Here is a 101,433-nt window from a genome sequence, read left to right on the forward strand (position 1 = left end):
CTAGAAAATCCAAAGGACCATCCTTTACCAACCTTGTGATTCGGTCAACACCGATGTGGCCAAGTCGGTAATGCCACAGACACGTGGGATTAACTGTATCATGGGCTCTCTTCTTGGGGATTTCAGCCGACGTAGTTTCAGTTATGTTAGTTTCTAGAGAAGGATGTAGAACATAGAGACCGTTCTCCAGCTCCCCGTATGCGATGAATCTGTTATTTCTTTTAATGTAATTGTATTACTAAAGAAGACAGAATAACCATCTGCACACAGTTTTGAGACAGAAATCAAATTTCTTCTTAAATTTTGTACATAAAGACAATCTTTCAGTACAATTATTCCTTCTCTAAAATATAATTCCACGGTTCCTATGACCGCGACTGCAACAGTTGCAGTAGTCCCCAAGTAGAGTGTGACTTCTCCTTCACTCAGCCTTCTGCTTACCTTGAACCCCTGCAGTGAGTTACACGCATGAGTTGAAGCCCCGGAGTCAATACACCAGGACGCAGAAGCTACCAATAAATTGGTTTTTATAACACAAGTTTCGAAGTTACCTTTCTTGGATTCCAGGTAGGCAGGACAATTCATTTTCTAGTGGCCGGTCTTCTTGCAGAAGTGACAGGCATCCGATGCTTTGTCTTTCTTCTGCTTCTTGCTTTTAGTGGCTTTCTTCTGAGGCTTCTTTGCCTTCCTCTTTCTCTTGCCTGTCTTGCCAGCTTCAACAAACATGGCTACAAGCTCATCCTTTTTAATCAGTTCTTCAGCTCTTTGCAACATATTGCTGAGCTCTTGTAAGCTGACATTCAGCTTGTTCATGTTATAGTTCATGATGAACGGATTAAAGGAAGGAGGCAAAGAGTTAAGGATAGCATCTATCTGGGTTGCAAGGTCCAGCTCGGATCCAAGAGCCTCCAGTTCGTTGATGTATCCCATCATCCGAAGACAATGGTCGTGAACTTGTTGACCCTTGGACATTTGTGTGGTCATGAACTGTTTCAAGACCTTTTGTCGAGTAGAACGATTCTACTCTTCATACATTGTCCTGAGACTGTCCAATATGTCTTTGGCAAGTTCGATCTGATCGAACTGCCTCTGTATCGGATTGTCCAAGGAGGCAATGATGTAACACCGGGCAAGGGAGTTTTTCTCCTCCCATTCTTGATAGTCTCTCCTTCGGGCCTCAGAAGCCCTATCTCTCGGACGTTCCGGGGCAGGATTCTTTGCCACTTTGTCAAGTTTTTCAGAAGCAAGGACCAACATAAGGTTCCTATACCAGTCAGCATAGTTTGGGCCCTTCAACTTGTTGTCATCAAGTAGCTTTGCAAATGATCCGTTTTCCATTTTCTGATAAAAGAGCAAACATCAGTCCACAACCTAATTTGATTCATGTTCATTTCATAGATATGGATTTTAATCTACGATCCATTTCCATTTATTCGTCTCTGAGATCTCCCTCCTTTCTCAGTGACGGAGACTACGGGTTGTCTCTAGAAATGTGGGAAATCACATAGGGTGCATGAAGCCAATTGTTTCAGCTGCATAACCCCACCACCTTTCTGTGAAGGATCATATCCACTCATCATATGAGTTTTCCCTTTGGCCTCTGTCAGATAAGGTTCAGAGCCGTTTTCAGGTAAACCTTTCTGTCCAGTGAGTGCTTACCCATCATATTCGTGAACGCCAAGGTACCGTGAGAGAGTTCCCATTTTCTGGTGAAGCCCCTCCCACATTGGTCTATGACGCCCCTATCATCTTATGAAACACTTAGACAAGCCCAACAGCAAATGGATAGCCCATTTTCTAGTGCGTTTCCTCATTACTGAAGGACCCATCCTCGTGCTAATGATGGAAGGCCTTTAGAGAGTTCATCATATGAATCTCCCTATCACATGCACTCATATTATCTAGAGGGAACAGATAATTACGCCCTAGTTCTATCTTTAGGTCAAACCAAAGTGGCTCCCACTGACTTTCATAAAGCCAGATTTTGGTGGGCCTAAATCGGCTAGGGTTCCGCACGAGACCTCATGATGAGGTGTGGGGCCCACCACTGAGGGAGGTCATCCAATGACCAAAAGGGACACCATGGCAATGATGTGCATTCAGCCATGGTGTGCGAAAGAGCCACTGTCGATTGAGCATGGGCCAAGTACTTATGGCCCATGTACGTAACACATCAGACATCCATACATCACATGCAGGGATAAATTGATCCAATTAATAAATTATCTATAAAGCCCATTTGAAGCCCATTTTAAATCCATAATATTAACCATTAATATTATCTAGGTATATGGGCCGAATGGTTCAACCCATATAGCTTTAAGGGTTAAGTGGGCTTTTAGCAGTTTTAACTGTTTAAAACTGCGCCTTTACAGGTTGGGCCGAATTAACCATTTAATTAAATATCAATCCTTAGGCCCATTAGTGGGAAAATTAGGGCTGACTTTCAGCCTTGATTAAACCCTAGATTCGGTCCAAACAGTTTGAACCAATCTTGGTTCGAATGGGTCTAGGGTTTGATCTTTAATTAAATCTTTAATTCAAGAAAATAATCTGAAATTAATTACTGATAAAAGAAAATCAAGAATCAGTCAAACAGGGCTGTTCGCACAATCCATCCTGCAAAACAGAGGTTAGATTATAGAATGCAGTTTCACAAACTGCAAATTGCAGATAGCGATTCTCCCATCTGTGAAATCTTCTTCTCTGCGAAATTTCCCTTTCTGCGCCGCCATCTTCGATCCAAAATTAAAATAAATAGAAATCTTATTTCTATTAATAATTACATCAGATCGAATACCTATACATTGAGTCTAGAAAATAATAAAAAAATTATTTACAGACCAAATGTAATAAATAAATCAAGAAACTACAAATCTTGCAGGTTCCCTGCGCAAACCAAGATTTCGATCTCCTCTTGTACGAACAGCCCATAAATCAAGAAAATCATAAAGAACAATTCTAAATAATAATCAGATTTATATAAAATTAATTTCAGATTATTCGCCCATTAATTTTGGGAACAAATTTCCCATAAACTGAACCAGATCTGAACCAAAAGGAGTGGGAGAGGATTATACCTGATACGGAGAAATACTATCTCCCAATGGAGGTGTTCACGCCCAAGGAAGGATCCAAAATCTGCTCCCACTGAAAATGGCGCAGTGAAGGATGGAGCAGAATCAACAATGTTCTTCAAAAGAACTTGACCCTTCGCAAGAATCAACTGGACGGCTTGTGAGTACAGCTCCAACCAATCTTTTCCCAAAAGATTGAGATCAAGATCAAATCTTGATTGCTCCCAAGAACTGGAGATCGAACTGAAGGAATGGCAATGGCAGGAAAGTGGCGGCTGGAGAGAATTCGCAGTATGCAGGAAATCTCTCAATCTCTCTTTCTTCAAAGAGAAGAATGCTGTTGATCATGTAAAAGGCTGCCGCCCCCTTCCCCTTTTATAATCTCAAAGGGATCAGCTCCTAATCAGATTAGGAGTTGCTAATCCAAATCATATTTGGGTTAGAAGTCACTTAGTGATAAGGGATAATCCTTATCTTATCTGCAGATCAGATAAGCTATCTCCTAATATAATTAGGAGGTTTCCAGATCTAAATCTCATTTAGATCTTGGACTCTCTGAGTGGATAGGGTCTAAGCCCAGTCCTTTTAGCTGACCCACTTCAGAATTCACCCCCTTTAAATGACTAATCAAATCAGCCCAGTTCGAAATGGGCTTAAGGCCCATTTAAGGTTATGTACTCAAAAAGCCTTCCAAACTGCTGCCCAGTTGGGCTTCCTTGTATGGCGTGGGACCCAAGCATTGATCTACACATCAGCCACATGGGTTCAGCCCAGCCTTTGTTACAAGGCATGGCCGAATGCACTGCTGAAGACAGTGTACCCCCTGAAACCCATCAAATGGGCTCTATGGGCCCAACACCTACACTAAGTGGTCCCTGGGCCAAGCCACCTTGTAACACCCAGGGACTGTGAGCAGATGCAAGATTAGCCCATCAGGTGTTATCCTCAATGGTCTTACACTTAACCTCTCAGCCCATAATGATCATACACTGCCCGACAAGAGAGGACCTCTCCCTCGGCTGCAAGGAACAGTGTTGCACTCTCCACTCATATGGATCCCGGGAATTAAAACCTTCTTGCAAACATTTTGGAAAACAAATCTCAATGGTTGAAATCGGTTGCCGGCAGTCTTGGTTTCCATCAGTGAGAGTGCATCCCTGATCATTACCTTTGTCCGACAAAGGGGCTGATCCTGTCACTATGATCACCCACTCAGATGAATTCTCGGACTGTCCCAACATACCCAAGTTTTGACCCCCGCTAAGGATCTCACTGATTGGTACATCAAAGATAGCCCAATCTGACACCTAGTGCAGTATCATAATCGAGTCTAGGGGTCGGGTGTAACTTTCCAGTTTTGCCCATCAATCTCCAAGGTCCAGGGCAATACTGGAAATCTGGTCCAGTTCAAAGATTCAATTAATCCTACACTGTATGTGCCTAGGGTCTCACCCTGGCAGCTGAGACAGGCCACCCCAACCGACTTGGTGGCACCACAGTGTCAGCCTTGTCAGGATAGGTCTCCCCAGACCGACCCACTGGCTGTGAACATTCTAAAATAACACGAGTCTCATTAAGTGTCCAGTTTAAGGGTATTACACAGAAACATACCAAGGGAACATGAATCAAATATGTATCTTTATTCATTTACAATAAACTCATAAAGTACATCATTCTGATTGAGGCTAAGGGCATACAAAACTGTGTAACAAGCGGACACCTCATTTGGTATTCCGTGGGAATGGCGTATGTAGCTCAGATCCGAGCCATATCCCTAGTCGTCAAGACGTTGGGCATGGTACCGAACTGACGACCTGCCCGGAGAGGAAGCTCCATCTCCATCCCAGAGGGACCAGCCTCAGCTTCCTCAATTTCGGCAGCCACGAAGTCTCTCAGTTCAAGCTTGTAGGTCGAGCCGCGAGAAGAGCTAGAACCAGAACTACTAGAGGACCCGAATGAGGAAGAGGACCGACAAGATGAAGAGGACATACAAGACAATTTGTGGAGCTGAAGAACGAACGCTACCGAGCTATCTGCTGAACTGTGTGACCGATGAATCTACCGAGGAGTGGATGCCAAATTCTCTTGCAAGCAATACTGAGGATAGGGAGAGGGGGGCCCCTCTTCCCTTTTATAACTATTAGGGGCACAGACCGAGGAGAGATCAATAGTGTAGATAAAGCACCGCTGACAACGCCTCGAAGGCCAACCGATGTGACCAATTACATACGACAGGAAGCCTCGGAAACCAAAATGGCACGCTCGGCAGGCAGCGGTTGCGCCCATTAATTGCGCCGGTTCAACTACTATACCGGTCCAGCCTTTGACACGGAACCTCGGCTAGGCCACTCAAATCCTCGGCTAGGCCGCTCAAATCCTCGGACTAGGCAGCTTATGGCCGCAAGGCCGCGCAGTAGTTTGTCCGAGCACTCATCCTCCTCAGCAGCAGAACCATGGGAGTGGTTTAGGAACCAAAACTTCGGTTCTAGTTCTATAGCCGACGATCAGAGGACTCCTCGGCAATGACCAACACAGCGCGGACGATACGCATGCTCGGAAGTTCCTCAGGTGGGCAAAGAACCTAGGAAACTTCGTTCCTCGACTTCAGAATTGGGGGAGTGGTGTTGGGACATGGCTGAGCTGGCCATTAGGCCCCTGGCCATCTATCACAGGTTGGCCACATCGGCACAGTTCGGTCGAGCTATGGCATTGCCATGATCCCACCAACCACGTCAGCTATGCCCCGCGGATAAGCCCGCCCAATGGATAGAGATGGGAAGACAACTCCGCCAAGGAGTAGGACTCTACCCCCTGCAACCTCAGTGGGGAACTCTGCCCCGATTTCTATGGAAATCTACTCCAATCAGGATACGGTCCCTCTGGCTATAAATCGGTACTCCATGCTCGAGGTAAGAGACTTTTGACTTCTAACACCCACATTGCTAATTAGCCTGGACCAACATCCCTATAACTCGGCCCGACCATCCACCACTTCCTACTGACTTGAGCGTCGGAATACTTACTCGAGGGAAATTTCTCGGGCCTTTGACTTTTTCCTTGATCGCAGATCTTGAAGCACAGCCTCTTCCTTGAAGCTCGACCCCCGCCTAGCGCGCAAAGACTATCTGATTGCCGTCCTCGGTTTGTACACTACATCAAATTTAGCAGCATCACTATTGTATTGATAGATACTTGTTAATTGCATGGCGTTGATTTTTCTTTTTATTATGATTCTCTTTTTTGTTTTTTATTTTGGGTGAGGCGACAGAACCACACCACCGTTGCATGGGTGGGAATAGTTGTAAAGATGATATTGCAGGAAATTTTTCTTCGAAAAATAAATAATAAAAAAGATTCTCGATCGTAAGTGGTGAGAGCGATGGCTGCCCACGGGCCACGGGGCTTTGGAAAAGTATAGACAAAACAATCTAGGACGACGACCTTAACAGTTGACCCCATCTCGCCCTCTTACTCCAATTGCCGTTTGTCCCGTGAGACTACATAGCGGTCTTCCCCGTCGGGTCAAGTGGGGGATAACTTCCCTCAACGAATCCACCTCCACACTCAAGACTCCCGTTTGGTAATTGGGTATGTCAAAATCCATATTTATTAAGTAAAATAAAATTTCTTTTCTATTTAAAAAAATTATAGGAAAATTTCTCTATTAGTAACTTGTACTTTGAGCATAGTGGTATTTTGGTTTCTAAACTTTAAAATGTGATAATCCTGAATTTTCAAAATTTGTTAATTTAGTATCTGTCACTAATCAGTCATTAAATGATATTTGAAAAGACGTAAATATCTTTTGAATATCATCTAATTTTCTTTATCAACTATTTAAACATTGTTAAAAATTGAATAGTTCTAAATCTTTGTCTCTTCTAATCAATAAAGTTGAAATCATCAAAATATCCACTAAAATATAACCACAATAAATATTGAATTAACATGTTTTAAAAATTTAAGTAATGAATTATTGCATTTTAAAATTCAAGAACCAACTTGACAATAGACCTAAAATACGGGGTATAGAAATTTTCTCAAAAATTTTGCTCGTCTAATTTGCTTGCTCCTGAGTACTTGTGAGAGATTGTGGACGCTTTTGAGTTTTGACTTTTTGTGAGTAGGTGAGATAAAGCAAACATAATGCAGGGCACTTGGTTATAATTAAATTTAAATAATCAGCCCCTACCAGTAAGTAAACAGGTCCCCCACCCAACAAATTACACTTGTTATTTTCTTCTCGTTGTTGTAGTGTGAAGATTGTAGTAATATATATATACCCCTTGTTTTTAGTTCTTTCTTTTTCAGCTGTTGCTGTATTTTATATATGTATACTCAGTTCTTATCTCAATAAATAAATGCAACATTATATAATTGGAGAGGAGAGGATTTGAGGTTGTTAATAACTACAGTCCATAAATGTCAACAATCAATAGATAAAGTATAAAACATGTCATGACTCATGTGGTGAGAATCCACATATACAACTCTGTTGGCTATGTGGCTGGGTGGATTCCAGTACTGCTAGTCTTCCACCATGGACGTCCAATTCGCCATCAGCACGGCACAGCCCCTTTACTACATCATAAAAATCCCAACGTCTAAGGTTTTAACCATCAAGACAAGATGACAATGGGGTCCAGTCCTGGTCCGTCGGTGGCTAGAACCCGTAAGGCCGTAACCCAACCACCGTTCTGAAAGGGTCAACAAGCCAGCTGGAATTTTTGCCAAAGGGTAATTTCGGAATAATGAGCTCATTGACTAGACTGAGTCAATCGCGTGTCGATATGGACCGCAAATTACCTTCACAGCTGCCAAGTTTGAACTGTGAAGTGACTTGAATCCAAATCCACCAGACCCACCGAGCACCAAGCCACATTACTACAAGTGTGGAGCATGAAAGAGCAAGGAGCAGCTGGAGCTATGAGAGACGTTATTTCCACTTTACTACCAGTCTACCAGGATTCTTCTCTTCTTTTTCTGTTTTGAGATATTAATTTATGATGAATGGAAGAAGCAGCAGCCAACATGATGAATTACATCCGCAGGACTCTTACTGGTAGTGCTAGTCCCATCTTCTTTTTCTTCTTCGTCTTATCCTGCTCTTCCCCATTATTTTGCGCAGCAAGAGATACCATAACTGCTGATCAACCCATCCTCGACGGACAACAAGGAGAAACTCTTGTTTCTGCCGGAGGCAGATTCGAAATGGGGTTCTTCACTCCTGGAAACTCTACCAACAAGCGGTACCTGGGTATTTGGTACCATGATGTGTCGCCTCAAACATTTGTATGGATCGCCAACAGAAACCGCGCAATTCCAAATAGAACTGGAGTTTTTACCATCGAGGACGGAGAGCTCAGGCTACGAGATAAACCCGGAGGATACATTCTTTGGTCCCCAACGATGAAGGGTTCAACTACGTTGGTTAACACGACTGCTACGCTCTTGGATTCTGGCAATCTCATCTTGACAGGAGGGGTTGATGGTGGGCAGAACGGAAGTCTCGACCCAATATGGCAGAGCTTCGTCGATGATGTTGATCACCCCTCCGATACGTTTCTTCCGGGAATGACGCTTGAAGGGGGACGAATTCTAAGAGCATGGAGCGACGAGAGCGATCCGACTCCTGGAAGTTTCAGTTTTCAGCGCGATGGTTCAACGTTCTACCAGCTCAGTATCACCAATGAATCAACCATCTACTGGAAAAGCGGCGGATATTTTAATGCCCCCCCCGTTCCCATCTTGGTTGTCAGTTTGCTATCCAATTTCAGTTCCACTGCTAACAGATCCACTAATAACACAAAAAGTTGGTACAGAAATATCAACAATGACTCCACGAAACCCGATTACACAACGAGACTGGTGATTGACCCATCAGGTCAAATCAAGTATCTTACTCTAAAAGACGACGTCTGGAATTTAGTATGGTCGGAACCGAACGATAAATGCAGTGTTTACAAAGCTTGTGGTGCGTTTGGTGTCTGCAACAACGAAAATAAGCCGACCTGTACGTGTTTGCCTGGGTTCGAACCCCAAAAGCCGGAGGAATGGGGTTCCGGCAAGTATTCAGGCGGGTGCAAGAGGAAAACAGAAGGATGCGGGAATGTCTTCATCAATTTGAACATTGTAAAAGTTAAAGGACCAGAGTCGTCGTATGCAGATGCTAAGAATGAGATGGACTGTAAGCAAGAGTGCCGTGATAAGTGCTGCAACGCTTACTTCTTTGAGCCTCCCCTGCGCCCCGATATCAAAGGCAAAGCTAGTTCGTGTTGGATATGGAGTGAGGATGAGAATATAAAGGACCTTCAGGTAGATTATTCCGGCGATAGCAGACGGAAGCTTCACATCCTCGTGTCTTCTTCCGATTTAGGTACCATTCATTTCATTTCATGTTTTAGAGACTTACTCCAACGGTGGATAACAGAGCCACGTCTCCCTTGCTAGGAGAATCTTAAAAGTTGATATAATATCAAGGACGACGTGTCAATATGTTATCCATCGATGGTTGTTAACATAAAAAATTTTTTTGGCTCCATGGGAACAGCGGGTAGCCCAGGCTGTCCAACAGAGAACCAAATTGTCATCCGCTCAAAGAAGGAAAAAATATTTAAATTACGCTTAGGCTGCTTTTAGTTTGATAGAATCACAGAAAATAAGGTAGAAAATAGAAATAGAAAGTTGAGGGAGACTTTTTATGAAAAATCATAAAACTCATCTTTCTGTTTTTCTCTTATTTGTTCATTACAGTTTGTCAGTTTCTAATTTCTAAATTTGGATGAAATTACCCCTTTTTTTTCTGAAAGAGAAATTTTCTGTATCATATATATTTCTTTATCTCAAATTTCCTTAATCCGATTTTTTTTTATATTTTTTTTGGTAATGATATCAGATATTAATTATATGAATTAACCAATTGCCATCACATGGTTTTCAGAATTTTTATAAATCCAAAAATACCCTTATATTATAAATGTAGTTGCTATTGGGATCATGGTATAAACTTAGATTTTACTTTTTCGCATTTAGTATTATTGGTGAATATAATATATCATACCCGAACCAAATAGAGAACCATCTAGGTGATTGGGTCACAAGTCATGTGGTTCGACCATCCAATTCAACTGTTTGACTTGCTTAAAAAAAATGTTAAAAAATACTTAAAAATTGAAAAATGAAAAATGACTATGTAATCTTTTAAAGCTAATTGACATTGAAATAAGCTTACAATAATACATACTGGGGGCGTGTCTCTTTCTGGCTTTCAAGCACCATGCTCCAGAGTTTACTTTCGCTCTTTCAATGAGCTTCCTTCCAAGTTCCAAGTTGCCACAAAGAGACACGCAATAACAACACACTATGTTGGGACTGACAAAAGGTCTAGTTACGTACCGTGAAGACCCCCATGGAAGACGTGAAAATGAACTAAGTGGGGACTGGGGAGCTAAAGCTAATCAAAATGCTGGAGTTGGGGAACAAGAGATGTTAATGGATTACAATTTGATAAAAGTTGGTCCAAAGTAAAAACTTGAACTTACTTGACCCGACTAATATTCAACAGCTTTTACCCTAACAAAATGAGCTTGTATCAACTGCAAGTATGCAATTAGGGATGAACATGGGCCGAGCCAGGGCTCAGCTCTGGGTGGGCTTCTGGGAGATTTTGAATACAATGTAACATACGACAACCGAATTTTGCCCTGATCCGGACCAAACCCGACCTATTGCTAGCACTATTAAAAGTCGCAGCAGCTGGTGCCAATTTCAATGAAACTAAAATTCGGGAGAAGAAAATACAATTTTAGGTTATATTTGATTCAATTCTTATTTTTTTCATTTTTATCTAAGAACAAATTTTAGAATAGATAAGAATGGGTAAAAATAGGCACAATGAGAAAATATTATTATGAAAAAAATATTTTTTTCCTATAAATGAATTCTTTTCGGCCTTACAAGTGTCATGTATTACTCACTTTTATTCTTCGGAAAAAACTGTATTGGTATTCATTAACAACACAGTTTTACTTGTGAATGGCCAACAGTATAATCCTCTAGTAAACATCTATGACAACAGTTTTGTTGATAGAGTTTCCTCAAAAAATGAAAATGAGAAAGATGAGACATGATTATTTTTCATATTGCAGGCTACATCAATTTTTATGCTATGGGCTGATTTTTCATTCTAAAAAGAATAGGACCTATTGCAAGAATTTTAAAACCAAACACCTTAATGTTATTCATTTTTGTCCAAACTGAGCAAGAAATAAAAGAATGAAACCCAAAATGAAACCCAAAGTGGAACATTAAACGGACAACAGGGGGAAATACGATGAGGTAAAATGTTTACGCCTACAACCAATTCTACAAGTTGATTTTTGTTATAAATAACATGGTTTCATAGGATATAATTAAATAGCCACCATAATCCGCCAGATACTATGGAATTCATTCGCTGTTCAGAATAGTTCTATACAAACCAGAGAAGAAATCTCCCAGTACTTTTAACATCAACAGTTCCATGTTTGCAGAGCTTCCCGGAAAAGAGTGCGAACCTTGTGGCAGCAGCTTGATCCCCTATCCTCTAAGCACAGGAACTAACTGTGGTGATCCTGCCTACTTCAGTTTCTACTGCAATAATTCCACAAACCAACTTTTCTTCAATGCAACCAAGACTACTTCCTATGCAGTTGCTGCAATAAATCCGGAGACGCGAACATTCTTGATCCAACCACATGAAACGCTCTGTGGATCCCAGAGATCTTTCGACAAAGATCTACGCTTCCCTAATACATTTTACCTGACCAATAGCAATACTTTACTCTTCTTAAATTGCTCCGGTCATGTAGTACCACCGTCATTCAATTGCACCTCCTCCAACCCCTGCTATAGATTTATGAAGGAAACACCAAGTTGTCTTAATTCAGAGAGATGCTGTAGCTACACAAGTGGAAATTTGTCTTCTAATTTGAATGGCCTTAGTGTTTTAAGCAATGAATGCAGTGACTACACAGGTATTGTCAATTCTTATATTTCTTCACCTGTGAGTAGTTGGGTTGAGGGAATGGAGATTGGGTGGAAACCACCAGCAGAACCACCATGTCACTCAGACTCAGACTGCAAAGACTGGCCAAGTTCAAAATGTAGGTTGAGGGAGACAGCTACCAGAGACCGAAAAAGAAGATGCTTTTGTAATCCCAACTTTCATTGGGATCCATTAACTATGAGTTGCATTAGTCCTGGTAAGGATACACTGTCATATATTAAGATTTGTCATGCCTGGTCCAATATTGTAAACCTTCTAGGTGAAGCCATCTCTCTGTTTTCATTTCCAAACCGCCAAAGTTGATGAATCTCTGTTCTCTTTTCTTGCAGGTGTTGCAACACCCAAGGAACCAGATCATTCCGCTTCATCTGCGAAACGGCGTTATTTGACAGTCTTTATATCAATTGCAGCTGGGGTTGTTTTGTCTTGCACCGTTATTTTTATTTGTTGTCTAAGAAGGATGGCAAAAACAAAAGGTGTCTAGTAAAGTAAATTTCATGGAAATTGATAGAACTATACTAGAATTTTACCATTCATAACTACATGTTTTAAGAAATATTTTCCCAATCAGGTCACCGGGAAAGGGAAAACTCTGCCTTTCAATTAGCTGCATTAGGCCAACATCCTACAGACATAATAAATCCAGACAAGTTCGGAAAAGATGAGAAGAGAGGCATAGATGTACCATTTTTTCATTATAAAAGAATAGCTGCTTCTACTGAGAACTTCTCTGATTCAAATAAGCTTGGAGAAGGGGGCTTTGGGCTTGTCTACAAGGTAATGTTCCTCTGCTTCAAGTTAACTCATAGAATGAAATTGGCTTCCAACCTCATAATTGACAAGAAGAACATGAATGTGTGGTAACAGGGTCAATTACCAGGAGGTCAAGAAATAGCAGTAAAGAGGCTTTCCAAGAATTCTGGACAAGGGCTAGAGGAATTCAAAAATGAGGTTTTATTGATTGCCAAACTTCAACACAGGAATCTTGTCAGACTTTTGGGTTATTCTGTCAAAGGAGATGAAAAAATGCTACTCTATGAATACATGCCAAACAAAAGCTTGGATTCCTTCATCTTCGGTGAGGCCTATAACCTAAAGAATTCTTGCCTTTTACAGCTTAAAGCAGTATGGAGTTTAAATCATATTGTGCTACATTAACAATGATATTGGAATTAATGCTTAGATCGAACACGCCGGTTACTATTGAACTGGCAAAGACGCTTCAACATCATACTGGGAATTGCTCGCGGACTCCTTTATCTTCATCAAGATTCTAGGTTGCGAATAATTCACAGGGATCTGAAGACTAGTAATATTCTTTTAGATGAGGAGATGAACCCCAAAATATCAGATTTTGGATTGGCAAGGATTTTTGGAGGAAATCAGATTGAAGCTAACACCAACAGAGTAGTGGGAACATAGTAAGTGCTGACAACTTACTTTATTCATACTGTCAAAGTAAACTAGGATTTTTTGGGTGTTGAAACACAATCTACTTTTGCTTCCTCTAATAAATCCATTGATAAAAGCTAGACGATCCTCCACATCTAGCTCATTAACCACTTCTGGGGATGGAATGCAGTGGATATATGTCTCCAGAGTACGCCTTGGATGGTTTTTTCTCCATTAAATCTGATGTCTTCAGCTTTGGAGTCGTTTTACTTGAAATTATCAGTGGGAAGAAGAACACGGGGTTTTATCAGACAGATAAGTCATTGAGCCTGCTTGGATATGTAAGTGAGAGAAATTTATCAAAATCCTCTCTCTATCTCTCTCTCTCTCTCTCTCATGTTAGTTTGGTTGAAATTTTTGTCAGGCATGGAAGTTGTGGCAGGAAGACAAGGCGTTGGATTTGATGGACAGGTCATTACGTGAATCATGCAATACATGCGAAGTTATGAAGTGCATCAATGTTGGGCTCCTCTGTGTACAAGAAGAAGCAGATGACCGACCAACTATGTCAAATGTTGTTTTCATGCTAGGCAGAGAAACAGCAACACTTGCAATTCCTAAACAACCAGCTTTCATTGTGAAGAGAGTCCTGTCTAGTTCAACTTCGTCTTCTTCTAGTAGACGACAAACAAGTTCTAATAATCAGCAGATAACAATAACCATGGAAGGACGATAGCAGAAGGCTTTCTGTCAAATGTAAAAGTTTTGATTATTTGTCTCAGAATAAAATCATACTTTCACGCATTATACCACAGTCACTTTCAAACCAACCACAGCACAAGAACAAGGAGGAATGCAAAGGATTTGGAGTGTAAAGTCAGATACAGCTAATTCTCGGCCTAATCTTTACCACCATGGAAGAAGTCAGCACCGACTTCTTTAGTCCATTACAAACCCGACTTAAAATTTTGGTTTTCAAGGGACCCACGTGAATCAATTAAAAACCAAATTTTTTTTGTTAAACCGCCTCTGTAAGGTGGTTAATTCATGTATAAATAGGGGCTCACCCCCTTTTAAACATGCAGTAAAAAAAATTCCCAAATTAAATGGTAAGAGTGGTGTGGAGGAGTCTTTTGGTGTATTGCCTCCGAGTGAGTATAATTTCAAAGTTAAAATAGTGCACATGTATGATACATTGTATATATATGTATTCTTGTATGCTTTGCATTAGTAATATGCATAGTTATTTTCGATTATAGTGTATTTGCTTTTGGTTGTTGTTTTTTGTGTGGTTCCATTTGTTTGTTGGGTTTTTACATTTTGTATTAGAGCAGGTTAACCAAAGTTGTCATTCTACCAGATTAATATTTGAGTAACGAAGATCTAGCTGTTACTCATACGAATTAGAGCCGTCCATTGTGAGCAACGTGGCGTTGTGAAGCTGATTAGTCTGGGACTAAGCTTCTTGGTGAAAGGTAGCAGAGAAGGATTTCACCAATCATAATGGCAGGTTTAGCTAGCATACTTGCGGGAATGGAGAAACTAAACCACTATAACTATGATAGTTGGCACACGTGCATGGAGTCGTATTTACAAGGAGAAGATTTGTTGGAAGTAACAATCGGAGGTGAAACTAATAATTCCATTGACGAGAATGCTAAAAAGAAGTGGAAAATCAAGGCAAGTAAGGCTCTTTACGCTATTAAAATTACTGTTGAGAATGAATTTTTAGAGCATATAAAAAAGGCCCAGACTCCAAGTGAAGCCTGTGATATTTTATCTAAATTTTTTTCCAAAACAAATGAAGCTCGGCTTTAGATGTTGGAAAATGAGTTTTCATCGATCAGTCAACGATCGATGACAATCAACTAGTAATTTACGAAGGTAAAGAGCCTCTGTGATGAAATCTCTCTATTAGATAAAGAGTCTGCAATCAGTGAAACCCGAGTGAGACGAATAATTATACAAGGGCTGAGACTCGAGTATAATGGGTTTATGATGGCTATTTGAGGCTGGTCAACACAACCATTGCTTGTTGAATTAGAAAATATGTTGACCAACCAAGAGACACTAAATAAGCAGATGGCTAGTGTCTCAATTAAAGAAACAGAAGAAGCACTTCTCACTCGGAAGAAGGGGCCAAGCAAAAGACCTAAGCAGTAGAAGCCGACTAAGTTTTATCAGTAGAAGGAAAGTTATCAACAAAGGGGAGCTTCTTAGCAATCTAAAAGTAATCGACGCAATGTAATATGTTACAACTATTCCAAGAAAGGCCATTATGCACGTGAGTGCTGGTATAACAAAAGAAAGCCAGCTGAAGGAAATACAGTAACGTCAGCCAATCAACACGGAGACAAAGGAAGTGTAGAAGAATGGGAAACCGAAGCCTCTTGTTGTATTATAGAGCCAAATGAGCATGGTTGCTCTGTTGAAGATTATTCAACGGTATCGGCACCAAATCCTGGAGTAATTGACTATAGTCGAGACTAGATCGTTGATTCTGGATGCTTAAATCATATGACAGTAGATAAATAGAAGTTCCAATTTATGTCAAAATATAAAGGCAACGGTATTGGCACCAAATCTTAGAGTAGTTGACTACAGCCAAATCCTAGAGTAGTTGACTATAGCCGAGACTAGATCGTTGATTCTGGATGCTCAAATCATATGATAGGAGATAAACAGAAGTTTCAATTTATGTCAAATATAAAGGCAAGCTAGTTGTTGTTACAACTAACAATGCAAGACTTCCAATCACCCATATTGGTTAAGCATTATGCATCCCGCGATTCAACAAGGAAGAAGCACAGTTTCGAAGTGTCTAACATGTGCTCGGTATGAAAAAGAATTTATTATCAATATCTCAATTAACTGCATCTGTTAATTATGTAGTGTTCCAAATGATGTTAAAGTATATGGGAGAATACATACACCGGAACCACCACTTATGGAAGGACGAAAATTAGAGTCTATCTATGTAACGTCTGTTGAATCAACTTATGTAGAAAAGACTCGACGTAATGAAACTGCCGATCTTTGGCATGCAAGACTTGGCCATGTTGGATATAACAGGCTCAAAGTAATGATGGCAAAGTCAATGTTGAAAGGCCTCCCTCAATTGGAAGTATGGACCGACACACTATGTTCTGGATGTCAATATCGTTATGTAGAAAAGACTCGACGTAATGAAACTGCCGATCTTTGGCATGCAAGACTTGGCCATGTTGAATATAGCAGGCTCAAAGTAATGATGGCAAAGTCAATGTTGAAAGGCCTCCCTCAATTGGAAGTATGGACCGACACACTATGTGCTGGATGTCAATATGGTAAGGCACACCAATTACCATATACTGAATCAAAGTTTCAAGCTAAACAACCTTTGGAATTCATTCACTTTGGCGTGTTTGGATGAGTGAAGCAAGAATGAAACACTGGGATGCGGTATATGATAACATTTATTGATGATTTCTCAAGGTACGTATGGGTGTATTTCTTAAAAGAAAAATCTGAAGCATTTTCAAAGTTTATAGAATTTAAAGAGAAGGTCGAAAAAGAAGTTGGGCATAAAATAAAGTGCATCTGTACTAATAATGGAGGAGAATACACATCAGGAGAATTCTCAGATTATCTCAAAAAACATAGGATATAACGACAATTAACATGTCTAAATACTCTACAACAAAACAGAGTAGTTAAGAGAAAGAATTGGCATTCAACTGAAGTATGCAGAAACATGTTGCATAGTAAAAATGTGCCAAGACGAAGACTACAACAAATGTTATCAATCGACTACCGCAAGCCTCACTTGGTTTCTCTCACCATATGAGAAGTTATGGAATCGTCGACCGACAGTAAGTTACTTTCGCATATTTGATTGTGTATGTTACGTATTTGTGCCAAACCATCTATGCGGCAAATTCGATAAGAAGGCTATTCGGTATATATATATATATATATTAATTATATGAACTTATTTTTCAATATAAAAAGAAAATGAATTGAAATTGGTCCAAGTTTCTAAATTCCACTCTTGTAAGAAAATGCATGGAATGCAGTCTCATTGCTTCACAAGAGTTGTACAGCGATAGATAGATGTGGAAAAGTATGGACAGAAGATTGTGGAGTGATTGAAGGTAGTAAGTAAGAGATTGATATTTCAATTTTCACGTCAAGCATGACGTCCACATGTTGTAGTTTTGGTTTTGATTTAAATGGAATCTGTTACGTGGCAATGTGGCATGAATTTTCTTGAAAAAGTATGAAAAGACCATCAAATCTAATTTGTCTTTGCATAGAGATACACAATATATATATATATACAAAGGTATATAATTTAATTTGATTGGATTTTAGTGGTTCTTTAAATTAGATAAAGCATATTTGACTAAATTTAGGGAAGAGATTAAATTAAACATTGGTTGCTCAATTAAATTAAGCCTACGTGTCAAGTGTAATTTCTAGATATGATTCTTATTTGAGAGAGATATCACATTGATGTTCTTTGTTAACCACATACTTAAATCTATATTGAAATATATTCATGCAATTTTTTTTAAAGGCACACAATGACACAACCACCTCGTTAATTATACTAGGCCGCCATGTATAATATTAAACAAAACCGAGTGAATGCTACTCTTTCGATTGTGAATGAGAAAGGCACTAGACCTAGATCTTTCCTTGTGAAAATCTTCAACTCTTTGTTTGTTTGATGTGGTTTTTGACGTTTTGTTTGAATCATTCCATTTTTCACTAGGAGAAAGCTAGGCATTCTCTTTTGTCCAGGTGGAAGATTCTTTATTAAATCTGTTGTCATCCCAAATGTCCTTTACCTTTTGGCATGTTTACTCAAAGTCAACAGTACTCGTTGAGAGTTCACACACAATAGCTGCAACCACCCTTCTCATTCTAGTTAATTACTGAGGTGTTCAACAAAATATTGGAAAATTTTGTAGGGGTTTCTGTTACAAAGGATTCTTTTTATTATTTTTTTTTTCTAACAATACACTATGCATGTTATATCTGCACGCAGTGGAAATATGGAGATTGAACTCTATCTCCTCCATCAGTATATATATTTGTTTTATTGTCCTTTTATTGAATGTAACACTTGGGGTGGTGAGGACTGAGGATTCAGAGGGAGAGAGAGAGAAATTGTTTATCAAAAAGATTGTAAGAGTAAATGTGGTTATTTGAGAATTCATAGGGTTTTGAAGACATGCTAGCCAGCACGAATGGTGCCCTATTGTGAGGGAAAAAGTCACACACGGAAGGGGTTTCTAATTTACCAAACAAAAAAATCCCCACCTAATTCTCAAAGAAGATATAAGATAATTTAAAAATTTTGAAGGGATTGAGAGGCAAAAATATGACATTGACGAGTTCACTTTTGCTCCTTATTCTATGAAGTAAGTATTTCCCTTTTGTTTTTGGTGGATGTTAAAGCCATCTTATGATCAATGTGACATTCGGTTGTCATCCACCGTAAGAAAGCTTTAAGTACCTACTTCGTAGAAAGAGCAAAATGAAGATAATGAACTCCAATTAAATCCTGTAGATTTTATTACTTGCTTTTTTTAATGTTTTTTATTTTAATTAAAAAGTAAAAAAAAAAGGTAAATATACACATACACACTAAGCCCACCTTGCTTGATCGTAAACCAAAAGACAAGAGTCCATCTCGCGCTGACGTGCACTAATAATAATAGGAGACATTTGTAAGAGACGTGACGGAATAGATAGGAGTCTTTTAATATTAGTTGGATTATAATATTATTTTATTATTTTAGTTTTAGTAATTCTTTTTATTTTATTTTATTAACAACTAACAGCTTAGACTAGTAATTGGGCTTACATCTTGTGTCACTTAACATTCACTAGCGGTGATCCGTGCGATGCTTAAGGGAAAGCTAAAGAATTGATAATAGATAATTCTTTTATAATTTAATTTTTTATATTTTATATATTATTTTTAATCATTTTTTATATTTTAATATTTTCATCAAATAGATAAAATCAACGATGTAGCACAATCTGGGCACTCCTAACTGGCTGAGAGTTGGCTCCTAGCAGTGATAGACAGCACCTGAGAGGAAGAAGAAGGTGAAGGGTTTCTGAGGAGCTCTCCCGGAGGGAACACTCCGATGGCTAAGTTAGAATTCTGAGGAAAACTTGAAAAAGGCACAGAGTTAAGAGTGCTAAAAGTGCTAGCTTCAATACCTTTGCTTCGTGAGGGTAGGGGTCCTTTTATACCAGAGCTCGATCACATCAGGCGTAACCGCCACTGCCTTAGCTGTTACCGCTAGGGCAGGGGTGGCAAGTGCAAGCTGCTGCTATAGGTTGCTACTGCAAGGTACAGACTCGATGCTTTTCAGAGACGCCAGGCAGAACGCCGCCTGGAAAGGGATCTGAGCACTGCTGTCGGATCCGGTAGGTACGGACGTCAGACTGGTACGGATGTCAAGCAGGTCTCCCTGCAGTCTGCCGAGCTACCGTACTTCGAACCACATGGGGTAGATTTGCCTTGCACCGAGCTACCGTACTTCGAACCACCTGGGGTAGATTTGCCTTGCACCTGGGGGCGGGCCATAAGCAAGTTCGAACAGGAGTCTCAACGGTGCTGCCCCGAGGTGTTTCTCCCTCGGGACACTTAGCCAAAAGCTGGGGTGCTCCCTTTCTTAGGAAGGGAGAGCTCGGGGCCCCTTAGGAGGAGCTCGGGTCCCCATGCACGAGGGAGCTCGGGGAGCTTCGCCTTCAGGCTTGGGGTGAACTGGGCCTTGCTACTCGACGGGTTGTCACACCCGACGAGTCATTTGGTTGGGCTTCGGCGAGCTTGTTACGCCAGGTTGTGGCCAAGCTGTCACGTTGAGTTGTCGCTTATGCCAGGTCATGTCCACGTGTCCCCGTGCTACGAGGTCGGGCCAAATCTCCCTACATCAATTGCCCCCCACTCCCCGTGCTAGGGGTGCTGACCTAGCACGGGGAGTCTGCGTACTGCCAGGTGGATTTGGCTTGGGGTCTAAGCCTTCTTGTCCGCCAACTCATAGGTTGGACCAGTTCTCTGCTCGGTTTTGCCAGGCGCAACTCGGGTTGCGTATAGTCTACATGCAGACGTCACGCGACTTATAGACTCTGTGGACGTCAAAAAATGCACTAAACTGTTTTCGCCTTGAAGGTCGTGCAGCCGGTTTTCATGAGAACCGTTAGATTGCTTCGATCACAACCGTTCAACCGTAGTCTTGAGCTCGCGTCCAAAGCCTCCAACTCGGGTAAGTTCTCTCCCAGTCCAGTCTATTTCTCTTTGGTGAGTCACCCTAGCCCTTCTTCACTTTCAGTTATGTCTTCCTTTGATAGCCTATTAGACGAGCCCGAGGTGTCCGAGGTGGGTACCTCGGCTCAGGGTAACCCTACCGGAGTCCGGTCTCCCGAGGTGCGGGAGGCCTCGGGTAACGAGGCGCAGGTGGCCTTAGGTAATCAGGCGTCCACTAGACGGTCGATCCTGTGAAGTGGAAAGCAGTCCTTTGGGCAAGCTCGGTTCAGGTCGGTGTAGTCGACGCACATGCGCCATTTACCAATGGCCTTTTTCACCAGAACGGGGTTGGCCACCCAGCTCGGGTAATAAACCTCCCTGATAAAATCGGCTGCAAGGAGCTTCCCGACCTCCTCGTCGACTGCCCTCCATCGCTCTGGGGCTAAGTTGCGTTTCTTCTGTATAACGGGCCTAACTACAAGATCAGTGTTGAGCCTATGAGTTATAATGTTGGGGTCTATGCTGGGCATTTCTACCGCTGACCATGCAAAAACATCTAAATTTTCGAGTAAGAAACTTACCAGTTGAGATCGCAGGGGTTCTTCAATAGAAGCATCGATCTGAAGTACCCGAGCTGGGTCCTCTGCCGAAACCGGGATGGGGATGGTCTCTTCGGTAGGCGCAGCTCGCTCCGCGAACTACTCCGCAGGTCGTTCTAGCTCGGGGTCGTCTGCTACCTTGGCCTTTCCTTTGAGGGCGGCTATGTAGCACTTGCGGGACTCGAGCTAATCACTTCACGTCACTCCGACTCCGAAGTCTATAGGAAACTTCATCGCCAGATGGTAGGTAGAGACTACTGCTCGTAAGGCGTGGGTGATGGGCCGACCTACTATTGCGTTGTACGGGGAGGGGGTCACGACCACCAGGAACTCGTGGCTGAGCCTTACCATAGGTACAGTGACTCTCCCTAAAGGTCTGACCTCCTCACTGCTGAATCCCACGAGCGGGGTGTTTGCGGGCTTCAAGTCGCTTTCTTGGAGTTGTAGTTGATCGAAGGCTGCCTTGAAGAGAATATCTATCGAGCTGCCCAATTCGACTAGGATGCGCCTGACTTCAAAGTCGTTGATCTTAATCTTTATGATGAGCGTGTCATCGTGGGGGTAATTGACCCCTCGCGCATCATCCTCAATGAAGAAGATTGGTTCCTCCATCATTGGCTGCTTTGGGGGGTTAAGCTCTTCCCTGGCGGCCTCGCGGGCTGATGACCAAGCTGCTACCGAAGTGCAGCCCGCAACAATTGATCCCCCGACAATGACATGGATGGTCCTCCGAACTGGTCTCTCGTCGGGAGGTTGCCTCTGCGGTTGTTCTGCTTGTCTACTGGAGTCGGGAGCTTCTTTACCCTGCTCCCCGTGCTGACCTGCTTTATTATTATTATTGTTATGCTGTACAAAATTTCTTAGATACCTGCGACGGATAAGTTCTTCTATCTCGTCGTGGAGGTTCTTACAGTTTTCGGTACTATGACTGTGATCTCTATGGAAACTACAATACAAGTTTTTATTCCTAACATTGGGATCAGCCTTAGCCGAGGTGGCCACTTCATATATGGGGCGTCCTTGATCGCCATGAGGATCTCGGCCCACTTTGTGTTGAGGGGTGTATAATCCCTTTCTGTTGCCGGAGCTCGGAAAGGCTGGATTGGCTTTGCCCCCCAAGCTAGGTCCTCCTTCTTCTTGCTGTCACTTGGAGTTGGGGGCTCCGATTCCCTTTTTCTTTTTTCAAGGGCCTGGTCGCCCTTCTGGTTGATCTCCTCTTCTATCCCTATGAACTGATCTGCCAGTTCGAGGAACTCAGTCACGGTCTTGGGTTGGTTGACCACCACGTGCCATCTGAACTCCTTGTGGGTAATGCCCCGCTTGGTCGCAGTGAGCCGAACTGCAGGGTCTAGGTCGGGTATCTGCAGGCAAGCGTCGTTAAACCGCTTGATGTAGTTCCGAATGGACTCTCCTTCCCTCTGGACTATGCTGAGGAGGCTTTCTTGGGTCCCCGGGCACCTCTTACTAGTGACGAAGTGGGAGGCGAAGACCTGCACAAACAACGCCCAACTCCTTATTGAACCCAACGCGAGGTTTTGGTACCAGGTGCGGGCTACTCCCTTGAAAGTAGTGGAGAAGGCCACACACATGTAAGACTCACTCGCCCTGGCCAGATGCATCTGGGACTGGAAGGCGTCGACGTGGTCGTTGGGATCAAAGGACCCATCGTACTTGTCCAACGGGGGGAGCTTGAAATCCCTTGGCATGGGGACAACGAGGAGCTCCGGGGACACAAGGGAGGGGACTGAGAGAAGTGGTGTAGCTTTTACCTCTCCCGAACTTATTTCTACTTTGCCTCTAAGCTTGGGCAGATTGTGGGTGGTGGTAGTTCAGCGAGCTCGGCGGCGTCTCTGCTGCTTCTTGGCCGGCTCGTCGTTGGTGCTGCTGGCCTTGGTGTTACCGAGCTCAATGGGCCCAGGGGGAGGCAGGGACGGTTTTCGGTAGCTGCGAACAGAGGGACCTTGTTCCAGGTCATTGGCTAGCCCTTTGAACCGGTTCTCTGCAAGCAGAGGTTCGAACTGCGAACGCTGAGGTGACGCTGGCCTAATCGGCTGGGAGGCCCCTGACCTGGCTGCAGGCCGCAAGGAGGGGGTAGGGAGCCTTTCCTTCCTTCCATGAGACGATGCCGAGGTCTCTCCTTGGTGGGAAGGGAGTTCACTGCGGCGGTGAGGCTTGGTCGGCTGCGCAGCCGGATGTCTGGGAGGGAGTGAAGGAAATTGTTGTTGATACTGATACTGAGACACTTGGTGCAGCACTTGTTGCTGGTGGAACTGAAGTTGCTGGAACTGAAGTTGCTGGAACTGTTGCATTTGGGCCTACATGGCTCGCATGCACTGCATCAGGTCTTCGAACTGACCTTGGCTGGCCACCGGAGGGAGGATGGTGGGTTCACCGAAGGTTGTTCCAATGGTAGAGGGTAATGGAACGGTCACGGGTGCCACTGACAGGGGGACATTCAGACTAGGTACCCCGTCCACGGAGAGGGGGACGGTGGACTACCCGATGCAGACGGTGGGTAGCTGGAGTTGTTCCTCTGGGGTGTTCTGGCGTCCGGAGTTGCTGGAGGAAGCCATTGTGATGATGAGTTCTTTGAGGGAAGTTTCACAGAAGTTAGAGGAATGCCTTTTGAAGCGTTCCCATAGACGGCGTCAAATGATGCAGCACAATCTGGGCACTCCTAGATGGCTGAGAGTTGGCTCCTAGCTGTGATGAACGGCACCTGAGAGGAAGAAGAAGGTGAAAGGTTCTCAGGGAGCTCTCCCAGAGGGAACACTCCGATGGCTAAGTTAGAAGTCTGAGGAAAACTCGAAGAAGGCACAGAGTTAAGAGTGTTGAAAGTGATAGCTTCAGTACCTTTGCTTCATGTGGGTAGGGGTCCTTTTATACCGGAGCTCGGTCACATCAGGTATAACCGCCACTGCCCTAACTGTTACCACCAGGGTAGGGGTGGTAGGTGCAGACTACTGCTACAGGCTGCTACTGCAAGGTACGGACTCGACAGGCGTGCCATGCTTTTTAGAGACGCCAGGCAGAACGCCGCCTAACAAGGGATCCAAACACTGCCGTCGGATCCGGTAGGTACGGACGTCAAGCAGGTCTCCCTGCAGTCTGTCGAGCTACCGTACTTCGAACCACCTAGGGTAGATTTGCCTTGCACCGAGGTGCCGAGGTACACCGAGGTGCCCGCATTGGGGGCAGGCCTTAAGCAAGTTCGAATAGGAGTCTCGACGGTGTTGCCCCGAGGTGTTTCTCCCTCGTGACACTTAGCCAAAAGCCGGGGTGCTCCTTTTCTTAGGAAGGGAGAGCTTGGGTCCCCTTGCACGGGGAAGCTCAGGGAGCTCCGCCTTCAGGCTTGGGGCGAACTGGGCCTTGCTACTCGGCGGGTTGTCACACCCGCCGAGTCGTTTGGTCGGGCTTCGGCGAGCTTGTTATGCCGGGTTGTGGTCAGGCTGTCACGCTGAGTTGTTGCTTATGCGAGGTCATGTCCACATGTCCCCGTGCTACGAGGTCGGGCCAAATCTCCCTACATCATCGGCCAATCCGATCCAATTCAATATTTTTTTAGTAAAAAATCTGAATTCACTACTAAAAACTGACTGAAACAATTCCAACACTGAAATAGAGAAAAGTACATTTAAAAAACGACCTAGAAACAAAACCGTTTTAGCCACCAATTTTCGGGTTGACGGTTTGACCATTTAGTTCGAATGGATGGCCCGTTCTGACAAACAAATTAAAAAATAATTAAGAATAAAAAACAGTCAAAACCTTTGAATGGGCTGACGGTTTGATTGCCCAGGTCAACGAGTTGTTGACTTTTTCAACAGTTTTTTATTAAAACCGGGTTTGAATAAAACAAAACTAATTGCCTAGACAGTTCTCATGCCGAATGGTCCAACCATTCAGATAAACGATGGTTCGAAAACCTTGCCGCAACTAACTAACCCTACTGAAAAACAAAACAAGAAAAGCAGATAACCAGGCGGGGATAACCCCCTCCATCCACAATGTTGAAAAAAAAAAAAACTGTTTTTGCTAGTTCATTTGCAGCACCATTCATGCTTATGGGGCACCACAAAAATTTGACTTTTTGACCTGCACAAAGACATTCCAGATCATCTTCAATAAACACTAAGGCCCCGCTTGATTTGCAGGAATAGGGGCCTAAAATTGGAATCGGAATGGGTTATTCTGATTCTAACTGTTTGGTTGGGCAGAATTGGAATCCCATTCCCATTCTTGCTAAAATGGCATTCTCCATTTGAGGGAATAACCATTCTCTGCCCCTCCCTTGGGAGTGAGATCTCATTCCTATTGATTCTAATTTCATTCCTATTCCTGTCTGAACCATTCAACTATATAAATCGACCATTCCGATTTCGAAAGATTTTAATTCCAATTCCAATTCCGACTGTAAACCAAACGGACTCTAAGTGTTTGTCACAAAAAAGAGATGCCCTGTTAAGGTAGTAGACTAATTACTTGTAGACCTGGCAAAAAGTTGACTCAACCCGCGAACCCAACCCTAAAAAACAGGGTTAGGGTCTCATATTTAACTACCCGAATGTGAAAATGACCCGACCCAATCCAATAAAAAAAAAACTGGGTTGGGTTGGGTCATGGATCAACCCGCTAACCCAATTGTCAAGTCTAATTGGGATTATTTATGCATTGTTGGAAGTTTCCACTCTTTAATTTTTTTCTATTTAGTCTTTACTTTTTATTGTTTACTCTTTAAATTGTTAAATGTTCAAGTTTTTTATTTTATATTTGGAAATTTGAGATTAATTCTTTTAATTTTGACATTTTTTCATGTAATTTTTTTTTATTTTTTTTAATTTCAATTACTTTTGGGATGACCCGAATTGACCCATGGGTCAACCCTAACCCGTACATTTAGGGTTAGGGTCTAGCATTTGACAACCCAACCCAAAATCAACCCGACCCGAAAGCAACCCAAATTACCTTGACCCTTGACCCAACCCGAACCCGACCCACCCAACCCAATTGCCAGGTCTAATTGCTTGCAATCCGCTTCAAAAAGAACCCGCTGAAGTCCTTTCCTTCTGGTTGCTTTAACCGCTTCCAACAAGCTTCTGCCATTAGAGGGGAGCTAGCTGTGAGAGTTCCACAGGTTGCCCAACAGCAAGAACCATTTGAATCTCTCTCGTGATGAAACCATAGGAAGCTTTATTTGGGTACGTAAAACCATAGGAAGCTTTCCGATTTCTGCTGCAAGAGCAGAGATGTCTCTGTTGTCAACTTGTTTATGCCATTAATTACAAATAATGGATTAGAAACAGAATTTGCAAAATACAAACTATTTCTATCCTTCCATAACACCCATAATCCAATGACTAGCTTGAGAATGATCTCCATGTGGCCTGATAAATCAGAACTAATGGTCTTTGAAAACCAACTTATAAAATTTTGAGAACCGTCTATTTGGTCTACAATTACACCTAGCCCCGAACCAAATCAAATGCATTTGTATTTTTCACAATGCAATAATGCATTATTGTTTCAATTTCAACTTTACATCCGAGACAAAGAGGAGATTGCAGGATTTTCCTCTTGTGGAGATTTTCATTTACAGCTAGGCTATTATTACGGCATCTCCACAGAAAATTTTGTAGTTTAGACTCCATTGGGATTTTCCAAAGACATTTCTAGAAATATTTTCCCTCTACAGTCCTGTCTCCAATTAGATTGGACTTCCTCAACAACTGTAGATCAAGGAAGTAAGCTGATTTAACCATGAATTGTCCTGAATCTGTTCCAACCCAAATCAGCTTGTCATCCCACATGTTTAAGGGAAGTCTGATTTGTAAAATTTTCTCAGCTATTTCATCAGAAAAAGCTGATTAATTACAAACTGGTTCTAGGATCTTAATTCACTGTTTATGAGTTTAGAAGAATTTTGACTTTGATCAGCCCTTGGGGCTGGACCCATGGGTTTCTCATCATTTAATCCTGGGATCCAAGGGTCCTTTCACATGTTTATTTGGTTTCCATTTCCAACCATCCACATTAGTCCATTCTCAAGCACCTCTTTCCCTCTCAAAATACCAGTCCAACCCCAGGACTATACCTTTTTGTCAATGGTTCTAAGGAATTGGGAATTTAGGAAATATTTTGCTTTCATTATTCTCGCCCATAAACCCTGGGAGTCATGATAGAGCCTCTAAGCTAACTTTGCCAAGAGGGCTAAATTGAAAGCATGATGATTCCTAAAGCCTAAAACACCATTCAGCTTATTCTTGCAAATTAAATCTGCTCTCAAGACACCACAATTGACTTTTTTTCCTTCACACTCCCCCACTAGAACTTCCTTTGAATTCTTGAGATATCCTCAAACTCTTTTTGGTAGGAGAAAATGTGACATGCAATAGGAAAGCACTACAGTTAATACTGATTTTATTATCACATCTTTACCCACCTGAGATAATAGAATCTTTCCATCCGGCAGTTTTTGAAGCCACTCTCTTAGTGATGTAGTTGAAAGTTGACATTTATTCCTGCCTATCATAGGATAAATTCCTAGATAGATAGATAGATTATCCACTTTTCTAAATTTGAGAGCTCTAGAGATTATTTTCTTTAATTTTTCATGCATATGTGAACTAAAGAAAATATCTTACTTTTCATAATTCACCTTTTGTCCCAAGGCTGCTTCCTAGGCTGAAATTGCTTCCAAGAGTTTCCCACCTTCTTCAAGATTTGCTGTTGTGAATATTAAACTACCATCTGCAAAAAAGATATAAGAAATCACTAGAGCTGTTCTCCATACTCTGATACCAGAAATAGTTGAGTCCCTAACTAACCCATTCAGACTAGAAGATAGCACATCAAAGCAAATAAGAAAAAGGTAGGGGGAAGGGGGTCTCCTTGCTGAAGGCCCCTTTGGGGATAAAACCTTTTTGAGGGAGAACCATTAATGAGAATCTAGTATGAAACCGAAGAAACACAATTCATAACCCAATTAACTCAAATAGGACCAAAACCCATCTTGTTTAAAGTTGCCTATAGAAAAGTCCACTCCACCCTATCATAATCTTTATTCATATCCAGCTTAATTGCCTATGAACCCTTTCCTGCTTTTTGTCTTCTTCATATAGTGCATGACTTCATTGGCTAGAAAAATATTATCCGAGATTTGTCTATCAGAGAGGAAGGCACTCTGATTTGGAGAGATTTTCTCTACAAGATTGGCTTTAATCTATTTACTAAAATTTTCCCAATGATTTTGTACCCTATATTGCAAAGGTTGATTGATCTGAATTTAGAAGCATCCTCTGGGTTCTTTACTTTCAGGATTAGGGCAAAGGAAGTATGATTCAACCTCTCTCCCATCACTCCTTCCTAAAAGAAGGTCAGTACCTCCTTGTAGAGATCATCTTTGATAATCTTCCAAAATTTTTGAAAGAAGAGGTTTGGGAAACCATCTGGTCCTGGAGCCTTTCTAAGAGCCATTTGAAACAGGGTTGTTTTATTTCTTCCTCTGTTACAGGTCTCTGAAGCTCTAAATTATCTTCCTCAGGTATTAAGATTGTGACTCCCTCTAAAATCTCTTCCACATTTGTATGGTTGGAAGAAGAGAAAAGTTCATTAAAATGATTTAACAACACTTTCTCTATATTGTAATACACTTCTACCCAAACTCCTGCCTCATCTTTGAATTTTTTGGATTCAATTTCTTGCTCTTTTCCTAATGGTTGTAGTATGAAAGAATCTGGTGTTTCTGTCCCCCTCCCTTAACCAGCTTATTCTTGACTTTTGGGCCCACATAATCTCTTCTCTTCTAAGAATAAGGTCCAACTCTTTCTCTAGATGCTTTACTTTTTCACTGCTAAGTCAGACCCTTTCCTTGATTTTTCAATGCTAAGGGAATTTCTAACTTTTTCTAGTTCTTGTCAATCCGAGTTGGTTAGTTTTCTATTATTTTCAATCAACTTTTGTTTAGTAATTTCCTAACCCAACCAAGTCTGGTTAGTTTCAGTTTTTGTAAAAACAACCAAAATCAAACCAGTTTTTTAAATATACTTTTTTAAAGACAGGGTAGTGAGAAAATTCTTATATTTCTTAATCTAAAATATTTTATATTATAAATTAAAATTTTTTATTTATTTTTTAATAAAATCACTGTAATTTTTTAATTTTAAATCTTTTGAACTAATTGACCAAACTAAAAATGGACCTAAATCGATACCAATGTTTTCACTCCGTCATTGACCCAACCGATTTAACCATTTGAACCGTCACTTGGCCTTGATTCTAGATCCAGTTCTGTTAAAACCCGCCCTTCTGTTAGAAACCACCTGACATAGACGATTCAACCGTTGACCTGTTTGGGTTGCGGGTTGCACACTTAATGTATGTGCAAAATCTTGTAGGCCATAACTTTGCACTCAGATGTCTGATTGCAGGTGAGAGAGAGAGAGAGATGGTCCACGTCACCATGCCTCTCCTTGCTCCATTACCCCCACCCTACATTCTCCTTGACTCTCTCTCTCTCTACAACTCAGTCACATTTCTCACTCTCTCTACCTAAATAACTACTCTCTTAATTAGCTCAACTCATCTCTCCCCCCCATCCTCTCTCTATAACTATTGGATTCATTTAACTAAAATGATGTGATTTATTGGATCGAGTATGATTTTGTTTTCATTAATCCAACCCAATTATGACCAATTTACTTTGAATGATATATTACCTATTGTCTATAATTAATAATTTTATTTTATTTTATTATAACTCATACTAAAATAAATTAATAATTTTCATTTAGTAATATTTTTTGGGTTAATTACTAATATTGTCAACAAGTTACTAATAGTTTACCAAAATTAATTAATTATTTTCAATATTAATAGAAAAATACCAAAATTCACTTAAAATTTATTATTTATATCCATGATTTATTAAAAATTTCCAAAGTTTAATACCAAAATATATTACTTTAGTAATTAATATTAGTTAATATTACCAACAAATTAATTAATTACCAATAATAATTAATTATTTTATAAATATTAAAATTTAAAATCTAATAATTGTTTCATGAATAATTAAATTAGCTATTATTATTGTTAATAATAGTAATTTTTTTATAAATTAAGAATTATAAAATTAATTAATTCATAATTAAGAACTATTAACTATAATTATAAATTTATGGAAAAATTCTTCATCAGTACCTTGAATTTTAGGGGTTGTGTCAAGTCAGTCCCCGAACTTCAAAACATGTCTATTTAGTACCCTGAAGGCCCGAACTTTTAGAATATGTTTAATAGGTCCCTATTATTAAAACTACCCTTGAAGGAAGACATTGTTCGTTGTCTTCTACCTTCAGATTGAAGAGCTGAGTTATTGCTATGACAGTGTCGTTCATACCTTAATGAATGATGATGTCTGTTAATAACCTATATAACATACAATTCAAAAATAATTAATAAATAAATTTTAAAATCATAATAAAATTTAATCTCCATTACCATCACCACCACCATCACCATCAACATCACCATTACCATCACCATCACCATCTCCATTACCATCACCATTACCACCATCATCATCAGTAGACTCATTACCATTACCAATCCCACTATTGCCAGTTTGTTCTTTGACCCTATCATCAACATTTTATCCCCATTTGATTAACAATATAGGGACTAGTTTTTGGAGGATTACCTGGTTTATCTAAGACCCTTGTTTCTTTTTCAGTATCTTCTAACCAAGATATCAATGGATCTTCTTCATCATATATATCATCAAGATCAATTGGGTTGAAGTAACCTTCTAGAGGTCTTCTATCTCTAATGAGGTGCCTAACACTCAATCACATGATATAGTGGACATATATACTAACTTCTCCGAAGTGCCATAGGATAGATGATTCCTTTGCTTTGTATGAATAAGGTCGAAGATACTTCAATTTCGTTCACAACCACTAGAAGAAGCCATTTGTGATAATACCCTTATTGTTGTTTTACGAAGATGTTGGGAATCTTGACCATAAATTAACCACTATTCAGATAAAAAAATAAAAATATAAATATAAAATGTATAATAATGAAAATAAAATTAATTAGTTAACAACTTAATAATTTAACATTAAAAAATAGAAAAATAAAGAATATATTAAAATTTTAATTTACTTGGGTCAATTCTTGTTCTTGCTTTGACAACCATAGGATTTGCAAAGCAACTTAATGCTTCATGAAATATTTTTTCCTTAATTGAAAATAGGGTAAATTTCTTAAACTATCCTTATGGTTTAGCAAATTGACTAAGTGTACCCTTACTGTTTGAAAACTGACTAACGATACCCTACTATTTCTGACAATTGACTAATACTTCCCTTATTGTTAACATTCCTTCAAAAACTATTCACATGTATCATCACGTGATTAGTATACTTTCAAAAATTCCCAACTTACCCTTTTATGTTAAAAAATGCCCTTATTTGGGAGAGACAATTCTGTCAAAGTACTGGCACTGACATCTTCATACCAGACACAATGAAACTACAAATTGAACGAGACGGCCATGGCGGTCGAATGATGACTGCCTTCCGATCAATGTATCACCATTGCAAGACGATGACGGCCTTGTTCGGCTTCAAAATTTTCACCACTAGCGTATTGCCCCTGCAAGTGAAAGACATGGTTTGTCGTGCCTCCTTCACTGAATGCCAATTCTCCTCCGGCTGAGGTCGTCCTGCTCTCTGACGAAGACAAGTGGAAAAACCTCGAGCAAAGACAAGGCTCCGCTTACGAATGAAAGGAGCCTCGGCCAAAACCACCATCACGACCACCACCACCTCCGTTTATGCAAAGATAGGGCTCTGACAAAGATATGGCTCGAGCTAATCTAATGTGGGCGAAGAAACATGAACTTGATTTAATGGCAGATAGTAGAGATTGGGAGGTCTTTGAATAGTATATTGTCGGATTTGGCTTTGACAATTGAGGCTGGAAGGATTCTTGGAAAGATCATTTTCCTTTACTTTGATCAAGAGAAGTCATCGGATTTGGCTTTGACGATGGTTGGCTGATGATCTCTATTTGGCTAAGGTCACCATGATCGGATCTGACTTCGACAGTTGTTGGCTGATAATCTCTTCTTGGATAAGGTCACCATGACCTTAAATAAAAAAATGTATAAAAAAATAATACTTCTCACCAAAGTTCCGTTATTCAGAAGTTGTAGTAGTTGTCGTCGTCTACAACGGTGATGGTGCTCAGTCTCTACTTTCGGGCGTTTTGTTTAGTTGAGTGAACCCACACATATGCATTAAAATAAGGGATAAAAAGGTAAATTTAGCTTTTGGTCTTAAGTTTAAGTTAAAGGGTAAAATGGACATTTCATCCATTTCGTCCACATTTAATGACACCCGTAAGACTTAGTCAATTGTCAAAAATAGTAGGGGTACTGATAGTCAATTTTCAAATAATAGGGGTACACTTAGTCAATTTGCTAAACCATAAGGGTAGTTTAAGAAATTTAGCCTTGAAAATAATAGATATTAATATCATATTATCAAAATATATTATTATATAATTTATCAACTTACACAATTACACTTTTACCTCTTATAAGGCAAGGACAACTTTAGTTTCATTTCGCTCCAGCCTTGTAATGACTTTTTTTTTTAAAGATGACAATAAATCCTCATCCATAATAAGATCATGATCATATTGGAAGGTTGGACTTAAATAACATGCTGAAATTTAAGAAAAAAGTAATATTGTTAATTGGAACCTTAAATACTTATTTAGCACTTAACATAAAAATATAAAATATTAGAAATTAATGAAATAATTACGTAAAGTAAAAAGAAATACTTACTTTATGCAAATGGTGAACAAGTTGTGCATTCCATCTCTTGTTTATAATGTTCAGGATACGCTTATTTGAATTTGGAAAATTTTCTTCAATCATCTTCTTCACTTTGTGCATTGTCTCATATACAATTCTCATTGTTGTTCTTTTTTCACCATCAACAACTCGAAGAATTTTTACAAGAGGCTCAGTCATTAAAGCATATTGTTGAACTAATTCCCAAAAGTTGTTGTCATTGATAATTTTCTCAACTTTTCCTTTTTTTGTTCTTTCTTGTGACAGTGATTTTCATTCATCTGAATCAACCATGCGTCTCAATGTTGTCTTCTAAGAATTCAGATTTTCAAGAGCAATATAATAAGTGGCAAAGCGAGTTGACCCTAGACGTATTAACTCTCTATTATTTGTAAAACTCCTCATCAAGTCGAGAACAATTGAGTGATTATAAATGAAATTGGTAATCATTTTTCCCCTTTCAATAACTCTGAACACTATAGAAACTTTAGCGATGTCTTCTAACATTAAATCAAGGCAATGGGCTGTACTTTCTTTTTTGCTTTAAAATTTTGCTAGGTGCTTTATAAGAATTTCCATTATCAATCACAATTTGAACAACATTTTCTACACCAACTTCATCAACCACTGTATTCATTAACTCAAACAAATATTGTACATTATGTCGATCACTAGATGCATTAATAGATTTATAAAATATTGTTTTTCCATTACATCACACCATAAAATTGATGATCAACAATCTATTTGGCCCTGTCCAACCATCATACATAATAGTGAGTCCATATGTTTCAGCTTTTTGGAACAATGTTTTGAAATGACTTTTCAATTCTTCAACTTCCTCATCTAAGAACCTCCCCATGATTTAATAAGGTATAGGCCCCTGTACACCTTTTCCTGCTTTTGCAATTTCATCTATCATGATTTTATAATATGGAGATGTTGTTGCATTTGCAGGGATATGATTGTATAGAAAAAACTGAAACAACTCTTCTAGTATCATTTCCATATCCATGGTCATAACACTCCTTAATTTTTTTGTCCAGCATCTCTGTCTCTATACAAAAATTTGTCCATCTCTTCTATACTAGGAATGTCAATTTTTGAAGATTTTTTGGACTTAGAGGACCTAAATATGTTAAATGCTTCTTTCCAACTCTTTGCTCAAAAGAAATAGCTCTTGCTTTTAGATAATTGTGATTGTAATGAACCCCCCTCTTGATGTTGTGATTCTCTAAATTGGGGCCTAGTACTATGGAATCTTTGTGATTGTTTTTGTTCCGATTGAGAAGCTCGTGATGCATGTCTACCCATATTGAATGTTCTTTGCCCTACATCATCATCATCATCATCATCATCAATGCTAACATATTGAGATCTTTCTTCTTCTTCTTCTTCTTCCCTTCTAGGCCTCAATATTCTTCCTAACATTTTTTCTTTCTTTGTTTTTGTTTCTTCAACATCTCTTGTTCTTTGAGATGTTCTTTCATTGCCTTGGAAGTTTCCACTGGGCACTTTGGACAATTAGAAATGTTTAGATACCCTCTAGCAAGTGATGTTTAAGACATGTTACACCACCACCTTTCATAATCTGCCCACAAAAATTATATTTGGTATGGAGTCTATTATTATTTACTCTAGTACCATATCTCCATCCATTATCTAGGTCTTCTTTCCTTTTAGGTGCCATATGAAAGGCTCGGTAGATGAAATTTCAATTTTAAATATCCAAGAAATGAAGAGCCAAGAGACAAATGCTTCCGTGTGATCCAATTAATTTAACTATCATAATTCAAGTAAACCATAAAAATAAATTAGAAAGCACTCTATAATCATATTCATATTTATTCAATATAAATGTCACATTTATTCATGATCCACATTTCAAAATCATTATTCAAATTCGAATAAAAAATGCCAAATGATCTATGGATATGATAGATCAGCCATACATTAAGAATATATTCAGTATTTATGGACAAATCACAATAAAAAATAAATAAATAAATAATATTCATTTTTAATTCTAAAAATTAAAAAAATACACAAAATAATATTTGAATATATTCAGTCCTTAGGGATATATCATAACAAAATGTAATTAATTATTAATTATTATTAATTCCGAAAATTACAAAAAACAAAAATAAACCATATTTGAAAAATAAATACGCCGACGTATTCAAATATGATAATAAATTAAATTATGAATCATATTTATTTTTTTTGTATCGTAACAAAATTTTAAAAATTAGTTATTTACAATATTATTTAGTTAGTTAAATAGTATCATTTTTAATTTTTCATTATTAATTCGAAACTAAATATCATAATTTCATTATTTTAACTATTTAAAATATAGTTATGTTCAATATTTAGTAATTTAAATATATAAATAATATGTAAAAATATTTAACTTTTTTGTTATTTAATTTTATTTATTTTAAAGTTATTTTGTAATATTAAATATTTTTATATTTAAAATATTAAGTTGTTGAAATATTTTAATTATATTTTTTATTATCTGTATAACATTTAAATAATTATTTATTGAATTTAAATATTTATATAATGTGTAAAATATTTAATTTTTTTTGTTATTGAAATTTTATTTATTTTAAAGTTTTATGTAATATTAACTATTTTGTTATATAATTATTTAGATATTTTAAACATCTTGTCATTTAAAATATTGAGTCATTGAATTGAAATATTTAAATAATATTGTTTAATGTTAAAATTTTTATTGTTTGAATAGAATTTAAACATTTTTTTATTTAATTTCTATAATATTATTTAGTTATTAAATTAGATTATCCATAAAATTATAATTTATATTATTATTACATAATTTCATTATGAATTTCATAAAAATATATAATTATTAATAATATGAATATTATTAAATGTATTATAATTATGCTTTGTATTTTAATAAATATTTTAAATTTATTACATAAATTTTATTATAATATTTAAATAATTGTTAAATTTTTTAATTCAAAATTTCTTTAGATAGATATAGATGAAAAGTGGGGGATAGAGATGGCAACGGGGCGGGTATGGGGCAGGGCACCCCCTCCCCATCCCCGCCCTGAGGCTAAAATCCCCGCACCTGTCCCCACCACATCCCCGGTACCGGGGTAAAGATTCAACCCCCATCCCTGGCCCCATCAGGGATGGGGAATCCCCGACATGTACCCGTCTCGTCCTCTTTGAACTCCATTTCTTTTCATTGTAATGTTGTATTAATCTTTGTCTAACACCTTTCCATCATAAACCAAATTTGTTTATGTGAAAAAAAAAAGAAGCAACCTTGAAGAGCATCGACATTCACGTGTTCTAAGCAAAACAAAAAAGCAAACTCCAAGTAAAAGTAATTCCAATTCATGTACATGTAATAAACGCAAAGCTATCATGTTGTATTGAACATAGAGAGTACCAAGAAACAAAGTGAAGATCGAAGAACGAAGGAAGACTAGGAAGCCGCCGCCCAACGGTCGGTGGACAAACAGAGAGCTAGAAAAGAAGAAATAGAGAATGAGAGAAAGACTGCCAGTGCCAAACTGGGAAATAGAGAATGAGAGAAAGTGAGAACCACGACGGTCAGCGATTCCTCTATGTAACGGCGATCGGTGGTTCCTCTTTGCTACGGCGGCAGCGACGCTCGACTGTCGGCGGTTGTGCGAAGGTTGAAGGAAGACTTAGTTCAGTGACTCTCTGAGTCTCTATATGTGCGAAGGTTGAAGAAGACAAAAAGTAGGGATTAGGGAATAGGGAAACAGGCGGCAACTCACAACTTGCGGTTGTATTCAAGACTCTCAAACTCCTAACCTAATGCAGTACCTTAATAGATTATATATATAAGGGTATATCACTATATCTGCCTTTACAACTGGGGTCAGGGCGGGTTCGGGGATTTATATGCAGACCCCATCCCCGCCTCGTCCCCGGTCTGGAGCAAAAACAATTCCTCAAACCCGACCAGTCCCAATGTATGATCGGGGAAAATCCGCCTTGTTCGGGGTGAGTCAGATTGGGGATCCGATTTTGTGGGTAAAATTGCCATCCCTAGTGGGGGAGAGGATAAATATGAATTAGAGATAATTTAGGAGAAACACTCTCTCCTAAATTAGAGATAATTTATGAGATAGTAGTAGTTAAAGATAATTTACGAGAAAGTGGGGATAGTGGTGCCACGTGGTTAGTTTGGAAGGATTGACTTTCCTAAAAAATAGGTACTCACTATATGAGTTTTATTAGTTTCCTAACAAAAAGGAGATAGGTTTTTAATAAATAAAGCATGTTAAGGTGGCAACTCCATGGGCTTCTAAAGCAAATTTTGCACCCCCTATAGAATTGCTTAGGCTCAGTTTGGAAGGAATACAAATACAAATTTGTAGAGTATAAAACTTTGTATTTTATATTATTTTGTATGTATTTGTACTGTACATATTTGTAGTTGTACTCCTTCCAAAGCTTTAATTATTGAGATAAGGGAGCAAGGAGAGGCCATCTAACGTGGCCAATTGTGTTTTATATATAGTAATAGATTACTAGATGTAAAGTTCACAAGCCACAATATGATTACACTCGAAATTTTGAGGGCATGCAACATATTCTCTGAACTATTTATGAATAAAATTTTAGAACATAACGATTTTAGTATTAGAGTTATTTGGCCGGTTTGATGACATTTACCAATTCATTTTGTTTGGTCGATTCTATTTAAAATCGCTTATTTTAATTAAAAAAATTAGAATTTAAAAATGTTAAGTAATAAAAAAATTTATATGACAACAAGAATTACTTAAATTAATTAAAGTAATTAACTTCATTTAGTTTAAATTAACTAACTAATTAATTTAATTAACTAAATTAAATAAACTAAAGTAATTATATAAATTAATGACATGAATGAAATTATAAAATAAAAGAATTAAAAACAAAAAAGAATATTAATAAAAATAATAAATTAATTAAATATATTTCAATTAATAGTTTAGATAAAATGATACTAAACTTAATTTATATTAAAATCATCATATTGGATTTTGGATATTGCTTTATAAGAAAGCTCATGCATCCCAAAGGGCCCTACTACTATAACATATATTGATATTTGTGATTGTAATTTATGGCATGCATGGAGTGGCCAACAAGCTATTCCTTTATTTATTTGAAAAGCCCAATATTCTATTCTATTTCGCCTAGCTATATTCACAATATGTACCGACACAACCAGTCAATCGTAATAAACTCTTTTCACCATCAAATCCGCCTGATCCACCAATCCACCGATTTTCAATTACTTGTCATAATTTAAAATTTTTAAGTCTACATTTTTTATCTTAATGCACATTTTGTAAAAAAGTTTTAAAATAATTGATTATTAAAATTTATATATATATTTAAGACAATTTATAAAGGTTTATTTATAAATTAAGATATGCATGCATATTTTAGTTCTTCCATCGTTTTCTAAGGTGTCCCAATATTTCATAATTACACGTGCTTTGATAGTATATAAACCTTATTTATAATAGGGAAAATTCCATTTAATACCCTGAAATTTAATTGAATTTTCCTAGCTAGCAATAACCATGTGTTTCAGTTTTTCACTGCATAGCATATTCGATCCGACTCTTAAAATTCTCTGTGCAATGTTCTTTCTATTTCAACACTTGTCCCCACAGAAGTAACTTTATGGATCCGCATGCTTTTTGTTTGCTTTTTTATTTTTTCTATTTCAAAAGGTGAAAAGATGGCGGCGAGCCGGCGACAGAGACCGAAAAACCTGTTGAAAAGGTTTACGGAAGCTGCTCAGTAAATGCAAACCCCTTCCATATCCGAACTCGAAGAAAGGTTCCCTAATACCCCCACATATTGATTAGAGCATTCATCAGAGAGGGGACTCGATTGGTCGGACAGATGTTCGATTCCACATCCATATCAGACTCATACCTAACTTCTCCTAACCAGTCATGAGTCATGTTCCCAGCTAGTCAGGTTTAATACATATTACGGAGGGTAGGGTAGGGTAGCAAAACTGAAAATGTTCTCAGATTACCTGGATATTTTTGTAATGGAGAGGACAATAAATCAACTAGCCGACAAGCGACAAGTCAAGGGTTGGTGCCTCGGATCACATATCTCCTCTGTGTTGCAGGTTGCAAGAGCAAGACGGAACTCACATTATTCCCCATTTATCATCAATGGAATTCTGCACTGTGAAGCCTGAGAGGTGGATTGAGAAGGGGTAGCTACGGCACCAACCAACTGCTGTGATTTTCCTCTCTATTCTGAGGCTTTAATAATGCAGAGAAGAAGAATTATGTTGGGCAGATGGTCTGCTAGCGTCAAATATTCCGTATTCTCCTGGTATTTCTTCTTCTCTTTATCCTTTTCTTCCCTGTTATTTTGCGCCGCGAGAGACAGCATAACTGCTCACCAACCCATCCTTGACGGAGAACTAGGAGAAACTCTCGTTTCTGCCAGAGGCAGATTCGAATTGGGGTTTTTCACTCCTGGTAATTCTACCAACAACCGGTACCTGGGGATTTGGTATCATGGTGTGTCTCCTCAAACGCTTGTGTGGGTCGCCAACAGAGATCGCCCAATTCCAAATAGAAATGGAGTGTTTACCATCGCCGGGGACGGAAACCTCCAGATTTTAGATGGTGAAAGAAAAGTAGTTTGGTCTACAAAGGTCGTAACTGTAACCACTAACACCACCGCTACGCTCTTGGATTCTGGGAACCTTATCCTGACGGCAGGAGGAAGAGGAGGAGGAGAGAATGGGAATCACAACCCGATATGGCAGAGCTTCGTCTATGATGAACGTAACCCATCGAATATGTTCCTCCCAGGCATGAAGCTGGAGGCAAATCAGATGCTAAGATCATGGATAGATGAGTATGATCCAGCACCAGGAGCATTCACATTTGAGCATCATGATAGTGGGCTATACCAGTTTACCATCAATAATGGATCAACCGTCTACTGGAGAAGTGGATCGTCGGATGGATTATCTTTCTTAGTAACCTACTTGCTATCAAATTACAGTGTCGATGCCATTGATTACTCCAATGGAAATCTGTCGGATCAACTCACAAGGAAAAGTATTAACTCATCCCAAGTCAATAGAAGCGTAACAAAATTCAATTACAGGAACACGAGGCTGGTGATTGACCCAACTGGCCGAATCAAATTTCTGAGGCTGAGAGGCCACGCCTGGGAATTGTTATGGTCGTTACCGAACGACAACTGCAACGTTCACAAAGCTTGTGGTGCCAACGCTGTTTGCAATGCCAATAATACGCCGGCATGTGAATGTTTGCCTGGATTCCGTGCCCAATCGCAGGAAGATTGGGATTCCGGCAACTATTCCGGTGGGTGCACGAGAGCCATCGCAAATAACGAGGTATGGAAGGAAGACTTCGCCCCTTTTAATATATTGAATGTAAAGGAAGCAGAGTCGTCGCAGTTTGAAGCTAAGAATGAGGCAGAGTGCAGACAGGAATGCGTTAACAGAGGTTGCAAAGCTTATTCATTTGAAGCTTCTGATAACCAGAGCGTAGAGCATTATTCTTGCTGGATTTGGAGTCGGGACGAGAAGACTATAAATGGCATTCAGGTGGATAATCCCAAGCACAGGAGACGGAAGATTCACGTCCGCAGGGCACTTTCCAGTTCAGGTAAGTTTCAGTGACTTGAAATCGATCCTCTACGGGAAACCCCGGAGGACATCCATCCGTAACAATTACTAGATCTTATAAAACGCTCCAATGTCGTCGATTTGATTTAAAAACAAAAATAAATCACAATGAAATAGAAAATTAGGAACGCAGCAAAAACAACCAGTTTATGAATGTTTTAGTATTCTTCTCCCTCACAGAATGTTTTAGTATAAATAAAACTTTAGTTGGATATGTGTACTGTTATCAACTTTTCATTGCTACTCAACAAAAGTACGAGTTCGTGTAAAGTCGTTTTATGCTGGAAGCCCTAGAATTCTTGTTTCAGGCAGTAAAGCTTCTCATTCTTTAGGCAAAAGGACCCCTTACACCCAGCCTAAAAGGGTTAAACACCCACCTACGCAGCTGGGCTTACGCAAAGAATTAAAAACCGACCTGGACACCGAACCCGTCAGGGGTCCGGTTATTGGGTCAAATGGTCTGCCGTTCGAATCAAACGCTCGGCCCATTCTGACAAAAAATAAAAAACAGTCAAAACCGTTCAAACGGTTAATCACCCGGTTCAGTGAATCGCTGACTAAAATCAACGGTTTTGGAGTTTTTGGGGAAAATAGAACTGGTCACTTGACTGGTTTCTGGTTTTTCCGGTCTGACCATCTGATCCGGTCCAATTTTGAAAACCATGATACCCCAAATATAATCTTCATTAGTGACTTATCCCATGCCGGCTTAGAGCTTGAAAAAAATTGAAGAGAAGGTTTTTTGGGGGAGCAAATTAATTTAGTTATTTCTTTAAAAAATAGACAAAATATGTTTAACACTTCCTTGTATCACCCCCTTTAGAGGTTGTCCACCAATAGGCATAGACCAACAGAGTTGACCACAACCACAGCCATGCCACTATAGAGCAAAGGTTTTTAAAACCAAACCCGATAATGAATCGGTCAGGGTCTGGCTCTTGCGTCAAATGGTTCGATCATTCAAATCGAATGGATGACCTGTTCTAACAAAAAATGAAAAGAAATAAAAACCGTCAAAACCATTGAATAGTTCAATAATTCAACTGCCTAAATCAGTGGTTTACTGATCAAATCAACGGTTTTCTTGATTTTTTGGTCCGATCATCCAATCTAATCTGAATTTAAAAATCATACTGAATACATCATCTGAAGATGTTCTCAATACAAGATCAAGATGTACTGTAAGACATTGTGGGGTGCTGATGTGAACTCACCATATATGTTGACTTGGGTAACACAAAAACCTGTAGATGGATCTGAGGCCGCATAATTATTGTCCCATATTTCAAATAATTAGGACCCATTGACGAATGGTCTCCAACCAGGGACGAGGGTAGGAATTTTGGGCCAACTGATAAATCAGTTAAGACCCATAATTATAGTGGTCCCCGATGATCATACGTAGAACAGGTACCAAGTTATTAGTCCCATGGTTTTGTGTTAGAAACTTAATCTGCTCCCAACAACTACAGCCGCACGTCTGGAAATGTGGAGATGTTCCTGGAGATTGGCTTCGGTCAGGGTTGCATCATTGTATCAGGAATATCTCTCAATGCAATAAATCACATAAATACAGAGATATTCTCGATGCAAAGTTGTAAAAACTGTTCAAACAGATGTTATCTGACCAAAGCCGAACTCATATTCTTGTGTGTGGCTGTAGTGGTTTGTTTGGAGGATTGTTGGGAGCAGATCCAGATTCCTAACTTCTTGTGTCCCCAGATTTAGCCATTATATTACGTACTTAGTTTTAGTTTTGGCTGTTTTGCCTTAATTATTATTTTTAATTCCTATTTTATATTCTTCAACTTGATGGAACTAGTGAAATGATTAAAGAAAGATCACAAAATATTAACATACATAGGTTCAAGTCAACAAGGCAGCTCATGTGATGATTAAAAAAGAAATACTCCACACGCCAACTAAAGATGCCTGCTTAGAGTCTGGCGGGTGCAAAACCAGGGATTACTATTGATAAATGCCTATGCCATAACTATATAGTTATAAGAAATTATTTCTATACAATTTGAAACTAAAAACAAAGAATACGGAAAAAATGGTCAAATTGATTCTCATTTAAGAAAGTGCAAAATCAAAGATGTTGTATATTTTATATACAAGTGTACAATATATTAAACATATGTGTATAAGAAAATTTAAATATATTTTTTAATTTTAAATATCTATATATAATTAAAAGTTTCGAAACTTTTGGTGCTTTATTTTTGAAAAAAAATTATTTAACTATTATATATTTTTCTAGCTTTTGTGTATATTTAAAAAAAGGGAAAATCTATGATGCAGAAAAAAATATGATATAAAAAAAGTTTTGACAAATCAAAACCCATTCATGAATTTTGATAAATAACACCTGATTGGCTACTACGTGAGGTCTGGATCTATCTTTTCTTGCCACTTACCCTATGTTTTAAGGATGATTTGAACTTCATCTATGGAGTTGCTTTCTAAATTTAGGATAATGTTTCTCTACATTCCATTAATCAAGTGCAGGAGATGGATGTAGTTAAAACCTATTAATATTCTGTATTCTGTATGCAAACTGATCTTCAGGCTTTAGCCTTGCTGATCTGCTATGCAGGACCCATCTTATGGAGGGTTTGGATGAACCGAGTCCTAAATTCCTAATAACACGATATGGATGGTAACTTGTGGGCCCTGAACATTGTTAAGGTGTTTAACTGCTTATAGCTAGGGATGGCAATTTTCCCTATTTTTCCGTGGGGATCCGTCTCGAATAGGGTGGGGATAGGAATGATTTTTCCCCCACGGAATTTCGTATCCCATGGGGACCCCGATTTTCATCATGTGGGATCTCCACTAATATATATGTTATATATGTATATATGTATATATACATCTATATATTAATATTTTTAAAATTATGATTAAGTTTTTTCTAATAGGATTTTAAATTTTAATTATTTTATTTTATTTTTTAAATAAAATAAAAGAAAAACAAAATGATTAATATTATAAAAAATCATGGGGAATGGAGATCCCCATGAAAACGGGGATGGAGATAACCTTGTCCCCGTTAGCGGGGACAGGGACGAGGGATGAGGATGGGGAGAGGCTCCCCGTCCCACCCCGCCCTGTTGCCATTCCTAATAGCACCACAGCTTGATGGCCCATTCAAAAGCTGCCGCCCAATCAAGTTATTTCCTCAACAAAATATACTCCCAATGGTGACACTTCGTCCATCATCTTTGTTTTCAGGGCCTACTGGTAAGCAATGCAATGAAAACTTTCACTGGGATCCATCAACAGCGAACTGTACTCCAGGTGAGATTTGAGATGCTCTGAAACCAATTTATTAAAAGTTGGCAATTGACATGCCGGGTAAAATCATCTTTACTACTTCGATTTCAAAGAGCCGGTATACAAAATTATATCAAATAGATTTTTTTTATGGTATTTTGATGCAGATGCTGTCAACAAAACTGAACAAGCCCATTCCTCCAGGAAGCCATTGCCTACGAAAATCATTGTACCCATAGCAGTTGCTTTTGGTTCCTTTTGCACTGCTTTCACTATCTGTCGATTAAGGAAGTGGTTGGCCAAAAGAAAAGGTAACCAGTAGACCCAAAGAAAATCATCTTCTGTTGGTGTTGTTATAAGTTAATATTGTCTATCACTCAACTCACATTGATACCGATCAATAAATGCTGCAGGATACTTGAAATAATCCTTTTACCAAGTTAAGATTTTCAATTGTTTCTCCACATGAAAAAGTATGTTTTTAAGATTTTTTTTTTCTACGTTCAGCACGCAGGGAAAACATTCAAAAACATCCTGTAGCTCATTTGGATGAAAATGGGGATCATCCTGGGGACATCCTAGATTTGGACAAGTTTAGAGAAGATAAACAAAAAGGAATAGATGTGCCATTTTTCAATTTTAAAAGCATAGCAGCTGCTACCGAGAATTTCTCTGATTCAAATAAGCTTGGACAAGGAGGGTTTGGGTCTGTCTACAAGGTAATATTCCTCTTTTTAGAACTGTGAAACAGTGAAAGAGCTCTATTTGGGTCTATAACAGAGAAATTTATCCATGTGGTTTACAGGGTCAATTTCCGGGGGGACACAAAATAGCTGTGAAAAGGCTTTCAAAGAGTTCTGGACAAGGTCTAAAAGAATTCAAGAATGAGGTTCTATTGATTGCCAAACTTCAACATAGAAATCTCGTCAGGCTTCTGGGTTATTCCATCAAAGGAGATGAGAGAATGCTGCTTTATGAGTACATGCCTAACAGAAGCTTGGACTGCTTTATCTTTGGTGAGGTCCTAAAACTTAAAAATTCTGGCTTTCAAAAAACACACATCAGAATAGTCATAGATTATCACTTGCTTTTATAATGATGCTACAAAAATCTTATTTATTTATTTTTTTTTTATGGTCAATTGCTAGATCAAAAACGTTGCTTGTTATTGAATTGGGAAAAACGCTTCAATATCATAATGGGACTTGCTCGTGGACTTTTGTATCTTCATCACGATTCCAGGTTGAGAATTATCCATAGAGATCTGAAAACAAGTAATATTCTTTTGGATGAGGAGATGAATCCCAAAATCTCAGACTTTGGCCTGGCAAGGATTGTCGAAGGAAATCAGACCAAAGAGAATACCAACAGAGTAATCGGAACATAGTAAGTAGCATATATAACCCCAATTTAGTGACAATAATTAAGATTGTTCACAGGTTGCAGATTAATTACCTGTTATTGCTGCCAAGCAAATTTAACATTAATAGTTTGACTGTTAATCCTAGATCCAACCAATTGATGACTGTTTGATGGTGGTGGAATGCAGTGGGTATATGTCTCCAGAGTATGCATTAGATGGGTTTTTCTCAGTTAAATCTGATGTCTTCAGCTTTGGGGTAGTACTCCTTGAAATCATCAGTGGCATGAAGAATACGGGTTTTTATCAGTCAGAACAATCTTCGACCCTTCTAGGATACGTAAGTGGTAGAAATTTCTCAAAACCATCAAGCATTGGCTCTCTTTCTCTTCTTACATTAGTTTTTTTTTTTTTTTTTTTTTTGAAACTCTTCTCAGGCATGGAGATTATGGAAAGAAGACAAGGCGTTGGATTTGATGGACAAGTCATTACGTGAACCATGCAATACATTTGAAGTTATGAAGTGCATCCATGTTGCACTCTTGTGCATACAAGATGATGCAGATGATCGCCCAACTATGTCAAATGTAGTTTTCTTGTTAGGCAGTGAAACTGCCAATTTTCCAATTCCAAAACAACCAGCTTACACTGAATGGAGAGCTCTGTCTATTTCAGCTACTTCATATAGTAGACCAGAAATATGTTCTGGTAATCAGTTAACCATCACGATAGAAGGTCGATAACTAGCGCGGTGGAATTTCTTTTTATTAACTGTAAATTTTTTCACTATTTTTTTTCCAGAACGGATCATATATAGCTCATAATTTGTGCATTGTATAAATGGCCTTTTGTTTGCACAGAAGACACCGTCTCGTCTCTAAAAAAAACAGAAGACAGCGTCTCCATTTATGAGTTACACCTTTTTTCAGCTGGGATTTCAAGGTTTCACCTCAAAGTCCTACAAGGGCAACCTATCACGACTGAACACGCCAGTGTTCCTTATACCTAAGGTGTGGCTCTCATGTGTAGGGGTGTCGATGGACTGGTTTTGGATCGGACCCCATCCATGCCAAAATCAATTAAGATAGATTGAACGGACCAACAAAACATATTGAATTGGACCAGTCACTAGTCCAAACTTAATCGTTCAAAGTATTTATTAGATTGGATTGAATCTAATCCATCTGAAATGAATTTATATTGTATTGGATTGGATTGAGCCAATATCTAATCCATTGATAGAAGATAGGAATATAGTTGTCAATGGATCAAATTTGAATTAGAACTAATCTAAATTAAAACAAATTTAAACAGATTGAATGGTCCAGACATTAAATTGAATCAGCTCAAAATGATTCACTGTATTCATTGAATTGGATTGGACCTGGTCCATTTCTAATGGACTGACATTGGAACGGATCGGATTCGACCAAATTCAATCCAATTGACACCTCTACTCATATGCACCCATGTAAATTAAACACCTCTACTCATGATAGATTGCTCAGCCAAATGTCAATGGCTGTCTGCAGCTTACTTCCTATCAGAGAGTGACATACCAGTATTGCACAAGAGTTTGGGAAAGAGAGAGGGTATTGAACCTTCCTCATGTATACTATTAATCTATTATACAAACCACATTTGCTCTAGTCCTGTGCTGAAACAACAAAATCAACACTGATTTCTTGCTATGCCCCACTTTGAATTACAATATTACATAAAGTGACATCTTCGTGGGCCATTGCAATAAATCAAGGGGATTGCAGTTCACTTATCCCATAAATCAAAGGCCTTGCATTGGTTTTGATGCATTCATAGTCAAATTTGATTGTATAATGTCGAGTTAATATGGATCTCCCAACAGAACAGCAGGTTCCACTACCGATCATGACTTGATACGATACATCTCATTGTAACTTGAAAGACTGGAACCCACCATAAAAATGGTAGCTACCATATCTTTACCCTGTACTTATACACGATGCACAGCATCCTTACGCTAATATCATACAAACCATTTGTATTTCAATCCAGAGGTTGCCTTTCTTTTATTTTAATTTAGAAATTTGTTTAAAGTTCATCATGATTTTTCATCATTATCTTATGATCCGTTTGGTTGCCGAAAAATAGTAGGATAAGAAAAAATGGGATGAAAAAGGAAATTTTATATTTTTCATTTTGACATCCTATGTGTGGTTGTTGAGACCAATTATTCTGTTTTTTAACGTTTGATTGTTGAAAAAATTTTGCAAGATGCTTGATTTCATTCTGGTGGAGGGTGATTTGACCCGACCTCCTAACTAAGGGATACATGGATATGACTCGACGTAAGTGACAGCTCAGCATGATAGCTTGGACACAACTCGAAGTAATGAGCTCGCTGAAACCCCAACAGAACAACTCGCTACAGCCCGCTACAGAATGGTTTGCTGCAAGGCAGCTCACTAATGGAGCTCGCTATGAAGGAGTTCGCTACAAGGGAGCTCGCTACAAAGGAGCTCGCTATTGAGTAACCCTGAGTCTTCGGAAAACTTCTTATCCGACAGGTCCGTGCTTGTTAGTCTGCTCCCATGTCTCTTGTCTAGCGGCGGAACATCTGCCAGTCTAGAGGACAGCGCCCACGTCTTACGTCAAGCGGCGACGTGCATGCCAGCTCTGCATAAAGTCTCTCAAGTGACAGGACCGTACCCTGTGACGGATACCTGCACCAATCAAATCAGCCTGATGAATAACAATTGTAGTAGAGAATCAGAGGTGGTTACACCCGATTTGGCAGCGCATTAATATATAAGGGCTCCGGCCCCCAAGGAAAAAGGGAATTGAATTTTTGGTAATCGAGTAGTGCGCATCTTTACTCTTAGCTCGTCTTCCCTTTACTACTCTCTAAGCTTTTCACCGAGTTCTAACTTAAGAATCGGAGTGCTCCCACCGGGTGTGCTCCCCGGGAATCCTTCATCTTCTCCTTCTCAGGTGTTGTCCATTGCCAGATAGGAGCGAGGCCCCTGCCAGCTAGGAGTGACCAGATCGCGCTACATCATTTGGTGCCATCTGTGGGAAACGCTTCAAAAAAGCCTTCCACCAAAACTTTGCAAACTTTAGTTCTCATGGCTTATTCCAATAACGCAGGACGCAATGCAGAAATGAACACCGCCGGTGAGCAACTCCAGGTCCCAGCGGTGTGTATTGGACAGTTCACCGTTACCCTCTCTACGGATGGAGTCCATTCTGAACGTGCCTCAGACAATGGCACCTGTGAACGCTCCACTCCCTTTCACGGTTGGAACAACCTTCACCAAACATTCCCTTGTTCCTCCCGTGACCGCCCAAAACCAGCTTGAAGACCTGGTGCAATGCATGCGAGCTATGCAAGCTCAGATGCAACAGGTTTAGCAATTCCAACTATATTAGCAGCAAGTGCTGCACCAAGTTTCTCAGCATCACTATTAGCAGCAGTTTCCTCTGCTGCCTCAGACCCAGCAACCGCTTCCTCCTCAACATCCGGCCATGCAACAAGTCCAGCCTCGCCGTAAGAACAAGAGTTCTTCTTGCCGGGGAGAGACCTCTCAGACCCAGAATCCTCGCAAGGGTCAAGTCTCATCCTATGGGAGGAAGGAAAGACCAGTCACCCCTGCCTCGCCGCACGCAGTCAGGTCGGGAGGGTCCCAGCCTACCAGGCCCGCATCACCTCAGCTTTTCGAGTTCGTGGCCCCGCTTGTGGAGAATCGATTCGAGGTCTTGGCTGCAGACTCCAAGCAAGATCCCTCTATCCGTAGCCATCACCAACAGTCTGTCCCCCTCCCTGCGAAAATTATGCCCGACAATACCGAGGCCAGCAGCACCAATGCAGAGCCCACAAAAAAGCAGCGGAGACGTCGCCGAGCTCGCCGAACTGCAACACACAACCCGCCCAATCTCAAGGGTAAGGAAGAGGTAAGCTAGGGTGAAATAAAAGTCACTCCGCTCCTCTCTGTACCATCCCCTCTGTCTCCTGAACTCTTGGCCATCCCAATGCCCAATGACTTCAAACTACTTCCCCTAGACAAATATGACGGATCATTCGACCCGAATGATCATGTAGACGCCTTTCAGTGACAGATGCACTTGGAAAGGGCCAGTGAATCCTGCATGTGCGTAGCTTTCTCCACCACTTTCAAAGGAGTGATTCGTACATGGTACAGGAACCTCACGCCAGGATCGATAAGAAGCTAGACGTAATTTGTGCAAGTCTTCACTTCTCATTTCGTCACCAGCAAGCGGTGCCCGAGAACCCAGGAGAGCCTCCTTGGCATAGTCCAGAGGGAAGGAGAATCTATCTAGAGTTACATCAAGTGGTTCAATGACGCTTGTTTACAGATACCTGACCTGGACCCCACAGTTCGACTTACTACGGCCAAGAGAGGCATCACGCACAAAGAATTCAAGTGGCACGCGGTGGTCAATCGACCCAAGACTGTAACCGAGTTCCTCAAGCTAACAAACCAGTTTATAGGGACGAAAGAGGAAATCAACCAGAAGGGTGAGCAGGTCGCTGAAAAAAGAAAAGGGAAGCCGAGTCCTCGACCCAGGGGGATAGCAAGAAGAAAAAAGACCTAGCTTGGGGGGCAAGGCCAGGTCAGCCTTTCCGAGCTCCACCAACAAAGAGGACAGACTACATGCCCCTGAACGCAGAGCGGCCCGAGATCCGTATATGGCGATCAAGGACACCCCATACGTGAAGTGGGCACCCCGACTGAGAGGGTACCCTAATGTAAAGAATAAGAACTTGTATTGTAGCTTCCATAAAGATCACGGTCATAGTACCGAGAGTTGTAAAAACCTCTGCGACGAGATAGAGGAGCTCATCCATCGTGGATACTTAAAAAATTTTGTACAAAATAATAATAATAAAGCAGGTCGGCAGGGGGAGCAAAGTAGAGACGCTCCCGAATCCATCAGCAGGCAAGCTGAGCAGCCACAGAGGCAGCCCCCCGAAGAGAGACCAGTTCGGGGCAACATACATGTGATCGTCGGAGGTTCAATCGTCGTGGGCTGCACCTCAACCGCAACTCGGACTTTAGCTCGAGAGGTCAGAAGGGAAGAATAGAACCCCTCGAAGCGGCCAAGGATAGAAGACCCGATCTTCTTCACTGAAGATGACGTGCGTAGGGTCCACTACCCCCACGATGACGCGCTCGTCGTAAAGATAAGGATCAATGACTTTGAAGTCAAGTGCGTCCTCATCGACTCCGGTAGCTCGACAAACATTCTTTTCAAGGTAGCGTTCAACAAGCTTTAGCTCCAAGAGAGCGACCTCAAGCCCGCAAGTACTCCCTTGGTAGGCTTCAACGAAGAGGAAGTCAGACCCTTGGGGAGAATCACAGTACCTGTGGAAGTCGACACCTGGCCTAGCATAGTGCGGCTCAACCATGACTTCTTTGTGGTCGCAACTCCCTCCCTGTACAATGCCATAATAGGTCGGCCCATCACCCATGCTCTTCGTGCGGTGGTCTCCACTTATTATTTGGCGATGAAGTTCCCCACGGACTTCGGAGTTGGGGTAGCGCGAGGCGATCAGCTCGAGTCTCGCAAGTGCTACGTCGCCGCCCTCAAAGGGAAAACCAATGTGGCAGATGACCTTAAGCTGGAGCGACTTGCGGAGCAGTGCGAGGAGCGAGCTACACCCACAGAAGAGACTATCTCTATCCCAACTTCGACAGAGGACCTAGCTCGGACACTCCAAATTGGCGCTTCAATCGAGGAGCCTCTGCGATCCCAACTGATAAGCTTTTTACTTGAAAATTTAGATGTTTTTGCATGGTCCACGACAGAGATGCCCGACATAGACCCTAACATCATAACTCACAAGTTGAATACTGATCCTGTTGTTAGGCCCGTTAGACAGAAGAAATGCAACTTAGTCCCAGAGCGCTGGAGAGCAGTTGATGAGGAGGTCAAGAAGCTCCTCGCGGCCAACTTTATTAGAGAGGTTTACCCGAGCTGGGTAGCCAACCCTGTCCTGGTAAAGAAGGCCAATGGAAAATGGCGCATGTGCATCGATTATACCGACCTGAATCGAGCTTGTCCGAAAGATTGCTTCCCACTCCCCAAGATTGACTGCCTGGTGGATGCGACCTCAGGGCATGAGTTGTTGAGTTTCTTGGACGCCAACTCGGGCTATAACCAGATAAAAATGGACCCTGCCGATGAAGAAAAGACGACCTTTATAACCGAACTAGGCCTATATTGTTACAAAGTCATGCCCTTCGGACTAAAAAATGCTGGGGCTACCTTTCAAAGACTTGTAAATAAATTATTTAAGCCATTAATTGGCAGAAAAGTAGAATGTTATGTAGATGACATGGTTGTCAAGACTCATTTTTGAAGTAATTTAATACAAGACTTGCATTCTGTTTTTGAGATTTTGCGTAAATTTAATATAAAGTTAAACCTTCGGTGTCACATTGGATAAATTCCTAGGGTACATCATCAACCGACGTGGCATTGAGGGCAACCCAGAAAAAATTAAGGCAATCTTAGATATGAGACCACCCCGGAAATTGAAGGAGGTTCAGAGGCTGAATGGCCGCATAGCCGCTTTGAGCTGCTTCATGTCCAAATCAGCAGATTGTTGCATGCCTTTCTTTAAGGAAATTAAAAGCAAAGGCTTTGAATGGACTGAAGAATGCCAGCTCGCGTTCGACGAGCTCAAAAAGTACCTCGCCAGTATCCCGATCTTAACCCGACCCGAGGAGGGTGATGTTTTGGAGCTATACCTCTCTGCAAGTGACGAGGTGGTCAGCTCGGTACTAATAAGAGAGGTAGATAGGGTCCAACGACCTATCTACTATATTAGCAAAGTGTTGCAGAGAGTAGAGACGAGATATCCAGAGATTGAAAAGTTGGCATATGCTCTAGTCATTGTAGCTCGGAAGCTTCGCCCGTATTTTCAAGCTTATACTGTCGTCGTCCTCACCAACAAACCTCTGAGGCAAGTCTTACTCAAGCCCGAGGTCTCTGGTAGGTTGACAAATTAGGCCATAAAACTCAGCGATTATGACCTCCAGTACAAGCCACAAACTGCTATCAAGGCCCAAGCCTTAGCCGACTTTGTTGCAGAATGCACTTTCAGCACCGAAGTCCCCAGGCTGGTCGAGCCCGAGGCCCCCAGGTTAAATGAGCCCTAGGTTCCCATGTTGGTTGAGCTCGAGCATCGTGAGGTAGCAACCAGCGCGGCTTCTCTTCTAGTTAGATCGAACCCGATCTGGGATGAGGAGCCTTGGATCCTTAACATAGATGGCTCGTCCAACCAACAGGCAGCGGAGCTGGAATCGTTTTGTATGGGCCAAGCGGGGTGAAACTGGAGTATGCGCTACGCTTTGAGTTCGCGGCGTCCAACAATGAAGCGGAGTAAGAGGCGTTACTAATAGGACTGGCTCTAGCAAACAAAGTGAAAGCCAAACACATCGTCGTCTGCAGTGATTCTCAGCTCGTGGTCAACCAAGTTACAGGTGAATACGAAGCCTGCGAGCCAATCGTGATCTTCTACTTAGCCAAAGTAAGAGAGGCTCTGCTCAACTTCCAGTCACACTTCATCAAGCAAATCTCGAGATCAGAGAACGTTGAGGCCGACGCCCTATCTCGGTTAGCCAGCACCAGTGATAATACCATGAGAACCGTGTACACAGAGAACTTGCCTCGGCCTAGCATTCTCGGGGGGCAGAGGAGGTCGCTCTTGTCATTCAAGCAGAACCGAGCTGGATTGATCTGCTCGCGAGCTTCCTGCTACATGGGACCCTCCCTGCAGATCGCAATGCCGCCAGAAGGGTAGAGCGTCAGGTGGCCAAATACGTCATAATAGACGAACGGCTGTACCGAAGGTCTTACACGCTCCCCTATCTGCACTGCTTGCGACCTTCCGAGGCCAAGCTTGTGCTCCGCAACACTCATGAGGGCCTATGTGGGGGACACTTGGGGGGCAGGGCTCTCGCCCAGAAAGTGCTGCGACAGGGATACTACTGACCAACAATGAAGCCAGATGCGATCGAGCTCGTCAGAAGATGTGACAAGTGCCAGAAGTACGCCAACATCCACCATCAGCCTACCACCGACCTGAAGTACCTCACCAGCCCGTGACCTTTCGCACAATGAGGGATTGATATACTCGGACCATTTCCACCAGCAACAGGACAAAGGAAGTTCTTGGTGGTGGCAGTTGATTATTTTACCAAGTGGGTAGAAGTTGAACCTATCACAACGATCACAGCGCAGAATGTGCAAAACTTCTTCTGGAAGAATATAGTGTGCCATTTCGGACTACCCCGAGTACTGATCTCTGACAACGGTAAGCAGTTCGAGGATATTAAATTTCAGAACTGGTGCAAAGATATGGGAATTCAACAAAATTTCACCTTGGTGGCACATCCTCAAGCAAACGGCCAAGTAGAGGTCACGAACAGAGCCATTCTCTACGGACTAAAGGCACGCCTCGATCGAGCTAAGGGGCTATGGGTAGACGAGCTACCCAGTGTACTATGGGCTTATCGGACCACAGTAAAGACCGCAACAGGCAAGACTCCCTTCAACCTCACTTATGGCACTGAAGCAGTCATCCCAGCCAAGGTCGAAGTTCCCACGCTACGTCTGGAAGTGTATGATGACAAGGCAAATGAAGACGAGCTATGCACCAACCTCGACCTACTTGACGAGGTACGGGACCTCACATACATTAGGACTGTGGCCTACCAGCAAAGAGTAGCTCGGTACTATAATGCCAGGGTCAAAAAGCGGAACCTCTGTGTCGGAGACCTGGTTCTTCGTAAAGTCATGGTACCTGAGCCTGGTGTTGGTAAGCTCGGGCCGAATTGGGAAGGACCCTACCGAGTAAAGCAGGTTCTTAGGGAAGGAACGTACGATCTCAAAACCCTAGAAGGGAAACAAGTACCTCGGGCATGGAATATTGTTAACTTAAGGCAGTCTGTAATCACCGATCTGAGTGGACTATAGTCGCTCCCAGAGGCTAAGGGCCAATAGGCCGAGCTAACAAAAGACCTCGGCACTATAAGACCCAGTCGCCTCTATGGCATGGGCGAACTATAGGAGAGTGGACCATAAGTCACTCCCCCAGCCTAAGGGCTAAAACGCTGAGCTAACGAAGACCTCGGCACCGTTAAGACCTAACTACTTCATCAGCATAGGCTAAGTATTAATACCAAACGCGGAGGTAGCTTGGGTCTGAATCCTATGCTGCATAGCCCGCCCCGATATACAAGTTGGACCCGCTAGGGACAACCGACTTCAACTTAAGTAACACAGGTGCATACAGGTCGGGCATATGCTCACTGTGTTGATCACCTCGGTGTACATTATAAAATCACCCCTACTAAGTACGAGGAGATAGCTCGGGATGACGATAGTCGAGAAACCCCACTTTGGGTGCTTAGCTCTAGCATTTCGGGTGAAATAGTCACTTCGGAAAAAGAGAGAATCGCACAACACTTAGCAGAAAAAAGGAACATTTCATTACTAGTTCTAAAAAGGAAACCGGGCCTAACAGCCCGGGAGAGTACATCAGTAAAGCAGAAAGAAAAGAAAGAGAACCGGGCTCAATCGCCCGGGAGCAACCACTTCAAAAGTCATTTTTCAGAAGAAGAAAAAAAGAGAGCAACCAGCCTCAAGACCCCACCTCCTCTACATCCTCGTCACTTTCTTCCAGGGAGTCGGGCTCCTCCTCCTCCACAGCGTCCACCGTCTTTGTGGCCAAGTCTCTCATTGTTACGCCCTCAAGGTTAAGGCCAAAGAACTTCATCCGGACCAGCCAAGCTTGAACCCTGAGCGGTAGGACTTCGAGTCGTATTTGACTTGGAGGTCATGGAACTGCTGGGACTCTTTGAAGTCCTCCACCGCCTTGGCCCGCTCTGCCTCCACCGCGGCATCGAAGTTTCAGGTCCTCTCATGGAGTGTGGACTCCAAGCCCTGGGCTTGCTGGCGAAGAAGCTCCCTCTCCGCCACCACCCTCGTAGACTCCTCCCTATAACGGGCACTCTCCTCAGACAGTTGAGAGATCCACGTTTCCTGGTCCCTAACGAGCAGCTCATGGGCCTTGCTCCCCTTCTGAACCTAGAGGTACTCATCCCGGGCCTGGTCGAGCTCGCGTTGGAGCGTCTGCACTTCCGACCTCTGATCGGCGGCGTCGTGGGAGTGGATAGCAGTTTGACAGGCCATGGCATGGATGACAGAGTTCAGCTGCCGATAGAAAGTTGAAGTAAGTAAGGGGGAGAGAGAGAAAAGAAAAGGGAGGGAGAAAAAGAGAAGAAGAAGGCACTTACCACCATGCAGTGAGCCGAGGCTAGCTTGGCGAGCTGCCTATGGTGCATTCCGGCCAGGCTCGTGACCTCCTCATCAGTGACCGCCTGTCGGTTCCTCCGCGAATCCACGAGGAAGTTGGTGATGCTTTCGTCCCTTCCCTTGGTAGGAAACCACGGGAAGACGGTGGGGCCGAACTGCGCAGCTAAAGGGTACTACTCCTGGGGTGGGACCTCTTCTTCTTCACCGCCTCCAGTGGCTACTCCCTCAAAGGGCACAGGTGGGTCCTCCGACAGCGGAACAAAGGCTAGATCCACAACCTCGAACTCGACGGCCCCAAAAGTGGACGCTTGGTCGGGGCGTGACCTCTTTGCCCTACGCTTCTAGTTGCTCGACAAAAGGCGACGTGCATCCACACCAGACATGTAGGTTACAAGAATCACAAGGCATTAGTCCAGCTCGAAAAAAAAAGGAAAGAAAAGGCGACCTAAGGGTGACCTACCGGGGCTCAAGCCGGCTTGTATGAGCTTGTCCTCAGCCAAGTAGTCCCAATAGAGGAAGCCTACCCCTGCCCAAGACTGCAACGTTTCTTGAACTTTTGGGTTCAACTCAACGCTCGGATCCTGAACGGCGGCCCTCCAGTGGGTCGGAAAGGGCCACCCCTCAGGGTTGCGAACTACAAAATAACCCTGCTTCCAGGCTGGGATCCTGTTTGACAGATCGTGGAGGAGCTTGAAGCCAAGACGAGGAGAAAAGTAATAAGAGCGCCTTTCTGGAGGGCTCCAGGGGAGGCATTCTTAATTGACAAGATAGTGGCAAAGATATCAAGGGAAAGAAGGAGACAGTACTCGAAAAATAGAGAAATTGTCCCAACCACATTACGGATTGAGTTCGGATGGAGTTGGTCTATGGTGACACTGAAATGGGTAAGAACCTCCACTATCAAAGGATGTAAAGGGAGTCGGAGACCATCCATGAGCTGCTCCTCAAAGACCACGATCTCGTCGTGGCCGTTTTCCGAGGGATAGTTACCGGATGGGAGGCTGTAGATGAGATCCCTGGGGAGGTTATAGTAAGAGACTAGGGCCCGAAGCCTCTCCGTTGACATGGAGGAAGGGCCGAAGCTATCTGGCTCCCGACCCCGGGAAGTGGAAGCCGAGTTATTGGAGGCCTCTCAGACTTCCGGAGCCTGCCTTTCAGGGAACTCCCAATCTCCCCCCGAGCTCGAGGGGACCTCACCCAGATTACCGTCTCGGGAAAAGCCATCATAGTACGGATACCCAAACATTGTTTGGACAGAGTAGAGGACTCACCAGAAAAGCAAACTGAGAAAGCGACGAAAACGGGGAGAGCTCGAGCAAACAAGGCGAAGGCGCGACCTCAAACTGAAAGCAAGGCAAGTTTGCGTAAAGACAATGAGGCCTGGGGCCCTCCTATTTATAGCCACTATGCCCAAAAAACCAACGGTCTCGATCAAAATGGATCCAACGACTTATAATAAAGCCGGCTGCACGTCCTCCTAGACTGAAATAAAGATGGTTGCACGTCTTCCAAAACTGAAGGCAGTTTGGCACATTTTTTGGCGCCCAAAAAATCCAGAAGTCACCTGACATCCGCGCATATACATCATGCAATCAGTCAACCTAGTTTTAAATATGGGTCAAATCCACCCATCACTTCATGAACTCCCCGCGCTAGAGTGAGACTCTTAGCCCGGGGAGTGGGGGGCAATTGATGGAGGGTGATTTGACCCGACCTCCTAACTAAGGGACACGTGGATATGACTCGACGTAAGTGATAGCTCAGCATGGCAACTTGGCCACAACTTGTTATAATGAGCTTGCTGAAACCCCAATAGAACAGCTTGCCACAAGACAGCTCGCTACAGCCTACAACAGAACGGCTTGCTGCAAGGCAGCTCGCTATTGGAGCTCGCTATGAAGGAGTTTGCTACAAGGGAGCTCGCTACAAAGGAGCTCGCTATTGAGTAACCCGGAGTCTTCGAGAAACTTCTTATCCGATAGGACCGTACTTGCCAGTCTGCTCCCACGTCTCTTGTCCAACGACAGAACACCTACCAGTCTAGAAGACTGCGCCCACATCTCACGTCAGGTGGCGTCGTGCACACCAGCTCTGCATAACGTCTCTCAAGTGACAGGACCGTACCCTGCAACGGATACCTGCGCTGATCAAATCAGCCTGACGAATAATAGCTATAGTAGAGAATCAGAGGCGGCTACACCCGATTTGGCAGTGTCTTAATATATAAGGGCTCCGGCCCCCAAGGAAAAAGGGAATTGAGTTTTTGGTAATCGAGTAGTGCGCATCTCCACTCTTAGCTCGTCTTCCCTTTACTACTCTCTAAGCTTTTCACCAAGTTCTAACTTAAGCATCGGAGTGTTCCCGTCGGGCGAGCTCCCAGCAATCCTTCATCTTCTCCTTAGGTGCTGTCCGTTACCAGTTAGGAGCGAGGCCCCTGCCAGTTAGGAGTGTCCAGATCGCGATACATCACATTCCCCTTCCAACCATTAACAATAGTCGAACATGAACACCCATGGTTGTCTCCTATGTTTCCCTTCAACCATTATCAATGATGATGACAGAAGTTTAGCAAAGTTTAGATCTACAAAAATAAATTGTTATACTTAATAGAAGAGGTTCATGATACCAAATATGCAATAGAGGTTTTAACATATCTGCAACGGTGGTGATGGCCAAGAAATCAGGGATGCCTAAGAAATCTAACTAATATATCATGAAAAAAATTACAAACTTGTTAAATCTGCAACGATGAAAACAGAGGTTTAAACAGATCTACCAACATTTGGTTGTCGAAAGGCTAAGAAAACAGGAACGTAGAAAAGCAACGAAGTTAAAATACAAAAAAGAAAATAGTTTACCGGAGAGAAATGGAGCATGGATAGGTCTTACCTTCGTTGGAGATGAACAGTGATTGGACTCTTTGGCAGTTGGGGTTCTGAAGCTTAGCTAGGAAGAAAAACAATGAGGTTTTTGAGAATAAAAATACAAAAAAAAATAGTTCAATGAAAGAAAGCGGAAGAGATTCCATGTCTTAACTTCACCGGAGATGAAACACCCTATTGATAGTCTGAAGCTCGACTTGGAAGATAACAGATAATAAGTTTTCAGAGAAAAAAAAAATACAAAATCATCAATAACTTTTGAAAACGTCCAGGGAACCCTATGTTAGTGAGATTTTGTTTTCCAAAATTCAGTATCTGTTAGAACGGACCAATAGTGTTCATTGACAAAAATTGTCTATGCCAACACAAATGCAAATTTCATGACCAAACTGCCCTTGAACGGGATTCAGCCTTATTAAACATATTTTTCTAACTAAAATGGTCTTTAGTGTCCAATTGCCTTATATATAAGATTTCTACTCATTGAGAGATGTTTTGTTATGATTGTGTTGTTTGAAAGCATTCCAGCAAAGCTCAAAATGGGTTTTGGGTAGAATAATAATAGGGGTATTTCTGAAATATTAAAATATAGGTCAAATATGACAAAGGGTAAAATAGTAATCTACTAACACCCGTTACTCTGTTTAATGTCAAGTTACTGTCATGGTTTCCCTCCACATTTTGAAAAAGTTATGGTGAGATTTAAGAGAAATAACAATATGTCATGATGAGTTTTAGACAATTTATATTATATTCCAAATTCCATCATTAGAATTGAGAGAATAAGTTAAAAAAATAAAAAAAAAAATGCCTTTCAACACATTGAATGCAGTGGCAAATTTTTTAAACTACCTTTATGGTTTAGCTAATTGACTAACTCTATTTTTACTGTTTACATATTGCCTTAAAATACCCTACTATTGCTAACAATTGCCATCATTATTAAGCACCAATGAAAGAAAATGAAATGTCAAACTTGCCCTCCACTATTAATTTCAGGAACCTTCTTAAGTTCTCCATTGTTGTGCATTTGTTATATCTCGCTACTGCCACCGCTGTTGTTGTTGCTACATAGGGCTGTCAATGGGTCGGTTCCGACCTGATGGACCCAAACTGATTGGGCTGGTTTTGGTTATGGGAACTGGAACCGACGGGTCCGTTCCAGGTCCTGATTACTATCGGTTAAGAAACGGTTCCACCTAATCCTGAACTGATTCAGACCCGACCTGATATATAACGTATAATATATTAAATAACTAAATTATATAATATATAGAATATTTAATATATATTAAACATAAACATTTTTTATTTATTATAATCGGGTCTTCCAGGTCAGACCCGATTGTCCCAAGAATCGGTTGGTTCAGTTCCGGGTCCAAAAATTACAGGCCCTATCGGGTCCGGTTCCCGGTTCAGGTTCTCAACATTTCATGTTGGATTGATTCCGGTTCCAGCTGGTTCTGACCCAGACCCGATCCATTGACAGTCCTATTGCTACGAGACTGAATCTGCTCCTCACACCTGGCGCCTCACACACCTCCTACCATTTAGAACATCTCCCGTACTTATCAATTATTATTCACGGGAGATGTTCTCAATGCTCAGGCGCCCAATTGTGAGGAGCAGATCCCGTCTCTATTGCTACATCCATCACCCTCACCCACCACCTCACAATCTTCTAGAACCCTCCTGAGTTGTCTGTCATGAAACGAAGCTCGAGTACCCTAGTCCTGAAGCGGATGGGAGTTTCGGAGTCCAAATTTCAAACACTTTTGTAGTTGCTTGCGCTTGAATCTTGGTGGTTTTCTAGGTTGTTCAAACATGTCACAGTTCACAATTTTCCCGTTCTTGATTTTGAAAATATTATTGAAAAACCAGTCTGCTTGTAATTAGTCCTTTTGTGTACTTGTTAGGGACGAAATCTATTCATGGAGAATGGTGTGATGAACTAATGGATCATCCAATGCATCGAAAGAGTGTGGCGTAATGTGTTTCAATGTCAACTATGCTCTGATGGGCGTCACTAGTTAGGGACGAAGGGCTAGCCCAAGAAATGCTAACCCCGCTCATTGATTTGTTATTCTGGGCTTTTTTCCATTCATATGTGGGGGTGTGTCTCTTTGCTAACTAGAGAAAACTGCCACTTTGTCTACCCAGTTCCCTCCACTTTGTCAAATTCATTCATCGTCGTCTACTCTCTCCGTACAAGCATGGATGGTGGGAGAGCCTATTGAAGCAAAAGAGAAGCATTTACACTTATACTAAGCAAAACCAGCATAACCCCTTGAGTTCTCTGGGTTTGAATTGCGATGGGGATGCTCGAGTTGCTTTGAATGCTCTAGAGATCTCTGCAACAATGGCTACCACTCGAAGACCCAATTGCTAGACCCCCGATCAAGATCACACTTCATGTTCTCAAGCTAAAATGTTTGAGGGACTGTCTTCTGATGCAACTAGTGTGATGGATACCAATGGTGATACTGACAGCAGCTCTTCCCGAACTGCAGAAAACGGGGCAAGTTCAAATGTAGCCAATGCCACCCTTGATGATGTCAAAGAAGCACTGCAATGCAAGCACCTGGATTATGACTGGGCAAGGGATGAACACTATAACTTCATTAGTGCACCCCACAAATCAATGAGGGGAAGTGATGCCGATGCAAAAATCTACTGGCTAGCAAGAATGTTGGAAGGAAGAGAGCAGCCAGTGTACATTGCTTGGCACCTCATCAGGTTTGCAAGTGGGAATGCTGGATTGGCTAACCCATCTGCACTAAATCAAGCTGTTCCTTGTTACCAAGCTTGCCATTTTTTGGGCATGCCTAAGTGCAATGTGATCCTTGCACAATGTGTAGCATACTTTGTTTTGGCTCCCAAGTCTTTTGCTGTTTACATAGCAATAAAAGAAGCGTAGAAGTTGGTGAAGGAATCAGGTGGACAAAATGAAGGGGTGCTTCTGCATTTGAGAAATGCACCAACAAAGCTGATCAAAGAACTTGGATATGGGAGTCTCAGTATCCTTAGATTTTTATCATGACCACATTGATTAGAGGAAAAGGAGAGTAGTATTTGTGTACTAACATAGCTCTGATGAGGAGGGAAGGGAAGGGAAGACCAATGAAGAGGAGGAAGATTTGAGATAGTAGAGGATGACTACTGGACGAGCAAACAATAAGGCCTTGTTCGATTTTCTGGGTAAATGCAATTACTAGGTAAGTTTTTCTTGGAACACTTGCCGGGGTAAGTACATTTACCCATGTGATCAAGATCGTTAGAATTAACAAAGGAAGATGGCAACATTTTCCGTACTTGGTTGGCAATTTCACAGTTTTCAAAAATATGATCAAGATCTTCATCTTCACCCCAAAAGCTGCAAGTTCCATTGACATTAAATCCTTTATTTTTAAGGAAAACTTTTGTAGGGAGCTTCCTTTTCAGGAGAAGGTACATAAAGGTTTTCAATTTCAGGGGACAACTTAAATCCCAAATAATTGAATTCCAATTCAGGTTACTACTTCCATTATTTATCGATGTTCACTTTATTCTATAGACCGAGCTGACAGAAAATTTATCATCAGTAACTAATCTCCAATATTAGATTGTTTTCCCTTGAGCCCAAGGGAATAAAAATAGATTTGATTTTCTCCCATATATTGATGGGACGAAGCTCCGGATTTTACACTCCATCCAAACATTCATCTCTCCTCCATAACCTCACTCACTAAAAGTTCATTATCGTTAATCATTTCTTGAGGAATAGTCTCCTCATGCATCACATCTTCAGCCTATCTATCTTTCCAAAATCTTATTGATTTACCATTTTCTAGGGATGTAAATGGATCGGATCAGATTCAAATCAGGGTATATTTAAATCCGATCCGATATTGTTCATGTTGAATCCGATCCGATTGGATCTTATAGGACTCGATTTGAATTTGAATCCTATTGATAAGTCAAATCTTCAAATCCAATCCAATCCGACTTGTTTTCTTTAAAAATTAATAAATTATTAAAAGAAAATAAAACATACTAATTGAAATAAAGTAAAAACAAAAATACAAGTATTTTTTTAATTATTTTCGTCATATATATACATGTTTTTTAAAAAATAAATAATATAACAAATTTATAAAAATATAATATAAAAATAAATAACATATATATATATGTATTATATATATTTATAAGTATATAATATATATCGGACTGGATAAGGGGTGATTTGAATTCGGTCCAATTTCTGGTCAGATCCTCTTATCTTATTCTAAAATCCAAACAGGGGTGATCCAAATTTGATCAAATAAGATCGGATCATGCACCCCTACCATTTCCCAACTCCCATCCTTATTCCTTTACTAAGAAATCCCTATTAAGAATTCCTCTCCACGCCCAAGATATGACAACGTTTACTTGAATTTCTCCCACAAAATAACTTATCTCACGGGTATCCACTAATAACTAAAATAAAAGTAAAAGACAGAATTACCCAAAATATCCCAAATTTCTAAAACTTTTGGTTGTGGTCTTAGGAGTCTAGAGTAGACACACATGAAGAACATCTCATTCTCTGCATGGTATTATACAGGGGGAGATGCTCCTAATTCACGGGGATAATATATTGTGGATAGACGTGGGCAGAATTCTTATGGTCAAGAGATCCGGCGGAGTCTGCTCTTAATCCAACTACCCGAAATGGCCGAAACTTTTGAGGTTTAAAATTCAAACTAAAATATTCTAACCTCATCGGTTTTTCCAGAGACAAGCATATTAAAAAATACACGTGCGTCACATCTAACATGTCGGGAAGAGTGGGCTATAACCCAACCTAATGGGCCTCTTTTGTTTTATTTTGAAGCCTTCAGCTAAACCTAATTGGCCTTTTTTTTATTTATTTTGAAGCCTTACGACTAAACCTAATGGGCCTTTATTTAGGTAATTTTGACGATAAAAAAAAAATTAAAAATGAAAGTATAGCCATAGCCATGGATCAGATATGCAGTTTCCTCACGTAACACGAAAATAATGGTTGAGATCATCTGAATGCAATGAACTTGGACGCTTGGATCTCTTAAGCTGGGACCTACTAGATTGTTGTATCCTGATCCCCTGAATGCCTGGCGGATTGTCACCTTCCCGGCAAACATGACTAGATTTCCCCCTATATTTTAAGAGCACGAGCCTCTGACCCTCTGCTACAAGAGAAGTGTTGTCTACAGTCCAAACTACAAAGAGAATAACCGGTGCAACTTCAAGGAAAGTGACGAATAGCAACATCCCCCAATCGATCCCAACACAACCCTTCATTACCTGTCTCTTGGTTGGCAACCATGCGAGGCAATCGTCCTTCCTCGAACTTGTCTTTGTCAGTTTTGCCTCTCCATATCGCTCTCTTATTTATAGATCCAGTCCTCTGGGGTGTATTGCATCTGTGGCTCGCTACTCTACAATCTCTGTCAATATACATAGACAAACACCCATCCTCATTACACAATTTCATCTAGCAATGGCCGGTAATGCCGTGGTGTTCGAAGATTTCCTGCCAACAATGGCTTCCAAGTTGGGAGGTGATGGGCTGATCGCGGAACTCTGTAATGGGTTTCGATTGCTCATGGATAACGAAAAGGGTCTGATCACATTCGAGAGCTTGAAGAGAAATTCTGCTCTTCTGGGTTTGCAGGGCATGAAGGATGATGAGCTACTGAGTATGTTGAGAGAGGGAGACATGGATGGTGATGGGGCACTTAACCAGATGGAGTTCTGTGCCCTCATGTTCAGATTGAGTCCTGAATTGATGGATGAGTCTATGAGGTGTTTTGAAGAAGCTCTAACAGAGGAACTGGCAGATTCCATGCCCTAGGATTTTATGGATTTGGGATGTAAAGTTGTAATCCCACCATCTCTAGGCACTAGGTGAGAGGAGAATATTTTGTGGTGTAAAAATTCTTATTCTTATTCCTTTACGGCTTTACTTTCCAGTATATGTTTCAAGAAATGTTTGAGAAAAATCTAGAAAATGCCATCTACAAATCAACTCTGCAATTGCTTTATTTTGTTTCATAGGGGGATATTCTTTACCTTGTTGATTACTTTACTCTTATTTTGTGCAAGTCGTGAATTTGGGAGGAACTCAGATCCTCATTAGAGAACGACGTAGGCTGCCATGCATCCAAAAAGTAACTTTGAGTAGACCTGAGTCAGGGACCTAAAAAGTAAAACAGTAACAAGCATCAATTTCTTGGGTTAATAGGATCAAGAGAACGAATGGTCACAAATTATACTTAAACATATGGAAGCAATGAGCCAATGACGCAATCTCAACACCTAACCCAATCCAGTAATCATCCATCATAGAGAAGAGTGAACAGGGGAGTGCTATATATTGGATAGAGAGCACCATAACTTGATCAGGTCAAAATCAATCTTGATGCCTCTGTCAAATTTAAAACTGGTGGACTTCAATTTGCTACATTGCTAGGAACTAACTGGAGAAACACATTATCAGCCAATCAACACTAGGGGCTTGGATGTCAAATGAAGCCTTATATTTTACTCCCAACTTGGAATATAATAGTAGCATTATTTGAGGGTGATTCAAAGCTTCCTATCAACTATATAAAAGAAAGAATAGCCTCTCCATCTATATAATACTGGCAAGTAAATCCATGCATGCAATGTGTGGGGTTGAATATAAATTCGGTTAGTATTAAGTTGACAAATTTGGATTTTGACATTAATTATTTGGATCTAAGCCAATTCCTATTTTGTGCTTATCTTTAATCGGCTCCTATAACCTAGACAAATCCATCTAATTTATCAAAGAGAAAAAAAAAAAAAAAGGTTAGAGAGATTTAAGAGGAAAGTATGGGGCCAAGTCAAGTTTTGTTTTTGTTTTTTTTAGCCCCCCCAACAGCTCAATCCTTGGGAATGGGGAGATGCAAAAAACGTTGACAATGAGAGAGAACAAAACGGCATGATACTGGAAAAAGTTGTGAGATTGAACCAGTATTACTTAGTGATAACCAATCAGATTGTATATTTATCAAAATTCACATGGGGGTAAGGGGTTTTGATTGGTTATCTATGTCTTTCCTATAACATAGATAACCACGTGTGTGCAACATGATTTTCAAAATTAGACTGGACCGAATGGTCAGACTGGAAAAATTGTGAATCGATCACTTGACCGGTTCTGTTTTACCCCAAAATCGTCATTTTGGCCAAAACCGTTGATTTGATTAACAAACTATTGATTCGGACGTTCAAATTGTTCGAACTGTCCAACAGTTTTTAGCTGCCTTTTTTTAATTTTTGTTAGAATGGGCCAAAACCAAACGGTTGGACCATTTAACCCGAGAAGCAGACCATGAAACGGTCCGTTTTTAAAAACCTTGGTGTGCAATGAGAGGAGAGGGAGATCATGTAAGCATTAAGGTGAGAGGGCTCTTGAGTCCTGACCCTCGTGTACACAAAACATTCCTTAAAGTTCATAGGTTTGCATTTACAAACCCATATAGAACTGCTCCCTTAATCCCCTTTTTCTCCTCTGTATTTCATAATACACATTATAGGCTGTGTTTGGTTGCAATACAAATAAATTTGCACTGATGAAAAACCATGACAATGCAAATGATCTGAATGTAAATTCTGATTTATTTCTGTTTTTAATTTTAGCTTATTTTGTTTGATTGAAATACAAATAAAGTAAATTAAGACATAAAGCATAATAAAATAAAACTTAAAACAAAATTAAACAAGAATTTGCATTTTTTTCATTTATGCTCTTATGCACTTATACTAGGACTTCAAGAGAAGAGACCATCTAAGCTATTTTCAGTCATGGTGGAGAATCGGGATTTATTCCTCACAAATCACACTTCACATCGACCTCACAGCACATATTCACCGTGTATTGGGAACATCTTCCCATGAAAACAACACACAAGTAGGGGAGATATTTTCCATATGCAACTGAGATGTCATGTGAAGTTGGTGTGAGAAGTAGATCCATGGTGAATTGCTCCCTTATGTACCCCATTTACCAAACAAAAGAAATTCAGACAGACATCTCCATGAGTTTGAATTTGCTCCTAACAAACCACTTTAGCCGCAAATTGAGAACATCCCCCTTGTCATTCATGGGGAGGAATACTGGTGGCAGATCCAGTCCCTATATACACCTATTTAGTGTAATGCTGTAATAGAGTACCTTCAACCAACTAATGGCAGATAAATTGATGAGATCTCCGATTGGTTATATTCACAGGCTGGGCTTTGGGCTGCGCCCTTTCAAAATTTTTGCAAAAGATAAGCCGAGACCAGCCCATGTGGAAGTCGTTTGGAGATCAAATTCCATTGCCACCTAGGTTCTTACGGCCCATTATGCAGCCAATGAATTGAGAAAACAAATGAAGAACCTTTTTTTTCTTTTCAACCTGCAATAGCCCATGAATCTATCCATTTACTAGTCAGTATTTTTATAGAAAGGGTGTTGAAATCTGTTGGGCTCCGTCCGCGCAGACTTAAAATCTGTTGGGCTCACACAATCCCAAAAGTAGAAAGAAGGATCCTTTTCAAAAATGACGATAAAAAGGGGTTTTACTGTTCAGTTCACCCTAAAAGATCTTAGCTTTATCGTATAGGTGCAATGAATTTTGATCACAGATTGATGCCAAATCATGGATAGGATGCGGTTTATAAAAGGGCTATTATTAGACTAGGAGGGAACTGTAATTTTAGATTTCTGAGGGGGAGTGGAGTCTATTTATCTCAAAATATAAGGAACAATGACGTTAGGTAGCATTGCGATAAAAAAAGTGTGACAAACGTCCAACTATTAAAACACATCCAAATGGATCTTGTTCAAAGAGCCTTTAAAACTTTACATAGAGAATATCTCCATACTTCTATGCTTTATTTGATGAGAAGATATGCTTAATGTAAATTTATAATGGATGTTGGAACAGATTTTACACTGATTGAATCGGGATTTAACATCAGAATAAAGCCTGTTCAAACAACTTTTATTGCCTTCCATTAAGAACATTTTCATTCTTGTATATCTTATTTTATAGAGAGATATTCCTAATACAAAATTGTAAAAGACTATTAAAACGGTGTGGACACGGTTTGCGCTGATGGAAGCCGACCCGAGCTTTGCCCAAAGCCCCCGGCCACCTACATTACATATCCTATGTCAATTCCCATATAACACCAACTTGCTTCAAAGCTTTTCTTTTTCTTTTTTTTTTTTAAATCCCTTGAAATTTCAGATAAATAGGATCCTCTGAATCAATCACAAGTTCACAACCGGTTTCAGATTGTGATGTCCAGTTCCGGCTTCCAGCCCTACACAAACAAACACTCTACATGCCTCTCACCTCAGTCACAATCTGTCACTCACAATCACGCCAATAGTTGTGCGGAAGCAATTGGAAGTTTGGAACTTGTCCGACCATGTATTTCCCTTTTCTCATGATTGATACGAGTATTCTGACTCCATTCATGGACTTACCAGTATGCTAATGAGCATTGACCGCACGATGAGAATCCAATCCACGCCTACTTCTCCATTTGTTGACACGTAGTCTGCTTGCCTGTCCATTACCTTCTTACCACGTCACGCCCACAGTACCAACCAACGGCTTCAAACAAAACAACACTACTTCATATCTTATTCGATAATTACTCGGACTCTTTAGGTCGGCAACACCTATTATCCAACACTTTTCGATTTAATCCTGCTTATTTTATATTCATTAAAAACCCCAATCCACAAATGCGTTGCCGTGGATCAATTACTGATCCAATTTTCCCAGGCAGACAGCTTGAGCCGGATTGTGACATGAATGCAAGCAACTATTAGGGGTGTTCATAAAAACCGGAAAATTAAAAAATTGAATCAAACCGAAAAAAAATCGGTTACAATTTAATATTTTTTACAAACCGAAGGACTGATTTGCTTTTTGGTTAACCTAGCAAATTAATAGTTAATCAAACCAATCGATACATATTAAATTATATACATATTTATATATATTAAATTATATACATACTATATACATATTATCATATTTATATTAATTATATGTAAATATATATGCACTATATATACATATATATATTATTTATTATATTATATATTTATAAATTTATTATAAATATATAAAAAACCAAAAAACTGAATAGTCAAAATTATAACGATCAAATTCAATTCGATTTTGGTTCAGTTAACTGAACCCTAAACACCCCAACCAACCATCTGGAAAGAAGAGAGGAAGAGAAGAAACACGAGCCACACAAGAGGGGCGTGTGTATGCAGCACCTAAACCTGATCAGGTTGGAAATTCTGGTTCAAATTTGGACCAAGCAATGGTATATAAAACAATGGGCGGTTTGGCAGGATTCTTTTACCGGTGAGCGGCGGTATGGCGGAATGGAGGGTGTCAAGTGTCAAAATGGAGATTGGAGAGGCAGAAGAAGTCAAGTCAAAACCCACATCTGACGTCGAGAAAGAGTCCGTATACAAACTAGTGGCGTGAGAAGAAGTTGAAGCCCATCCACATGAATATAATGCTTTATATCTCATTTCGCTTTCTCCTGAATCCCAGTTGATTAATTGCCTTCCCTCCAACTTCTTGCGAGACTGCCACCTCGTAGTCTGGCCGGCCCACTTGAGTTGAGGAATGTGATGAGCGATTTATATTTCAATAGATGGTTAGTGATGCTGTGATTTCCATCCCACTTCCACCGAACTGATTATTGCATAATGCACGAAAGATCAAATATAAAGGTAAGGACAGACGTGGGATTGCTGTTTATGCATAATTCCACATATATACATACATGATTTGTTTAAGATCAATCTTTAATCTTTAATCTGTAGTTTTCAGCCACTGATTCAGAATCCTATGAAGCAAATACATAAATTAAGTATTCCGTGCAAGTAACTAGGACTGTGGGCCCTAGTAAAACCTGCAATTGTTTGAGGGAATATATAGTCCAGGATGTGCAGATCCATGAGAGGATATGTGAATGGACCAACAACGCCAAGTATTGGATTGCAGACCATGGATCTACAACTTGACGGGTGTTGACCCGGGACCACTACTACAAGCCCCATTATCACGGAACAGTCAATTATTGGAGCCACGAAGAAAACGCCAAACCCTGTAGGACTCTCATTTCACTTGAAAGTTGAAACCCAACTTGCCTTGGGCAATTGGACGTCCCTCCTCGGAACAATGAACCCGTTACCATGTTGTCCCAATTCATAGAACCATCATCCGAATCCATCTTCACCATCCTCCACACAAACCAACCCCTGCCATCCACGTCTGACCTCTCCCCATCTCTCCAAGGCCAACTCCCTTTTTTATTTTTCTATATTCTTGGACCTTTTAATCTCTTCCATGCATTCTTCCGGTCCGTACTCGATACATCATACATACACATAAGTTAATGCTTAAAAAGTAACTGAATCTGAATGGTAGACGTACATACGCGTTTGTATTCCCGCCGCTGCCGGGACCCATAGTTTGTAAGATTCTTTGTAACTAGTAACTAATAATGACCCTTTCATGAGCTTTGGGGACACGTTCGTCTGAATCTGAACAAAGTCGCAGAAAGGACGGACTCAGCTAGGTAATTGAGGTGTTGCATCAGCCCCAGCCCAGGCTGGCCCTCGCAATCACAGCCTCACCCCTCACGCATCAGCCTCACAATCACAGCCCAGGCTGGCCCTCGCAATCCGGCCCACTAATGCTTGACAGCGCCAGCCATAGCAGAGGATCCCTCCGGAGTCAACCACGGAATAGTTAGGTGTACTCGCAAGTATCTATCGCACGGCTCTCATTCTCCAGCTCCTTCAAATATAATATATGAGGTAATTCTCTCTTGATAAGGGATCTGGGTCCTAGAATCCTAATACAGTTCTTGCATTTACTTCTAATGCCTTTAATTAAATTCTTGCACCTATCCCGCTTCATTAGCATTTATTCTTGGGGACCCGGTGCATTTGAGGACTATCATCGAGATCCTCGTCTGCACCTTCCCCCACCTTACACCTCGTACTAACCTGAGCATCGGAGTCTCTGCCTCGGGTCTTCACCCGAGGCCTCTGACATCTCTTGTTTTGCAGTATCTCGGATCTCTAGGGACCTCGTCACCGAACCAACGACCCGCAGTCCTCAACTTCTATCGTACTAAAAAGGGAATATCTCGCCTCGGTCTACAGTCCTCAGCCTCACCTTACCCTCCCCTGAATCCTCAAAGCCTTCAGCCTATCTTCGGGACTTAGGGGCAAATTTACCTCGTTGCCCTTGGCTAATCCGAGCAACAACAATTGGCACCGTCTGTGGAAAGCGTTGCTGAGACAATTCCTTAAAACTCACAAGAAGAAAAATCTCTAAGCCCTCCTAAGTTCAAAAGTCATGGTGCAAAGAACCAGGAATAACCAGAACCTGGTCACCTATGAGCAGTTTCAAGTAGTCCTTGATCATTTGGACCACCTCACTCAATGCATAGAAGAAGTCTGTCCCCGAGCAGTAGATCCCTCTCGAGGCAATCGCCCCATTGGGGTGTCAGAGGATTAGGGCCAATGCGAGCACGTTGAGCCCCCAGCCCTTGCCAGGGCGACAATCAACTGGCCGAGCAATCGGAGTCAAGCAATAGTCGATCCCCTAGTTCACCTCAGAGGAATATCCGACCTCCCAACCGAAGAGAAGAAGCGCCTACACAATCCAAAGATAGTCACCAGCCTTCGAAGCAGCATCACCACCGCCGAAAGGAGATCCTGAGGGACGATGGCGGACACCTCGGCCATCCCGGAGTTCTCTCCCGAGGCGAGAGCCGACGTCACGCCACTCCCCCTCCTATCTCAGATCTCCAAGACATTCTGAACGATCATTGTACTCGTAGGGGAGCGCGCATGACCCAGCCTCGGAGTACTCAGGAATCCAAGTTGATACCCATCGAGTCCGTGAAGATAGAAGCGGGGCCACGACCCTGCCAATTCAGGAATTACCGAGTTGTGAGCCGAGCTCAAGGCCATCAGAGACGAGCTCCACCAAGTCAAGGAGAGTCGAGCTGACACCTCCGCTAGTCACAGCAATTCCGTCGACCGCATGACGCATTCACCCCGGAAATCATTTTGGAGCCTCTCCCCCCACACTTCAAGGCTCCTACTTTTGAGATGTACAACGGCTCCTCGAATCCTGATGACCACCTAGAAAGTTTCAGAATGCTCATGATAGTCTACGGGTATTCTGACACCTTGACGTGCCGAACTTTCCAGGCCACCTTCAAGGGGGCAGCACGCCGCTGGTTCTCCAACCTCCCCCAGAGGTCAATCATTTCGTTGGAGCAGTTCGCCAACATGTACCTTGCCTGCTTCATTAGGAATAGGTAGTGCCAGAAGAGCGTCGTCTCGCTCTTGTCCATCCTGAAGAAGTCGGGTGAAAGCTTGATTCTTACATCGACCGCTTCAAAAAATAAGAGCTCGAGGTCAGGGACCTTGACCCCATGGTCTCAATGCACGCTGCCATCAATAGACTCCAACCTGGCTCCGCCCTCAAGTGCTTGGTTGCCAAAACTCCGCCAAAGACAAAGTTAGAGTTCCTCAAAAAGGCTCAAAAGTACATTGCGACCGAAAAGGCTTCGACCGGGAACCACCAGGAGAAGGAGACTGAACACAGCAGCTGGCCCTTAGGGAAGAAAAGGAAGAATGAAGACCGCCGAGGTGATAGCGGCAAAGATAACAGGATGCCATCAGCCTCAACCACGGCTTATAGCCAATATACGCCACTCAACTCCTGCTGGACCCAAATCCTGATGCAGATAGGCAAGGAAAAGTTCGTAAAGTGTCCAGAGAAGATGAAGAGGAACCCCAAAAAGTACTGCAAGTTTCACCATGGCATCGGCCACGACACCAAGGAATACTATGAGTTGAAGAGCGAAATAGAGTCCCTCATCCGCCACGGGCATTTGAAGCAATTCGTCGGGGGCGAAGCCAACGCTTCGTCCTTTTAGCAGCAGCAACAACATCAGCAGGTTGCCGAAGTCATTGACGTCAATGTCGGGGGCTAGGCCTCGGCCCTTAAGGCCTACGCCAGGCAAGTGAACATCCAAGGGCCACCCCCCAAGAGGCTAAAGCATCATGAGGACCTCTCCTTTACAAATGAGAACCTCAATGGAATCACAGTCCCCCATGACAATGCGCTGGTGATTTCAACCGTAGTAGCAAACTTCCTAGTCAAGAGGATTCTCGTCGATAGTGGCTCCTCGGTAGACATCCTCTTCTATGAACCTTTTGAAAAGATGAAGATAGCACCAAAGCGCCTCTAGCCTGTGGACGTCCCACTGGTCGGTTTCTCCGGCAATGTCGATAGGCCAGAAGGAAAGATCACCCTACCAATCACAATAGGAACCGAGCCTCGGTACGTGACGAGGATGACGGAGTTCCTTGTCGTCAAGATTGGCTCCCTTTACAACGCAATCATGGGGAGATCAACCCTTCATGCATTGCGAGCTGCCATGTCCTCCTACCACCTCGCCCTCAAATTCCCAACCGAGCATGGCATCAGATTGTTCGGGGGGGTCAGCATATCACCCGTCAGTGCTATGTGGCGGCGCTAAAGGGCAAGAACAAAGAAGCATTGTCACTTGAGGGCCTTGACCTTAAGGAGGAGCCAACAAGCCAAGGACCTCATCTCGGTTCCCATGGATGAGGATGATCCCGAGAAGACGGTCCACGTTGGGTCCAACCTTCCCCTGGAGAGCCTATCCGAATTGGTAAGTTTCCTCAAAACTAACATCAACGTCTTCACTTGGTCCACCGCTAACATGCCCAGAATTTACCCTTTGGTCATTACTTATAGGCTGAGCGTGGACTTGAGCTCTAGGCCAGTTCGGCAAAAGAAGAGGAAATTTGCACCGGAGCGATGGAAGGCCATCGAAGAGGAAGTTGACAAGCTACTTGACGTCGGATTCATCTGAGAGGTATATTATCCTAACTGGCTATCAAATGTGGTTTTGGTTAAGAAAGCTAATGGAAAATGGCGAATCTGTATTGACTTCACAGACCGTAATCGAATCTGCCCCAATGACAGTTTTCCTTTGCCAAGAATAGACCACATTATCGTCACCACTACAGGATATGAATTGCTCAACTTCATGGATGCCTTCTCTGGATACAATCAAATAAAGATACACCCCGAAGACGAAGAGAATACCTCATTCATCACCGAGCACAGTACATGCTGCTACAAGGTGATGCCCTTCGGGCTTAAAAACACAGGAGCTACCTACCAATGTCTCGTTAATAAAGTGTTCAAGGACCATAAGGGAAGGAACATTGAAGCCTATGTAGATGATATGGTGGTGAAGTGCCTAAAAGCCGAAGCACACACCTCGGACCTAGTCAAGACCTTTGACACTTTGTGGAAGTTTAATATGAAGTTAAATCCCAACAAGTGTGCCTTCGGCATCACCTCGAGCAAGTTTCTAGGCTTCACCATCACTCAAGGAGGCATTGAAGCCAACCCTGAGAAGATACAGGCCATACTGGACAAGGCACCTCCTCGATCAGTGAAGGAAACTTAGAAGCTTACTGGCCAAGTGGTGGCACTCAATATATTCATGTCGAAGTCAGCTGACCTCTTCCCTTCTTCCAAGCCATCAAGAAATTAAAAGACTTCTAGTGGAGGGAGGAATGTCAGCAATCTTTCGACGAACTCAAGGAGTACCTCACCTCACCTCCCCTCCTGGCCCACCTGGTCTTAGGAGAAACTCTATACTTGTACCTGTCAGCCGGGGATGAAGCAGTCAGCTCAGTCTTGATCAAAGAAGATAGAGCACAAAAGTCGAAATACTACATCAGCAAGGTACTGTGCAACGTCGAAACCAGATCCCCCGAGGTGGAGCTACCATCACAGTGTTGACAAATCAGCCCCTCAAAATGGTCCTCACCTAGCCCAAGACCTCGGCGCATTTGATCAAATGGGCCATCAAGCTTTCCGAATTTGACATATGGTACCAGCTGAGGCCCACCATTAAAGTACAAGCCCTCGCAGATTTTGTGATGGAGTGCATCTTCAACCGAGATCTCCCTTGGGCCCTAGAAGATGAACCAGGAGAAGGGTGCCCCGCTAGAGATGCTCCCCCTAGTTAGAAGCTATTTGTGGATGGGTTGTCCAATGACAAAGGAAGCGGCGCTGGCCTTATCCTCCTCACCTCGAACAACTCAACCCTTAGATACGCGCTGAGGTTCGACATCCCAGCATCCAACAACGAACCAAGTATGAGGCCCTCCTCTTCGGACTGCAACTGGCCAAGGACCTCGACTCCTCACATGTTGAAGCCTTCAGCGACTCTCAATTGGTGGTAAACCAGGTGAAGGACGAGTGCGAAGCCAGAGAACAAAGCATGTCCAAGTATCTCGCCAAACTCCAAGAGCTAGCCCACCATTTGCAGGGCTTTACCCTGCAACAAGTCCCACGTGCTAACAACGCAAGGGCCGATGCCCTATAAAAGCTAGCAAGCACCTCAAGCACAGTCTTTGACAGCGCAGTTTGCATGGAGAAGCTACCTTGGTCGTCCATTGAAGAGGCTCAAGTACTACCAATAGAGGCTAAGCCATCATGGATGGACCCCATCATCAATTTCCTTCTGACGGAACAACTGCCCAACGATAGGAACAATGCCAGATGACTCCGACGTCAGGCGGCCCACTACACCTTGCTTGAAGGAAAATTGTATAGAAGATCTTTCACCTTGACTTACCTCCGATGCCTTCACCCCAAGGAAGGGGAGTACATGCTTAGAGAAATCCATGAAGGCATCTGCGAAAACCACCTTGGCGGCAAGGCCCTCGCCTAGAAGACATTGAGATAGGGATATTTCTGGCCAACACTTCACAAAGACGCAGCTGAACTCGTGTGAAGATGTGATCAATGCCAGTGGCATGCCAACATAAGTCATCAACCAATGACAAACCTCTCAGACCTCAGTAGCCCCTAGCCCTTCACTAAATGGGGAATGGACCTCCTCGGCCCTTTCCCATAAGCAATGGGGGGCAGGAAGTACCTTGTCGCCGCCATGGACTACTTCACCAAGTAGGTCGAGGCTGAGCCCTTAGCCACTATCACAAATTGGGCGATCCAGAGCTTCTTCTGAAAAAACATCATATGTCGCTTCGGCCTACCTCACACGCTAGTCACCGACAAAGGGAAGTAGTTTGATGACGCCAAATTTCGCGAGTAGTGTGCCTCCCTCGGCATCAAACAACAGTACACCTCGATGGGCTACCCCCATACAAATGGCCTAGCCAAGGTCACCAACAAAACCATCCTAGACAGTCTGAAGATGAGGTTAGATCGAGCAAAAGGCTTATGGGCCGATGAGTTGAACAGTGTTCTCTGGGCACACCGAACCACATCTCAGACAGCCACAGGAGAAACTCCCTTCGGCCTGACCTACAGTACGGAAGCAACAATCCTAGTAGAGATCGGCCAGCCAATGCTCCAAGTCGAAGCCTACAATGAAGTGGAGAACAGCGAAGCCCTCAAAACCAACCTAGATCTACTGGAAGAAGCTCGGGAGCAGGCACAGATCAAAGTAGTTGTCTACCAGCAACGCGTGGCCCGTTACTACAACTCGAAAGTTAAAGAAAGATACTTCGGAGAAGGAGACCTTGTTCTCAAAAAGGTCATGGTCCCCAAACCCAGAGTAGGAAAGCTAGGCCCCAACTGGGAAGACCCTTATAGAGTCAAACGTGTCCTCGGCCCTGAAACCTTTCACTTGGAACACTTTGATGGAAGACCCATCCCTCGGACATGGAACACGGAGAACCTCCTAATGTACTTTCAAGAAATGTAATTGCCTATGGCTAAGTGATGAATGAATGAAGAAAAAGTTCTTCTTCGAATCAAGTGTTGAATGAATGTGTGTCCTAAGTCCTCAAAAACCCTCGGCTTCGTGGCCTGCCGACGCATGAAACCTTCCTTCAAGGGATGAGCACTCAGTATAGACCGATGCAGAAGACTATGACGACCCTCGGATGAGCACCTCGCCAAAAGAATGCACGCCAGGGCAAATGAGGCCTTTCACGCCTCATCACCTCCTTGGTGGATGGTGATCCCCTTGGCACGCTAGGGTGGATGTGGCCCTACACGCCTCATCACCTCCTCAGTTGATGGTGACTCCCTCAGCTACCTATACTTAGCACAGTAAAAGTAACAACCCCGATTGCCTCGGCTCGAGCCCCCGACTTTGCCGGTGTGACGCCTCAACCTCCCTCGAGGAAACGCTTGGTGGGAAAGACGGAAGGCCTAGCTCAAAAATTTTGAGGGTCGAAGGAGAGATTCGGAGACTGCTACCTTTGATCGGATTCTCAAACATTTTTATTTCGTTCCTTTTATTTATTTATTTATGTTATTTATTTATTTTTATGCACTTGTTATTCTCAGTATTGTTCGAATTTGGTTTTAATGAATTCCATTTTTTTAATTAATTAATTTCATATTTCTACAACTCCCCTTTGTGTTCTCTCTCCCGGATCTAAGTACGTAATTATTTTTCCCCTGCATCCCTGTGGATATGAACCACTCCAATCACTTTACTGCGTTAGTACTTGTTTGAGAATCAGAATAAAATTATAAATGTTTAAACTGGTGTTTCAAATTGTTTAACGACGCGCTTCCGGACACATCAAGTTTTTGGTGTCGTTGGCGGGGAAGCACGGAGAAAATTTTTTATTTACTTTTTCTGGATCTGTTTCATAATTTTTTCTTTTTTGTTTTATTAGTTGATTCGTTATCTTAGTTTAATTCTTGTTTCTCTTTGATTATATAGGACAGAATAGCGAAAGGTGGGGTACCAGAGCGTTGTGGGACTACGGGACGGAAGAGAAGAGAAGATAAGAGAAATTGGATTGCGTTTCAGGTGTAGTCGTTCCATTTTACTTTTGATTTTCTTATTTTTATTTTCAAACTCTTTTTTGTTTTAGTTGAATAGTGATTTTTGAATTTTTAATTAGTTTTTTTAGATCTGATTTTTTTTCTAGTATTATTTTGCTTTCATTTTGTTTCTAAATCTATTCTTCTTTCTTTATTTTAATTTCTTGTTCGATTATTTTTGCTTTATTAGGTTTGTGTTTTTATTTTATTTCAGATTTAAAAAAAAAGAAAACAAAAAAAATTGTTTATTTTATTTTATTTCATTTTATTTCTTGCAGCATAATTTTCTTTTGTTTTATTTTATTTTCGGTTTAATTTTTTTAGATTCATTTTTTTCTCTTTTATTTCAGAAAAAAAAACAATAAAAAACAAAAAAAAATTAGTTTTTTTATTTTAATTATTTTTTACAGTGTATTTTTATTTTCGTATTAATTTTTAGATTTGTGTTTTTTATTAAAAAAACGAAAAAAATATAAATAAAAAAATTCAGCATTTTTTCTTTTGTTTATTTTATTTTTGATTTTATTTAGTTTATTTTATCTATTTCTTGCATAATTTTCTTTTTGATCATTTTATTTTAAGATTATCAATTAGTTTGTTAGAATTTATTTTTTGTAGTTGTTAATTCTGTTTAGCACAATTAATTGTTGTATTATTTTCTGTTTGCAATTATTATTTGTTACCTTATTTAATTCTTTCTTTTTAGTTATTTAATTGAATAATTAATTGCTAAATGGGAAATTGCTGAAATTTTCAATTTTGAGTTTAAATTTTAAATTTTAATTTTAATTCGAACCTAAATTTGAATTTGAATTTGAATTTCGAAATTTAAATTTTAAATTTTCGAATGAAAAAAATTAAAAAAATAAAAAAGTTAAAAATTTAAAATATATATATTCAAATTTAATTTTTAGGAATTTAAATTTCAAAATCTGAATTTGAATTTAAACTCCCAAAAATTTAATTTTTGAATTAAAAAAATTGAAAAAAAAATTTGAATATTTCTGTTGCATTTTGATTCCATTATTTAGGGTTTGATATTGTAGAACATGCATCATATAGGTTTATTTAATTGCTGAAATTATCTTGTTAGTTGTGAATGTGTTAGGTTTTCTTTCTTTTTATTATTTTAATTGCTTCTCCCGCTTAGTTTATTTTATTCTTTTATGATATTGTTGAATTGCATTTTAGAAATAATTGTTCATGCATTGTAGTTAGTTGCATTTTGTTGTATTTATTTTGTCTTTCCATTAATTCATTTATGGGCATCCAACCTAAATAAGATAAGGTGGGGATTTCATCACCCTTCCTTGGCCCAAAAATCACCACCCTTCACGTGCGGTTCACCCTAACCCTAATTTAAAATTTGGATAGAAAAATCCTTTAGGGAAGCCTCACATTTGGTTCAAAGGTGTGTTGAATTTTATGAGAGCTTGAAATTATTTTCCATAACCGGCAGTTGGTATCTAAGGAATGAGGTTAAACGGCTAAGTCTAAGCGGGTTTTGTGGTTACTTAATTAGGTCCTTGCGAGAGCAAGGGGAGCCTCCCACATCCCCACCTCTTACCTGGCTAACCAAAGGAAGTGGTGTAATTCCAAGTGAACCTAAAAGGATTCACATTGGTTGAACCACTAGTTTAGGAAACCCTAGGTCAGCCCCTAGGTCGTGTGGTTGATTTGTTTGCCTTTAAAAAAATAAAAAAATTCAAATTCAAATTTGAATTTAAATTTTGAATTAAAAAAAGTAAAAAAATCAAATTTGAGTTTAAATTTCAAGATCTAAATTTGAAATTAAAATTTCAAATTTCAAAAAAAAAGAGAGTTTCAAAAGTTAAGTTTAAATTTCAAAATTCAAGTTGCAAAATCCACATTTGAAATTAAACTCAAAATTTTAAATTCAAATAAGAAGAAAAGGGACTTTTGTGTTGTATGTTGGGAAGGAGATCTCTAAGGAGAGAAACTATAGAACCTATACCTGAAATAGAGAGATACCTCCATCATCAACACCGAAATCAAATGGCCGGAATCAATGATGCCCAACCTAGAAAGTTGAAGGAATACTTCACTCCAACACAATACAACCCTTCATCCTGCATTCAGTTACCTGATACTCAGGCCTTACAGTATGAAATTAAGTCAAGTACAATCCAGATGCTTCCATCCTTCTATGGGAACTCAAGTGAGGACCCATACAAGCATATAGATGAGTTCCTAAAAATATGTTCAATTGTAAGGATTTAGAATTTCAATGATGATGCCTTTAGATTGACTCTTTTCCCCTTCTCCTTGAAGGATAAGGCCAAGCATTAGTTAGGGACTATAAGGAGACCCATTAGGACTTGGGAAAAAATGCAACAAGAATTCCTTAGGAAGTTCTATCCTATAGGAAGAACCAATACCATGAGAAGAGCTATAATGGGATTCACCCAAACACTAGGTGAGCAAATTCATGAGGGTTGGGAGAGGATGAAAGAGTTAATGAGAAAATGCCCACACCATGGCCTGTTCCAGTGGAAAATTGTCCAGGTCTTCTATGAAGGCCTAACAGATCAATACAGGCAGATGGTAGATGCATCGTGTGGGGGGGCATTTATGAGCAGGAGTGAGTATGAAGCTTATAATCTTTTCAAAACCCTGAGTGAGAATTCTATCAATAATGCATCGTTGTATTCCTATGAAAGGTTGGTGGGACCCTCAAAGAGGGCAGGGCTCTATGAGGTCAAAAATAATATAGAGCCCGAGGCAAAAATGGACTTGAATGCCATTTCTAGAAAGTTGGAAAAGGTAGACCTTCTATCCTAGAAACTCGACCAGTTTTTCACTCTTAACCTGCAATCGGGCCCATCTACCTCTTATCCCAAAGTATGTTCCATTTGTGCTAGCCCAGCCCACTAGGTTGATGATTGTCCTACTGTGGCCCAGTTTCCACCTTTTATCCAAGAACAAGTTCAAGCGGCCCAGAGTTTCTCAAGGCCCAATAATGATCCATATTCTAATACTTATAACCTTGGGTGGAGAAACCATCCTAACTTTTCGTGGAGGACACATCAACCCAATGTACAATCCCATCAACATCCGTCCAACTCCATGGCCCAACAGTTTTAAAGGCTAGTAGTACAAAACCAGTTCCAGTAGGTGTACCCTAAGAGTCAACCGGCCCAACCATATCAGGGCTACCCACAACCCCCTCAATCCCAATCAGTAGACGATCAATTTATGCAGCTACAACAGTTGATCCTAAATCAACAGCAGTCCTTTGCTAGGTTAGAAAGCCAAATAGGACAGCTAGCTGAAGCTAATGCAAGGAGGGCAGTGGGGCAACTACTGAGTCAACTAGTTGCAAACCCTAAGAATCAGCCATCGGGTTTTTCTCAACAAATTCAACCACCTCCTCAGAATCCCCAATTCGAAAATTCTAAAATTGTAACAACTTTAAGGAGCGAGAGAATTTTGGAAGACCCATATGAGAAAGAAAGTAAAGAAGAAGAAAATGAGTCAGAAAACCCTAAGTTGGGGGGGGGGGGGTGAAGAAGAAGAAAGGGAAAACGTAGAAAAAGAGCCTAAAGTGAACCAGTTTGTAGTCTCCTTTCCTACCACACTCATAGCCATGCTGTCACGAAAAAAGAAAGAAATTCGCAATGAGGAGGTCAGGGAACTTTTCACACAAGTATACATTAACATCCCGCTCCTCGATGCGATTCAACATGTCCCGGCTTATGCAAAGTTTCTGAAAGAGCTATACACCCAAAAGAGGGAGCCACGATCGACCTCACAAAAAGTGCTCTCAGTAGATGTGAGTGCGGTCCTCCTGAACCAACTTTCCTAGAAAATGAAAGACCCAGGCGCTCCTCTTATTGGTTGTACAATTTCTAGAATCACCTTTGATAGGGCCCTATTGGATCTAGGGGCTAGTGTGAACCTGCTTCTGTCCATTATTTATGAAAGGTTTAGGGTCGGCGAGTTGAAATCTACCCCAGTAATTCTACAACTCGTTGATCGGTCAGTTAAGACTCCTCGAGGTATCATCGAGGATGTCATAGTCAGGATAGAAAATTGTTATTTCCCTGTAGATTTTGTTGTCCTAGACATGACCCCAACCGAAGAACTGAACCACAACCTGATAATCTTAGGATAGCCATTTTTAGCAACGGCTAATGCAAACATCAATTGTAAATCGGGGAAAATGGACATCTCATTTGGGGAGAAAAAGGTCCAATTGAATGTTTTTAATGCCTCTAAGCATCCAAACCTATGGGAAGATAAAGGCAGTGTGGACATAGTGGACAATCTCGTGGATGACCTACCTACCCCTTGGTTAGCTTGATTCGGTCCTGGTTGGTATGAAAATGAAAGTGAGTATGAGAGTTTGGATGAGAGAGATGATTAGTTGCGTCTAGCTGAAGACGTTAAACTTAGCAGTGGTTGGGAGGCAACCCAACGTAATTTTTTCAATTAATTTTAGGATTAGAGTTTTTTATTTTCTTGGTTCAAGACCAGGTGGCATACCTTGAACCCCTTAAAAAAACCCTACTCGTTATTCCCTTTGGCCCAAATCTTCCTTACATCATTCTAGTCATGCCATTAGGGACAATGTCATTTAAGTTGGGGTAAGGAAAGAGAGAAAAATTGAAAAAAAATGTGAAGCTAAGCCTTTAAAGATGGAGAATTAAAATTTCACTGAAATTTTTAAAATTTTCCATTGAAGAGATTCCCAAACAGAAAAAGTTAAGAAAACTGATAAAAAAATATTGAATTATGTAGAAATTGGTAGCAAGTGATAGAAGTCAAAATGGTCCTATTTGAACATTGTCTAAACCATTTAAAAATTGGAAAATACTCCCAAGTTTGCCCCTATCAAGATAGGAAGAGAGATTCAGAAATTAGACAAAATTCTTCAAATTGATAAGAGACAGTGGACTACCCTGAACTGTGTTGCAAATAAAACAGAAAAAAAAAAGAAAAAGAGAGAGAGAGAGAGAGAATAAAAGGTCAATGGACACCCTAAACCTAGTAACCGGGTCTCTTCACCTAAGTTAAGTGTTGAAATTCGTGTCAAACGGAAAAGGAAATGCCAAAGACACTTACCTAACACTTAGTAATTGGGTCTCTTTACCTAAGTCAAGTGTCGAGATTCATGTAAAACGGTGAAAGGTTACAATAAAAATAAGTTCAGGGGTAGAAATCTGCTATCAGAAATAATAAGAAGAATACCTGTTTGATTTTAAAATCAATCTCTTCTTATCAAGACAGTTTGCAAATGGAAGGGTAAATAAGATTTTTAAACCATGTTTTGGTAACATTCAAAATAAGACAGTTTTACCCCTAAGGCCCAATATCGAGATCTATATAGAGTTTGAGAATGCTAGAATTGGGATGCTTGATTAATTCTGTTAGGGATGACCTTGTAATGGGAAAGATCTATAGACTCAGTGTAGTTTTAAGGTTGCATTGCTAAGGGACTAGCAATTTTAAGTTGGGGGGTGTGATAACCCTGCTTCTTGATGCCTTAAGGGCATCAATCAGGGTTATTTTTGGCCTTAGAGTAATCAAAGTGTACCCTTCTCCTAGTTAAAATCAATTATGTGACCTCTGAGGATCTCTATGCAATTTATGTACCCAGTTTTCTAGGCTGAAGTGTAGTTTTTGGGAAGCTGGTGTGAAGACCAGCTGAGATAAGGGGTGTTTTTGTAAAGAACTGAAAATGGGAGGGTGCCTTATATCTGCTAAACCCAGTTGGCACCCACTCTATTGTATTACCATGCTCCCCTCTCCTTAGAAAACCCTATGGAGCCTTTTTAACCTAACATTTTCACTCTTAGCAAACCCTAGCCGCCCCTAGGTATTTAATCTCCACCTTCCACCTCTTTTAATCTCAACTACTCATTTTAGGGCTCTCCTTTATAGCTTTTAAACCCTAGGGCGCCACCTATTCTGCTAATCCTCACCATTTAGCCCCTTACCTCCAAATCTCAGCCACTACCTTCATCTTATATCCCAACCATTCAATCTAGAGCATCACCTATTCTTTTAATCTTAACCCTTCAACCCTAGATCTTTTAATCTACACCCTCCATTTCTGGGCGCCCAAATCTCAGCCCTACATAATATTGGCCGCCCTCTCCTTTTATTCTTAGCCATAGGATCACCCCAAAACCATCTTAGCCATCCATTAGAAACCCCAGGGCATCCCTAACTTTGCTAAATTCTAGCTGCCGCCCCCCGTCTTTCTCCGTATTTCTAGTTGTGTCCACCATTCTCTATAAAAAGGGTACTAGGGGCCCTGTAGAAGGGGTTGGTCAATTCACCCAGGTAAGAAGGAACGCTGATCTTGAGAAGTTCAAGGGTAAGGGAAGAGGAGGGCGCTCGGGCAAGAGGAGGGGTTCCTACTTGCAGTTCGCTAACACCACTACTGCCACCTCTGGATTTGAATCCCCACCATTTTTTCTTCAGTTTTAGAATTACTTTCTGTTCTTTAATTTCCAGTTCATTTTTTCTTCCTACAAATTTTACTTTTATTAGATTTAGTTTGTACTTTATTTCTTTTCTATAGATCTGAAATTCGACCAAGTAAAACGGAAGGCCTAGCTTGAGAAGTTCGAGGGTCGAAGGAGAGATCCGGAGACTACTACCTTTGATTGGATTCTCAAACATTTTTATTTCGTTCCTTTTATTTATTTATTTTTATGCACTTGTTATTCTCAGTACTATTTGAATTTGGTTTTAATGAATTCCATTTTTTTAATTAATTAATTTTATATTTCTGCAACTCCCCTTTGTGTTCTCTCTCCCGGATCTAAGTACGTAATTATTTTTCCCCTGCTTCCCTGTGGATACGACCCGTTCTCATCACTTTACTACGTTAGTACTTCTTTGAGAATCGGAATAAAATTATAAATGTTTAAACTGGTGTTCTGAAGTGTTTAATGACGCGCTTCCGGACACACCAACAAGCTAGGTGAGCTACACCCTGATAGTACCGCTCTACCTCAGTCCCTCATCCCCCCCAGGTACCTCGGCGATATACCTCTTCCAACCTCGGCTATGGTGTCAGGTTTCTTCGCCCTTGCCCAAGTTAACACTTAAAGGAATTCTGCAGCCAGGCGAGCCACACTTCGGACGTGTGGCCCTGCCTCGTCTCCCAATGCCCTAACTACATAAAGCGAGCGTGCAAGAAAACTATATGTGCTATGAGCAAACTATACGTGTTTTTGTGTGTTGTAGTCTCATTGTTCAAAGGGGCAATGACCTCTCAAAAAAAAAAAAGAGAGAAGAAGAAGAAGAAAAGAAAGAAAGAGGAGAAAAACACAACATATATAAAAAATGGCTTAATTCGTTGTTGTATTTCTATATTGCCTTTACAAAAAGTTTTTTGATGCCTCATGGGCCGAACATATGTACATTCACAAAAAAAGAAGAAAGAGAAAATAGCACAACATCTGAACAAAAATGAAAGGGGGGAGATCCGTGCCTAGGCCTTGCCGTCGGTAGGAGGAGTGGAGTCATCAGCAGCCTGGGCTTCGCCAGGAGCATCTGGAATCACCTGCAGACCCTTGACGTCAAAGTCTGGCATCACCTGCAGGAGTGCCTTATTCGTGTCTTTGATCCCACCGAGATAGGATGCTGACGCGTACTCCGCGAGCGCATCCATAAACTCGGAGGACTTCTTGAATGCCTCCATTGCTTTGGATGTTGCCTTCTTTGCCTCCTCCACTGATGCCACAGTCTCGGTAGCCCTTCCTTCTGCAACGGCTGCCCGCCTCTCCGCCTCAGAGACAATGCTCTCTAGACGAACCCTCTCCATCTGCTCCATGGAAAGACCCTGTCACGCCTCTTTCAGTTGTATCTCGAGGCATTCCCGAACTGACTACTCGTCCAAGAACGCCTTCCTAATTTTCTGGTATTTTTCTTCAGCGGAAGTAGCTGTCTTCTAAAGCCTCTCCCTTTCCTTCTAGAGCTTCTCCTCAGCAGACTTCTGGAGCCACTACTTCTCCTTCTCCAGCTTGTCAATGTGAGACATCGCCAGCCTCGTCTGGTCCCCCAAACCGACAAAATGTAGGCAAGCTTGCAACAAAACCAGTTAGTGAACAAAAGAAGAGGAAGAGAAGGAAATACATAAGATACAAAGCAATATATATATATATATATCTTACCTCGACCAGATGGTACAAGCCCTCATCGTAGATGGCCTTGGGGTTGCTCTGCAGCAAGCGGTAACGATCCCTCAGCAAGATCAACCTGCTCACCAAGGTCTGGCTGACCCCTTCATCCTAGATGGACTCCCCTTCGCGGAGCTGCCATTGCGGACGGAATACCTTATCAGCACCCTTGGCTCTCTTGGGGAACCCCTGCACAGATGGTGGAGCTGAAGAAGGTCCGAATGGACGCTCCCCAGGTGCGGGTCTCCTTGCCGCATCTTCGGTCGGGCATTCGGCGTTGGCCACCTTCCGCAGCAACTCCTCCCTTGGCATGTCTCCGGCGGGCCTCTTCCGATCCGTCTCAGCTTCCTCTGTGGGCCTCTTCGGCACCAACACTGATTTTTTGGCCCCCTCCGAGGGTCTCTTGGTTCCCCCAGTGAGCTTCTGGGGCACCACCACCAGTTGTTTCCCCTTGGCAGGAACGTGTTGATTTCCCCCCTTCGCTGAGATAGGGGGGCAACCTCTTCGCCAGGCCGCTTCGGTGTCTGTGCCCTTGCTTTCTTCCCAACCTGCTTCATGTGGGCCTTCTTGAGTAGTCGCTGCTTAGCATCCATTGGTACCTCTGTGAACAACAAAAGAAAACAGTCAGCATAACCAACCGAAGACGTTGAAGGCGTGCAAAGTAACTACAAAACCTCTCCTACTGAGGGGAGTAGGGCTAATCCTAGTGAACACTAGGGGAACCTCCTCCTCCCCCAACGGCTTCGCCTGGGCTGTCCCCATCACATGCAAATGAGCCATGGTAGTAGCCTCCTCGTCTTGGAGTGGAGGGGGACATCTTTCAACAACTATGCAGGCCTCCCCCCACTCAAACCTGAACCTCTATCCTTCGGGGCAGGAGACATAGAGGAATTTGTCCTTCCACTCGTGGATGGATGAGGGGTTGTGCATCGGCTTCCCTCTCCAGGTATGGAAGTGGTACATGTTGACCTTGGAAGTGTGCTTCCTCGGCATGAACATGGCCTGAAACATTTTTGGTGTCAGCTCTACATCCCAAAGCCGAGCCCACACCAACACCACTATTATGGTCCTAAGGGTGTTGGGGACGAGTTGACTGATAGTGATACCATACCACTCCAGTAACTCAGAGACTAAGGAAGGGAGGGGAAATCTAAGGCCAGACTCTAAAAAATGCTAGTAAATACAGATTTCCCCCTCGTCAGGGGTCCACGGTTAATCACCTACGTTGGGAACCCTAAGATCATAGGATCGGGGTATGTGGAATCTCCTCGCCAGGGATTTGACCTGGCCCACCTCTAAGGAGTTGTCAAACTCTAAGCGTGGGACACCAGCGTCAGCCACCCTTCGGGCAGTGCTCCCTTCCACCGATCCAACGACAAGCTCTACAACATCTTCCCCCTCGATTAGAGGAGACCCTTCGGGCTCCCTCAACGATGCCGACGTAGCACTTTCATGGGGAGAGTCATTGCCCCGGTGGTAGCCCCCGACACCCCCAATGGCTACCCTTTCCCTCAATAGTGCTATCTCCTACCGATGAGGGGCAATGGCCCAGGAACCTAACGAGGAGAAAGGAGACGGGGTCTGAGGAGAGCTCCCTCCTGAGGTGTTTGGGAGTTCATGGCACTTAGGGCCAAAGTTTGAGAAAGACATCGTGAATTACCTAGATGGTGATGAAGGTGAAGACGGGGTGTCTTGAAGGATTGAGAACCTGGGAGCTATGCTCACTGGATAGCAAGGGTGCCTAAGTTCAAATGACGGGGAAACGGACGACCCAGATCTTGCTAGATCCGATGGCTGAGGCACCTCCGCTTCCACTATCCAACCATAATGCGCCACTCGGCACTCACCCTCGGAAGACGAAACGATGCCCAAGCAACGGCTCAGATCACTACGGATTCAACAGTCACAGGGACTGCCCTCGAAAGACGAAACGACACTGGGCGAATCGTGAGGCTCACCCGCCACAACCTACTGGGTGAACCATGGGGCCCGCCCATCGTAACCCATTGAGCGAACTGCTCAGCCCAGCAAAAACACGCTTATTTGGGTGATCGCTCTCCTCACGGTGGACCCCTGACGCGACTTGACCGTACGTGACACAGACCATCCCCGCTAACCTGAGGCATTCACACCACACGCATCTTCAAACCGATGAGGAGAGAAGATGCATACGAGGTAAAAGTGATGCCACTACAGAATACCCCTCGGATAACGAACCCAAAGGCATAACTGTCGCTACTCCGGACGACCGAAGCTAAGGCCTTACCTCGACTATCATCTCCATTACTAGCCGAAGTCAAGACCTCACCTCAGCCTCGGGAGTGGGGGGCAAGTGATGTGGGCTAGCCAGACCTCGCCCATTACGGGCTAAGATGTCCGACTCACTAATGCCTGACAGTGCCAACCACAGTAGGGGGAGCCCCGCTGCCTTTGTACGGAGCCAACCGCGGAGCAATTAGGCATACTCGCAAGGACCTGTCTCTTGACTTCGTACCGCTCTCATTATCATTTACTCCTAGGGACCCAGCACATCCGAGGACTACCATTGAGACCTCGTCTGCACCTTTCCCCACCTTATATACCTCGTACTAACTTGAGCATCGGAGTCTCCGCCTCGGGTCTTCACCCAAGGCCTATGACATCTCTTGTTTTGCAGTATCTCAAATCTCTAGGGGCCTCGTCACCGAGCCAACAACCCGTAGTTCTTGACTTCTATTGTACTCAGAAGGGAACATCTTGCCTCGGCCTACAGTCCTCGACCTCGGCCTACAGTCCTCCCCTAAATCCTCAAAGCCTTCAGCCTGTCTTTGAGACTTAAGGGCGAATTTACTTCGTTGCCCTCGGCTAATCTGGGCAGCAATATAGTAAAGTTGTCGTATAAAATGTTGCTGCTCATCAATAGGCAATGCCGCAATAGCTTCTGGCGTCCAACACATGGAAAATGAAAACCAGGCCTTATCCCACCAAAATTCATAAGCGACGACAAGGGCAACGCCCTTGTTCACTTTAACTAATGGGCAAAACCAATCCAACCATAAAGAGAGATGATCTTCAGCTATCCCAACAACTGTCAAACCCTCGATTCCATATATTAGCATACATCCCCCCTGCTCACACCCCTATTAATTAATTAGAACCGATGTCTTAGTTAATTGACTATAACTACAGGCCAAACGTCCAACTTTCACAATAAGCCAAACGGGTATGAAATTTGAATTGAACAGAGGTATTAATATATTATTACACCTGTAACCGATATTGAAACGGTCTTCTTGCCACTTCATCACTGCCAAGTGGGTGAAGAAAAGAGAGTGTCTTCCCTCTTCCGGAAAGGATTCTAGACCTTCCTCTCCAAAAAGTTTATTCAGGGCTGGAATGCAAGGGTGTTGCTCGCTCGCTAAAAGGACAACCCAAGCGTTTCTCAGTTTATGACCAAGCAGGGAAAAGGGTGAATGAAACTGCAATTCAATTGCCTATTTTCTTTTGTTATCCTTCTTGAGTGATAAAACATCTTTATTGCCTCCCAAGCTCCTCGTGTCGTGAGCCTCAGTACTACTCTCACATGTTACCTTAAGTGGTTTTGATAATACATCCAAAAGACTCATTGCCTCTTAAGTCAATTTCTGAACAACACTTACTGTGATCTGTAAAGTGGGCCGGGTATACAGGAAATATGATGACATGAATAAGATGAATTTAGCAAGTATGTAAACAAAAAATCAGAAATGGGACAAAATATGAAATTTCATCGAACATGGGAGATAGTACGCAGACTGTGAAGTGGGGCGTGTCTTTCTTTAATTTTCTTATTTTAATTAATAAAATAATGTGAAATAGGGCTGGTAAAAATTCTGAAATACATGTCTTAGTTGCTTAATTTAATCGAGAGAAGGGCCAGGCTACACTAGAAGCTTGATGGGCTTGATGGACCATATCAAATTATCAAGCACATTATGTAATTCATTCTGAGTTTCTCTAGGAGGGAAGCATTGATGAGAAACTTTTAGACCTCCATTCCATAATAACCACGTGGCAAGCTACAGATAACTAGATAAGGGTTTATTCTACATCTACATCTACATCTACATTATTATGGTATAAATGGTGTTGCTTTATTTTTTATATATAAAAGTAAGAAATTGCTTTATTCAATTGTGATCTTTTTTTCTCTTCTCTGCTTTTGGTTTAGGGGGTACTGCATCACAGCATCAGAAATCAAAATCACTCCCTTTGTACGATCAACGTATCCTGCTCCACCGCCTGTCCTCGCCCTATTGCTTTTGTGGTCAAAAACTCCTCTCCCACAATTGGTAGCCAAAATTCTTTCTCTACTGTATAGTTTGCAGTTTATAGCCGTAAACACTCCACATCGTTCAAAGTGAACTTTTCATATGTTACCCCTTACCCACATGCAGTGATGCAGATGCAATTACTCACCTCTCCAGGTGTAAGTTCGAAGAGAACCTCCTTTCCCACGGCCCCACCACCCCACCAGGCACCAGGCCACCACGCAATAAAGTAGATCAGGGCTGTTTTGGGTATTCTCTGCATTCATTAGCTTGGTATCTTGATTCTGGTTGTAAATTCATTTCGTCTGATAGCTCCACGTGGACGATATCACGCCACATCGGATGATTCACGTGGGTGTGCCACGTTAACACGTTGGAGGCTACCCATCCCAAATACAGAGATCATCTCGTCAATTCCTGCAGTCGTCGCGGTGGTCACTCCACGAGCGCCCACGACGAGCTGTTCCCCCCACACTTCCTCTCTTTTTTTTAATTCATTTCTTTACTATTCTTATCATTACTTTACCTATTAAAAATTAATTTTAGTTAATGAAATAATAATAAAATCGGGCCGAATATTCGAGGCCGAATCGCGAGAGGAGGATAGATATATTGATGGGGCCCACGCGACACATCAGAGTCCCGGCCCAGCTGATCATCACGTGTCCCCGGGAACAACAGTGGACGAGAACATTCCACGCATGCATGAGGGAATCTACACCTTCCCTCTCTAACACGAAACGAGAGTACATGTCAGCATTGAAAATCCACGAAAATATCCGCGCCCCAGTCTGAGTTAACATTTCAATTCAAGGAGACCACTAGGTCCATCCTTCGAGAGAAAAATGACACGTGGAGGCACCTATACTGTCCTTTAGGGTCGGATTTTGGTGCGTAAAATCCTAGACTGCCTTGTCCTCGTTTGTAGAAGGGAAGGATACAAGCAATATGTTCGAACTTCGAAGGAACAGGTAGGACCTTTTCTTTTTTCTTTTCCTTTTCCTTTTCCTTTTAATCCTTTTATTTTTTATTTAACACTGTGGAATGACATAGCTACCCTTCTATGTCATCCTTACCCATTCAGAGAATTTTCGTGTTTTTAAGGAAGAGCAGGGTGGTTTCCATAAATCGCTGTTACTTGACTTTCCCCTTATTTTCGGTTTTAAATTTCTTTATCGTTTTCTCTGGTGCCGGACGGAGTTGTAGGATAATAGAAAAACGGAGCTGGGAAGTGATCGAGATTTGGGGGATTTTGGAAAGGATTTTGTAGGAGAAGCGATGAAGGAATGCGAGCTGTGCAACCATCCGGCGAGGATGTTCTGCGAATCGGATCAAGCGAGTCTGTGTTGGGACTGCGATGCCAAGGTTCACGGTGCGAATTTCCTCGTAGCCAGACATTCGAGGAGTCTCCTCTGCCATGTCTGTCAATCTCCGACGCCATGGAAGGCCTCGGGAGCCAAGCTTGGTCCTACGGTCTCGGTTTGTGAGAAGTGTGTTAATAGTTCCCACGGGAGGGAGGACAGAGCTGGAGGAGTGGTGGTTAGAACATATGACGAAAGCCAAGGAAGGAACGAAGATGAGATTGATCGAGATGCTGATGATGAAGATGATGTCGATGACGATGACGATGATGAAGATGAAGATGAAGATGAAAATGAAGACGATGAGGACGACGATGACGATGATGACGGTGATGACAACGATAATGATGACGACGGAGAGAACCAGGTGGTTCCTTGGTCATCTACCCCTCCACCTCCAGCCGCCAGTTCTTCGAGTAGTGATGAATCTTCAAGTAGCGGTGGGAGACGTGGTGCGGAATCAGGGATTTCGTATTCGTTTAAACGAATGCGTGAGAATGCAGATCTCTGTTACCAAGTATGTTTCGCTTACTTCTCTTTCTGATATGCTCTGTTTCAGCTAGTAAGTCTGAATTTCAGAAGATCAAGCAAAAAGAAGATGAAAGGTTTTTGGTTTCAAGTAGAATTGTATTCGCTTTCCTCCGATTCAAACCTTTTCTGCTCGTATTAATTCAACTAAACCCGCAAGGAATAATCAATACTTTGAATTATTTCCCCTGATTTTGAGAGCTTTGTTATAGGGATACTATGAAGACTTGTTATCTCCTAGTTCCTATTTAGCTTCAGCCAGCGTTGAACATAAAACCGACTGGCTCGAGGATTTCCCCATATCTAACTGTCAGTATTTTATTGATGCAGAATGACCTTGGCTACTCGTCCTTCCACCCAAACAGCGACAACAATAACAGGGCGTTGGTGTCACCGGCCGACCGGGACTGTCTCGACGACGAAGCCACATCTTATTGTTCTTTATTCACACATTCTAAGCACCTGAAGGGAACCGTAACAGAGTCGACATCGGCGCCGCACCTCAGCTCACTCAAGAGATTCCGTCAAGAAAAACTTGTCGGTAGAGACACCCCCGCAACAATCCTTGGAATCTCTGCAAGTTGAACAAAGATCCTAGAACCGCTGATGTATTCTCCTCCGACACTCAGTAGCCCTCCGATCTGAATTAGTTGTTTTTCATTTTTTTCACTGATTGATTAATCTTGTTTTCTAACACAAATCTGAGTTATTACTTATTAGTCCTTCTCTAACGATGTATTAGCAGCGTGTATTATCAGATATTTATGTGCAAGGAACAATATGTGGTTTTGTGGTTTTCTGATTTTTCTCCCATAAAAATCTCATTTTCATCCCCTAATCTTCTTATTTCAAAAGATTTATGTACGTATTTTAATATCGTATTTTTCTCCCATAAAATTCTCCTTCTCATCCGCTAATCTTCTCATTTAAAAAGATTATGTACGCATCTTTAACTTTGTATTCGTCAAATCGTCAGTGTCAAAGAATGCCGTGGCTAGTTTTAGAGCACACTTGAAGCCAAAAGCATGTGGACCCTGAGAAAGGATGTGCATGGCTACCGTTGGTTCTTTTGGTATTCGCTCTCATTGCGAGTTAAGGCCCTCTTTCGCCCTTTCCACAAACAAACTTGCCAAAAAGAAGCTGACTTGTTGATGTATGCTACTGCGATTGTATGTCTCATTACGTGCCGAACTTTACGGGTACGTCGGGTATTGGCCGATAATTACTGCTTTTGATGTAGTCTACCAAGAATTTAGATTCTTCGTGGCACACTGGCACGATTCTGGATCTCCTGCCCATCAGAACTCTGCCCATATATACTTACAATACACTATTCTCGTGAATTGAGAATATTTTTCTTTGCACAATAAGAATTTGATGTTCTTCATATGTGACTACTACAATGTTATATTAGTAGACATAAACAGAGTTTGTGTGGGCAGGAGATCTGAAAACTGGCACCACTGATTTTTTTTGTGATTGTGAAGTTATGATTGATTAAGGAGCTGTCTTGTAATATTGTTCGTTTCTTTAAATAAATGTTCTGTATGTACGGCATTCATTTTGAAAAAAATGAGGACAATAATTAAAAAAATGTTTTTTTTTATATATTTTTTGATCGCTAGGCACTATTAAACGTGATTAAGCCTCACATAAAGTGAATACCAAGAAAAATGTATTGAAGATTTGGAAAAACATGAAGGCTATGTTTGGTTTAAAGGAAAAAAATAGGGAAAAGAAAGAAAATAGAGAAACCTTAACAAATCTTATATGGATTTCCCCACTTTTTCTTTCAAACCAAGATAATTTTTATATAAACAAGACAAATATTTATTTGATAAATAATTTAACCAAATATCACTTCAAAGAAATGCCTATATGATACTAAGTTGGTGCTATGTTATAGATAAAAATACCATCTAACCTAATAGGTAATGTTGGCAATACAAGTATAACAAATGAAATGTTTTGAATAAAAGAGGAAGAATGATATTGGTTTCGCCTTTGGGAGGAGGATAATGGGAGAGGAAACGACAAACCCATCTAACCCATTAGCTGCTCCTGCGTTGATACTCAGGTGGGCATTTTCGTCAATGCATCTGCCGGAGGACAACACACTGGGGATCTGCATGGTGTTTTGTCCTGATCGTTTTGGTACCTTGGTATAATACCACTCGTCGAAGATGATATCTTCTGCCTATGTCTTAATACTTAAACTAATGTTAGATGGTGAAAGTAAAGCCTCTCAATGATGGATGGCACATCACATCAAGTGAAGGAATTTGTAGGTGGGTCTCGCATTGTTGAAGGAAAAGAAACAAGGAGGTGAGGCTGTGGTTTATCCATTTATCTTATCTTGTTTAATTTTTCTATACATTTTATAATTGCAACTAGTTTAACATTAATTAAAATTAGGGCAAATGATTTAAATAGATTCTATGTTTTTATTAAACTATTTAAATATACCTAATTTTCAAAACTACTTAAATATATTTTGTTGGGTGACCCCGCTTGACAAGACACCACACATCTAGGTTAGAAGGACTCTTAAGGGTCGTTTGATTGCAATTTTAGATGTCTGAATCTAAAAATGCTACTTTTCAAACCTCACACTTATTAGGGATCATTTGTTGGTTTTAACGCGCTCAAAGGTGTTTCAAAGTCAATGCATAGTCCAAAATACCCTTACAATATTTTGAAAATGACATGTGCTACCCCTATCTTCTCGTGCTATCAAACTCGTTTGGTTTCTCTCTCTCTCTCTCTCTCTCTCTCTCTCTCACTCTCGCTTTCACTCTCTCCCCCTATCTACCTACCACCACCGCTGCAACTTGCAGCGGCAGCTCTCTCTATCTCTCTGTCTTTCTGCTTCCTTCCATCGCCACTGCAACTTGCAACAACAATTCTCTCTCTCTCTCTCCGCCCTATCTTCCTGCCACTGCCGCTGCAAGTTGTAGCAGTAGCTCTCTCTCTTTCTCTCTCCCCTTGTCTTCCCGGCTCTCTCTCTCTCTCTCTCTCTCCTATCTTCCCACCACCGCCATCGCCGTTGCAACATGCAGAAGTGCTGGTTCAGTGAATAATAATAATAATATTTTTATTAATTATTAATTATTTTAAATATTTTTTATTAAATTTATGTGTTATTTATTAGTTATTAATTATTTATATTAACTAGTAATTTTTAATTATTTCATTAATTTTTAAAAATTATTTTAATTTTTATTTGTGTAAATTATTAATTAGTAATTATTAATTATTTGAATATTTTTATAGTCATTATTTTTTTAATTTTAATTGTTTCATTTATTAATTTATTATTCTTTATTTGTATTGTTTCAATATTATTTTGAGATTGAAAATTATTTTGTATAAGATAATGCAAATTGAACTCAACATTTCCAAATAGTATGTTTTAGGCGTAAAATAGTAAAATTAGTAAATTTCAGATGGTAAAGGGTTGATCCAACACAAACAAACACAGATTCAGATCTTCTAAAAAGTAGAAAAGCATCTATGCCTCTTTTCAGATTTAAGACACTTCTAATATCTTTTTAATTTTTTAGATCCGAATGTTCAGATTTATCAAACGCCACCTTAGTATTCTTAGAATGTATATTTACAGTCTGCTTGGTTTGTAGTTGGAAATCAGAATGGGAATCCTTTGGAATCGAAATCGGAATGGTCTAATCTTATAGTCTGTTTGGTTCAAGACATGAATGGGAATGAGAATTGTAATAAGCAGGAATGAGATTTCATTCCCAAGGGAGGGGTAGGGAATGGCCATTCCCTCAAATAGAGGAATGGCATTCTAGCAGGAATGGGAATGGGATTCCGATCTGCCCAACCAAACAATTGGAATCGGAATAGCCCATACCGGTTCCGATTCCAAACCCTTATTCCACGAACCAAGCAATGCCTTATAGATTTATGCCCTGATTGTAATTCTGAGCAGTATTTTAATAGATTCAGGGCCAGGCACACTTAATGGCCTACTTTGCCTTTGATCTCTTGTCAACAAAAAACATTCCAATACCCTCCCAACATTATCTGACACTGCACATCTCATACATGGCGGGTTCTATTTTTACGGTGACGTGTGGTGTCAAATCGAATTCACATCTGCATCCCACAAGGGGGCGCCCCACAATGCCCCACAGCACATCCCCACCTCGTATTGGGAACATCTCCCAATGATGTCTCATTATCTCCGTACTTATTATCGGGAGATGTTCGCAATACAAGGTGGGGATGTTCTGTGGGGGCATTGGAGAGTTTTGGAACGTTTTTTGTTGATAGGTGATCCCAACTCCCCCGTTAGAGAAATGTTTAGGGCTATTTACACATGATATTACGGGCATCTTACATGTTATAATCCCACTTTTGCCCTTTCCACTGGTGAAAATACCCTTCTTTGAACTATGGAACCAAAACCCCATCTCATGGAGGTTGCCCTTCTTCATTCCCTCCTATCTTTTTTCTTCCTCCTCTTATTTCTTTGTATCTTTTCTTCTAATTCCCTGGTTCTCTTCTTCCCTTTCTATGTCTTTGTTCATCTTCCTCATCATAAAATACAGAGTTCAAAATATGTGATAATAAAAGCTTTGGAGTATAAAAATGGAGATGTTGTAAATAGGAAAAAAAAACATCTTCATAGCAGGCACATTTCCAAAGCTTTTGTTTCTTTATTCTTTTGTTTTGTTTCTGCTGCCTGGGAAAAGAACCGGCGATCAAAGACAATGGTTCATTGTGTCAACAAATATTCTGCACTCCCATAGTCCCATGTGCTTTAACAGCAGCAGATTTTGAGACACTAGAGCCATGGTCACTGAAACTCTATTCTTTTTCTTCCTTCCTCCTCTTTATCTCTTTCTTCTTCTCCACTGCTGATAATTTAACAAGTCTGGCCACTGCCCACTCCTCCTCTCTCCTTTTCTCTATGGTGGGAAGGGCATTTTTTTTATCTTTATTTTTTTTTTCCCATCAATGGTAACGGCTAAATGCTTTCAACAAATATATTTAAGTAGTTTTAGAAATGAGAGGGAATATTTAAATAAGCTATATATGTCTAACAAAGGAAGCAACGAAACATAAAAAAAAGGATTACATGTGGTCGTGATAAGTGGCAGTTGAGAGAATTAAGAATAGAATGGAGGGGGCCAGGGGTGTGTGTGTTTGTGGCTGTGGTTTATCCATTTTGATCATCCACCCTGGAGATATTTTTGGTGTTGATCTTGAATTCTGGTTCTCGTGAACCCTGACTGACAACAACCACAAGAGAATTATAGCAGTACAGTTTCCACTTTTGTAAGTTGTGTGATGGAAGCCACTTGTGTGTGTCCTCTGTTTGAAAAGGTTAGGGGGCCTGTTTTTGGTCAGTTTTCAAGTATTGGACTCGGACACTCGGTTCAAACTTCGAACTTGGCTTTTTGGTGATGGAAAACGAATGAATGTGGTAATTAGAGTGTCCTTTCCAGGAGAATGAACTAGAACTAGAAGAGAGCATTAATTGACTTCAGAATCAGGCAGAGGCAGGTCCCAGCTTCACTGTTTCGTTAATGGCGTGAGAGATGCGGTATCCCTATCTGGTTTATCTCCATGTTCCATTGTTCCCTGAACTCCAAGCGGTGGATCCGTTTAATCTCCAAGAATTTTTGGGGTAATTAAAGACAAAGGATAAGTAGTGTCACTTGCTGAGCACTGTAGCACATGGCTGATCTCCAGGGTGCGCTGGATCTGTTTATGTGGGCTCATAGTTGATAGACTTATGACTCATCAAGCCCAGTAGCCCATCAAGCAATTATTTGGAGTACGAGTCACGGACTCAGTAATATATATGTATGGCATATTGGATTGGTTGGCCTTGGCCATGCATTAGGGCTTCAAGCTTGAAAGGGGTTACGTCTTTGTCAAATGTGAAATGCTAATACAGAGGCTGCCCTACATCACATCACCAATGATCAAATATATGATTTTTGCTTCTCTCTGTAATGGGCTAATGGGCAAAGATATATATGATTTGGCCACACACATGTTGTCAGCGCCGGTTTAAGGAAAATAGGCGTGTTGGAGATCGGCTTCAGTGTTCAGTCCTTTGCAGCCTTGCATTAAGAATATCTCTCTATAAAAAAAAAAAAAAAAAAAACATTTAGGTTGTGTTTGGTTGCAATGCATATAAGTTTTGATTTATTTTTGTTTCAAAATTTACCTTATTTTGTTTGGTTGCAGTACAAATGAAGTAAAATAAGACCTAAAGCATAATAAAGTAAGATATTCCCAATGCACGGCGTAAAAGACTGTGCGAATGATGTGAGTAGAGTCTTGTGCCCATATAGGAAATATTTCTATATGAATATGTTGGAAAATGGGGTCACTGTAACTTTGGAGGAGAAGCTTTGAGGCGTGTCTGAAGACACTGTCTTTAGAACGTTATTTGCCCCCACTCAGTTTCACTGAGTTTGTTGTTGGGTTACAAGCAAATCCATTCCCATGATACAACAGAGCCTTGGCCGAGAATCTGCAACCAGCAAAGTTGAAGAATCTCCGAAGAAACCTTCTGTGAAACTGTAGCAGACTGGATTGAGAGAGAGAGAGAGAGAGAGAGTGAATTTCGAAAATTGTGTGTTTTTGAAGTCTGATTCATGTTCCTTAAATAGTTTATGAAGAGGTATGAAGAAAAGGTAGGTGCTGGTTCAGAGAAGGCACCTTAAACAGTCAATTTCAAACATTGTGATTGTTTAAAAAGTAGTTAACAGTTAATGACTGTTAACTTTGAATTGTGTCTCTTGATCACACCCGATCGAATCATGACCGTTGATCTCAGCATCGCACCAAAACCAAAGCCACCATTCGCAAGCCACGCGGGTGTGCGCCACACACACGTGCACACACGCGTGCACGCACGTTGCGCGGTATCAAACCCCCATACTCTCATCTACTATCTCTAAGGAGTGTAAATCAGCTCCTATTAAAATACTGAAAGCAAAGCTTATAATTTTCCAATGTAGGACAAGTTCAAAATTGGGTTTTGTAAGAGAAAAGCTAATTTTCCAATCAAGTGTGCAGGTGGAATTTCTCATGTAATTGGCCAATTAAACCCATTGGATTTAATCTCTTATGAGATTAAAATCCAATAATCTTCCACATTGATTGATCAATTACATAGTTATCTCTTAATCCAAACTACTATGACACAATTATGCATACAAAAGGTGTTTATCAACTTAAACTTTTTGTTAGTATAAATACCTCAGAGCTTTGTCAAAATTATTGGTAGTAAGACCTTAAACCAATTAGTCTCAAGACAAACCGGAGACACCCATACATACAAAAATGTTCAGTCTCTGCAAGAGTTTCAAGTTTTACTCAACACTGTTATGACAATGTGCTTCTTTCCTAGTTTCATGAACGATCCCGAGAGCAAATCCAAACTCTCATGAAAAGCAGCACCACTTCTATATTCACATAGGTGAAGTTCCACTATGTGTTCCGTTATTTGACACATTTCAGAACTTCATTAAGAGTTTAACTCAACCTCTCATCATAACGGATAACACTGTTTATGTTGTGATGGGAAATTTCTCAATGTCAGTGCTAACAGTCACATTGTTGTAACTTGTTGTTACCCATTAAACCCAGTAGTGATGGTTTTTCAGTTCAGGTTGTGTTACCATTACAGGTGACTAAGTAAAAGGTTTTAATCCTATCTCTTTGGTTGTCATTCTTACCAATTCTCTGGCCAAGCCCTTGGTAAGAGGATTAGCCAAGTTTTTACTTAACCTCACATAGGTTATAGTGATGACTCCATCTTGAATCAGTTGCCTAACAAATTCATGTCTCAGACTTATATGTCTGGACTTACCACTGTAAGTACCATTGTAGGCTCTTGATAGAGTTGCCTCGCTATCACAGTAAACCGATAATCCAACTTGCATCAGTGTACCCTTCTAGTACAGCTGGATAATCATAATAAAACAAGCCAAGTTTCAAGGTTTTCTTGAGATACCCAAGAACTCTCACAATTGCCTTCTAGTGCTCTGCATCGAGATTACTTGTAAACCAACTGAGTTTACTTACTGTAAATGCAATATTAGGTCTAGTACAAAGCATAACTTACATCAAGCTTCCTACTGCACTGGCATACTCAAGTTATGCAATTGTTCTACCAGTATTTTCTACTAGCTTTATACTAGAATCATATGGCGTGCTATATTCTTTAACCCCTAAATGCTTAAATTTCTCAAGTACTTTCTCAATATAATGTGATTGGCTTAATGAATATCCCCTGCTATGCTTTTTAACTTTTATTCCCAATATGGTATCTACTTCTCCTAAATATTTCATCTTGAAGGCAGAGGATAAGTAGTTTTTAGCTTCATTTATGACAATCATATTTGTACCCACAATAAGCATATCATCAACATAAAGACATACAATTACTCCATAATTTTCAGTGAATTTTGAGTAGATGCATCTATCATCACTATTATGTTTAAAACCAAAAACTAAAATGTAAGAATCAAATTTCTCATGCCACTGTTTAGGTGCTTGTTTTAATCCATATAGTGATTTAACTAGTTTACAGACTTTCTTCTCATTTCTAGGAAGAACAAATCCTTCTGGTTGTTTCATATAAACCTCTTTATTTAAATCACCATTTAAGAAAGTGGTTTTAACATCCATTTGGTGAACAGATAAGTGATAAATGGATGCTAATGCTATGAGTGTTCTAATAGAAGTTGTTCTAGCCACTAGTGCATATGTGTCAAAGTAATCAATACATTCCTTTTGACTAAATCCTTTGGCTACCAATCTAGCCTTAAAAGTTTGTATAGTTCCATCAGTGTTGTATTTTCTTCTAAACACCTATTTACATTTTATTGGTTTTGATCCTAGAACCATGTCTACTAGTACCTATGTGTTATTTGACATTATTGAATCTATTTCATCATTTATAGCTTCTTTCCAAAAGGCAGCATCTCTAGAGGTCATAGCCTCATTGAAAGTTTTTGGATCATTTTCAATGTTCAGGACAATGGGTATCTTATTTAAAATTCTCTCTATCAGCCTCAACCAAAAATACAATTGACTAAGTAGAGATAAAATCTAAACCTAAGTGTTTCTCTATTCTTTGTCTTTGACTTCTTCTAAGTCCTATTGTAGGTGTTATAGTTGTGTCATTTCTTCTTTCAGTCTAATTATTATCAATAGATATTGAGATCTGAGTTTCTCTTTCAGGTTCTTTGTCATTTTCTATAGAATCAGAACACAGTTTATTTTCAAAGAATTCAACATCTCTAGTTTTAATTATTATGTTGGACTCTGAGTCTAGAAGCCTATAGGCCTTGCTATGTTTTGCATAT

The 101,433-nt window shown here is 41.1% G+C and overlaps 4 protein-coding genes and 1 pseudogene across 5 annotated transcripts; all 5 read left to right on the forward strand.

The window, feature by feature from the left end:
- Positions 1-7,937: 7,937 nt before the first annotated feature.
- LOC109115301 (G-type lectin S-receptor-like serine/threonine-protein kinase At4g03230) lies at positions 7,938-14,319 on the forward strand. Of its 2 annotated transcripts, XM_019199179.2 has the most exons (8): positions 7,938-9,453; positions 11,609-12,319; positions 12,453-12,599; positions 12,695-12,900; positions 12,991-13,201; positions 13,307-13,544; positions 13,706-13,856; positions 13,940-14,319. In XM_019199179.2, exons 1-8 carry the CDS (start codon positions 8,088-8,090, stop codon positions 14,249-14,251), a joined length of 3,342 nt encoding a protein of 1,113 aa, XP_019054724.1. In that variant the 5' UTR covers positions 7,938-8,087; the 3' UTR covers positions 14,252-14,319. The 2 variants fall into 2 exon arrangements, with proteins under 2 accessions (XP_019054724.1, XP_019054725.1); XM_019199180.2 differs by lacking the exon at positions 11,609-12,319.
- Positions 14,320-39,353: 25,034 nt separating this feature from the next.
- On the forward strand, positions 39,354-46,444 carry LOC104605764 (G-type lectin S-receptor-like serine/threonine-protein kinase At4g03230). Its single transcript, XM_019199177.2, has 8 exons — positions 39,354-40,923; positions 44,181-44,246; positions 44,390-44,533; positions 44,730-44,941; positions 45,028-45,238; positions 45,371-45,608; positions 45,772-45,922; positions 46,020-46,444. Exons 1-8 carry the CDS (start codon positions 39,543-39,545, stop codon positions 46,323-46,325), a joined length of 2,709 nt encoding a protein of 902 aa, XP_019054722.1. The 5' UTR covers positions 39,354-39,542; the 3' UTR covers positions 46,326-46,444.
- Positions 46,445-64,185: 17,741 nt separating this feature from the next.
- Positions 64,186-64,870, forward strand: LOC104605736 (calcium-binding protein KRP1 pseudogene; annotated as a pseudogene).
- An 11,212-nt stretch (positions 64,871-76,082) lies between these two features.
- LOC148803457 (uncharacterized) lies at positions 76,083-76,661 on the forward strand. The gene has a single exon (XM_088895947.1). It carries the CDS (start codon positions 76,083-76,085, stop codon positions 76,659-76,661), a length of 579 nt encoding a protein of 192 aa, XP_088752073.1.
- Positions 76,662-91,215: 14,554 nt separating this feature from the next.
- On the forward strand, positions 91,216-92,873 carry LOC104605735 (uncharacterized). Its single transcript, XM_019199155.2, has 2 exons — positions 91,216-92,063; positions 92,405-92,873. The coding sequence occupies exons 1-2, from the start codon at positions 91,464-91,466 to the stop codon at positions 92,657-92,659; spliced, it is 855 nt and encodes a 284-aa protein (XP_019054700.1). The 5' UTR covers positions 91,216-91,463; the 3' UTR covers positions 92,660-92,873.
- The last annotated feature ends 8,560 nt before the right edge of the window (positions 92,874-101,433 follow it).

Source organism: Nelumbo nucifera, chromosome 1 (assembly GCF_055504915.1).
Source record: "Nelumbo nucifera cultivar China Antique chromosome 1, China Antique-T2T, whole genome shotgun sequence".
Lineage (NCBI taxonomy): Eukaryota > Viridiplantae > Streptophyta > Magnoliopsida > Proteales > Nelumbonaceae > Nelumbo > Nelumbo nucifera.

What these genes read in the sequence shown, in the direction of transcription:
- LOC109115301 (XM_019199179.2), top strand. Translation starts at nt 8,088, where the DNA reads ATGGAAGAAGCAGCAGCCAACATGATGAATTACATCCGCAGGACTCTT. An exon ending in CGTGTCTTCTTCCGATTTAG is followed by an intron (nt 9,454 to 11,608) that starts GTACCATTCATT and finishes CCATGTTTGCAG; the next exon opens with AGCTTCCCGGAAAAGAGTGC. An exon ending in CATTGAGCCTGCTTGGATAT is followed by an intron (nt 13,857 to 13,939) that starts GTAAGTGAGAGA and finishes AATTTTTGTCAG; the next exon opens with GCATGGAAGTTGTGGCAGGA.
- LOC104605764 (XM_019199177.2), top strand. Translation starts at nt 39,543, where the DNA reads ATGCAGAGAAGAAGAATTATGTTGGGCAGATGGTCTGCTAGCGTCAAA. An exon ending in AACAGCGAACTGTACTCCAG is followed by an intron (nt 44,247 to 44,389) that starts GTGAGATTTGAG and finishes ATTTTGATGCAG; the next exon opens with ATGCTGTCAACAAAACTGAA. An exon ending in CTTCGACCCTTCTAGGATAC is followed by an intron (nt 45,923 to 46,019) that starts GTAAGTGGTAGA and finishes AACTCTTCTCAG; the next exon opens with GCATGGAGATTATGGAAAGA.
- LOC148803457 (XM_088895947.1), top strand. Translation starts at nt 76,083, where the DNA reads ATGGGCTACCCCCATACAAATGGCCTAGCCAAGGTCACCAACAAAACC.
- LOC104605735 (XM_019199155.2), top strand. Translation starts at nt 91,464, where the DNA reads ATGAAGGAATGCGAGCTGTGCAACCATCCGGCGAGGATGTTCTGCGAA. An exon ending in ATGCAGATCTCTGTTACCAA is followed by an intron (nt 92,064 to 92,404) that starts GTATGTTTCGCT and finishes TTATTGATGCAG; the next exon opens with AATGACCTTGGCTACTCGTC.